Source organism: Ranitomeya imitator, chromosome 8, assembly GCF_032444005.1.
Source record: "Ranitomeya imitator isolate aRanImi1 chromosome 8, aRanImi1.pri, whole genome shotgun sequence".
Taxonomy (NCBI): domain Eukaryota; kingdom Metazoa; phylum Chordata; class Amphibia; order Anura; family Dendrobatidae; genus Ranitomeya; species Ranitomeya imitator.
This window is the reverse complement of record NC_091289.1, coordinates 121,217,581-121,346,953: the sequence shown is the minus strand read 5'-3', so window position 1 is coordinate 121,346,953 and position 129,373 is coordinate 121,217,581. Positions and strand designations below refer to the sequence as shown.

At 44.9% G+C, this 129,373-nt stretch overlaps 1 protein-coding gene across 2 annotated transcripts; it reads right to left on the bottom strand.

The window, feature by feature from the left end:
* Window positions 1–16,307: 16,307 nt before the first annotated feature.
* STXBP3 (syntaxin binding protein 3) lies at window positions 16,308–113,655 on the bottom strand. Of its 2 annotated transcripts, XM_069737314.1 has the most exons (19): window positions 113,488–113,655; window positions 108,056–108,105; window positions 97,822–97,903; window positions 96,946–97,022; window positions 96,170–96,248; window positions 82,451–82,551; window positions 82,207–82,355; window positions 82,016–82,106; window positions 80,058–80,182; window positions 72,729–72,833; window positions 61,079–61,136; window positions 60,817–60,882; window positions 44,403–44,483; window positions 42,453–42,591; window positions 41,357–41,463; window positions 37,169–37,261; window positions 30,534–30,619; window positions 30,097–30,245; window positions 16,308–17,699 (listed from the first exon to the last, which is right to left on the bottom strand). In XM_069737314.1, the coding sequence occupies exons 1-19, from the start codon at window positions 113,525–113,527 to the stop codon at window positions 17,602–17,604; spliced, it is 1,776 nt and encodes a 591-aa protein (XP_069593415.1). In that variant the 5' UTR covers window positions 113,528–113,655; the 3' UTR covers window positions 16,308–17,601. The 2 variants fall into 2 exon arrangements, with proteins under 2 accessions (XP_069593415.1, XP_069593417.1); XM_069737316.1 differs by lacking the exons at window positions 108,056–108,105; window positions 113,488–113,655 and adding an exon at window positions 101,230–101,347.
* Window positions 113,656–129,373: the final 15,718 nt, after the last annotated feature.

Here is a 129,373-nt window from a genome sequence, read left to right as displayed (position 1 = left end):
ATTCTTGGTTTAGGAATGTACGGATCCGGGAAATATTTTTGAGTTGAAATCGGCAGGAAGTGGAAAGGGCTTGGATATGTGCTTTGAAGGAGAGATCAGTGTCAAGGATTACCCCGAGGCAGCGAGCTTGTGGGACTGGGTAGAGTGAACAGCCATTTACTTTAATGGATAGGTCTGTTGAGGGAGTCAAGTGAGATGGGGGAAAGATGATGAATTCTGTTTTGTCCATATTAAGTTTTAGAAATCTAGAGGAGAAGTAGAATGAAATAGCAGACAGACATTGTGAGATTCTGGTTAGTAGGGTGGTGATATCTGGGCCAGAGATGTAGATCTGTGTGTCGTCAGCATAGAGATGATACTGAAAGCTGTGTGATTCTATGAGCTGTGCTTGAGCACAAAAGTTTGCTTGAGCATCAAATTTTCAATTTTCACAAGTGTAACAGGAGAAAATGGATATCAAAATTTGTTGTGCAATTTCTCCTGGGTACGCGGATACTCCGTATGTGGTGGAATACTACTGTTTGGGCGTGCGACAAGGCTCAGAAGGGAAGGAGTGACATTTGACTTCTAGTGCGCAAAATAGGCTGGAACAGTTAGTGGTCGTCATGTTGCATTGGCAGGGTCCCTGAAGTGCCTAAAAAGTGGAGACTCCTCACAAGTTACCCTATTTTGGAAACTACACCCCTCATGGAATTTATCTAGGGGTGTGGGGAGCAAAATTTGTTGTGTAATTTCTCCTGAGTAAGCCGATACCAAATGGGTGGTGGTAAACTTCAGCTTTGGCACATTGCCGAGCTGCGAAAGGAAGAGCAATGTTTTTAAGCACAGATTTTGAGGGAATGGTCTATGAGGACGCCATGTTGCGTTTGGAGAGCCTCTGATGTGCCTAAACAGTGGCAACTCCAGACATATGACCCCATTTTGAAAACTACACCCCAAAAGGAATTAATCTAGAGGTAATGTGAAACCCCCATGTGCTTCACAGAATTTTATAACGTTGAGCTGTGAAAATAACAAAAATAATTTTTTTCCCACAAAACAGTTGCTTTTGCCCCAAATTTGTCACTTTCACAAGGGTAGCAGGAGAAAATGAATGGTACAATTAACTATGCAATTTCTCCTGAATACACCGATGCCCCATATCTGGTCAAAGTGCTGCAGTGCGCAGGCGCCGGGAAAGGTCAGAGAGGCCCAGCACCTGCGCACTGCAGTACTTTGTTCTGCCCTTAGCAGGGCAGATCAGTACGCCTGTGCAGGAGCGTGGCAGGAAGCAAGCAGGATGACGACATCGCATGAAGATGGGAGGCACCGGACCTGGGACCGGCGACACCCATCGGACCGGACCGCCCCTGGCGAGTAAAATAAGACTTGTCTTTCTTCTTTTAGGTCGGACCAGGGGCTTATCTACAGCATTATAGAATACTGTAGATAAGCCACAAAAGGCAGAGGCCATATCTTATAGCGGCAAAACTATGTGACAGGTTCCTTTTAACTAATGTGACAGATTTATAGATCAGGTCATTCCTGACACAGCAATACTAAATTTGTGTACTTTATTTTTGCTTTTACATTAAATAAATGTATTTATTGGTATAACATTTTTATGTTCTTTATTTTGTGATTTAAAAAAAAAAAAAAAAAAATATTATATATATATATATATATATATATATATATATATATATATATATAAATAATATCTACTATATAAAGCTGAATGTGTGTATGTGTGTGTGTGTGTGTGTGTGTGTGTGTGTGTGTGTGTGTGTGTGTGTGTGTGTGTGTGTGTCCGGGATTGGCATCTGCACCGTCGCAGCTATAGCCACAAAATTTTGCACAGTCACACATCTGGACCCCGAGAGCGTCATAGGCTATATTGTGAGGCGAAATTTTAACCCCGCGCGTTCCAATTCACCAAACAATTTTGCCCCTATCTACATAATGGGGAAAAAGTGAAAGGAAAAGTGTTGGAGGCGTCGCAGCTACATAAACAAAATTTTGCACAGTCACACGTCTGGACCCTGAGAGCATCATAGGCTACGTTGTGAGGTGAAATTTTAACCCCGCGCTTTCCAATTCACCAAACAATTTTGCCCCTATCTACATAATGGGGAAAAAGTGAAAGGAAAAGTGTTGGAGGCGTCGCAGCTACAGCCACAAAATTTTGCACAGTCACACGTCTGGACCCTGAGAGCGTCATAGGCTATGTTGTGAGGTGAAATTTTAACTCCGCGCTTTCCAATTCACCAAACTATTTTTCCCCTATCTACATAATGGGGAAAAGTGAAAGGAAAAGTGTTGGAGGCAAATTGACAGCTGCCAGATGTGAACAAGGGGGACTTAAAGAGTGAGAGCGATGGCGCCAAAGAGTATATACCGTACAGTTGCTAAGGTGGGACCCCGACATGGGATACTCACCACACACGGAGATATGAACACACACACAAAATGCGCCACACACTACCATGTGCTTGAACACATATTACCCTCAGCACACATTTCACCACACATACACCAACCTCGCCACATAAAAGTCGAAACACAAAAGTCGCCGCTCAAAACTCACCACGCGCAAAACTCGCCACATGCAAAAAATAGGCTCACGCAAAACTCGCCACAAGTGCAAAGCTCACCTCATGGAAAACTCGCCACACGCAAAACTTGCACATGCGGAAAAATTGCCACATGCACAAAATTTGCAACACATGCAAAAGTTGCCTCGCACAAAACTTGCACATACTCAAAAGGCACCAGACATAAAACTCACCACGCGCAAAACTCGCCATGCGCAAAACTTGGTGCACACAACTTGCTACACTAACCTGTCACATGCAACTCGACACACAAAAAGTTGCTACACGCATGTTGCCACACAAAACTCATCTCACAAAAGTCGCTACATGCATGTCGCCACACACAACTCAACACACACAACTTGACAAACGAAACTCGCCCTAAAACACACACAAGTCTGGTATTAGCCTTCAAAAATAAAAATCTGATTAATAAGCAGACAAACTACAAGAGCAACAAATGTACCATATAGGAAATACGGCAGCTGTCAGTCACATGACCTGTCTATTATGTGTATGTGTGAGCTAATATATACTGCCAGGGGGAGGGCTTCCTGTTGGCTGGGGATTTATCAGGCTGCCAATTTAGCTTACAAATACTGAGGTAAAAATACTGAGCCAATAACGTGTTAACGAGGTCTAATACAGGAGATCACACAGGTATATACTATATACAGGGGAGATGACACACAGATATATACTATATACAGGAGAGATGACACACAGGTATATACTATATACAGGAGGAGATGACATACAGGTATATACTATATACAGGAGGAGATGACACACAGGTATATACTATATACAGGAGCAGATTACATACAGGTATATACTATATACAGGAGGAGATGACATACAGGTATATGCTATATATAGAAGATGACATACAGGTATATACTATATACAGGAGGAGATGACACACAGATATATACTATATACAGGGGAGATGACACACCGGTATATACTATATACAGGAGGAGATGACATACAGGTATATACTATATATAGAAGGAGATGACATACAGGTATATACTATATATAGGAGGAGATGACATACAGGTACAGGTCCTTCTCAAAAAATTAGCATATAGTGTTAAATTTCATTATTTACCATAATGTAATGATTACAATTAAACTTTCATATATTATAGATTCATTATCCACCAACTGAAATTTGTCAGGTCTTTTATTGTTTTAATACTGATGATTTTGGCATACAACTCCTGATAACCCAAAAAACATAGTAACATAGTAACATAGTAACATAGTTAGTAAGGCCGAAAAAAGACATTTGTCCATCCAGTTCAGCCTATATTCCATCATAATAAATCCCCAGATCTACGTCCTTCTACAGAACCTAATAATTGTATGATACAATATTGTTCTGCTCCAGGAAGACATCCAGGCCTCTCTTGAAACCTGTCTCAATAAATTAGCATATCAAGAAAAGGTTCTCTAAACGACCTATTACCCTAATCTTCTGAATCAACTAATTAACTCTAAACACATGCAAAAGATACCTGAGGCTTTTATAAACTCCCTGCCTGGTTCATTACTCAAAACCCCCATCATGGGTAAGACTAGCGACCTGACAGATGTCAAGAAGGCCATCATTGACACCCTCAAGCAAGAGGGTAAGACCCAGAAAGAAATTTCTCAACAAATTGGCTGTTCCCAGAGTGCTGTATCAAGGCACCTCAATGGTAAGTCTGTTGGAAGGAAACAATGTGGCAGAAAACGCTGTACAACGAGAAGAGGAGACCGGACCCTGAGGAAGATTGTGGAGAAGGACCGATTCCAGACCTTGGGGAACCTGAGGAAGCAGTGGACTGAGTCTGGTGTGGAAACATCCAGAGCCACCGTGCACAGGCGTGTGCAGGAAATGGGCTACAGGTGCCGCATTCCCCAGGTAAAGCCACTTTTGAACCATAAACAGCGGCAGAGGCGCCTGACCTGGGCTACAGAGAAGCAGCACTGGACTGTTGCTAAGTGGTCCCAAGTACTTTTTTCTGATGAAAGCAAATTTTGCATGTCATTCGGAAATCAAGGTGCCAGAGTCTGGAGGAAGACTGGGGAGAAGGAAATGCCAAAATGCCTGAAGTCCAGTCAAGTACCCACAGTCAGTGATGGTGTGGGGTGCCATGTCAGCTGCTGGTGTTGGTCCACTGTGTTTCATCAAGGGCAGGGTCAATGCAGCTAGCTATCAGGAGATTTTGGAGCACTTCATGCTTCCATCGGCTGAAATGCTTTATGGAGATGAAGATTTCATTTTTCAGCACGACCTGGCACCTGCTCACAGTGCCAAAACCACTGGTAAATGGTTTACTGACCATGGTATTACTGTGCTCAATTGGCCTGCCAACTCTCCTGACCTGAACCCCATAGAGAATCTGTGGGATATTGTGAAGAGAAAGTTGAGAGACGCAAGACCCAACACTTTGGATGAGCTTAAGGCCGTTATTGAAGCATCCTGGGCCTCCATAACATCTCAGCAGTGTCACAGGCTGATTGCCTCCATGCCACGCCGCATTGAAGCAGTCATTTCTGCCAAAGGATTCCCGACCAAGTATTGAGTGCATAACTGAACATTATTATTTGTTGGTTTTTTTGTTTGTTATTAAAAAACACTTTTATTTGATTGGATGGGTGAAATATGCTAATTTATTGAGACAGGTTTTTTGGGTTATCAGGAGTTGTATGCCAAAATCATCAGTATTAAAACAATAAAAGACCTGACAAATTTCAGTTGGTGGATAATGAATCTATAATATATGAAAGTTTAATTGTAATCATTACATTATGGTAAATAATGAAATTTAACACTATATGCTAATTTTTTGAGAAGGACCTGTATATGCTATATATAGGAGCAGATAACATACAGGTATATACTATATACAGGGGAGATGACACACAGCAGGTATATACTATATACAGGGGAGATGACATACAGGTATATACTATATACAGGAGATGACATACAGGTGTATACTATATATAAGGGAGATGACAAACATGTATATACTGAGGTGAAAATGAGAGGTGTGAGGTGAAAATGAAAAGGTGTGAGTGCAAAATGAGAGGAGTGAGGGAAAATAGTGTAGTGATCGGAAAATGACAGATGTGAGGTCGAAAAGACAAGTGTTAGGCGGGAATGAGAGGAGTGAGGGAGAAAATGAGAGGAGTGAGGGAGAAAATGAGAGATGTGAGGGGGAAAATTAAAGATGTGATTGGGAAAATGAGAGGCGTGATGGGAAAATAAGAGAAGTGACGTGCTATAACTAACCACAGATATTTACTATGCCCAGGCAACGCCGGGCTCTTCAGCTAGTGTACTCATAAAAGGGTAAAAAAAAAATGTAAAAAAAATTCCAGTTATGGTGGATTGTGGAAAAACATTTCTGTCAGGGTTTTTGGGATTTTGTTTTTACACTGTACATTTTGTGCAAAAAATTACTCTGGATCATGATTCTCCAAATCACTGTGATAAGGCTATGTTCACACATTGTGGGGGGGGGGGGGGGGGGTTCTGCAGGCAAAACCTGCTCTCTTATTATTGTGTCTTAGTGCGCCCCCAAAAAATCACGATGCAACTTTCTTTAAGTCTTTGCACCAAAAAAGCAGCACAACCCGATACCTACATTTTTTTTTAATGTCGTTTTGCACTATATATATATATATATTTTTTTTTTCTATATTTTGATAAATTAAGAGTTGTACAAACGCAGTGATCACAAATGTTTATTCCAATTTTTTTTCTTTAATACTTTGATTTTTTAGAGGTTTTTTATTTTTAGTTTCTTTAGGTGACTTGAACCACAGATCACCTGATCGCTCATATTACCTATATACTGCAATCCCATAGTATTGCAGTATATAGTGAAAAATTGAGGTCTCCTTTGAAGCCCAACGCCAAACCCCTGGCTTTCATGGCAACCCATTGATCACATCACAGGGCGGATGGGAGTCTATGAGCGCGATCCATTTAAAAGCCACTGTCAAGAGATTGATAGCAGTAATTAAATGGTTAACAGCCGCGAATGGAGTTTGGCTCTGGCTGAGGCCATTACACACTGATGCCGGCTATTTAACATAGCTCCTGAGCCCCCTCCACACACAATTATCCCCTCAACCATGTACACACACGTGATATTTCACTAAGGGGTTGAACATCTAGGCCGAAAAACAAACACTACGAAGACAGAACAATGGATAGAACGATTATTAGGTCCCCACACAGAACACATGTTGTCGGCAGCACACAAGTAGTTTACACAGGGTGAGATGCTTCTGTCAGCGGTATTACACAGGTCCAAATAATTCATCAATCCAGTCAAGTTATCAATGACACCTTTGATCAGTAAACCCTTATATATATATATATATATATATATATATATATATATATATATATATATATATATATACGGTATATATTTCTACAATTTTTTTTAAAACTTTATCTTTACTTTTTATCTCCCTCCATGGGAAATCAATTTTCCTTGACCTGATTGCTGATTTAATAGTCTGCAATGCTTTTTCTTTGCAGGGTATTAGATCTCGCACACAGGAAGGAGGCTTGTCAGCTTCTGCTCTGAGCAGGAGCTTACAGGCCACTGTAACTGCATGACCCTGCAGCCATTTTTCGGCCCGAGGTCACCCTGGAGACCAACATCACAATGTGATCGCAATCGTTTTGTGCTGTTGGGAGGAGAGAGGGTGCACCCGCCCTCTGGTATGCCGATCAATGTCGCTGTCGATATGGACAGCAGCATCAGAGGGGTTAAATGCTTACGATTGGCGCTAGCACTGATCGTGGGCGTTTCTGCAGGGTGTTGGCTATAATATACAGCTAACACCCAATGATGGTTGCGCTGGCTCTGCATCGGTCACGTACCTCCTGTGACGCTGTACTTGTACAGCGTAGATCATGGAGGGGTTACAGTTGAGTCTATAAAAAAAAAAATCTGGATTTACCTGGCGAGATTAGACCACAAAAAACAGATGTGTGAATCAGGCATTAGTATGGACTCTGCTCTACTGACGGGATTTCACTGCCGACGACATGCTGTTTGTCAGCCGGCTCTTTGTAGTTAGGCACTTACACACCAGGGAGTTGGCTGCCAATCATGATGACCGGCAGTGATGTCCCGATAGAGAGAGCAGTAGAGAAGACGCTGCTCTGTGAATGTCACGTCAATGGAAACCGGAGAACTGCTGGCAGGAATGGTCCGTGACCGCACGGTGTCGTCAGAGATCAGCACTGGGCACAACAGGCAGGTAGTTAGCAACCACTGGCCTATAAGTTCTTAGGCCCATAAGAAAAAAGTCCTAATTCTAGTTGAAAATTGTTATACATCGTAATGTATCCATGATGGCAGCAGAGGGCAGCAACGATTCAGAAAAGAAGGGAGACTTTGGACTCTTGTGATTATATAACAGACTGCAGTGACAGAGTACAAAACAAAACTAGGGCCCGCACACCTTTAGTATTATTATACAGGAATATGCAGGGAAATATATATATATATATATATATATATATATACATACATACAGACACACACACTATGCGTCAGCACACTGCGATTAATGCCTTCCCGACATGCGCCGTACATAGACTGCTCTGCGGGAGCTGCGTTCAGCCACTTTTGTGCACTTCTGAATAGAAGGACAATGCTGAACAGAGGTCAGATGGAGTCCAGAGCAACTGTGCTGCCTCATTATAGTGAATGGATCCCTCAGGGTTTCTTCTGAATCATGTCACTTGGAGATTTAGACGGAAACCCCAAAGTGAGTGCTCAGTGTAGAGCATTCGTCGTGAATGACGGAAAGCCTACTTTGGTGGTGTCGACCAGAAAACGCCCCGAGTCATTGTGAAGGAAATCTGGAGGGCCTGGATCCCTTAGTTCTGGGTTGCCTAGGCTTACCTCGCCAGGACTGATTTGGCCTGTATGAGGGCCGAGAGTCTCTGTCTGTACGTGGAGAATGTTCTGATCTGGACGAGGCTGTGGAGGACCAGAAAGGGCTACTGCGAAAGGTCCGAAAGCAAAAATGTTGCTGACGATGAAAAGCAGTTTTAGGCCTGTGCTGCAGGAGGAATTTGCTTTTCCATCCTGTAGCATCGGAAATAAGCTGGTCTAGTTTTTCTCCAAACAGACATCCACTCTGAAAGGGCAGAGAAATCAGAGACTTTTTAGAAGATGAATCCACGTGCCACTCTCTAAGTCATAGTGCTCTTCTAATAGTGATAGCATTTGAGGCAGCAATTGCCGCACAGTCTGCTGCGTCTAAAGACGGGTACATCACAGTTTCCAGCCATAGCGATTTGTTTGGCGAGATCCGCGCCTCAGACGGAAGAGCCTGGTCATGAATGGATCTTGCAAGGGCATCTGCCCAGAAAACCATTGCTTTTGTGACCCATGCCGCAGCGAAGGAAGGGAATAGCGAGGAACCTGAGGCCTCATACACTGAGTGAGCCATGAAATCTATTTGGCGTTCTGTGGGATTTTTAATTGAAGCACCATCAGGTACAGACAAAAGCGTTTTGGTAGCCAAATGCGATACCGGAGGATCTACTAGTGGAGGTTCCATCCAATCTTGACAAGATCTGCGGAAAAGGTATACTTCGTACCCAGGGTCTTTTTACCTGTAAAGTGCTTATCCGGGCGCTCCCTGTGTCGCCTGACTATCTCCAAAAAGTCCGGATGAGAGGCGAACACCCTATGGGATCGCTTGGTTCTTGTAAAAGATAATCCGGAGCCGAATTATGGTTATCATCAACCTTTAGCGCATGATTGACAGCTTCAATGAGGGAATCCACAGTTGCTTGAAACTCCGGAGAATCCGGGTCCAAGGATGCCTCAGACTCATACTCAGAGTCATGATCGCTGCGAACACCTGGAGAGGGAGAGCGAGAAGTGGAGCTACCAGAGGCTGAATGGCGTTGGTGAATGCTCAGGAGAGGTAGGGCGGATCCGTTTTTTGGATGTCCGTACCTCCTTCAGGTGAGAGCGGCCCCTGCTGGCCGATGATTCCCCTGTAATGGAGGGGTTTCTTAACCCAGGTAGATGAGTGCCCCGCTCCCCAGATGGGTCATGGAGGGATTCAATCGCTTTGGCCAGCGAAGCCATGGATTGTGTCAGTGACACGGCCCACTCAGGGGGGCTAGATACATTGGGGTCGGTAGCGGCGGAGGGCTCTTGGGCACATTGGGTATCTCAGGCTGAGCAGAGCAGGGAGCTTTGAGGCCGAGGGAGAGGAGCCTGGCAGGTGGTACATGCAGTGAAGAAGGTAGTATGTACCTTTGTAGTCTTTTTGGCCTTTGACTGCGACATGATGTACCCCAACATAAGTGAAAAAACACTGCTAGTGGAAGCGATGTGGGGTAAAGCTGCAGGGAAGCACCTAGTGCCATCTCCTTACCCAGGTCCTGTGTCCCGCAATCTGAAGATGATGGCGCTGAGTAAACCGGCATCCAGGGCGACACGTGCAGAGGGCGGCAGAGCTGATTGCAGTGGAAAAAAGATGGCTGCCGAGAGCTGGGAGGTAGTCTCGCAGGGAGCAAGAAGCGCCAGGACTGGGGGCGGAGCCGCCAGAATGATGCAAGCGGTGGGCGGAGCTTAGTGGGATGCGGACTACACAAGGCCGAAGCCGGGGACTAAATTTCTGGCTTCGGCTGGCGCGCACCTGCGGACAGCCAGGAAATGTGCCGCGGAGCTCTGTGGGGACCTTGCCACTATGGAGCCATCGTATGCCGCCGAAAAAACTACCCCTCCCGGTGTTCTTACCCCAATATGAAGGGGATGGTTCAGCAGGTCAGAGAGCTGTGTCCGTGGTAGTTAGGACAGTGCAGGGTTGGGGTATCTCCATCCACCATCCCCTGAAAGGGGGGTGGAGGAACCATCCGCCTCCTTCCATCATCCGCTTTTACAGTGGTGATGCAGTGGGGGCTGCACGGATGCCACAATGGAAAAATGCCTCTGAACAGCCGAGGGTAAAACCTGGTGGGCAGGGCAAAATGTCCGGCAATATGGCCTGGCTGCAGAAGGGGATACTGGAGGTACCACTCCAGTGCTCGTCTGATAGAGAGGGGGGGGGGGGGGGGAGATCGGTGCCCTTGAAGGGGCCCGTCGCCCCTAGAATCAGCTCAGGCAGTGGCATCGCACGTCGGAGGAGAGGATACAGAGAGGTAATACTCCCGTGCTCGCCTGTTGTTGGTTCGGGAAGATCGGAGCCTTGAAAGGTTCCGTCGCCCCTTCGTCAAAAAGGAATAGAAAAGTAGAAACTCCAAACAGTTCTGGTTTGAATAGCAGACCCAGTGTGCCTCCTACGGGACACTAAGCTTGAACTGTGTCTCTGGAAGCCAGCATGATGGTATATTATTGAAATCCACCGCACTCCCTGTGTGGAATATCTTAGAAACAAAAGGATTTTTTGAAACTTGCTAATTTATTCAAGTGAAAAACAGAAATCAATCAAATGTGACAGATCAAATAGTAGGCACTTATTAAACAATTGTACAAGCGACTCAATGTGATTGACGTTTCGACCCTCCCGGGTCTTACTCTAAAGTTGCACTTAATCCAGGATTTATGAGTGGCTCTTATAGTAAAGAGGATGTTGTCCCTGTAGTGTCAAGGGGCAGGTACAGTCTCTTTGATACCAAGTATGGCCTAATAGTTGAAGAGACTGTACCTGCCCCTTGACACTACAGGGACAACATCCTCTTTACCATAAGAGCCACTCATAGATCGTGGATTAAGTGCAAATTTCTGTTTTTCACTTGAATAAATTAGCAAGTTTCAAAAAATCCTTTTGTTTCTAAGATATTCCACACAGGGAGTGCGGTGGATTTCAATAATATTGATATTAGACCTTACAGTCTGTCTCACCAGCACCCCGATCTAAATTTAGAGTGCAGGCCAAATTAGATATATTTAAGCATGAGGGTATATACTGCAGGGGAGGAGGTAACTTTTTTTTGTCTCAACTTAGTGTCAGCCTCCTAGTGACAGCAGCTACACCCACGGGCTGTGTCCCCTAATGTGGCGAAGGAGAAATTTGCACTGTAATATGGTGCTACTTGCCTTCTAAGCTTTGCACTGTGCCTCATAACTAGTTTTCAACCACAATTTTTGGGGTCCATTTTCTCCTGTTACCTTTGTGAAAATACACAATTTGGGGCTAAGAAACATTTTTGTGCGAAACAAGGGGATTTTTTAATTTTTTTATTTTCACGGCTCAACATTCTAAACATCAGTGAAGCACCTGAATGTTCAAGTTGCTCACCACACATCTAGATTAGTTCCCTGAGGGGTATAGTTTCTAAAATGGTGTCACTTGTGGGGGGGTTTCCACTGTTTAGGCACATCAGGGGCTTTTGAAACGTGACATGGTGTCCGCTAACTATTCCAGCAAATTTTACATTCCAAAAGTCAAATGGCGCTCCTTCCCTTCTGAGTTCTGCCATGTGCCCAAACAGTGGTTTTCCCCCACATATGGGGCATCTGCATGCTCAGGAAAAATTGCATAACAAATTGTATGGTGCAATTTCTCCAGTTACCCTTATGGAAATAAAAAAATTTGTCTAAAGGAAAATTTATATGAAAAATGGTATATGTTTATTTTTTTCTTCCACATTCCATAAATTCCTGGGAAGCACCTGAGGGGTTAATAAACTTCTTGAATGTGGTTTTGAGTACCTTGAGGGGGTGCAGTTTTTAGCGCTGTCACTTTTGGGTATTTTTTGTTATATACGTCCCCAAAATCACTTCAAATGTGAGGTGGTCCCTAAAAAAATGGTTTTGCAAATTTTGTTGTAACAAATGAGAAATTGCTGGTCAACTTTTAACCCTTATAACTTCCTAATAAAATGTTTTTTCAAAACTTGTGCTGATGTAAAGTAGACATGTCGGAAATATTATCTATTAACTAGTTTGTGTGACATGACTGATTGAAGAGCATAAAAATTAGAAGTTTGAAAATTGCTACATTTTCGCCATATTTCCAATTTTTTCACAAATAAACGCAAGTCTTATCAAATGAATTTTACCACTGTCATGAAATACAATATGTCAGAAAAAACAAACAAACTCAGAATCAGTGGAATCCATTGAAGTTTTCCAAAGTTATGATCTCAAAGTGACAGTGGTCAGAATTGAAAAAAATTGGCCTGTTCAGGAAGGTGAAAACAGGCTTCGGGGTGAAGGGGTTAATGAACAAATGAATTCTCTATTGTTATATACATAAAAAGGAAGGAACTTCGATAGCATTTTGTTTTATAAAAAAAAAAAAAAGGAACCTACACACCTGCATTTACAGTAATGCGCAAAAAAAATTAGGTTGAAAAAATGCTGCAATGTAAAAATACTTTACAAAATAGAAGTGTTAATAGTTTGTTTAGCAATAAAAAAGCAAAGTGATTGAACAGAAGAGAAATCTAAATCTGATCAATATTTGTGACTGTTCTTTACCTTCCACACAACATCAGTTATTCTCGGTACACTAGCACACAGTTTTTGAAGGAATTCAGCTAGGATGCTGTTCCAAACATCTTGAAGAACTAACCACAGATCTTCTCTTGATGAAGGATTCTGCAAATCGTGTCTCCTTATGTAATCCCACAGGCTTGATGATGTTGAGATCAGGGCTCTGTGGGGTCATATAATCACCAACGGAATTGTATTAAAAGATTATTATTCTCTTTAAAACTTAGGAGTCCAGTTCAATAGGAAAAACAAAGGTTCACTACTGGATTTTTTACATCTTTCACGCTTTTTTAGAGTCCTACCCACTTTGCTGATCACCTATTTACATTACAAGACGTATACTATCCTAACTATACCATGGCGGCAGTCCATGGATTAATACAGAATCATCTGGGTAACTATCCTTCATAAAGTGCACTGGTATCACTAAAGTAACTAAAATCAACACATAGCCACCCCAACAAGTTTCGCCAATACAGGCTTCCTCAGGGTGCTGAGGCCATAGCCCCATTATAACTTAGGAGTCCAGTTCACTAGGAGAAACATTGGTTCACTACTGTATTTTTTAATTCTTTAACACTTTTTGAAGAGAATATAATAAAAGTAATCTCTTAATGTGTCCCTTCAATAGGGTTTATTTACCCTTCGGGTAATTTGGTAGTATGAATTTTCATCTTTAAAGGGGAGTGTACACTCGCAAAGTAAAGGATATCATCACTAACAGGACTCCTTGTTCTTTACAGTGAAGATAGTTTTTATGGTTAGGGTCGATGTCCTGCTGCAGAATACATTTGTAGTCAATTAGATGCCTCCCTGATGGAATTTAAGATGGATAAGTATCTGCAAGTATTTCTCAGAAATCGGTTATAACCTTGGCTTTCTTTTCTTCCGACAGATAACATTTGTTCCCCACCCCACGAGTCCAAAATAAGCCACAAGAACTGAATTTTGAATGGATGTAGCTTCGAATTCTCCAGATTTAGTATCCATCCCAGCTGGGTCAGACTGGCTTTGACTTGCACAAGTTGGTGATTGCAGTCTTCTCTCAATCTGCCCAACACCAGGAAATCGTCCAAATGCGGAATGATTAAAATGTTCCATTCTTGAAGATGCGCTGTAACCTCCAGAATGACGTTTGTAAATACGCTTGGAGCCATGGAAGCCCGAAGGGTAGAGCCCGTACTGAAAGCGCCTGATCTATTTGTCTATGTACAAAGCTACTCTCAAGGCACTGCTGATCTTCCTCCCGGATTGGGACGTGGTAGTAAGCGTCCTTTGAATCCAGGGCGCTCATGTAACAGCCTGGGAACAGCATCATGATGGTCGATTTTATGAACTCCATCTTGAAGGGTCTGGAGATCAGAAATTTGTTCAGTCCCTTCAGGGTAACTATAGTACTGAAACTGCCATCTGGATTTTTTATTAGATATAGGAGAGAATAAAATACAGTACTTTCCCCCAATGATGTACCGACACCTCCATCAACACTTGTTTGTTTATTAAGCCTAGCACGTCTGTCTTTCTGTCTCCAGGGCTTATTGCTCCCCAGGACTTCTGGGGGAGGATATCCTGAATGTGTGACAGGGATGGGACCTGAACTCTAACTTTAGCCCTGACCAAATTATCTTTAGAATCCAGAGAATAGATGAAATTCTCAGATGAAATTCTCTCCCAGGCAGGCTTGAAGAGTGACAGCCTTCCTCCCACTCTGGAAAGCCCATCACTTGGCTTCCTAGCCTCAGACAAAGGGCCTCCAAACATGGAGCCTCCGCTCCTTGGCTTCCACTTCCCTTGTTCTCTGTTAGACTTGTTCCTTCTCTAAGGCCGGAGTCACACTACAGCGTAATACGGACAAGTGATATGCATAGAAAATCGCATAACACTCGGACCAGTATTAATATGGGGCAGCTCACATCCCCGTTTTTTTCCTCGGCCGTTTTCATTATGCAAGTGAAATCGCAGCATCCTGCGATTGTCACCGACACTCGGCCGAGTCTATGCTCACTCGCACCCATATAAGCCTATGGGTGCGAGTGAGACAGCGCACATCACTCAGATATCATCCGAGTGATGTGCGATATACGCTGATGCCGGCAATAGAGGTGATGGAGAAATTCATTTCTCTGCCTCCTCCGCAGCTGTGCTCCAATCCTCTCTGTGTGAGAGGCTTGGAGCACAGACACATGACACTTGGCTCCCACTCGCAGCAGAGCAGGTACCGAGGGTCATTAGCATATCACATCCGATGCTCTCGCAACATATGCCATACGCTAGTGTGACCCCAGCCTTATAGGGAGGAAAGTAAACATAAGGATGAATGACCTCAGGGAGATCAAAACATCCAACACCACGGAGACACCATCACGTGTTTCTCAACGCAGTGATCCAGAACACTGCTCCCATCCCTTATGGGAAATATGCAAATGTATGCAGAAAAGCCGCAGAGACACCATCACGTGTTTCTCAACGCAAGCAATAAATCGGCAGGTCTTTCACTGGGAAGGAACAACCACAGGAAGGGCAGCATCCAAGATGGAAAACCACCTATGCCAAAACATGGTATCCATCCACAGACAGCTGTTTCGGGGTATTTGCCCCTCATCAGTGTGGAGTAGGAAACTGGCTATTAGGAGCAGTGCCTAGTAAAAAGGATTATAAACACAAGGATGAATGACCTCGGGGAGATCATGTTCTGGATCACTGCGTTGAGAAACACGTGATGGTGTCTCCGCGGTGTTGGATGTTTTGATCTCCCCGAGGTCATTCATCCTTGTGTTTATAGTCCTTTTTACTAGGCACTGCTCCTAATAGCCAGTTTCCTACTCCACACTGATGAGGGGCAAATACCCCGAAACAGCTGTCTGTGGATGGATACCATGTTTTGGCATAGGTGGTTTTCCTTCTTGGATGCTGCCCTTCCCGTGGTTGTTCCTTCCCGGTGACAGACCTGGCTATTTATTGCTTGCGTTGAGAAACACATGATGGTGTCTCCGGCTTTTCTACATGCATTTATAGTAAGGAAAGGACATGCTAGGAAAACTTTCTTTCTGTCCGCTGCCTTATCCAGTATGTCATCTAGTGCCTGCCCAAAGGGCACAGCAGCTGCTTTAGAGAAGGCCAGGAGTAGTGCTAGCATTGTCAGTATAGTAACTGCTTCCCCAGCTACCACACTGCTGCACTTTACAGAAAACACTTCCAATTACAAGAAAACGTGAAAAAATCACCACAGACTGTAGACTCCTACAGTTAAAAGATCTTTATTTCATATTTAATATTATATTTGTCTTTAATAAAACATGTTTAATTCACTAAATACAGCCATGTGTTCCCTTTTTTTCATTAGTGCCTGGTTAAACATAATATAACTATTGAAAATAAAATGAACACACCCACTTTAGATTTTATTACACGTCTTCTGCATGGCAAAAGTGAACACTGCTAAGCAGAGGCACAAGCTGTGATGAGTGGAGCACAAATGTAGTGTCACCAGAAATGTAGCCCTGCCAGACAGTGACCAGCACAGATGTAGTGCCATCAGAGGGTGACCAGCACAGATGTAGTGCTGCCAGACGAGTGCTGCCCATGTCTGGCGGCACTACATCTGTGCTGCTCCAAGCCTGGCGGCACTACATCTGTGCTGCTCCACGTCTAGCGGCACTACAACTGTGCTGCTCCACGTCTAGCAGAACTACATCTGTGCTGCTCCACGTCTGGCAGCACTACAACTGTGCTGCTCCACGTCTAGCGGCACTACATCTGTGCTGCTCCACGTCTGGCGGCACTACATCTGTGCTGCTCCACGTCTAGCGGCACTACAACTGTGCTGCTCCACGTCTAGCGGCACTACAACTGTGCTGCTCCACGTCTGGCGGCACTACATCTGTGCTGCTCCATGTCTGGCGGCACTACATCTGTGCTGCTCCACGTCTGGCGGCACTATATTTGTGCTGCTCCATTAACTTTGTGCTGCTCCACGTCTGGCGGCACTACATCTGTGTTGCTCCACGTCTGGCGGCACTACATTTGCGCTGCTCCACGTCTGGCGGCACTACATCTGTGCTGCTCCATATGTAGCACCACCAGACATGGAGCAGCACAGATGTAGTGACGCCAGACATGGGGCTGCACAGATGTAATGCCATCAGAAGGGGAGCACACTGAAAGGAAGGGTTACACCAACAGCAAAAAAAAAAAAATCACAATACTTAGCTATACAATATTTTTAGACGATTCAGTCCTGGAAAACATGGAATTACAGCATATCCATAAATCTCAGAGAAGACATTCACACATGGACAGTATATATTAGAAGCGAATCTCAGTGTAAAAACCTGAACTGTACAAGGGTACACATCAGTTCCGGGGTGAGAGCATGAGTGGTTATTTAATACAAAGAATGTATTTCAGGTTTTATTTCCTTCCAGTTTGTAGGTATAATTAATGAATATTAAGGCCAAGTAGCTGCAGGAAAGCCTGACATCTATAACTCAATGAACAGACAGGTTTTTCTGTATGAAATGGTCTGAAAAAAGTTTTTATTCCATTATGGTAAAAACTTCTTTTGTGACTTGAGGTTTGGTTAGGTTTTTCACATCATCCAGCATTTTTCTGGGAGTAATAACATGAGTGGAACCTAGAAAGAAAGAAAGACAGAAAGATTATATAACAACTGCTAGGAGTCATTAACGCCAATTTCCGGTTTTGCATTTTCAGCAATAGAAATATGTTATTAATACATTACGATGCCCTCCCTCCAAGAGCCTAAGATTTTACATGGGGCACAGTGTGAAAAATAAATGAAAAGGCTTTCTTATTTTTTTTTTTGTTTTAGATGACATTTTGTTCACCTGGATATGTATATTTTGTATTCTCTGTATGTATCTTGTGCATGTTTAATTGTCGGATTTGTATCTATTTTAACCCCTTAGTGACAGAGACAATTTACAGCTTAATGGTAAAAAGTAAACCTTGCACTCAACTTAGAAATAGTGATGATTTATTGTAGTACGCTTTACAAACGTTTCGGTCACGTTTGACCTTCATCAGTGACTACAATAGTAAGACAGTGATAAAAAATATGAATAAACAAACAAGAATAACAACAAAAGTATATACATTGGCCATAACCGTGTATAGGCATAGTATGCAGTTCGTATCACAGCACATACACAGTTCATCAGTGCCCAGTTTCCAGAGAGGTAGATCTTAGAGGAAGAAAATGTGCAGATATATGTGACGTACCGTACTATATTCAATGGTATATTTGAGGATATCCATAGGGATAGTTCCTGGTAGGTCTGTATCTGATTAATGATTCACTGTTAGTATATGTCATTGATACATGCACCGGGTGTGCTGGAGGGGACACTTACTTTTGGTAGATTTAGGGATTGTGAAGTGGATCTGTAACGCAATATGGCCATATCTTTACCTTGCGTTACAGATCCACTTCACATGTGATACGAACTGCATATTATGCTTATACACGGTTATGGCCAATGTATACACTTTTGTTGTTTTTTTTGTTTGTTTATTCATTTTTTATCACCATCACTATTGTAGTCACTGATGAAGGTAAAACGTGACCGAAACATTTGTAAAGCGTACTACAATAAATCATCACTATTTCTATGTCGAGTGCAAGGTTTAATTTTTACCATTGTACGGTTTGGGTACCTACCTTAGCACCATTCATAGTAGTGCTCACGGTGTTTATTTATAATTTGCACGTTAATGACTGGGACAATTTTTACAATTCTGACCAGAGTCATTTTATGTGGTTAGAACTCTAACGCTTTAACGGATCCCGCTGATTCTAAGATTGTACTTCATGTTAGTGGTAAAATTTCTTTGATATTACTTGCGTTTATTTATGAAAAAAAAAAGGAAATATGGCAAAAAAATTTAAAATTTTGCAATTTTCAAACTTTGAATTTTTATGCCCTTAAAATCAGAGAGATATGTCACACAAAATACTTAATAAATAACATTTCCCACATGTCTACTTTACATCAGCACAATTTTGGAAATAAAAAATTTTTTTGTTAGGAAGTTATAAGGTTTAAAAGTTGACCAGCGATTTACAAAACTTTTTTTTTTTAGGGACCACCTCACATTTGAAGATACTTTGTGGGGTGTACATGACAGAAAATGCCCAAAAGTAACACCATTCTAAAAACTGCATCCTTCAAGGTGCTCAAAATCCCATTCAAGAAGTTTATTAACCCTTTACGTGCTCCACAGGAACTGATGCAATGTGGAAAGAAAAAATTAACATCTAACTTTTTTTTACAAACATTTTACTTCAGAACCAATTTTTTTTTATTTTCACAAGTGTAAAAAGAGAAAATGAACCATAAAATTTGTTGTGCAATTTCTCCTGAATACGCCAATACCCCATGTGCGAGTAAACCACTGTTTGGGCGCACGGCAGAGCTCGGAAGGGAAGGAGCGCTATTTGACTTTTTCAATGCAGAATTGACTGGAATTGAGATCGGACGCCATGTCGTGTTTGCAGAGCCACTGATGTGCCTAAACAGTGAAAACCCCCCACAAGTGACACCATTTTTGAAACCAAGAGCCGGGAAAATATACGGTATATATACATATATATATACATATATATATATATATATATATATATATATATATATATATATATATATATATATATATATATATATATATATATATATATATATATATATACATATATATACATATATATACACATATATATATATACAGTGGGGCAAAAAAGTATTTAGTCAGTCAGCAATAGTGCAAGTTCCACCACTTAAAAAGATGAGAGGCGTCTGTAATTTACATCATAGGTAGACCTCAACTATGGGAGACAAACTGAGAAAAAAAAATCCAGAAAATCACATTGTCTGTTTTTTTAACATTTTATTTGCATATTATGGTGGAAAATAAGTATTTGGTCAGAAACAAAATTTCATCTCAATACTTTGTAATATATCCTTTGTTGGCAATGACAAAGGTCAAACGTTTTCTGTAAGTCTTCACAAGGTTGCCACACACTGTTGTTGGTACGTTGGCCCATTCCTCCATGCAGATATTCTCTAGAGCAGTGATGTTTTTGGCTTTTTGCTTGGCAACACGGACTTTCAACTCCCTCCAAAGGTTTTCTATAGGGTTGAGATCTGGAGACTGGCTAGGCCACTCCAGGACCTTGAAATGCTTCTTACAAAGCCACTCCTTCGTTGCCCTGGCGGTGTGCTTTGGATCATTGTCATGTTGAAAGACCCAGCCACGTTTCATCTTCAATGCCCTTGCTGATGGAAGGAGGTTTGCACTCAAAATCTCATGATACATGGCCCCATTCATTCTTTCATGTACCCGGATCAGTCGTCCTGGCCCCTTTGCAGAGAAACAGCCCCAAAGAATGATGTTTCCACCACCATGCTTTACATTAGGTATGGTGTTTGATGGATGCAACTCAGTATTCCTTTTCCTCCAAACATGACAAGTTGTGTTTCTACCAAACAGTTCCAGTTTGGTTTCATCAGACCATAGGACATTCTCCCAAAACTCCTCTGGATCATCCAAATGCTCTCTAGCAAACTTCAGACGGGCCCGGACATGTACTGGCGTATGCAGTGGGACACGTCTGGCACTGCAGGATCTGAGTCCATGGTGGCGTAGTGTGTTACTTATGGTAGGCCTTGTTACATTGGTCCCAGCTCTCTGCAGTTCATTCACTAGGTCCCCCCGCGTGGTTCTGGGATTTTTGCTCACCGTTCTTGTGATCATTCTGACCCCACGGGGTGGGATTTTGCGCGGAGTCCCAGATCGAGGGAGATTATCAGTGGTCTTGTATGTCTTCCATTTTCTAATTATTGCTCCCACTGTTGATTTCTTCACTCCAAGCTGGTTGGCTATTGCAGATTCAGTCTTCCCAGCCTGGTGCAGGGCTACAATTTTGTTTCTGGTGTCCTTTGACAGCTCTTTGGTCTTCACCATAGTGGAGTTTGGAGTCAGACTGTTTGAGGGTGTGCACAGGTGTCTTTTTATACTGATAACAAGTTTAAACAGGTGCCATTACTACAGGTAATGAGTGGAGGAAAGAGGAGACTCTTAAAGAAGAAGTTACAGGTCTGTGAGAGCCAGAAATCTTGATTGTTTGTTTCTGACCAAATACTTATTTTCCACCATAAAATGCAAAAAAAATGATAAAAAAACAGACAATGTGATTTTCTGGATTTTTTTTTCTCAGTTTGTCTCCCATAGTTGAGGTCTACCTATGATGTAAATTACAGACGCCTCTCATCTTTTTAAGTGGTGGAACTTGCACTATTGCTGACTGACTAAATACTTTTTTGCCCCACTGTATATACATATATATATACATACATATATACATACATATACATATATATATATACACACATACATTATATATATATATATATATATATATATATATATATATATATATATATATATATATATATATATATACACACATACATATACACATATACATACATACATACATGTTTTTTTTTTTTTTTTTCCACAAAAATGATTTTTTAGCCCCAAATTTTTTTTCTCAAAAGTTTTTGTCCAATTTGTCCTGAGTACGCCCATACCTCATATGTGGGGGTAAACCACTGTTTGGGGCATGGCAGAGCTCAGAAGGGAGGGAGCACCATTTGACTTTTTGAACGCAAAATTGTATGGAATCAATGGTGGTGCTTGTCGCGTTTGGAGACCCCTGATGTGCCTAAACAGTGGAAACCCCCCAATTCTAACTCCAACACTAACCCCAACACACCCCTAACCCTAATCCCAATCCTAACCATAACCCTAATACCAACCTCAACCCTAACTCAAACCCTAATCCCAACCCCAAATCTAACCCTAACTTTAGCCCCAACCCTACCCCTAACTTTAGCCCAATTCACTTTAGCCCAATTCTAACCCTAATAGGGAAAATGGAAATAAATACATTTTCTTTATTTTATTATTTTTCCCTAACTAAGGGGGTGATAAAGGGGGGTTTATTTACTTTTTTTTTTTTATTTTGATCACTGTGAAAGACTATTACAGTGACCAAAATGAACTAATAGGAAAAATCTTCCTATTGATGCTGGGTGTTGGCCGGCAGATCTCGGCGGGCACACTGCACATGCGCCCGCCATTTTCTTACTGGAAGAGGACACCAGCGGCTATTGGGGGGGGGGGGGGTAGCCGTGAAGCAGGAGGATCCAGGGACACTGGAAGACACTGGTAAGTGTCGGGGGGTGATCGGGGACTCTATTTCTCGGTCCTCTGATGTGCGATCATATCAGAGGACAGAGAAATTAAATGGCAAATCGCACTTTTGCGGTCGCCGTTGTACGGTTAATAATGTTCTCTGGGGTCTCAGCTACCATCGGAGACCCTGGAGAAAATCCGACTCTGGGGGGTGCTATACACTTTTTCCACAGCGCCATTAAATAACGGTGCTGGACTCCTATCTGTGTTTTCATTGCTGTTACGCTGGTCAGAGCGATGTCCCTGCACACTGGATTTCTACACATGGTGAGCTTGCTTTTTTTTTTTTTCTCTTCTTTCTATATTTCACTATTCTTTCTACTAGATAGTGGATTTTTTTCCAATTTCCTAGTAAAAGTATAGTGAAATTGCAAAAAAAACAAAGTGCAATTTTCCAATTCCTTTTTGGGAGTTAAGGTAAAAGTGACTTGGCAAGATGATTTTCCAGGTCAGTACAGGTATGCACATACCAAAACATGTATAGTTTTATTTAAGTGGTTAAATAAAAAAAATACATATCTCAGAAAATTGCGACAAAATCAAAGTATTCATTTTTCAGGATATGGGGCTGTGAGGGCTCATTTTTTTTTTGCGCCCTGAGCTGACGTTTTTACGGATACCATTTTGGAGAAGATGCAATGTTTTGATTGCATCTTGTTGCAATGCCAAAAATAATTCAATTTTGGGGCTGATTTTTCTTCTTAGGCCGGCGTCACACTAGCAGTATTTGGTCAGTATTTTACATCAGTATTTGTAAGCCAAAACCAGGAGGAGTGGGTGATAAAACAGGATTTTTGGTTGCTTACCGTAAAATCTGTTTCTCGGAGCCTTCATTGGGGGGACACAGGAACCATGGGTGTATGAGGCTGACACTATGCAAATAAAAAAGTTAGCTCCTCCTCTGCAGTGTACACCCTACCGACAGGAAGTAGGATATTCAGTTAGTGAGAAAGCAGTAGGAGAAGCAACGTGTAAAGGAGAAAGAATAATATAACAATAATAATAATAAACTTTATATATAGCGCCAACAAATTCCATGGCGCTCCACAGATTAACAGTTTCAAACACTCAAAGAGTGTTCAAAGAACTCAAACGTAAACAGTAAACAAAGCTGTTCAACTTGGAAGGGAGCTGTGTCCCCCAATGAAGGCTCCGAGAAACAGATTTTACGGTAAGCAACCAAAAATCCTGTTTTCTCTATCGCCTTTCATTGGGGGACACAGGAACCATGGGACGTCCCAAAGCAGTCCCTGGGGTGGGAAAAACAGACTTTCATCAGGTCCGAGGACTCACCACTGCCGCCTGCAGGATCCTTCTGCCCAGGCTGGCGTCCGCCGAAGCATAGGTATGGACCTTGTAAAGTTCAGCGAAACGTGTGGATGGAAGACCAGGTTGCCGCTTTGCGAAGCCGTCGGTGAAAGCCCTGTGACGCACCGCACTGGAAGCGCCGACTGCCCGGGTAGAGTGAGCCTTTCTCTCTGGAGGGGCACTCTGTTCTTGACCCGGTAAGCTTCCAAAATTGCCGTTCTGATCCAGCAAGCAATAGTCGCCTTGGAATCCTGATCCAGCAAGCAATAGTCGCCTTGGAATCCGGCAGGCGTTCACACGCACCATAAGGGATGGCGAAAAGAGAATACAGCTTTCGGAAAGCAGCCGTGCTAGCAAGGGAGATCCTCACTGCCCTGACGAGGTCCAGCCTGTTCAACGATTGCTCCAGAGGATGAATCGGAACTGGACAAAAGGAAGGTAGAACGGTGTCCTCGTTGAGGTGGAAAGGTGAAAACCACCTTGTGAAGGAAGGAAGGCGGAGGCCTGGGACCACCTTGTCCTGGTGGAAAATCAAGAAAGGAGATCGGCAAGAAATGGCCGCCAATTTGAAAATGCGGCGGATCGAAGTGATGGACCTGAGAAAAGCCACCTTCCCAGATAGAACTGACATGGAAAACTCCCTGAGAGGCTCAGAGGGGGGAACCCCCAAGAGCGACCAGCACAACCTTTAGATCCCATGAATCCACAGAGGCCCTGTACGGAGAGACAGAATGGGCTACTCCTTGAAGGAAGGTCTTAACCTGCGGCTGAGAAGATAACATCTTCTCAAAGGGAAGAAGAGCGCAGCAACCTGGTCCTTTAGGGAACTAAGAGTGAAGCCCGAATCCAGTCCTGCCTGAAGGAAAACCAAATGGAAGGCAGGGAAAAGGACATAGGTGAAAAGCGGTTGGACTTGCACCAACGAAAGTAAGCCTTCCAGGTACGATAGTAGATCCTGGAAGACGAAGGCTTCCTAGCCTGGATTATAGTGTGACTCATCCGGGCCGAAAGGCCAGACACTCTTAGAACTGTGGTGTCCACAACCACGCCGTTAAACTGAGCGACTGATAATTCGGGTGGCAGATCGGACCGTGGGACAGCAGATCCGGTCTGTCTGGAAGGCACCAGGGGCGTCCGCGAGAAGATTGACGATGTCCGCAAACCAAGACCTCCTGGGCCAATCCGGGATGATCAGAATGCCCAGCACCCCTTCTTTTTCGACAGCTTGGAAAGCAAGGGAAGGGGTGGGAACCGATAGGGGAGCACGAACTGCGACCAAGGAATGGCCAAAGAGTAAACACCACTGCGAGATAATCGCGGGACCTTGGGACGACCCGAGGGACATTCCTGTTCAATCGGGACGCCGTGAGGTCCACCTCTGGAGTCCCCCATCGAAGAGCAATCAGGTAGGAGACCTCCTGAAGTAAGGACCATTCCCCTGCCGCGAGGCCCTCGCAGCCGAGGAAGTCGGCGGCCTAATAGTCCACGCCGGGGACATGCGCTGCGGATCTCACCAGGACCGTAGCCTTTGTCCAGAGGAGGATCCTGGGATCTCGGCAGAGGCCAGAGAACTCAGAGTCCACCCCTGGAGGTTGACATATGCCACTGCTGTGTCATTGTCTGTCTGGATTCGAATTGGCAGGCTGCTGAGAATCCTTATCCAGTGAAAGACAGAAAGATGATCCGGAACTCGAGGACATTGATCGGTAGAGAGGACTCCTGCGCCGACCAACAACCCTGAAAAGAACAGGTGACAAAGCCCCACGCCTCCGCCGAGCAGGCTGGCGTTCCTCGTCACCACCTGCCAGGGAACTGGAAGAAAGGATATGCTGTGAAGGATCTGCTCTGGGATAAGAGAAGTGACCTCGGCCACCAGTCGAGGAACCGTTTGACCCGGGAGAAAGCCGGATCGGACGATGCAGGGAGAAGACAGACGTGTCCCCCTGTGATAGAATAGCCTGCTGAAGAAGTCTTGAATGAAACGGGTGAAGGGAAAATTGCTTCCGATGTTGCAACCAACCTCCTTAGGACCTTTATGGCCCATCGGAAAGGAGGGGAGCCGAGAACCCTGGAGCAAGCGAACTTCCCGACAAAGGAGGGAAATCGTGTCTTCGGGAAGAAAGACTCTGGTCAGACAAGTGACGAAGAACATGCCCAGAGATACGAGGCGCCGAACAAGACGGAACTTCTTCCTATTGACGAGCCACCCGCAACGGCTAGAGCGTCGGGGAAGATTGATAGACTTTCGGGAGCCTGAAACCGAAATTCCTGAGCCTCCATGGAAGCGATTACTGAATGAGGGAATATCATCCTGAAGTGTTTCAAGACGAGACTTCCTGTTAAGCAATTTGAGATCCGGACTGGGATGAACCGTGTAGTCCTCTTTCAGTACAAAGAGATTTAAACCGTTCCTGTTCTGGGACGGGAACGATTACCCCGGATTTAAGGAGGGAAACAATGGCTGTAAAGAAACCCGGGACTAGAGCGGGGTCTCTTGGAGGTTGGGATTCAAAGAAAACGATCCCAGGGCCGTGAAATGAATCTATTTTGTATCCAGAGGATACAAGTTCCCTGGCCCATGCGTCCTCTACTGAGGAGACCCAGACGTCCCTGAGGAACAGGAGACGGCTGCCCAGCCTGGGAAATGGGCTGGAGTCTAGTCGTGGGTCATGCCTAGGTGGAACTTCCAGTCCTGGACCTGGAGAATCCACCTTAGAAGTAGAGGGAACGCCAGGAAGGAGTGAGTCGAAGAATACCTTCTTCTCTTAACGTGCCTGAGGCCTCTGCTGTTGCGAAAAAGGAATCTGATGCTGCAAAGCGACGAGAAAAGCCGAAAGGACCGAAGTTGCCGCCTAGGAAGAGAACTGGTGCCGCCAGTGGCTTCCTTAGTAATTTGGTCCAGCTTGGAACCGAAAAGACGTGATCCTTGAAAAAGGCAGGCCCGTAAGGGACTTCTTTGATGACTCGAGCCAAACAGAGTGACGGCTGGCAACAACATTACTGTACTGAAGACGCGACGTCCAGGGAACAAATTATTCCCCGGCGTGAGTAATCTGGGTGGAAACTTCCGCCATCCAGTCTGGTGGAGCTCCGGCCTGAATGCCCCAACGGAGTTGTTTAGCCCCTTCGGATACAGACTTCGAAACCCAAGTGGAAGCGAAAGCCGGGCATAGAGATGATGCGGCAACTTCGAAAGTCGAATTCACGAAGGATTTCATGATCCTATCGATGGAATCTGTCAGAGTCTCCCCACCGGACAGCGTGAAGACTGTGTTGGTGGCAAGTCTAGCAGCGGCGGATCCACAGAGGGAGAGGTCGTTCTCTAACGCCTCTCATTCCGGTTGGCGATGAGGTCCGGAGGAAAGAGATATGAGACTCCAAGACGCTTGTCTCTGTGAGAACGTCTGGTCGAATTCGCTCTTTCTCTGGCCAGAAGCTCCTCGATTCAGGATGAGGAGCGAATCCCTTGGGAGGTAATTTAGACCGTCTAAACGAAACCGCCTGATCTGCGGGTTCCGTCGAGGAATCTTTGATGCCACAGGTCAGATTGGACGCTCCAATGAGGCCTTGAACCATATCCCTCATGTTATGATCTGGTTAGACTCCGGCCCCAAATTATCCTCCGAAGGCGCATCAGAGAAAAACCTCGCCTTACTCGGGGGGGGGAGGATCAGGGGGAAGTCGACCACAGAGAAGGACCGTGGGGCGAGATGGACCGAGGAGAGAACTCAGACCAGCGTTCCTGTCTGGATCTTTCACGGCCTGTATTGGAAGACTCGGACGGAGCTTCTTGCGACCCGCTGGCTACTGCGGAAGTCTGCAGGGGCAACCGATCGAGCACGGACACAAGGGTCTGGGACACCCGTGTGAGATCCGCTATTGATAGAGACAGAGGGGAGGCCCAGCCTGGGGTGGGGACTTCACTCTGAGGCGGAGCAGCAGGGGGGGTCTTGGGTGGTGAACATAATGTGGGTTGCTGCAGGCCTGTGAGGGAAGCTTGCGGTTACAAGACGCACCCTGAAAGTGTTTCACTAAGGCACAGGCACAGGAAAAAGTAGGAGGTCGGGAGTGACCTTCCTTAAAATTAGACCGAACGGGCCCCTGAGGTAAATGTCAGAAGACTAGGGGACCGGGGATTGAGACAAACTGCGGTGCAAAGGTACTCACGGCAGACACTGCGGGATCCAGATGGAAGGTTGCACGGCCTTGAAGATGCTCCTCAGGAACGATAGCCCCTAGGAGAACAGGCAGACACATCTGGGGCACTCTTGTCCGAAACTTGCTGCAGGTCTGAAGAACAGCAGTGGGGAGATGCGAGGATGCCAGGAATTTGCACTCTTAGGATGTGCAAAGAAAAACGTTCCTGGCACTGAAATAAGCATCTGTGGCTGCCTGGGAGTGGTGGGCGGGGCTTAACCGCCAGGCCAGGAGCACCAAGATGGCGGCGGTGGGCGGAGCTTGCTGATAATAGTCGGGCGGGAGAAAAGCCCGCCCGAGGGAAAGGAAGTGGGAGGAGACGCAGCGCCGGAAGTAGGCCCCGGAAGAAGCCGGGGCTAAATTTAAGGCCGGCGGCCGCCGGGAAGGGCCGCGGCGGCGGGTGAAGCGGCGCGGTTTCCTGCAAGGCCGTGCCATGGTAAAAGGGCACAGTGCGGCCGTAGGAGGAAGCGGCGGCGGTGCCTGCAAAGCCGCCGCACCAGAAGAAAGCGGTGCAGCCGCAGGAGAAAGCGGCGCGGCTGCCAGCGAGGCTGCCACGCCGTGTCAGAAAAGAATAGTGCGGCCACAAGGAAATCGGCGCGGTTACCAGAAGGCCGCCGCGCCAGGACAGAAACAGTGCAGCCGCAGGGGGAAAAAAGGCAGAGGCTGCCGCATGGCCGCCGCATTGGAACAGAGCACAGTGCGGGGGAAAAAGGCAGCGCGGCCGCCTGTAAGGCCAAGAACAGCGCGGCTGCCACGCTAATGGGGCGACGACCCCCGCCCCATGAGAAAATGTCAACCAGGTCAATACAGCCTGGAAAAAATCCCAAGGGACCCCCAAATGACTACTCTGGAACTGAGGAAGGACCCAGAGGTACTTTGGAATACTCACCTAAAAAAATCCCACGCCGTCCTTACTAACCTCATTCTGTGGGAAAATATCAGACGTCCAGGGAGCGGATGGACGTCCTCGTCTCCTCCAACCGACAGGCTCTGGTGGGCGAGTGGGTGGGGGACGGAGCCAGGACCGGACTTCTAAGCACGCTTGTGTGCTAGGATCTTGGTCCTGGTGGGGGATCTATGAGGATACGGGGTGGCAGTACACGCCGTACTCATAGTCCGTATTGTGGGACTACAGGTGTGACTGTTCACCCTGTATCCCTCCAGAAAATCTGAAAAGAAACGACGCACATTGAGGTAGATAAGGGTCTAATGAAAGACCCGTGTCCACCTCCTACTGACACTAAGCTAAACTGGATATCCTACTTCCTGTCGGTAGGGTGTACACTGCAGAGGAGGAGCTAACTTTTTTATTTGCATAGTGTCAGCCTCCTAGTGGCAGCAGCATACACCCATGGTTCCTGTGTCCCCCAATGAAAGGCGATAGAGAAATACAGAAGTGGTGCATATCTTTCTGTTATACTTTTCCTCTAATTGTTCCACTCCTGGATTTGGCTACAAATACGGATGTAAAATACTGACCACACTGCTAGTGTGACGGCAGCCTTATGCTTTTTATCGGATGGATTAATTAATTTTATATTTTTATAGATTGGACTTTTACGAATACAGCAATACCAAATGTGTTTTTTTAATTGTTTTATTTTTAATGGGTCAAAATGGAGATGATTTGAACTCTTTTTTTTTTTTCATTTTTTTAAAATCAGATTTTTAGCTTTCTTCACCCATTGAATTGAATTTAAAAAAAAAAACAAAAACACAAAACCGCCGCAAAAACTGCAGAAAAATCTGCGTTTTCGTCCCAGCTTCTTTCCTGCCAAGCACTCAGGTTTTGCTACAGAAAAACTGCAGCAAAAATACCAGTGTGAACTTAGCCTAAGGCAGATAGGCAGGGTGCGAAGGCTATGTAACTGCAGATTAATCCTATATCTGCAGATTGATTACCTTTTTGGTCATGATTACCATTAACAGTTTGCCAACATCTGTGCAAGTTAAAGAGATTGTTTCACTGTATTAAGCCATTTCCAATATTTAACATAAATGTGGATTTAAAAAAAAAAAAAAAAACACCTCAAGGGAAGGAGAGACCATATTCTACAATATAATGACCACAGAATAGGTCCCGTGCTGTGCAATAACCACAGTTCCGGAGAAAGCTAAGTCTGTCGTTAGCCCATCACTCCTCTTGACACAGTGTCAGGCTTTATCACTCGATTCTGGATTCCTTGGATGCCTGTTGTCCGCAAAGGTCATACAACTAAAGAGAACACTGATGCTCTAACACTTACCGATAATAACTTGGACAAACTTGTTGGCTTGTGTCACTTCATAAGCACAACGTATTTCAGAGTACGTCATCCCACCGATTATAAAAATAATTAGTTTGGAAACAGACTTCCGATCCTCCCGAGTCATCGTATTTTGCTTTTGTCGAGCGCTGAAGGCAAAACATGCATTAATATTCACATAATACATCATCTGCAGTCGGGGTCAGGTCACACAGTTGTGTTCTCGGTCTGACAACTGGAATACCAATCTATCCAAGTAGATGCTAAACATCCATGTGGTCAGATGAATCAGGAGTGTGTTGCTCGCGCTGGCTTTCACATATATATATATTTATTTAACAAAAACATGTAGAAGACAGGAAATATAGGTAATAAATAAAAAAAAAAAAAAACACAGAAGTGCCAAACTTCGGGGATATTACATTTATTTCACATACCTGACGGCCCCAGAACCATTCCATGCAGCAGGACACTCTGAACAGTAGGGCCACTCCCGAGAGTCCAGTTTATTTTCTATATTGTCCTGCAAGTAACCAGAAAATTAATAAATTAATATTACTATATTAGGAAGGAATAGAAGGCTCCCTTTCACATGGACCTACTGAGACAAAAGCTCAACTGAAAAAGGGGGACTACATACCAACAAAGGAAGGAGACTGCCCCAAAAATACTAAACAGTTAATATTTATTGAAATAGGATTAAAAAAAAATTATTGAAAACAATCAATATTGAGAAGAACAGAAAAAAGGTCCTATAAGTATCTGGTTAGGCTGCAACTATAGTGAAGTGCAAATGCATTTGAAGCCTTGGGAATGGAAGAAGCACATGCAAAATATGTGGCGGGGCAGTCCTGCATTGTGCTGCATTATTCTGTAAATGCGATCTTGCCAATGTATTTTTGTATCAATTTGGTTAACTGTATTAGCATACGCAGTGTGCTGATACAGCTGAACTCTGCAGCAGAGCAGGGAGACACAATGGCGGCAGGCCACGGAGCCGCTATGGGGCCTGTGAGCCGAGGGGCGCTGGCTCTGGGCCCACCGCACGTCATGGGAAGTTCAACTGTATCGGCATCCTAGAATGATGAAAGAGGGAGCACCATGGTGACAGTTTAGGCCACGCCCTTTTCCCAGCAACTCGTAACCCTTTCCACTAGGTAAAGCATCTTTTCTTTTAAACAAGCAGTTTAAAGATGTGACCTCATTATCCTTTAGTCGTTTTCCGCTCAGATGACGCTCTGTACTTTACAAGTCAATGGGAAAGATCAAAAGACACCCAGACAGCTATTGTTTATGTATATATGTATATATATATATATATATTATATATATATATATATATATATATATATAAAAAAAAAAAAGAAAACTAGTGGACATTCAATATTTCATAAGTGAAAGGAAGTGAAAAATACGACCGGATAAGGACAGTATAAAGATATCACAAAAACCATGTGAAAAATCTCATAACTACTCCTTGATTGCATTTTTTCCCCATTATTTGTATGGCAGTATGATTGAAAAAAAATAAAAAAAATTTTTACTGTTACTTTTTGCAGTGGTCATTTTGGACACGCAAATACCAATTATATGTACTTTTAGTTTACAAATGCTTTTCAATTGTTGAAACAGATTTTTATTCTTTACTAGTGATGAGCGAGTATACTCGTTGCTGTGTTGATCTCTGAGTATTTGTTAGTGTTTGGAGATTTAGTTTTCATTGCCTCAGCTGAATGATTTACAGCTACTAGCCGGGCTGAGTACATGCGGGGGTTGCCTGGTTGCTAGGGAATCCCCACATGTATTCAAGCTGTCTAGTAGCTGTAAATCATTCAGCTGCCACAATGAAAACTAAATCTCCGAACACTAACAAATACTCAGAGGTCACCCGAGTGTGCTCGGGAAAACCCGAGCAAAGAGTATACTCGCTGATCACTATTCTTTATATAAACAGACACATGGACAGGAGGTCTATTTGTCCCGGCGTAATGCAGTGTCTAACCGACCATTGCACTTCTCAGACCCAAAGGCTGTTTGAGCTCTGGTTGGCATGACTCCCATAGGCTCCCTGTGATCACATCGCTGGAAGGGGTGATGGGGTGAGGGAGGAGCAACTATCCTCTCAACCTCCTAAATGCTACAATCACTGGCACTAGATGTTGCTGCAACACCTCAGCTATCAGTAAAGCCTGGATCCCAGCGGCGATCATGGGAGCATAGGAGCCGTGCCTGCACAATCACCATGATATCCTTATACAACATGAAGCAGGAACACCTTCCCAACAATGTCAGGAAGGGTTTAAAGAGGACTTCATTACTTTTTTTCTTTTTAAACAGAGTATCACATCCAATTGGCACTGCTCCCCCAATTCTGGAGCAGCTTTCCTTTTTCTTCTGTGCCTCTCCGTTCCAAAAAGTTATGCCACCCCCCCCAGAAAAACAAAGATGATAAATTTCCCTACAACCAACTGGGTGCATACCACAGAAATCCTCTGTGGGCTTTTGCTTTTTCTCCTTTGATGTTTGTCAAGCAAAATACCGCCTCGCGCACAGAGAGGTTCAGTGGTGTACTCCCGGTTGGTTTTGTATTAAGTACTCCATTAAAATAAAATAAGAAAGCATTAAGCTACTTACCGGTAGCAGCATTTTTTGGAGGCCCATGACCGCACCACGAGAGAGGGGATCTGCCCTTCAAGAACAGGAAACCTACAGATACAAAAGGGCAGCACCTCTCCCATGTATCAGTTGTATTTCAGAGCCTGAGAGGACTACCGCGGTTAGTAAATTTAGGGAGGGAACTAAGGGTGCTGTCATGGGCCTCCGAAAAATGCTGCTACCGGTAAGTAGCTTAATGCTTTATTCGGACTCCCATGACAGCACCACGAGAGATTTACAGAGATCTAAGCTACCTTAGGGAGGGACTATAGACTGCAGCACCTTTAACCCGAAGATGATATCAGAGGAGAACCCCAAGTCCAACCGATAGTGTTTATAAAAGGTGGAAGGGGATGACCATGTGGCCGCCTTACATATTTGTTCGATTGAAACTCCAGATCTTTCCGCCCAGGATGATGCCATGGCCCGGGTGGAATGCGCCTTCAGATTCTGCGGAGCCAGACCCCCACCTGCTGTATAAGCCAGAGAGATAGCCTCCCTAATCCATCTAGCTAGAGTGCATCTTGATACTCTATACCCTATCCTAGGACCTTGAAAGGATAAGAATAGTTCATTATCTCTCTTCCAAGTATCAGTGACTGAGATATATTGCAGAAGACATCTTCTTATATTAATGTATGGAGTTCCTCTTCTTTAGAGTTAGAAGGATTAGGGAGAAATGATGGTAGAACTATTTGCTGAGACCTGTGGAAATGGGATGCTACCGTACTTTCGGCAAGTAAGCTGGGTCCGGTCTGAGGATTACCCTATCCTGCAAGAATTCTGTATAAGGGGGAAGCCTGGAAAGCGCCTGGATGTCTCCTACTCTACGTGCAGATGTTATCGCTACCAGGAAAGCTGTTGCAAGGGATAGCATCTTTATTGAGGCTGATTGTAGGGGTTCGAAGGGTTCTTTTGTCAATGATGAAAGGACTAGATTAAGATCCCACGGAACCGACATACTCTTACGTATGGGTCTAGCTCTATCAACAGCCTTAATAAACATCAAAACCCAGTAATTGTTGGCAATATTACAAGAGAACAGGGCTCCTAGGGCTGAGACCTGTACTTTTAGAGTACTCGTGGAAAGATTTAATTCCTATCCCTTCTGCAGAAATTCTAAGATCTGGCGTATCGGCACGCCTTCTTTTATGTCGAAGTCTGATATGGCCAGGAACTTCTTCCAAATTCTAGAGTAGATCTTCATTGTGATCTGTTTCCTACTCTTAAGGGTATCTACTAAATTCGGGGAGAAGCCTCTGTCTTAACAACGACTGCTCAAACTCCATGCCGTTAAATGGAGTCCCTTCACTTGTGGATGGCTGATCGGACCTTGGTAGAGCAAGTCCGGGATGTCTGGAAGTACCCAGGGATTGTCTACCGACATTGTTCTGAGCCATACGAACCAGGTCCTTCTGGGCCAGAACGGGGCAATCAGTATAACTTTTGCCCCATCCTCCCTGATTTTCCTCACCACTAGAGGCAGCAGGTTCAATGGTGGGAAAGCGTAGGCCAAATGAAAATCCCATTTTATCAGGAAGGCGTCCACAGCCAGAGGATTCTCCCTGGCATTCAAGGAACAGAATTTTCTTACTTTTCTGTTGCATTTGGTGGCAAAGAGGTCTACCTCTTGTTGAAGGGATGACTGTAGGATATGGATAAATTAGGGAACAACTTCTTATCGTTGCCAGCATTCTCTAGCAACTCATCCAATGCTGGACCGAATAAATACTCTCCTTTGCATGGAATGACGAAGCGTTTTGATCTCGCTTGAATGTCCCCTGACCAGCATTTCAACCATAGGGCTCTCCTAGCAGCATTAGAGAGACCCGCCGCCCTAGCAGCCATCTTAACGGAGTTGATAGAAGCATCTGATAAGAAATCAGCGGCCTCCTGGATCACCGGCAGAGCACTTAACATAGCATCTCTAGAAGCCCCTTCCTTTAACTAGGATTCTAATTGATCCAGCCAGACCATCATTGATCTGGCCATACAAGTTGATGCCACTGCTGGCCTTAAGGAACCAGCCGCCATTTCCCAGGCTCCCTTAAGGAAGGAGTCTGCCTTTCTGCAAAGTGGATCCTTAAGAGATCCCATATCCTCAAAAGGCAGCGAGGCTCGTTTTGAGACTTTGGCCACGGCCGCATCTAGCTTAGGGGCCTTGTCCCAAGTGCTGACTGCTGGGTCGTCAAAGGCAGGGGTCCCCAACTCCAGTCCTCAAGGCCCACTAACAGGTCATGTTTTCAGGATTTCCTCAGCCTTGCCCAGGTAATAATTGCATCACCTGTGCAATGCTAAGGAAATCCTGAAAACATGACCTGTTGGTGGGCCTTGAGGACTGGAGTTGGGGACCCCTGGTCAAAGGGATATCTACGCTTCAAAGCTGGTGGCAGGGAACCTTTCTTCTCAGGTTTCTTCCATTCCCTATAAATAAGTTTCTGAATCTTTTCATTCAATGGAAAAGACCTAAGTTTCTTCTGATCAAGTCCATATGATCTCTTCCTTGGATAACTGCGGCTTGGGATCTGCTATGCCCATCGTTCCTGACTGACTTGACAATCCTATCAAGGGGTAAACAAAAGCGGCCAGAATCTTCTCCCGACGAGGGACCCGAATCGTAGGAGCCTTCATCCCTATCCTCATCCCCTGAAGAGACAGAGACCAGGGGACCTATGGATTTTGAGGGTCCTGCTTGAGACAGAGACTTAAGAGACTGCTTAATTTCTGCCCTGATCATCTCCTTCAGGCTTGCCGCCATATTAGTAGATTCTTCCGCTACCTTAGGGAGTATAGTAAGGCAATGTAGTCTTTCTAGACTTAGTGCCACTCCACCCCTCCCTGAGACCTCACCGTCTGCTGGATACAGGGGGCACAGTTTTTTTGAGCATGAATCTGGTAAGGGGAATCCACAGAGGGCGCATCCCTTGTGTTTAGCCTTACCGATGCACTTCTTCCCCTAGAATAAATAATATGAGGGGGACTGCGTCACTGAGTGAACTTTCTCATAGATCACTTACCAGTGGCTGCAGAAAAAAAGATACCGGCATACGAGGGGGGGGGGGGGGGGGGGAGAGTCTTTTCTGGATGATGCATCAGATCCTTGTTTGGAGGAGCTTTTACGACCGGAATCGTCACTTCTCCTGACATGGTCCTTGGCTTTGGGCTTCTGACGAATTTCCTCCGGCAGCAGGGCCTGCTGCTCATGGTCACTCTCCATCCTCACACCTTGAGGACAGAAGCAACGGTCCGGGTCTGGAGCCTGCTTAAATCCCGTCCTCCGGTTCAGCAGAATGCCTGGCGCTGCCCCTGATTCGCTGTCCGCCCCCCAGGTGCTGGTGACAGGCAGGAAGCCCGTGCCTTGCTTGGCATGCAATTACCGGTGGGCGCCGCCATCTTGGAGTCACCGCGCATGCGCGGCAACCCGACCCGGAAACACACGCCGGCTCTGCCCCTAGACGTCACCGCGGCCCCCAGCGCTTCCTGTCAGCGCGGGACGCCCGGACAGCCAGCGGTGTCCCGGACGGCTTCCCCCCGGAACCGATAGCCTCTAGAACCACCATACACCCCGGGGACACAACGAGGGGCACATACTCACCTGGCGCCAGCTGGAGACGGAAAGACCCCTGTCCCACCGCTCCCTGCTGTGAGCATCACCGACGTGCAGCCCTGCCAGGGCCACCGTGATGCCTCCAGGAACTCCACAGTGGCCGAGGTAGGAGACCCCCTCGCTACCCGAGTCGGCCTGGGATCCATCTTCTGTAGGATCCAGTCCCTATAGGAACAGGAAACCAACTGATACGTGGGAGAGGTGCTGCCCTTTTGTATCTGTAGGTTTTCTGTTCCTGAAGGGCAGATCCCCTCACTCGTGGTGCTGTCATGGGAGTCCGAATAAATAACAGTTACAGCTCACTTTAAAAACATCAAGAATTTTTGAACAATTTAGTTTAAAAGAGAAAGTGGTTTTCAACGGCGGAAATTCAAGCAGATTTTACCATTTTCAATAAAAGGAGGCCAAATGAAGTGTGGGAACGGCTCTGCCATGCCCATAAATGTGATGCAAAAAAAGAGCAGGATAAAGCCCCGCTGCTCGCCTCAGGCTGCACTCATGGCGCAGGAAACACAGCATTGGCAGATTGACATTATTCCTGATCCTTGTTTCCTCCCCACTAAAGTTGTCCAACTTCCTTGACACATGCCCATCAGTCTAAATCTACCGATCCTGGGGAATCATGCCCAGGGAATATACGATTATATACTGTCTAAGGGAAATAGTGCACTAACTAACCTGCTGGTTGGTTCACCAAGAGACCTTATACCGTACATGAGAATTGTAGCTCAACAATCCAAAATAATCATGACAAAGCTGGTTGTGTACCCCTGACTCATTACTTGATGGATAGACTGCTTTCTCCCTCACCTCAATGATGTCTTTTATTATAGGTGTCCATCTGGAGAGTTGGAAGGTTTCTTCCCTTGATCGGTCCCTTCTGGATGCTTTACGTTGTGAAGACTGCAAGAGAAATGCTGGTTTAAAATGGTTTTCCATTGTAAGAAGAGATCATAATCATATTGACAACACATATGTAACAGATCGATCAAGGTTTACTTCCTCTTTTCTCCAGATACGATTTTGTAATTGTAGGTGATTATTTCTTGTGTAATATTAAGAATTTATAAGTCAAGGTACAGCCTAAAGAGTACCTGTTATTTCAGGTAACTTTTCAGAATAAACGGTTGTGTGCATACATGAGGAATAATAAATTTTCTCGGCATTATATAACACTAGATGGCAGCCCGATTCTAAAGAATCGGGAGTCTAGAATCCATATATACTTTATTTATTCAAATGTAAGAATAATACAATTAATAAATAATAGTAAGAAAGAACAAAAATAATAGGCAGTATATGGAGAAAACACCAAACAAAAGTTCAAAATTGGTGTGAAAATGTCATTGAACCACTTCACAACTAAATATATATAGTTTTGGTAAATGGTATTATCATTTTTTTGACGAAATTCGGCAGGAGCTTGAAGAGCAACGTCACTGGGCCCGCCTCCACGCAGTAGAAACTTGCTGTGAGGTAAAAATTAAAAAAATCACACTAAAATGGTGGGCGGAGTGTGTGACAGCACGGCACGTTTCTGATTGGTCGCTAGCAGCAGGCGGCAACGAATCAGACACTGGACACTGTTGACGTCACTTATCTCCGGACATTATCTCCGGACATTAGCTCCGCACATTAGCTCCGCACATTAGCTCCGCACATTAGCTCCGGACAAAGCCACGGAAGTTGGCACAAATTGCAGGAAGTAGTATTCTAGGCAATTAATCTCCGGACATTAGCTCCGGACAAAGCCACGGAAGTTGGCACAAATTGCAGGAAGTAGTATTCTAGGCAATTATATATTAGATGTATTCTGATTCTTTATTAATCAGTTTTTCCTTCTGCAGGCCATAATTTCTCTCTAAACTAGCTGGAGGAGACTAGCTGCTATGATGTCTCCTATACACAGTAACAGTGGGAGTCCTGCTTCCTTCTGTGTTTAGCACATATTCAGCACAGAGAACATTGTGCTGCAGTAATGAGCTGTGTGGCTGTGAGTCCAGCTCTAGGGTAAGATAAATCACTGCCTCATGATCTGCCTGTTTAGGTAACCTCTGCATCTTTTCCGATTTTGCTTTTCACTCATCCCTCACTTTCCACAGAGTATAATAGAAGCTATACTCGGACACCTCAGTGTGCTAGCCATCTGTCTTGCTTTCACCAAGAAGGTTTTCAGCTGTTTAAGTCTGGATGTTGAGTTCAAGTGGTATGGTGAAGGTTGGTTAACTTACAAGGGAATTATAGAAGGGTAATAATACATTGGGATCAAGGGTTTTTATCCATTTCTTTTAATCACCATACTATCTTACTTGCTTGCTTTTTGCAGCTGCTGCTTGACATTGAGTGCTACAGCTCAGCTTACTTGTAACCAAACAAAACACCCAAGTCCTTCTCCTGCTCTGTAGTCCCGAGTAGATTTCCATCCAATTTATATGCACCAATAGGTTTCCTCCGGTTGTGGTGCATTACTCTACATTTTTCAATATTAATCCACTATGTGTTTGCTCATGCTGACATCTTATCTAGATCATTCTGTAATATTATACAGTCCAGCTCAGTTGTTATTCTCCCAAAGTTTTTTTGTCATCAGCTAATGACCTTGTGGATGGGATTGAGAGTAAGGAGGTTAAAGGGGTTATCCAGGTTTAGGCCTAAAGTCTGCAGTTACTCTCTGTGAATGCAGACTGGGGAATCCTCACATCGTGTGAAACAAAACAAGGCAATGCAAAGCTTGAATAACATCAACATAATATAAAACGGTAAAGAAAGTGTATGATATCGCCGACTGTATTCTGCAGTTGTGAATAAGACATGTAAATCCATCTGGTGACCAAAATTGTCCTAATCATCAATAGGATTATGGGGTAAATTGTATAGGGTGCCAGTTTCCTTTGGAGCCAACTACTGAAGAAGGCCTGGAGAAATGCTTAACATAGGATATATTAGGAGTATCTCATATCCACAAATCACACCACAGTAAGTAAAGAAATAAGTGACAACGTTTCGGGTATAACACCCTTCATTAGGCGAGTAAGCAAGGGACACTGCACAAAACTTAGGGAGATCCAGGGTACAGGATGTGCTTTACGAAAAGGAAAACCAGGGCAGTCTTATACCCCATTTGCAGTGTAGAATGATCTGAATGACACAGCTCTGTGACCCAGCATAACAGAGTAAATAACCAAGGATATGAGGTCATAAAATGGGCTACATGTTGGTGGCCATATTCCCAGATGTGTGCGAGAACATCGTTGCACCCAACCATTAATGTATGAAATATGGTGTCCACAAATAAACACAGCGGAACATACATTGTATTTAACTGACCTGCAATCCCAGAACAGACAGTCTTAAAATGAAGAAAAAGGATTAGTTGGAAGAGATAGGCAGAAAGAGTAGGAAGCAATAGCAGGCTATAAAGAAGCTGCCTAGATTTAGGGTGCATGCAACAGCATTTCTCTTCCATGTGCTCTCCATTGCAATAAATGACACGGACCTGAGTATTATCGCTCTGTGCAACTATTCACACATTCATTTTTTTAGCCTCTTAATTTTTCATTATGTACATGTATGTGACTTTGGGGATGTCAGCATGCGAAGAGGACTCAGGAGCCGAGCTCCCTCCACACACGGTAGATGCCAGCCATATTTGTGTTTCACAGCTGCGCTGAGCGCCTATCGCTGCCGCTAACCATAAAAGCGCCATTGTCAATCTAGCAACAATGCTTAAATGGAACGCACGCCGCTGCTTGCACTCGCTCGATGGCATCGGCCCCAGCGACAAGATCATCAGGCACTGATGAGTTACCACTGCAGCCCTCGTTGCTGCCACTTTGGTACTCCTATGAAGGTCAGGAGGTTGAGCTTCACATGAAACAAAAATTCTCATTATACTCTGCAATACTCTGGTTTTACAATATATAGCAGATAACGGCAGAGAAGACGCTGGTGGACCTATCTAGGCTTGCACAAGATCGATCTTCCTACAGAGCGTTCATCCATCAAGTCACCATGGCCGGAGATCAAGCTGAAGGCTGATAATTATATGTATATATGAATTTGAATCATATCCTTTCCCCCATTCTATATTAAAAACAACATTTGGAATCGCTGAGTCAGTAGAAGGCTATCAAAATATAAAGTTAATTAACCTCGCAAATGCAATCAGAAAGAAAATCAAAATAGCAGAATTTTGGGTTTTCATTCCCCACTCCTCACAAAAAAAAAATTAAATAAAAAGATCAAAAGCCTTTACATTTACCACACTTTGGTAAAATATCAGCTCATCACACAAAACAACAAACTAACGGCTGAATTGACAAAAAAATGGACATGTTACTGGTCTCAAATTAAAAAAAAAAAAGGGACACCTTTTTTAATTTTTAAATAAGCTTCTGAATATTTTATCTCTACTTCAATAAAATGTATTGTACGTTTGGTATTGCCATAATCATACTGATGCAAAGTATGATTATAATTTAGACCAATTTTAATTACATAATGAAAGTTGTAAAGACAAAACCCTAAAAACAAGAGGGGGATTGTGTTTTTATTGGTTTCACCTCACATGGAAAGGAGGGGCGGAAACACCAAAAAACCCACAAAAAACTAGGTGATTATTGGGTTAAACAGATCCCGATGTCCATCCCATTACACACAGTGAATGACTAGGCCATTTAAGTGTATGAGTCCACATGAGAAGCACATGGCACATGAAACAGGTTGGCTTCCATCGATTTTTTTTGGATGCAAAGACAGACTACATGTAAATGATCATGTCTATGAGGCTTCATCTCTAAATTACTGGCGTTAATAATCATGAGCGATTCACATTAGTACATGGAAGACAAGTAGGTTGCAGGAGTAATATAAGGACAGATAGCATGCGTGGACAGCCGTCATTACCGAGCACAAGCTGCAGGTTTGGAGGTCGCCTGCTGTTATTCTCTATGGAGTAACAAAGCAGAGTAATTATTGGAGTTACCATACTACTCTTACCTTGGGGACTATTGGCACTCCAATATATTTCCAGTTTTTCAGTACATCTCCATCGCTCTCAATCTTGGCATGTTGAATAAGTCGGTCTAAGTTCTCCTGAGTTGTTCCTTCAGATGGAGAGACATTTTAGTATAAAAAAAAGTAACAAAAAATGAAACACACAACAAATGAAACATGGATATTTTACTTAATGTTTTTTGAAGGCTTAAAATCCAGTATTAAAATAACTGTAGTGACTGGCCAAGGCTCTCAGGATCACCAAGAGTCCCAGAGATAATAAACGTATGGCATAGGTTACGGTCTATGAAAAGGCTTCTTATACAGCTCACACAGACTAACAGAGTTGACAGAATGGTGGCCTCCACCGAGCTGTGCAGAGCCCGGAGGTTAAGTGTCTGTAAGCAAGGGTCCGTGTACACGCACCAACTGGTGGACCAGGCAACTGCCGACTGGTAAACCTTTGCAGATTGGCAGTCGTTTAATAGCCGGTTTACAAAGGTAGAGGGCAATAAACACTGTGCATGCACGGAGCCATCTGTAATAGATTGCAGAGAACCATGGCCACCTATGGTCACTGATCAGAGTCCTAGTTACACAGGACGAGGCATCATTGAGAACTGAGAGCTTCTGCTCTGTGCAAAAAGATCATTTCAGCCCATGAACAAGCGTTTTGTGCATTCATCTTGTGATCGGCAGCCTGTTTATACTGAAAGATCATCGTGAAACGAGTTCTCAATACGGCAAATTCACAGTTATCTTTCAGTGTAAATGCTGCTTTTGTGTGCGGGCCCCATAAGTTGTCGCTGCATTTGTGCCGCATCTTGTGGTCATGCAATGAATGGCTGACATTGGAATATCCCCTTGCATTACAGCAGCACATCCAGTATCTTCACGTTTGTGTGACCCTTACAAACCAGACAGCTGAGCTCCCTTTAGAAATGTCAAAGACAGCACTTGTATCGGCAGGAGTCTATGAACCTGAAACCCCCAATCACTAAACCAAAGACTCTGCTGATGCAGTGTGGAGGGCAGTGCCTCTCTGAGCTACTTATGACAGACAGATCACACTCATGGAGTGACCCACACCGTAACTCACCATTTTCCACAAAGATGTACAGAAGAATCGCCCTGATTTTATCATAATTGTCCAAGTCCTTATTTAGCAATACTGGCAGCAGGACACGCATGTGTTCCCTCACCTTCTGCCCATCTACATCCGTTCCCAGTGCAAGATCCTAAAAACATAGGTCCAGCATGAATCACAACATATGATACACCACAATAAGAACAACCTATTCAAACAATCTACTTTTGCATTACTTCATCATAGACAGACATATCACCACTTTTGCTAAGCAACACGAGAGAGAGAGAGAGAGAGAGAGAGAGAGAGAGAGAGAGAGAGAGAGAGAGAGAGAGAGAGAGAGAGAGAGAGAGAGAGAGAGAGAGAGAGAGAGAGAGAGAGAGAGAAAGAAGGAGAGGAGAGGGATTTAATGTTGCAGTGATAGCATATCTAATATATAATTGCCTAGAACACTACTTCCTGCAATTTGTGCCAACTTCCTGTCCGGAGATAATGTCCGGAGCTAATGTCCGGAGATAAGTGACGTCAACAGTGTCCAGTGTCTGATTGGTTGCCGCCTGCTGCGAGCGACCAATCAGAAACGTGCCGTACTGTGACACACTCCGCCCGCCATTTTGGTGTGATTTTTGAATTTTTACCTCACAGCAAGTTTCTACTGCGTGGAGGTGGGCCCAGTGACGTTGCTCTTCAAGCTCCTGCCGAATTTCGTCAAAAAAATGATAAGACCATTTACCAAAACTATATATATTTAGTTGTGAAGTGGTTCAGTGACATTTTCACACCAATTTTGAACTTTTGTTTGGTGTTTTCTCCATATACTGCCTATTATTCACTGACTGTTATACTGAGAGACTGCTGTTTATTAACCTCTTCTTTGCCACATTGGGTATATTGCTCTATTTGCCACATAAGGACATTGTCCATTATTGCCCAGCAATTTCTCTGCAATATAAACTGCCTATTTATTAATATCTGCATTCCTGCAAAGAACTATTGCCTATTATTAACTGGCTATTTTCCTACTACCTGACACTGCCTCTTATTAACCTGTTGTTTGCCACCACCACACTTAAAGCTGTTTAGCTTAGCCAACATGAGCTCTAATAGTAAGGATACTAATGACACAGAGCCCAAAGCTGCTGATGGCGCACGTAAGATTAGGTCTGATAGAAAGTATACTAATAATGCAGAGCAAAAAGACGCTGCTGCCGCACGTAAGCGCAAACAGCGTGCTAACAAGAGTACAGAGGATAGATGCAAGCGCATGGACACTGTTAAGTATACTAATGACACAGAGTCCAAAGCTTATGATGGCGCACGTAAGATCAGGTCTGATATAAAGTATGGTAATGATGCAGAGCGAAAAGCCGCCGATGCCGCATGTAAGCGCAAACAGCGTGCTAAGTCTGATGTCTTTCATCCCTCCCCTCATAAGCATGTTCATGGATCCTGTGTAACTGTACCTTAAATAACAAGAATTGTCAAGAGCTGGTGAGTGCAGCCATTTTTTGTTCTTTCTTACTATTATTTATTAATTGTATTATTCTTACATTTGAATAAATAAAGTATATATGGATTCTAGACTCCCGATTCTTTAGAATCGGGCTGCCATCTAGTTTTTAATAAACTTATAGGATTTAAAATGTAAGGCAATTCTTTTTATCTGTAATACAGTACCATGAAATACTCGTGCACTGCAGTGTATTATTCTGGGGCAGGGCCTAAAAAGCACATTGCAATGGCTTGAGGTGTCTGTTAGGCTTCTGGCTGCAATGTCAAATCGTCCGAAAGATGCCACCATGATCAACGGTGTCTTAGTGGTCGGCATCTGTATATTACATCTCAGGCATATCTACATTCCTCTCATTTTCCACCCTGAACTGTACAGTGCAGTGAAAGAAGCTGTTCGGAAAGCTGCACGTGTGGTTTGGTCAGCTTCACATACACTAAATGTTTGCTTACTTGTTCTACTTTGCAAAGCTTCTCCAAGTTCCCTCTGAACTTCTGCATACAATCCTCTGCAAGACTTAGATGTAACGCTTGCTGGAAAACAAAACAAAAATTAAACAAGGGAGCAGTCTAAGTCATCTACTATAACAATTACTACTTCTGAAATCAGCAACAAAATACTTGTGAATGCTTCAGTACGGAACGGTTTTCTAAAACCCAGACAATACTGATAAATCTGTCCCATTCCAATTCCTAGACTGTCCAAAATTAGGGCCCGATTCAACAACGCTTTCACACCAAAAATTCTGGTGTACAAGCTTGGAAAAGTTGCAAAAGGCCAAGTTTTGCTACTTTTGGTGCCGGAATGGGCATAGCTGCGGAAGGACGGGGACATAGCTACCACAGCATAACAAGTTCATGACAAGAGGCTGCCACAAATCTTAATCCGGCAGGGGCTGGAGTGGGATTTGTGGCGAGGTGCACACATAACATCCAGCACTTATGATTCATGAAGTAGTATCTGATTCCAGCACGCCCCACCAACACCACCAGCAAGGAGACAATTTTATTTATTTTTTTAGCAACTTTCCAATATGTAGCTTTCATTGGGATTAAACCAAACCCAGATCCATACATCACAGCGAAGAGTGAGATGAGATTTCTCACTCCAAAACACACATTTCTACTGCTCCATGGTACAGTGTCTGTCAGCTTTACACCACTCCAGTCAATGCTTTGTCTGATGAGCTTAGATTTGACTATGAAATCCCCATGTCAAGAAGCGGAGAACGCTTCTGGGTGCTATGGTGACTGATGTAACATAGAACAGGCACGACATTTGTTTGTTTGACAAAGAAAAAAAACCGAAACAAGGATTTTTGTGTACGCACTGTAAAATCCTTTTCTCCGAGCCACTCATTGGGGGACACAGGACCAGGGGTGTATGCTGCTGCCACTAGTAGGGTGACACTAAGTGAATACAAAACAAGTTAGCTCCTCCTCTGCAGTATACACCTACCACTGGCTCCAGCCCGAACCAGTTCAGTGACAAAGCAGGAGATCATAACCATCAAATACGGATACAACATGTCAAACCAAAGAACAAACATAGCCATCAGGGTGGGTGCTGTATCCCCCAATGAGTGGCTAGGAGAAAAAAAGGTTTTACGATGAGTACACAAAAATCACTGTTTCTTCTTCGACTCATTGGGGACACAGGACCATGGGACGTCCTAAAGCAGTCCCTGGGTGAGAAAAAAAACAGACATAACAGATCAAACCCCAGGAACCAACTGACTAGAGGAGCGCCAATGCCGGTTGCAGACACAGTCTGCCTAGACCCGCATCCACGGAAGCCTGAGTGGATATTGAAGTGCATCGAGAATGTGTGCAGACTGGACCAAGTCAGTCGCAGCCTTGTAGACATGTTCCGCTGACGCCTGGTGCCGAATGGCCCAAGAAACATCCACCGACCAAGTGGAGCATGCCATAATCGATGCTGGGATAGACCTACCTCTGACAAGGTAGATTCCTGAATAGCTGAGCAAATCCACCTGGCTGTAGTGGACTTCGAGGCGGCTATGTCCTTGCTGTGATCCTCGGAGTACCAATAAGGCGTCAGACTTATGGAAGGACGCCGCCCTCGAGACGTACTTTCTGAGAGCCCTCACCCTATCTAGATTGTGAAGAGCTCTCTCAATACCATGTACCGGACAAAACGAGGGCAGAACAATGACCTCGTTGAGGTGGAAAGAAGAGACCACCCTGGGCAAGAAGGCCGGAGACGGCCTGAGAACCAACTTGTACTGCTGAAAGATCAGGAAAGGGGCTTGACAGGACAGCTAGCTCCAGGATCTGCCTGATTGATGTCACCGCGAGAAGAAAAGCAATTTTCCAAGTAAGGAAGGTCAACGAGACATCCTGCAGTGGTTTGAAAAAGGGTACTCCTGAAGAACACCCAGGATAAGGTTAAGGTCCCACGCATCCAACGGTATTCTATATGGAAGTCCACATGAGAGACCCCCTGAATGAAAGACCTCACTTGCAGATTCGAAACAATGCCCTGGAATAAAACCGATAAAGCCGAGAGATGAACTTTGGAGGAGCTAAGCGCCAGGCCTGACTTCAGGCCGGCTTGGGGGAACTCCAAAATGGTAGAAATGGAGAAGACGAGAGGAGGACGTCTGGTCTGTACACCCTTACTTTCCAGGTGTGGTTATAGATGCCACTGATGCAGGCTTCCGGCCGGCGCTAATCAAGATGGTTTCTATCTAATGCGAGAACCCAGTCTAGGTTAGGACCCAAGTTTCGATGGCCAAGCCATTAACACAGGGCCCCTGAGTTCTGGTGACAAATCAGGCCCTGGAAGAGCAGATCTAGTCGATTCGAAAGTTGCCAGAGGATGTCGACGATGAGCTGCATTAGGTTCCGCGGACCACACCCGTTGTGGCCAATCTGGACCGACTAGGATCACTGGAACACAGCGAAGCAGCTAACAGAAGCGCTGACTCTCCTAACCAGGCACACAGTGCATAACCCAGGCGACCTACAGTCGCACCTTCATGCATCGGACCCAGAAAACCAGGCACCATTTATCTCCTACTGAGACACTAAAAGTTGAGGAGATATCTACACCACTGAAATAGTTTGTTCAGAAATTTGCTCTGAATTCTTGAGTGTCAAGTTTATTTAGACTAGGATCACTGGAACCCCATCCGCTTTGACCTTCCCGATGACCCTTGGAAGTAACAGAGGCGAGGGAAACACGTACGGAAGACAAACTGTGGCTATGAAAGAATCAGTGCATCTGGTCTATTGACTTTTGGATCCCGAGACTGAGCTATGCACTCGGGTACATTGGCGTTTAATCTTGAAGTGATCAGATCCGTGGCCTGGATCCCCCAGTGAAGACAGATCTGCTGGAAGACCTTTGGATGAAGTGCCCACTCTCCCGAGGTGAGACCTTGACAGCTGAGGGAGTTTTCCATGCCCAGAATGTGGTCTGCTAAAATGAACGAGTGGTTCCTCTCGGCCCCGGGGGAGGATGTGAACCACCTCATGCATTGGAAGAAAGGAAAAGGGAATATCCAGCAGACAGTCCGCCAGTCAGACAAAGGGGGCTGTATAGTAGTCATAGACACTGCTTTGTATTGTAAGTTGATAATGTCTATTATACGGGATACTAGCACATATACTTCTTTAAGATCTGACCCCACTTTATCCTTTAAATATGACATGACTGAAATACTCAATAAAGCACAGAGATTGGGGGTTATCAGCAATAAGATTTACAAATGGCTACTGCCTGAACATTCAATTACTCCCATTTTCCATGGGCTCCCAAAAACGCACAAAAACGTTTTTCCCCCACCGTTACGACCTATAATTTCTGGGATGGGTTCCCTTAATGAAAACCTCAGTCATTTGATTGACGAGTATCTCCAACCTTTGATCCCAAGAATTCTAGGGTACCTTAAAGACACCTCAACAGTTTTAAAGGTTTTTGATACTTTTCAATGGTGTCATAATTATTCTTTTGTAACTTGCGATGTCACAAATTTATATTCATGCATTCCCCATTCTTTGGCTATGACAGCAATTGAACATCATCTGAGGGGCCTCAGTGACGGAGGACGGGCAGACGATATGGGTATGTGTTCAGTGACCATCTGACCTATGTATTGCATGGATCTTTTGCACTATGCATGTTGCACCTGTTGGGCCATTTATAGTTGGCTGTACCTGTTGTATTTACCAATAGGTATACGCTTTACACATGACTCTAGATCCTGAATATTTTTCCTCTGTCCTGTCTGTGCATTTGGCTTGAGTAAACACCTTTCCTCGGATATTTGTGTGTTTTTAACTATAGTATTTGTATGATCTGTAATTTAATAAAATTTTGTTATCCCTTTACCTTCTCCTTGTGAGTGGTGTGTTAAGGTATTCTTTATACCTGGTATTTGGATCTAAGTAAGTATAGTAGTTATTCAGATTCATTGAAATGGTTCATTCTTGCGTCTCTACATTATTTACTTAAGCATAATTTTTTTATGTTTCAAAATGAGTACTTCATCCAGACCATGGGTGCTCCTATGGGGTCTAAATTCTCCCCATCTTTAGCCGTTTTATTTATGGCATGGTGGGAAGAAACCTACATATTCACAGATGATAATCCATTTCTCCCATACCTTAATTGGTATGGGAGATTTGTGGATGATATTCTGCTAATTTGGCAAGGGGGTGTGACTAAGTTTTCTGATTTCATGCTCTATTTGAATAACAACAAGTGTAACCTGCGTTTCACCAGCGGCATTCCATCAAACGAGGTTTCATTCTTGGATCTGCTCCTTACCGGCAGCAATACAACACATAGGGTTAATACTTCTCTTTATAGAAAAGACAATTCTGGAAACACAATCCTGATGTCTTCAAGCGCACACCCTCGACATACCATTCCTAGGGGTGAGCTCACGAGAGCGAGAAGAATTTGCTCTAGTGAGGAAAGTTTCCACAAGGAAAGTCATCTTATTTCTAATAGATTATTTGATAGGGGATATAAACAATCCAATATAAGACATGCATTCAGACATGTTTCCAAAATTCCATGTGCTGATTTATTGTATTCTGACAGTGAAAATGCAAGTGCTGCTCCTGAAACGCAGATTACTTTTTCTACCGCTTATAGCAGTCAGTACAATAAAATTAAACAGATCATTCTTAAATATCTCCCTGTAGTCAATCAGGATAAATCTTTATGCACAATTCTTCAGAATGGATGCAGAGTAGTGGCCAGGAGAGGTTGCACACTGGGGAATATTTTGTCTCCCAGTATGGTGCGCCAGAAAAAAACTCCCACATCATGGCTATCAATAAAAGGTTTTTTTAAATGTTCTGGCAACAGATGTAATGTCTGCCAATTTGCAGACAACAAAAGAACTACTTTTTCCTCGAATCACAATGTTACTTATAATATAAAATCATTTATTAATTGTGATTCTGACCACGTCATATACTGCATAAAATGTAAGGCTTGCAACATTTGCTATATAGGTTACACCACAAGGAAAATCAAAAAAAGAATTTCAGAACACATAGCAAATATAAATAATAATTCAGGCTATTCTGGGGCTACGAAACATTTTATTTCTGTACATAAAGGAGACCTATCAGATTTTTCATTTTTTGGCATAGAAAGGGTTAGTCAGTCACCTAGAGGTGGAGATTGGAAGAAACAATTAGCACTGCGGGAAGCCTTTTGGATTCTGACTTTAGACACTAAACATCCACACGGTATGAATTACAGGAATTACCCTTTTTATATATATTGAACTAACAGATAGATCTTGCGGCAATTTAAAGTATATATTTATGCAATTTCAGTGTATTTGAAATAGGAGAAAAAAGTCTTGTTATGTGTGTTTAGCTGCAGCCTTTTTCAATGCAATTGATTGCTATGTCTGTGATTGGTTCCTTGCTATATATAAACCTGTTCATCTAGATGGTATTAGTTCCTATGACTAAGGGCGCCGTGGTGCGCCAGAAACGCGTCAGGCAGAGAGAGTCTCCCTCTCTCTTTTTTAATATTGTTTTTTAAAATGCTTCAATAAATTTTGGATATTTTACTCACACTGGATGGACGTGCTGGATATTCCCTTTTCCTTTCTTCTACTTCAGCTGAAATCACCAGCAGGTACTGCACCCACCAGTTATATTCATTTGCAACGGCTTACAGATGCATATCTCAGCGTGTCAAGCTCCTAACTTTTCCTCTCCCCACCTCATGCATTGCTTCCCTGCTGCGAGTGCCCCCTTGATTGATGTATGCCACAGCCGTGGCGTTGTCAGATTGAATTCGGAGGGGGCAACCCGCCAGGAAAAGATGGAACCCTTGTAGAGATAAGCAGATCGCTCGAATCTCCTGGCGTTGTTCGGGAGGTGTGACTCCTGGGCTGACCAGCATCCCTGGGCATTGTGGTGACGAAGGATCCTTCCCCAAGAAGACTGGTGTCAGTAGTTACCACCAGCCATTGGGCCGGGAGAAAGGATTTTCCCTGGTTGAGGGAAAAAAACTTCAACGTCCACCACCTGAGCGCCGGCTTGACCCGCAGGGGCAAGCAGCACAGCCGGGTGAGAAGGAACGGGTTCCTGTTCCAGGCTGCCAGAAGCGCATGCTGCAGAGGATGGAGGTGTAGCTGGGCAAAAGGAACAGCTTCCATCGCTGCCACCAATTTCCCCAGTACCTCCATGCAGAATTGGATGGAATGAGGGGATGGACAACAAAGTGCCTCCCTGTTGAAGCGCTAAGATCTTGTCTCGAGGGAGAATCACTGACCCTCAGGAGGTGTCCAGGATCATCCCTAAAAAGGATATCCACTGACCTGGAACTGGGCAAATCTTTATTAAATTTATCAACTAGCCCAGGAAGAGTATCCAAAGCGATACGCACGCATTCCGTGCAGGTTGGGAAGAACGGTCCCTAGATTAGAAGGTAGTTTAAGTATGGCAACACGACCATGCTCCCAGAGTGCAGAATGGACATGACAGCCGCCATAACCTTCGTGAACACTCGGAGCGGTGGCGAGACCGAAGGGCAAGGCTGTGAAATGAAAGTGTTCCTTGCGAACAACAAAGTGCCAGAACTTCTGGTGAGGGGGAAAAATGGGGACAGATGTCAACTGGATGCTAGCAACTCCCCCTTCTTCATAGAGGATATGAGAGAACGGAGGGACTCTGTCCTGAAGAAGCGACCGCCTACTTAGCTGGTGTGGACCGAATAATGCCACGAGATATTGAGATGAAAATCAATAGGACCTGGATCCCTTAGATCTGGACTGCTTTGGCTGGCTTCTCCACGGCTGGTTGGTCCAGTAGGAGACCTGGGAGTCGTTTGACTTTGTGCTGGGGAAAGAATATACTTTCCCCTCCTGTGGTGTCAGAGATAAGCTGATCTAGCTTCTCCTTGAATGGAGGCCGCTCTGATAAAGCAGAGAAGCTAGAGACTTTTGAACGCAGGGTCTGCTCGCCATTACCTGAGCCACAGGGATCGATGATAGAAATGGTGTTAGAGGCTGCCAGCGTGCAACAGTTAGCTCCGTCAAGGAAAGCGTGCACGAAATAATCCCCTGCCAAGGCAATTCGATTTGCCAGCTCCACTGTCTCCAGGGGAAGGTCACTGGTCTGTATAGCTCTGCCAAGATCATCTATCTAAGAAAGCATGGCTTTGGCTACCCACACCGCTGCAAAAGAAGGCGAGAGTGCCAAATCCGAGGCTTCCAATTCCGAAAGTCAGGATTCTCCATCTGACGGTCTGATAAGGATAAGGGTTTTTGACATCAGACAAGATACCGGTGGGTCAACTGGAGGGGATGCTGCCCACTCCTTACGCAGATCCGAGGAAAGGGATCTCTCGCTTCAAGAGGTTTCTGAACTGTGAAGCATTTATCTGGTTGATCTCTATGTCGTCAAACTATGTCCTGAAACTCTGGGTGGTTGTGAACACCCTATGAGGACGTATAGATCCCTTAAAGGACACTGCATGGTCCTGGCCAGAGATAGAGTCCTCATCAACCCTTAAGGTCTGGTTGACGGCCTCAATGAGACTATCCACCGTCGCCTGATACTCTGACGATTCCAGGTCAAGGATATCCGTCCAACTCGAACGCAGAGGTATGTTTGCTGCATACCTCTGGGAGGGGGATTGAGAGACAGAGGTCACGGATGCCAAGGGGCAAGAAGGCTCGGGAGATGTGCTATGGACTCCTTTTCTAAGTGCCTGTGTATCTCTCAACTGAGAGCGGCCCCTGCAGGCCAACAGTTCCTGTGTGAAAGAGGAACCGTCTGAGACAGGTAGGCGAATAGCCCGATCCTTGTAAGGATCATGGAGTGACTCAATCGCTCTGGCTAGAGAAGCCATAAACTGACAGTGACGAGGCCCACTCAGGGAGACCGCCCCCTGACGAAGTTGACGCGAAACGCGCGTTCGGGCCACGGCGTGGAGCGTCCTATCTGCCATTATCTGGGTAAGGACAAATGGGTGTACTTCTCCCCGTAGGTTTATCTGACTGTTGGTTTTTGAGCCTGTGCGCAGGGCTCGGCGTACCTGTCTAGAGTAATTGACTCATTAGTCTTATTGGAAGCATTACAGTGCTTTGGTCCTGGGCCCATTTACTAGTTGCACTATGCACTTTAGTTTAATATATCTGGCTTTAGGATTTTCCACGCCGTGTTTTTCCATCTTCTTGCTACCTTCACCTCTCTTTTTTGCTTATAATTTCTATTGAATTATGATTGGTTTATACATTTATGGTTAGGTTGAAATTTTTGAAAAACTAATAAAAATTGTTAATATTTATGGACCAACTCCATTTTTTCCTTCTTTATTGCTGTTCGTAGGAGTGTCCGCTTGATATTTGTGATTGTTTTTCTCCCTGGGAGGCTCCCCCACTGGGGCTGTGAGCATGGTGGAGGAATCTGTGAAAATATCTTTCAAATTGGTCTTCTTTTGTTATGCCACTCAGGGAGATTAGATACCCCGGGGTCGAGAACGGCGGAGGGCTCCTGAGCGAATTAGGGATCACAGGCTGAAATCTGTCCCCATGGTAACACAGCGTGACAGGAAAAATGCTGTATGAGCCATACTGGGCTTCTTTGAAGTGTCAGGAAGAGACATTGCTCCCAGTGATTCTCTGCTATAAGGGGGAGGGGGGCTACTGCAAAGAAGGCTTATGATATTCAGTGCAGCTTACCCAGGTCCTGTGTGAGGTCCCCTGCGCTCGATGTCTGTCCAGCGGTGATAAGGAGCGGTGAGGGACTCTGAAACCAAGTCAGGAAGGCAGTGAAGTCCTCCTATGCAGTAGCCTGAATAAGTGCATAGCACTGTTGGAGTCCATGGAGTCTGGGACTATACACACATGATGTCAGGTGCCACAGTACACAACTCACCTTCCACTCAAAAACCTTCCCCAGTCCCCAGATATGGCCGAGACTTCATGGTAGGCAAGTCTCGCACTGCGAGAAGCACCAAGGGAGGCGGCGGGGCTGCCGAGTGACGCGTGCATAGGGGGTGAAGTTTTCAACTTGCGGCCTAGCAGAGGCTGAAGACGGGGACTAAATTTCCGGAGCCGGCCAAACAGACCATCCGGAAGAATGCTGCGCCGGTCAGGAGCCCCCCCACTACTCTTGGACCTGACCCGGGCACTTACCCCATGATCCGGAAAAGCCCGTGGGATGATGTGCAGAGCCAGACTGCTCTGTCTGCAGGTCAGGTGCTGCAGAGGACAGTGCAGGAACCCTCTATCCCCAATTCCTTTGATAGGGGTGTGGAGAGGGACCGTCCTCCTCCTTCCATCACCAATGATCAATTAGTGGTGATGCAGTGGGGGGCCACGCGGACACAAGCAGTGCCTCTGTGTATCCTAGGGTTTCATTGCCGAAGGACGGAATAGGGCTATGGTCCGGCAGAATTAGGTCTGGCTGCAGAAGGGGGAACATGAAGGCGACACTCCATGTTTCACGTCTGATGATGGTTTGGGGGAGAGCCGAGCCCTGAAGGGACCAGTCGCCCCTAAACCAGCTCAGGCATATCTTCAATCGGTGCAGGAGGGGGTACGTGAAGGAGACACTCGACGTTCCCTTCTGTTATTGGTTTGGGGAGATTGAAACCCTGAAGGGAACAGTCGCCCCTGTAATCCTTGTTGAAAAAATCCGAAGTAAAAGGTAAAAAGTAAAAATGAAAAATTATGGTCTGAAGACCAGACCCATGTGCCTCCTACAGACACTAAGCATGAACTGGTTCGGGCTGGAGCCAGTGGTAGGTGTATACTGCAGAGGAGGAGCTAACTTCTTTTGCATTCACTTTGTGTCAGACTCCTAGTGGCAGCAGCATAACATCCATGGTCCTGTGTCCCCCAATGAGGCAAAGGAGAAAGCTGCTTACACAAAATAAAAATGCTCTATTTAACCTAAAATAATTAAAAAAAATGCACAAAGACAGGCACCACGAGCAGTTACAATAAGGCTTTTTTAATGTTTATGCTAATTTTCAGTTGCGTTTTACAGTACCAGCAAAGTCTATGAGATTTCAGAAAACAGGATACTTGGTTGCTTACCATAAAATCTGTTTCTCGGAGCCTCCATTGGGGGACACAGGAACCATGGGGTGTATGCTGCTTCCACTAGGAGGCTGACACTATGCACATTGGAGCAATAAGTCAAACCTGTGACATCAAGGATTCCTCTACGGAACCCGCAGATCAGGCGGTTTCATTTAGACGGGCTAAACCACCTTCCAAGTTTTTTGCTCCTCACCCTGAATTCGAGGAGATCATGACCAGAGAAAGAATCCGACCAGACGTTTTCAGAGGGGAAAGCGCCTTGGCTTTTTTATATCCTTTTTCTCCAGAACTTACCGCGAATTGGACTGTTTCTCGCTCGGTGGATCCCCCAGTTTCCAGGCTGTCCACCAACACGGTCCTTCCACTGTCCGGCAGAGCATCTCTGAAAGATTCTAACGATAGTCATAGAATCCTTTGCGAAGAAGCCTTTGAAGCGGCTGGAGCTACTCTTTACCCGGCTTTTGCTTCCACTTGGGTTTCAAAATCCATATCCAAATGAAACAAACAACTCCGTCGGGGCATCCTGGACGGGGCTCCACCCGGACCGCTGGCGGAGCTTACCAACCAGATTTCTCATGCGGGTGAATACCTGGTCTCCGCCTCCCTGGATGCCGCGTCTTGTGCGGCCCAGGCGTCCAGCAATGCTGTTGCCATCCGCCGCACCGTTTGGCTCAAGGCCTGGCAGGCGGATTTGTCTTCTAAAAAGTCCCTTACCAGCCTGCCTTTTCAAGGTTCACGTCTCTTTGGTTCTAAGCTGGACCAAATCATTAAGGATGCCACCGGGGGCACAAGTTCTCTTCTTCCCCAGGCTAAACCTCGTCGCCCCCCTCCTAGACGGCAATTTCGGTCCTTTCGGCCTTTTCGTCGCTTTGCGGCGTCAAACTCCTTTTCCCAGCAGCAACAGAGGCCACAGGCACGTCAAGAGAAGAAGACGGTATCCTTTAGACCCACTCCTTCCTGGCGTTCGCTACTCCCAGGGTAGACCCTCCAGGTCCAGGACTGGAAGATCCACCTTGGGACGACTGCGCCCTTGATGCAGGTATGACTCCTGAACAGTGGATCGTATCCACCTGGCTATGGTCGATCTTGAGGCAGCGAGTCCCTTCCTGCGACCCTCAGGAAGGACGAACAGTGTATCCGTCTGCCGAAAAGATGCCTTCAGTTTAACATATCTCCTGAGCGCTCTCACTAGATCCAGCGTATGGAGAGCCTTTTCCACACGGTGCGTTGGTGCCGGGCAAAACAAAGGTAAGACAATGTCCTTGTTAATGTGAAACGAGGAAACCACCTTTGGCAAAAAAGAGGGTGCTGGCCTGAGCACCACCTTATCCTGATGGAACTGTAAAAATGGAGCTCGGAAGGACAGAGCCGCCAGTTCCGAGACCCGCCTAATGGATGTTATGGCCACTAAAAAAAAAACAACCTTCCAGGAAAGGTATGTCAAGGAGATGTCCTGAAGAGGCTCAAAAGTGGATTCCTGCAGGGCACTTAAGACCAGGTTAAGGTCCCAAGCGTCCAGAGGGGCCTCGTAGGGTGGTACCATGTGAGCAATGCCCTGTTTGAAAGTCTTCATCTGTAAATTGGTAATGATCCTGCGCTGAAAAAGAACCGACAAGGCTGATATTTGTCTTTTGAGGGTACTTGGCACAAGACCCGAATCCAGGCCAGCTTAGAGGAATGCTAAAATGTTAGGGATAGAGAAAAGAAGCGGGGAGAGACCACGCTTTCTGCACCATGCGAAGAAAACTTTCCAGGTGTGATGGTAAATACGTGCCGAGATGTGCTTCCGGGCGCTAATCATAGTAGCAGCTACCTTCTGGGAAAATCCGGCCTGGGTTAGAATCCAAGATTCAATGGCCAGGCCGTTAAACACAGGGCCCCTTAGTTCTGGTGGTAGATCGGGCCCTGGGAGAGAAGATCCGGGCACCCTGGTCGCCGCCAGGAAGCTTCGACGAGCAGCTGAACTAGGTCTGCATACCATGATCGACGAGGCCAGTCTGGGGCGACCAGAATTGCTGGGACCCCTTCTGTCTTGATTTTCCTGACTACCTTCGGGAGCAGTGCCAGCGGAGGAAACAGATATGGGAAGCGAAATTGGTTCCAGGGTAGAACTAACGCGTCCACGGCGATTGCTTGTGGATCCCGATATCGGGCGCGATCCTGGGTACCTTGCCATTTATCCCGGAGGCCATCAGGTCCACGTCCAGAGTCCCCCAGTGTTGGCAAATCTGCCGGTAAACGTCGGGAAGGAGAGACCACTCTCTGGACGCAAGACCCTGACGGCTTAGAAAATCCACCGCCCAGTTCTCCTTGCCCGGGATGTGGACTGCCGAGATCACCGAATGGTTTTTCTCGGCCCAGTAGAAAACCCGTTTTACCTCGTGCATCGCCGCCCTGCTGCGGGTACTCCCTTGATGTTTTACGAATGCCACGGCCGTGGCATTGTCCGATTGAATCCGGATGGGGCGGCCTGCCAGAAGATAATGAAAATGCTGCAGAGCCAGCCGAACCGCCCGAATCTCCAGAAGGTTGATCGGGAGGGTTGACCAGCGTCCCTGGGATGTGTGGTGGCAAAACACTGCTCCCCATCTGAGAAGAATGGCGTTAGTCGTGACCACCAGCCAATGGACTGGGGGAAAATACTTCCCCTTTGCAGAGAGGAACTCATTGTCCACCATGTAAGAGCGTGCCTGACCTGGGGAGACAGACGGCACATGTGGTTGAGAGAGCATGGATTCCTGTCCCAAGATGCCAAAAGAGAATGCTGGAGGGGCGAAGATGGAACTGCCTCTTTTGCTGCCACCATCCTTCCTAAGACTCATGCAAAACCAGATGGTATGAGAGACCGGCTGGCTAAGGACCTGCACTTCCTGCCGGATAGCCAGAATCTTGTCCCGGGGGAGGACTGTCAACCCTCGGGAGGTGTCGAAGATCATCCCTAGAAAGGGGGATCTTCTGAGACGGCACAAGGGATGACTTCTTTAAATTCACCAGCAACCCTAGGTGACAGAGTATCCAGCGTAATGCTGACATTTTCTTTGCAGGCTCGAAAAGAAGGACCCTTGACTAGGAGATCATCTAAATATGGCAAAACGACTACGCCCCGGGAATGCAGGATGGATACAACAGCTGCCATGACCTTTGTGAACACCCTGGGAGCGGTGGCCAGCCCGAAATGTAAGGCTGTGAACTGAAAATGTAGGCTACCTATGGCAAAATATAGAAATCTTTGATGCGGAGGGAACATGGGGATGTGAAGATAGGCGTCTTGAATGTCTATTCAAGCTAAGAATTCTCCTTTTTTCAAAGCAACAATGACCGAGTGGAGAGACTCCATTCGGAAGAGACTAATGTTGACAAACCTGTTCAAATATTTCAGGTCCAGAATGGGCCTTAAAGCTCCATCTTTTTTGGGAACTATGAAGAGTTTGGAATAGAATCCCTGAAATTTCTCATCCTCTGGCACGGGAATGATAACTCCGCTGCACCAAAGAGAATCGACAGCTTTGAATAAGGCTCATACACGGGATCCTGAACTGGGAAGATGGGAGAGAAAGAACCGACTCGGGGGGCAGCTGATAAACACTATCTTGTACCCTGAGGACACCAGCTATCTTACCCACCTGTCGTGAACGACAGCGAGCCAGGACTGGTGAAACCAGAGCAGACGGCCGCCTAATCTGTTGGTGTCGACCGGAGCCCGCTTCCAGTCATTTGAGCGAAAATCTGTGGGACCTAGAACCCCTAGATTTTGGCTGGTGGGACCGCAAATTTCCCAACGGGTTGGCTCTGTAAGAGATCTGGCGATCTCTGTCCTGACTAGGTTGACCTGGGCCAACGGGATTTGCCATTGTGGTCCACCCGGGGTTGCGAAAGGACTTAAACCGTGCCTGAAGCTGGCGAAGAAATGGCTGCTTAGTCTTTTGCTGTGGGAGAAAATTGCTTTTCCCTCCTGTGGTATCAGAAATGAGCTGATCCAATTTTTCGCCGAATAATCGGCCGCTCTGATAGGGCAGAGCAGTAAGGGACTTGTTTGAGGTACAGTCCCACCATGTCCTCAACCATAAAGCCCTTCTAATGGAAACTGCGTTTGTGGCAGCCAAAGCCGCACAATTCGCTGCATCCAAGGACGCATTAATCAGATAGCTTGCTGCTAGAGTGATCTGATTCGAGATCTGTCACCTCTGATGGCAGGTCCCTGTCCTGTAGAGCTCTACTCAGATTCTGACCAGGATATCATGGCCATGGCTACTCAAGTTGCCGCAAAGGAGGGCGAGAGAGCTGAGCTTGAGGCCTCAAACACTGAACGAGCCACGCCTTCTACGAGTCGATCAGTTGGATCCCTAATAGAAGAACCATTAGGAATGGATAATAACGTCTTAGAAGCTAAACGTGATACAGGAGGGTCTATCGAAGGGGATTCTGCCCACTTTTTACGGAGCTCAGGGGCGAAAGGATATCTTGCATTCAGAGCCTTTTGCCCAGAGAAACGCCTGTCCGGCCGCTCCCTGTGACGTTGCATTAAATCCTCAAACTCAGGATGAATGCAAAATACTCTATGAGGCTGTTTGATCCACTTAAAAAAGACACCTTATGGCCAGAGGCCAAGGTGGATTCGCCATCTAACCCCAGGGTTTGGCGACTGTCTCCTGGTAATTAAGAAGTATCGTTTCTCCTTGCGGAGAGTGACATGATAAGCATGTCGATGTGAGGAGACTTAAAGCTGCAATGCTCCTCTGGGAAATATGCAAATTGTCTCTTCAAAGAGGAAGAGGACTAGAACTCTAGTGCCACCTATTGGAAGTAGCAACCCTAACAGTCAATGTCGACCCTTTAACGAGCCTTGTCACATGACTTAGGATAATAGCCAAATTAGAATCTCAATTTGCAGACACTGTTTCGGGGTACTGCCCCTCGTCAGTGCAAAGTGGAGATCTGGTTTGGCTGATTGAGAGGCGTCTGACCGGGATCCAAGAAGTATCGTTTCTCCTTTGCGGAGAGTGACATGATAAGCATGTCGAGGTGAGGAGAAGAACCTCCGTCGCCCACCGATCCAGACCTCTGACGGCAGGTCCGACGAAACAGGAAGCGAAGGAAGCGCATAGGAGCGCCTAGGAAGAACGCTGCAGAAGAAGCCCTCACAGCCCCCCCACTCCTGCAATGGATCCAGCTTCAGGTTAGAGGGGGGGGCTGTATAAGGGATGGTGCAGGCACCCTAGCTCCCATCTTCCCTTCAGGGGATGAGGAGAGGGACCATCCACCTCCTTCCATCACCGTAGTCTTAGCATTGGTGATGCAGTGGGGTCTGCACGGACTGCACATATGCACCTGTACAGCCTAGGGTTTCAATACCTTAGGATGGTCAGGGCAGAGTCCGGCATCTTGTCCCACGTTGAGGGAGAGGGTACGTGGAGGCGACACTCCATGTGCTCGCCCGTTGTTGGTTTGGGGAGATCGGACCCCTTCAAAAGGGTCCGTCACCCCTGTCTTGTCTTCATGGTGAAAAAAAAAAAAAAAAAAAAAGAAGAGGTCTGGAAAAACCCAGACATGTGCCTCCTAAAGACACTAAGCATGAACTGGGCTCCCCTGCGGCCAGTGGTGTCAGGGTGTATACGGTGGAGGAGGAGCTAGACTTTTTAATGTTTTATTAGTGTCAGCCTCCTGGAACACACATTTTTTTGTCCTCAGAATTTTGTTCTTTGCTTGGTTTTTGCAGAACAGAGTATTTCAAGGTTTTTTCAGCATTTTTCACCCATTGAAAGTAATGGTTGGTGAAAAAATGCAGAAAACCGCAATTATCAGTTTTTACTGATTTACTGTGCGAAAACCATATTAAATAGAATGATTTTTTTTTCTGTCACTAAACTTTTTCAGCATGCGCAAGAGAAAATGTAGCATTGTAAAAACACAGCAAAAGACGCAAGAAAAAACAAGCAAAACCTGCTTTTTTCTGCAACTTTACTGCCAAGAGAGCAAGTTTTGCTGCAGAAAAAAAAAACCAGTAAAACACCACGTGTGAACATAGCCTAAACCTATATACCCAAATCCCTTACTACAGACAATAGAAAGCAATCAATATAATAAAGTGTATTGTGTGGAAAATAAACGAATATTGCACAGCCCTTCACTTCAGAAGACACGGATACTAACCTTTCATAGCATAATGCACTTCATAATGGCACATAATATAATTTAGCCTTAAATCACTCACATAGAAATGACATTCACATACTGTTAGCCACATAATGTACCTGGCCACCCTCAGCTGCACGACGTCAGCAGCTGTACGAAGCACAGTAATGGCTTCTTACCTTGCTGATTTGTTTCCGTATATGAGGCATTTTTTTCATCAAACTGGATAAGTTGCCGATGCTTATCTGTATAAAAGAATTTAAGTCAGAAGAAATTACACAGGGGTGCAAAAATAAAAATAAGGCTCAAGTAAAAGTTAGTGTAGGTGAAACTGAAATTTCCAACAGACAAATATAAAAACAGCAGAATATCTGTAGTTCTAATATTTCATAAGTAAAATACTGTAATATAATTCTCGACATTTATTATATTATTTATTACCTTTCCTTCTGTTTGTTTTTTACTGGAAGAGATTTCTTTAAGAAGTTTAGGGATTTCTCTGTAAGAAATAAATAAATATAGAATATTAGAATTCACAGAAAACACTGGCTGCTTCTCATCTCCGCTAAAACTAGAAAACAGCTTGAAGAGGGCTTCTCCAGGAATGGAAGAAACATTACAAAAATGTCATCTACTATATAATTGTCTAAGGGTCACTTCCGTCTTTGTCTGTCCTGTCACGGATATTCATTGGTCGCGGCCTCTGTCTGTCATGGAATCCAAGTCAGCAACGGGCACAGTCCGGCGGCAACATGGCTGCTCCTTCCTCCCCGCAGTCAGTGCCCGCTCCGTACTCCCCTCCAGTCAGCACTCACACAGGGTTAATGGCAGCGTTGACCGCGGTGTAACTCGGTTAATGCTGCTATTAACCCTGTGTGACCAAGTTTTTACTATTGATGCGGCCTATGCAGCATCAATAGTAAAAAGATCTAATGTTAAAAATAATTTAAAAAATTAAAAAAATAGTTATATACTCACCTTCTGGCGCCTTTCCCGCTCCTCGCGACGCCCTGGTGACCGCTCCATGCATTGCAGTCTCACGAGATGACGATGTAGCGGTCTCGCGAGACCGCTACGTCATCATCTCGCGAGACCGCAATGCACTCTTCAGACCGGAGCGCGCGAGGAGCGTCAGTAACCGCTTCGATCCAGGGACCAACGGAGGGTGAGTATATAACTATTTTTTATTTTAATTCTTTTTTTTTTTTTTTAACAGGGATATGGTGCCCACATTGCTATATACTGCGTGGGCTGTGCAATATATTACGTGGGCTGTGCAATATATTACGTGGGCTGTGCAATATACGCTGGGCAATGTACTGCGCGGGCTGGGCAATGTACTACGTGGACATGCATATTCTAGAATACCCGATGCGTTAGAATCGGGCCACCATCTAGTGTTAAATAAAACCCTAAATACCCTTAATTGTAAATCACTCTTGGTTTCTCTAGAGAGGTGGTCATTTAGCACATTAAAATGGCAGCTGTCTTGTTACAATGGCAGAAATCAATCTAGGAATATTAATAGGACAGTATAATGGGAGCATGTGCAGCAAAGAGCTCTGTACCAAACCCTCCTGTGTAGGAAAACGTGGATATTCTGATCTAACACTTTAGAGAACATTAGTGCTGAGGTAAGAAGAGGCTGCTCGCACTGCTGGCCACCATATGTATCTGATCTAATACTGAAAATACCAGGAGTGTGGAGATAAGAAGATGCTGCTCACAATGCTGGCCACCATATGTATCTGATCTAATACTGAAGATACCAGGAGTATTAATAATAATAATATTATTATTATTCATTATTATTATCATTCATTTTATTTATATAGCGCCAACATATTCCGCAGCGCTTTACAAATTATAGAGGGGACTTGTACAGACAATAGACATTACAGCATAACAGAAATCACAGTTCAAAACAGAATACCAGGAGGAATGAGGGCCCTGCTCGCAAGCTTACAAACTATGAGGAAAAGGGGAGACACGAGAGGTGGATGGTAACAATTGCTATAGTTATTCGGACCGGCCATAGTGTAAGGCTCAGGTGTTCATGTAAAGCTGCATGAACCAGTTGACTGCCTAAGTATGTAGCAGTACAGACACAGAGGGCTAATACTGCATAAAATGTATGAGAACATGTTGCAAGGAACCCGATTATGTTTTTTTTTTTTTTTTGAATGGGCCAGACAGGGATAGTTAGGTTAATGCGTTGAGGCGGTAGGCCAATCTGTACAAATGAGTTTTTAGGGCACGCTTAAAACTGTGGGGATTGGGGATTAATCGTATTAACCTGGGGATGGGAGGAGTGCTCAGTCAGTAAGCTAACATAGAAATGACAGAAAAACGACTGGCACATCCAAACTAGTGTGAATAGGTGCATACCAGGAGCAGCTACCTCCATACACAATATACAAAAAAAGGTTGCACTCTATCGTGCCAAAGCACATTTGGACAGGGAGGTCAGAGACCCATCAGTTTTAATGAGACCACCTTGACGATGGTTGATGGGCTCACACTATTTGATCAAATTCTGTGCAAAGCGTCTCTCAAATATTTTCCTAATGTTCCAAAGCCATTTTGCTATTCATATTTCATGTATTCCATATTAGACATGCTTTGGCACGATAGAGTGCAACCTTTTTTTGTATATTGTATATGGAGGTAGCTGCTCCTGGTATGCACCTATTCACACTAGTTTGGATGTGCCAATCGTTTTTCTGTCATTTCTATATTAACATGCTAGGATAGGTTTGATGTACATTTTGATGTGCTGAAGTAATTTGCCTCTTTGATAAAATAAGCAAGCATTATTTACTAAAAGTAATTGAAGTCTATTCATAATTACATTGTTTTTTCTATTCCTGGAGAACCCATTTAAGGCTGCAATGTACATACTTGAACCATGTGTGAAGCACTCTGGTATCAGGAGGCTGACACTAAGGCTATGTTCCCACTCTGAATTGTTGGTGAGTTTTTAACGCTACAGAATTTCCACACCTAAATTGTGTTACTTGCCGACTTTCATGGTGTTTTTCCATTGCAGTTTGTCGCTGCATTTTTTGTCTTTTTGGTGTGTCATGTTTTAAATAAAGCTTTGTTTTTGACACTTCCTGCTATTTGGCTTTGAAAAAACTGTATATACTTAGGTGCAGATTATATGCATTTTATTATATACTATATACTTCTGCATCTAATGCAAGTCAATGGGGAACATTTGCACAGAAAACTCAGTGTACCTGCAAGAGGGCAGTATACAGTGAGAAGAAAAAAAAAAAAAAAAAAAAAGGTACAGTGGGCATGAGGTTTATTTAAATCCCATATCTGCTCTAATGGAGTTGTAAGACGCTGCGTTTTTGAAGCAGCAAAAGTAAGTAACGTCCAAAGATGCACCAAAAGTTCATTGTGGGAACATAGCCCAAGAATTAAAAATGTCAACTCCTCTCCTGCAGACTACGCCCACCTGCAGACACTGCACTACACCAGCTAGTGGGAAAGCAGTAGGATATGTATACCAGAAACACTAGGTCACAAAGGAAAGAAGGATTACAGACATCCTGTCAGGGCCATAATCTGTGACCCCCCAGAGTTCTACTCCAGTGATATGTACTGCCGAGATCACCGAATGATAGATATCGGCCCATCAGAGAATGTGAGGTACCTCGGTCATGGCGCCTGACCATGGGTACCTGCTAGAGGATTGACATATGGCACAGCCGTGGCATTATCCAATTGAATTCGGATGGGGTGACCCGCCAGAAGGCAGTAGACCTGCTGTAGGATTAGCCGTACTGTTCGGATCCCCAGAGTAATGATCGGGAGAAGAAGACTGGCATTGGTAGTCACTAATAACCATTGAACCGGGAGAAAGGTCCTGGATGAGGAAGGAGCTTATAGACTAATTGACTTGCTAAAAACGAACGGAGTGAAGGAAACGGCTTCCATTGTAGTCACCATTTTTGTTTTTTTCAGAACCCTCCTAGCGAATCGAATGAAATGTGATCAAAAGTGCGCGAGCTCCCTGTTGCAGGGCCACGACCTTGTCTCGAGGGAGAATTACCATCCTTCTGGAAGTGTGCAGGATCATCCTCAAAAAAGGATCTGCTGGGTTGGAAATGAGGAAAACTTGTCTACGTTTAGCTGCCAGCCCAGGTGAGAGGGTGTCGCAAGTGATATAGCCGACTCAGTGTAGTCCTGGAAGAGCGGCTAGAAAGTCGACCAAATAGGGAAGGACGACCATGCTTCTAGAGTGCAAGAGTAACATGACAACCGCCATGACCCTTGCGAATACTCTGGGTGTGGTAGCCAGGCCGAAGGGAAAGGTCGTGACTTGAAAATGCTGTTTGCGAATGGAAACGCTAAGGAATTTTTGAAGAGGGGAAAAATAGGAATGTGAGGGAAAGCATCCCGAATGTCGAAGGATGCCAGGAACTCCACCTTTTTCTGTTGAAGTAATGGCTGAGCGGAGGAACTCCATCCGAAGAAGAAGGACCCTGTCAAAGGTCCAGGGTCGGTTTTACTTTTCATCCCCCCTTTTTGGAACCAAGATCCCTTAGATCTAGACTGTCCTGGACAACCCTTCCACTGCTGGTTGGGTCTGTAGGAAACATACGATCCCTTGTTAGTCTCCCGCTCAGAAGATTGGATTGGCCAGCTGTACTGTCTTCGGGAAGAGGTTACTGGTGTGAATCAAAGTAGTTAGGGTCTCCGACCAGGAGACTATTGCTCAAGCAACCCATGCGGCGGCTAAGGAAGGGCAGAGCGCTGAACCCGAAGCCGCAAGACGGAACAAACCAGATTTGCTATCTGCCAGTCCGTGGTATTTTTAATTGAAGATACATCAGGCAGGAATACATCAGGCAGGAATACTGGTAGGTATACCACAAGAGATTCTACCCGGTTAATCTGCCAAGTGGCAGAATGCGCGGCTGCATCCAGCAGGTCAGGAAAAAAGCCGTCTCTTGCCCTCGCCGCTCTCTTGACGGTGCAGAGTAGAAAATTAGGAACCCTCAATCCACCATCCTCTTAACAGGGAAGTAGAAAGGGAGCGTCCGAATTCTTGCATCATCTGCTAAATAGTGGAGATTTAAAGGCGGATGCTCGGACGCCAAACAAAAGGGTGCCTCTGTACATCCACAGAGTTTAGGTCCCTGGGTGAACAGGGCAGGTTGTCTGGCATTAGGCCTGGATGCAGAAGAGGATACATGGAGGCTACACTCCATGTGCTCGTCTGTTGATGGTATGGGGAGATCGGTGCCCTTTAAGGGACCCGTCGCCCTTAAAAATCAGACCAGGTATGGCATCCCAAGTAGAGGCTTCTGTCCAGTGAATCGCTCGTCAATTTGGTTGATGATATAAATAGACGAGTCCATCCTTTTCTGAAGCTCTGGCAATCCAAGGCAATATCCGATCCATATTCAGAGCCTTGTTTCAGCAAATCATAGGGGAGAGAGATCAGGAAATGAAACTTCCGTTTTCTAGATGCCTGTACGTTTCTAGAATACTTGCGGCCCCTGCTAGCCGACGGCTCCCATGTAGGAGAGGGACCATGTATATCGGTCCTGCGAGCACTCCGAGCCAGGGGGTTCATGGAGGGATTCAATCTCTTGGTCAGAGAAACCATGGATTGTGGATAGTGACAAAGTCCACTGAGGGGGACTAGGTACTCTGGGATAAACTGGGATCAGAGGCAGAGGGCTCCTGAGCTCATTTAGGGTGACCAACTTCAGATTGTGCCCTTAAGACCAGTGAATACTAGTCATGCGCCTTTAAAGACTAGGGAACACAGGTTGTGCGCCTTTAAGAGGAGGGCATACTGGTCATGTGCCTTTAAGACCATGGCATGCTGGTCATGTGCCTTTAAGACCAGGGCATGCTGGTCAGGTACTTCCTTACCCGGGTACTGATCTAGTCGTTGTGCCCTTTTAATGCAAAAACCGTTGTCCCTGTGTGTGAGCTGGCCGGGTGGACCAAGATGGCCACCGGGAGTTGCAGAGGTGGTAAGATCTCGCAGAGAGCGAGAAGCGCCAATTCGGGGGGTGGAGCCACAGACACGATGTGGGCGGAGCCTCGAGACATCCATGAATAGGCCCAAGTCGAATGCCTAAATTTTTGCAGCCGGCGGGGGCGATACCAGGGGTAGAAGTGAGGGGCGTTGTAGTGGCAGGTGAGAAGCGCCAGAAAAGCAGACGGAGCCGCCTTAGCGCACCATAGTGCGGGTGCGGCTTCCGGGAGAGATCGGTGCCCTTGAAGGGACCCGTCGCCCCCAAGAATCAGCCCAGGCCTGGCATCCCACATCGCAGGAGAGGATACGGAGAGGCGACACTCTCCGTGCTCGCCTGTTGATGGTTCGGGGAGATCGGAACCTTGAAAGGATCCGTCGCCCCATTCGTCTGCGGCCTACAAATCGGCCGAAGCCAGGGGCTACATTTTTGCAGCAGGCCGGAGCGTTACTTCAGGGAGGTGGGCCACAGGGAAGTGGCTGAGGCTGCCTGTGAGCATGTGAATATCCCACTGCAGAGGCCCACCACTGACTGGATCCACTCACCATGGGTGCGCGTCCTGGCATGAAGCCGCCACGGATGACTGGGTTTCAGCGCCGAGGAAAGCGCGCACTGTGCTGTTCTGCTGCAGGTCAGGTATTGCAGCGTGGACGGTGCAGGGATAAACCTCAATCCATCATCCATTTGTTAGGGAGGTGGAGAGAAACTGTCCGCCTCCTTGTGCCATCCACTTTTACAGTGGTGGGACAGTGGGGGCTGCTCGGACGCCATAGAGAGGGGCCTCTGTACATCCACGGAGTTCAGTCCCCGGGTGGACAGGGCCAGTTGTCCGGCATTAGGCCTGGCTGGGGAAGAGGGTACGTGGAGGCGACACTCCATGTGCTTGTCCGTTCAGGTTGCGGGGAGATCGGTGCCCTTGAAGGGACCCGACGCCCCTAAGAATCAGCCCAGGCTTGGCTTCCCACGTCGCAGGAGAGGATACGGAGAGGCGACACTCTCCGTGCTCACCTGTTGATGGTTCGGGGAGATCGGAACCTTGAAAGGATCCGTCGCCCCATTCGTCCGTGGAAAACAAAATCGAAAATCAAAAATGTAAAAAAGGTAAAAATAAAATAAAGAGTTTTGGGTCTGAATAGCAGACCCGTCCGTGTGCCTCTTAAGGACACTAAGCCAGAACTGGTTAGCTGAGAGCCAGCAGGAGGGTGTATAGTGCAGGGAAGGAGCTAAGTTTTTTTGTATCACTTAGTGTCAGCCTCTTAGTGGTAGCAGCATACACCCATGGTCTGTGCCCCCACGGTCTGTGTCCCCCAATGAGGCGAAGGAGAAATGAGAGTTATGTTGGGCTGGTTTTAGTGGATCTCCATAGAGCGAGTGGGAGGGGGTCTACCGTATCTCCACCTGCAGTGTCCTGACAGGACCTGTGTGATGTCGAGATCATGTGATCAATCACATGATGGAGGAGTCACATGGTCTGGGATTAAATGGCCAGAGCTTCCAATGCTCAGTGGGAGCCTGGAGAGAGAACACTCTAGGAAGGTGTGTGCTCAATCTGAACCGTGGACATTGCTGCCTGTGAAAGGGCTGACCCCCGCTAGGAAAAGGACAGTGTTTTTTGGGCCGTGCTTACTTTCCCAGCTTGGTTTATGCTGCTACAATAAACCAAGCCTTTTCTTAAAGAGATAGTGTTCCAGTTATACCTCTGTGTCCAGCCGAGTGAACTGCTCTACCATAAATGACATTTAAAAAATATATATATAAAAAAACAACACAAACTGAAAGGAATGGACATCTGGTTGCTACAGGGAGCACCTGAAACGAAAAATGAAAGTACTGCTCGCAAATGGTAGAATCATGAGATACGTCCGGGATCCCCAGATCAATGTCCAAGGTGTCCCAAGTTTGACATACAATACCTGAGAGTGGATATCAGTCTGAAAGTACCACTCTCCACAGAACAGCCATTTTTTCCTGACAGACAGCAAAGCAGACTAATTGCCTATTCCTGGAAAATAAACACGGATGGTTTGCTCAGAGTACTGCCCTATGTCACTACCTCACAAATGCTTGACTGGAAGTAAACTGGATCACCCAGCATTGTACCTCACTTTGGAGAAGTGACAGAGAACCAACGTGTGCTCAGTAGGAGAACTTCTGTTGACTTCAAGAGCTTGGAATTGAGTACCGGAGGGAGACTCCTTTTTATTCCAGTCTTCTGGTTTCAAAGAACCGGGAGAAACAAACGATCTGTATGGACTAAGGGACATGGGAGACAACACTGATGGGGACTGGACATATGGGAGTCCTGTTTTTACCTAGATGAGTCCATCTCTAACTGCCAGGAAAAACCTTTGCCTTGCAAGCAACAGTGGTAGCCCCAGGGAAGGAGGCACTGTCACGGTTGGAGAAAATTTGGTCTATGGTACAGCAGAAAAAAAAGGGATGAGAATCCATGGACTTAGCAGGCATTTTGCAGTCTTAAGACATTTGGGGCAAGAGAAAAAAAAAAAAAAAAAAAAAAAAAAAAAAAAATCACACAGGTAGGGAAAAACGAAGATTTCCCTGAAATGTAGAAGGGTCATGTCACATACCAAAAGGAAACACAAGTTAGAGGTAGGAGTCCTTTATGACCAGGCATAAGAACTCCCCTAACGCCACTGCAAAGCAAAGACAGACATATCTAGAAGACATGCTTCAGGCTCCAAATGAAAGGGACCCACTCTGGAGGAACACAAAGCAAAGAAATTGAGAAAGTGAACACTTCGTATTCTCTGACCCAGACATCCAGAACTCTACGAAGAAAAGGTTAGGATAAAGTGCAGAAAGCCTTAGAGACTGAGATAGTATTAGGGCTGAATGTGAGAACTGAGCCAGCCCACTCAAGATGGACGCTTCATCAGGAAAACAATGCATCTGCCAGTCAAGACAAAAAAAAGGGAGGCCATGTCCGCAAGGGAAGAGGCTCTATTGAGAGAGGAAGTACAAGATACAGAAAGTCAGCAGGAAAAGAGGATATGAGGTGACCCCACAATGGGCCATCTGGGAACGCCTGTTCCAAAATAAAAAAAAAATAAAAAAGACTTGACGACTGTAGAAAGCCTCTGTGTGTGTTACACTTCTGCATCCATCAACAGAGGAAAAATGAATGGCTCAGTGAGGCTGTCACCCATGTTCCTCAATTAGAGGAATGGTTCCTGCTAGTGATGAGCGTACGTGCTCGGATAATGTCTTATCAGAGTATGCTCGGGTGTTATCTGAGCATCTGGGAGGGCTCATATATTATGTTTGAGTCCCCGTGGCTGCATGATTTGCGCCTGTTAGATAGGCTGAACACATGTGGGAATTGTCCATTTGTTAGGCAAACCCCACATGTCTTGAGGCTGTCTAACAGCTACAAATAATGCAGCTACAGGGACGCAAACAAAATATACAAGCACTCTCAGATGCTCAGCACGCTCGAATAAGACATTATCAGAGCACATTCGCTCATCACTAGTCTCTGCTAAGATTGGGAAATTAGAAGCCAAAAGGAAGTTACCCTCCACCATCAGAAAAACTGGAGCAAGGCTACTTGGACTGCTTGAGGGCTCCGCCAAACAGAGGTATGAACGCTAGCTGGTGGAGAAGCACCCTAGGAAGCTTGCTGGACTTGCCAAACTAAGAGGCCTCCATTGGTAGGTCTGACTCACTTCAGGATGTTGTCTGACTTGCCTGTGCAATACACCACATTGAGAGGTCTCTCATTTTGACTCACTGTGGAAATGGTCAGAGACCAACAGGTTCGCTTGCATGTTACACCATGCGGAGAGATCTCTACTTGTAGGTCTGACTCCTTCTTGGAAGAGAGTTTAGACTAATGCCGCCACTTTAAATATATCAGTAGCAAGTAAAAAAAAATGCTTTCCTTATTTAGCAAGATAATCTTTATTGCAAAAAAAAAAAAAAACCCACAGTGAGAGACAAACAGTAAAAAAAAGCACCTAAAAACAGTTAAGACAGTGTGGTTCACATAGGGTATATTTGGCATGTACAAATGTATATATAAATTACTACATCCAATACATCCAGTAAACAAGTACATAACGATGTTAGAATAATTTTACAGGGCATAAGTAAGGAGAGCCAAAAGAACATCTCATTTATGCTGCTAGATATAAGTTGCCAACACTAAGGTAGAGGCAAAAAGACCCCTGTAGGGCAGCAAGAAGTAAGTTGACAAGTGTAGCTCAAAGATACAGACCATGTGCCATAATATTAAGTGGAACCACAATGCCCAGCACCCTAACGTGCGTTTCGCGTGTAGCTTCGTCCTTCTTGGAAGTGGTCAGAGTACAGTCTGGTTTGGTTGCACTTAAGTCATACTGAAAGACTTCTGCTAATGGCTTTGCTTCTCTGGGAAGAGATCAGATTACCATCTGGTTCGCTCGCGTGATACCTCATACTGAGGGGTCTCAGCTCGTATGTCTCATTCCACAGTCTGGTCCACTTGCTTGATAAAGTATACTGGGTCTCAATTTCATGTTCTGAGTCATTTTGAAAAGTGGTCAGAGGACTTTCTGGTTTGCTTGCACTATACAGAGATCTGTCTAGATGGGTCTGCCTCACCCTGGAAAATGATCAAACTGACATCTGGATGGCTCGCACGATACAGCACATACAGATATCTCTACTGGTGGGTCTGAGCCGCTCTAGAAAGTGGTCAGAGTAGCAAGGACCGCAGATGAGATTGAGCGTTTGTCTATGACAGCAACCATGGACTGGGACACTTTAGATAGCGCAGCCATCAATTGGGGTTGGTGGTTGCGCTAATTTAATTCATGAAGAGGGTAAGATGTGGTTTTGTGACGGGCCACAGGGGGCTTCTCAGCAAGTGGCACTGGAGGGGAAGGGCGCAGGTCACAACTGGCTGCCCCGGCACACATATGCAATTGCATGAGGTGAAGGCAGAGTGGGTAAAACAGAAAGGCTGGTGTGCAGCTTTCCGTGGAGTCAGACATGAAATAGACAGTGAAGAGATATAGATGGCGTCATGAGGGGGCAAGTGCTGCCGGGGGATCCACTAGTAATGGTTTGAGCAGACACACAGGCCTAACCTGCCCTGTAATGTTGGGGAGAATGGCTGAGTCTACTCTCTTGTTTATGGTCGGACAGAGGTTACTTCCTCTGTCAGGCTTGTAAGGGGAGAGATGTTGGTGCCTAGAGGGAAAGAAATAGGTGGAACAAGCTAGAGTGAGGGAGTCTTGTTGGCTGATGGAAAGGGGATGTAACCTGCCAGGAGTCAGCTAGGCCGCAGCTGAAAGAGGACCAAAATACAGTCTCTCCCATCCCCCACGCAGGTCCAAGACCTGTGATGGGGAAGCAGGAGCTGTAGTGGCACAGGGGCCTATAGACGGTTCTGGATGGAAGAGGGACGTGCAGACTGCTGCGGGTTGGCAGACGAAGAGTGTCGACATGTGTCACAGTACGGAGAATGCAGGAAATTTTGAAAGGAGCCACAGCAACGTGGAATGACTGGAAAGTATGCTCAGCTGTCCTAAAGAGATCTTGTCTTGAGGTTCTCAAAGCCCTCAATTCAACGCGCCACAATCTGGGTGGCTAGCCAGCAAGAGTCAAAAGGCAAAGACCATCCGATGTGGCAGCTGATTGCGTACAACATCCAGAAATGTAGTCTTTCCAACCAGAAAAGAGAGAATACAGTTTGACCACTACAGCACTGTTCTCTCCGATGACAGTGGTATAACAGGGTGGTCCATCCCGTTGGTTCCATACCCAAATAGACAAGAGAAAGAAATCAGAATAATGCAGCAAAAAGGTAGAAGCATGTCTCGTGTCTGCCTCTAATGTGACACTGGGCTAATTGGTTTAGTTCTATGTTTGCAGGTGGGTGTAAGTCCGCATGGAAGGAGCTGACTTTCGTAATTTATTGCGTCAGATGTACCCCATTGTTCTTATGTCCCCAAAACAGATGACCAATCGAAGGTATTAATAAGTAATACATGTGTGGAAGAAAAAAAAAAAAACCATATCTGCAACAAAATATTTTTTGTTTAGCGGCAGATCAGGTAAGGAGCTTATACCATCGTACTTACTCCAAGACGACAGCAATGTGTCTGTGACGGATCTTTGCCCATAGTTCATCAGACTCATCTAAACGACCTTCCTTCTCTTTAGATGCAGTGCTGTCTGGCTTATATCTATCAGAAAACAAAGCAATTAATTTCACAATTTGTACCATTTGGAAAACGCCAGGGAAAGATGAAGAAAACATGTCAGAAAAAAAACAAAACACCATAATCACAGTATGTAGAGCATTGTAACTCTTACATTAGAATTTCTTAATAAATTTGCCAAATTAGATCCTGTAGAACTGAACTATGAGCCAATCTAATATCACTGGTACTCGATCTCCTGGTTGTGTATGCTTTTCAGTAATTAGTTATAGATTGTCAAAAATCTAACATTTTATGTTGACGATTTTAAATAATTTAACAATAGCAATCGGTGTGAGAAACCCTTTAGTTACAGAAAACTTCTGGCAGGACATAGTGCCATGCCAAGTTCTGATTGGCGAGGATCTGGGAGAGGAGACACCCTGAGCACACAGAAGCACAGGGGCGCTAACCTGAACACTGTGCCCTTTGATTCTTGCTCCATTCCACTCTGCCCAAGGTGGTGGGTATAGCAGGGTTATGGCTCATCACCACCTCAGTGACCAGGCCAAATTGTTCACAGCTGACCATTGTCACATTATGTCGCAATAACTCTGGACTGTGTGAACACATGGCAGTGATTGTGATTTTTCAGAACACATTATAGCTTTATGATGGTGGCGAATTTAGGTCGACATGTTTTGATTTAGTTTTCAGAAATGTTATGCTGATAATCCAGATAGTCACACCACACAAACTAGTTACTAAAATCTGATTAATTTCTTTGAAGAATTTCTGCTTAGATTTAAAAATTAACATCCTAACAAATAAAGGAGCATTTTACAGCTGGTGCTGATGTATCGCAGACCTGAGGAAAATGTTATTTTTTTTAAGGGATCTATTCAATTTTGAAGTGACTTTGGGAGGACCTACAGTTACGTTCATAAATATTTGGACAGAGACAACATTTTCCTAATTTTGGTTATAGACATTACCACTATGAATTTTAACCCCTTCATGACCTTGGGATTTTTCGTTTTTCCGTGTTCGTTTTTCACTCCCCTCCTTCCCAGAGCCATAACTTTTTTATTTTTCCGTCAATTTGGCCATGTGAGGGCTTATTTTTTGCGGGACGAGTTGTACTTTTGAACGACATCATTGGTTTTAGCATGTCGTGTACTAGAAAACGGGAGAAAAATAACAAATGCGCCATTTTCCTATACTCGTAGCGTCTCCATTTTTCATGATCTGGGGGTCGGTTGAGGGCTTATTTTTTGCGTGCCGAGATGACGTTTTTAACACCTTACCGGCATCGGACGTACCATACCGTCCGATGCCGGCTCCCCTGCTTTGATGCAGGGCTCCGCGGTGAGCCCGCACCAAAGCCGGGACATGTCAGCTGTTTTGAACAGCTGACATGTGCCCGTAATAGGCGCGGGCAGAATCGCGATCTGCCCGCACCTATTAACTAGTTAAATGCCGCTGTCAAACGCAGACAGCGGCATTTAACTACCGCTTCCGGCCGGGCGGCCGGAAATGACGTCATCGCCGACCCCCGTCACATGATCGGGGGTCGGCGATGCTTGTGAATGGTAACCATAGAGGTCCTTGAGACCTCTATGGTTACTGATTGCCCGTCGCTGTGAGCGCCACCCTGTGGTCGGCGCTCACAGCACACGTGCAATTCTGCTACATAGCAGCGATCAGCAGATCGCTGCTATGTAGCAGAGCCGATCTGGTTGTGCCTGCTTCTAGCCTCTCATGGAGGCTATTGAAGCATGGCAAAAGTTAAAAAAAAAAGTTTAAAAAAAATGTGAAAAAAATAAAAAAAAAACATAAAAGTTTAAATCACCCCCCTTTCGCCCCAATCAAAATAAATCAATAAAAAAAAAAAAATCAAATCTACGCATATTTGGTATCGCCGCGCTCAGAATCGCCCGATCTATCAAATAAAAAAAAGTATTAACCTGATCGCAAAACAGCGTAGCGGTTAGAAAACTCGAAACGCCAGAATTACGTTTTTTTGGTCGCCGCGACATTGCATTAAAATGCAATAACAGGTGATCAAAAGAACGTATCTGCACCGAAATGCTATCATTAAAAATGTCATCTCGGCACGCAAAAAATAAGCCCTCAACCGACCCCAGATGATGAAAAATGGAGACGCTACGAGTATCGGAAAATGGCGCATTTATTTATTTTTATTTTTTTTAGCAAAGTTTGGAATTTTTTTTCACCACTTAGATAAAAAATAACCTAGTCATGTTAGGTGTCTATGAACTCGTAATGACCTGGAGAATCATAATGGCAGGTTAGTTTTAGCATTTAGTGAACCTAGCAAAAAAGCCAAACAAAAAACCAATGTGGGATTGCACTTTTTTTGCAACTTCACCGCACTTGGAATTTTTTTCCCGTTTTCTAGTACACGACATGCTAAAACCAATGATGTCGTTCAAAAGTACAACTCGTCCCGCAAAAAATAAGCCCTCACATGGCCAAATTGACGGAAAAATAAAAAAGTTATGGCTCTGGGAAGGAGGGGAGCGAAAAACGAACACAGAAAAACGAAAAATCCCCCGGTCATGAAGGGGTTAATGATAGCATTTTGGTGCAGATATGTTCTTTTGATTGCCCGTTATTGCATTTTAATGCAATGTCGCGGCGACCAAAAAAACGTAATTCTGGCATTTCGAATTTTTTTTCTCGCTACGCTGTTTAGCGATTAGGTTAATGCTTTTTTTTAATTGATAGATCGGGCGATTCTGAGCGCGGCGATACCAAATGTGTAGATTTGATTTTTTTTAATTGATTTATTTTGATTGGGACGAAAGGGGGGGGTGATTTAAACTTTTATATTTTTTTCACATTTTTTTAAACTTTTTTTTATTTTTATTTTTTTTTACTTTTGCCATGCTTCAATAGCCTCCATGGGAGGCTAGAAGCAGGCACAGCACGATCGCCTCTGCTACATAGCAGCGATCTGCTGTTCGCTGCTATGTAGCAGAATTGCAGGTGTGCTGTGAGCGCCGACCACAGGGTGGCGCTCACAGCTACCGGCGATCAGTAACCATAGAGGTCTCAAGGACCTCTATGGTTACAAAGGAGAAGCATCGCCGACCTCCGATCATGTGACGGGGGTCGGCGATTGACGTCATTTCCGGCCGCCCGGCCGGATGCGGTAGTTAAATGCCGCTGTCTGCGTTTGACAGCGGCATTTAACTAGTTAATAGGCGCAGGCAGATCGCGATTCTGCTCGCGCCTATTACGGGCACATGTCAGCTGTTCAAAACAGCTGACATGTCCCGGCTTTGGTGCGGGCTCACCACCGGAGCCCGCATCAAAGCGGGGCTTCTGACCTCGGACGTACTATCCCGTCCGAGGTCAGAAAGGGGTTAAACAAAACAATTCAGGTAATTTACATAAAAAAAAGAAAAAAATTTGGTTCCAAAATTGTGCTGGTTAGGGAGTTAAGGGTTAAGAGTTGACCAGCAATTTCTCATTTTTACAACACCATTTTGTTTTTTTGTTTTTTGTTTTTTAGGGACCACTTCACATTTGAAGTCACTGTGAGGGGTCTATATGATAGAAAATACCCAAGTGTGACACCATTCTAAAAATTGCACCCCTCAAGGTGCTCAAAACCACATTCAAGAAGTTTATTAACCCTTCAGGTGTTTCACAGGAATTTTTGGAATGTTTAAATAAAAATGAACATTTAACTTTTCACAAAAAATTTACTTCAGCTCCAATTTGTTTTATTTTCCCAAGGGTAACAGGAGAAATTGGACCCAAAAGGTTGTTGTACAATTTGTCCTGAGTGCGCTGATACCCCATATGTGGGAGTGAACCACTGTTTGGGCGCATGACAGAGCTCGGTAGGGAAGGAGCGCCATTTGACTTTTCAATGCAAAATTGACTGGAATTGAGATAGGACCCCATGTCGTGTTTGGAGAGCCCCTGATGTGCCTAAACATTGAAACCCCCCACAAGTGACACCATTTTGGAAAGTAGACCCCCTAAGGAACTTATCTAGAAGTGTGGTGAGCACTTTGACCCACCAAGTGCTTCACAGAAGTTTATAATGCAGAGCGGTAAAATTAAAAAAAAATCATATTTTTTCACGAAAATTATCTTTTCACCCCCAATTTTTTTATTTTCCTAAGGGTAACAGAAGAAATTGGACCCCAAAAGTTGTTGTGCAATTTGTCCTGAGTATGCCGATACCCCATATGTGGGAGTAAACCACTGTTTGGGCGCATAGAGCTCGGAAAGGAAGGAGCGCCGTTTGGCTTTTCAATGCAAAATTGTCTGGAATTGAGATCGGACGCCATGTCGCGTTTGGAGAGCCCCTGATGTGCCTAAACAGTGGAAACCCCCCAATTCTGACTGAAACCCTAACCCAAGCACCCCCCTAACCCTAATCCCAACTCTAGCCATAACCTAACCACACCCCTAACCCCGAACACACCCCCAACCCTAATCCCAACCATAACCCTAACCACACCCCTAATCCTGACACACCCCTAACCCTAATGCCAACCGTAAATGTAATCCAAACCCTATCCCTAACTTTAGTCCCAACCCTAAAGTAAAAAAAGGAAATACATTTTTTTATTTTATTATTTTTCCCTAACTAAGGGGGTGATGAAGGGGGGTTTACTATTTATAGCGTTTTTTTTAGCGGATTTTTATGATTGACAGCTCCACATTTTGAGAGCTATAATTTTTCCATATTTTGGTCCACAGAGTCATGTGAGGCCTTGTTTTTTGTGAGACGAGTTGACGTTTTTATTGGTACCATTTTCAGGCACGTGACATTTTTTTGATTGCTTTTTATTCTGATTTTTGTGAGGAATAATGACCAAAAACCAGCAATTCATGAATTTCTTTTGGGGGAGGCATTTATACCGTTCCACGTTTGGTAAAATTGATAAAGCAGTTTTATTCTTCGGGTCAGTACGATTACAGTGATACCTCATTTATATATGTTTTTATGTTTTGGCGCTTTTATACGATAAAAATTATTATATAAAAAATAATTATTAGTTTACTTTGTCACGGGGGGACATGACTATATAATGTCAGATGGCTGATCTGACACTTTGCAGTGCACTGTGTCAGATCAGCAATCTGACAGGCACTGCAGGAGGCTTGCTGGAGCTTCCAAGCCACCTCCCTGCGGGACCCGGAAGGAGCCCCGCGGCCATTTTGGATCCGAAGCCTGCAGGGAGGAGGAGGTAGGAGACCCTCGGAGGAAGGCGATCAAATCACGTTGCTCCGAGGGTCTCAGGGAGGCACGCAGGAAGCCCCCTCCGGGCGCAATGCTTCCCTATGCCGCCGGAATGCTGCGATAATGTTTGATCCCAGTGTTTCGGGGGTTAATGTGCTGGGAGCAGTCCGTGAACGCTCCTGGCACATAGTGCCGGATGTCAGCTGTGATCGTCAACTGACCCCGTGAGCGCGGCTGATCGGGGATGACGTACTATCCCGTCGGTGGTCATACGGGACAATACCACCTCGACAGTATAGTACGTCACATGTCAGAAAGGGGATAAGATGCTCCATAGATTATGCCCCATATGCTGTGATTAATTAAAAAAAAAAAAAAAAATCACATACTCACCTTTCGTCGCTTAGGCCCCCGGCACTTGCGATATTCACCTCTCCTTGTTCCACTGCTGTGCGCCGATCTGTCTTCGGGCTCTGACTGTTCAGGCAGAGGGCGCACACTAACTACATCATCGCGCCCTCTGACCTGAACAGTCACAGGCAGAGGACGAGAAAGACGGCCCGGCACGCAGTGGTGGAACGGGGTCAGGTGAATATTGGAATGATCACTTCCCCCGATATACTCACCTGCTCCCGGCGCGGTCCCTGGCAGAGTCTCACTGTCAGATGTCTCCGGCGGCATCTTCCTATGTTCAGCCGTCACATACCGCTCATTAAAGTAATGAATATGCGTCCATATTCATTACTTTAATGAGCGGTACCACGTGACCACTGAACACAGGAACAAGCTGCCGGAGACCATCGGACATGCAGGGACCGCGCCAGGAGCAGGTGAGTATGTCACAGCCGCCGCTCCCCCGCTGACAATGACTTGAGTATAAGCCGAGAGGGGCTTATACTCTCGTATATATATATATGGTAAATGTTCATTTTGAGGGGTGCAGTTTTTAGAATGGTGTCACTTTTGGGTATTTTCTGTCATGTGCACCCCTCAAAGTGACTTTAAATGTGAGATGGTCCCTAAAAATGGTTTTGTAAATTGTTGTAAAAATGAGAAATCAATGTCAACTTTTAACCCTTATAATTTTCTAACAAAAAATATTTGTTTCCAAAATTGTGCTGATGTAAATTAGACATGTGGGAAATGTTAAGTATTTTGTGTGACACATCTGTGATTTAAGGGCATAAAAATTCAAATTTTGAAAATTGCAAAGTTTTAAAAATTTTCGCCATATTTCCTTTTTTCATAAATAAACACAAGTCATATCGAAGAAATTGTACCACTAACATGAAGTACGATATGTCACGAAAAAACAGTCTCAGAATCAGCGGGATCTGTTAAAAAGTGTTCCAGAGTTATAACCTCATAACGCAACAGTGGTCAGAATTGTAAAAATTGGCTCGGTCATTAAGCTGCAAATTGGCTCCGTCACTAAGGGGTAATAAAAATGGCGTGGGGTCCCCTCTATATTTTTAAAACCAGAGCAGATCCTGTGCCGTGCACGATCGCCTTGATGTACCTATACGTCATGAGTCAGGAACCCCTATGTCATGTAGGGGTTAATTACTGGGTAATCATACATAAAAAGACCATAATACATACATAATACAGAATAAGACTAACTTTTATGCCAAAGCATGCCCCTCCCCCCCCCCCCCCCAAAAAAAAAAAAAAAAAGGACAGCAACATAATAAAAATACACTCTTTACAGGAAACCCCATGCGGCAATCAGAATATCTAAGGGTCCGCACACTTAACAACAACAGGTGCGATAATAAACCGAAGGCAATAAAAAGCATATAAGAGGTTCTTTAAGGTGTGGTAGGAGAATTCCCACCGTGTCTGGCTGCAGGAGGAGCCCCCAGTCATCTCTTCTTTCAGTAGAAGGTACAGAATACAAAGCACAGTGCCTGCAGCTAGAGGTGGAAGGTATCAGCAATTCCTAATACGCTGTGGACAGGATCCTCTTCAGGTTACTCATAGCTTTCATTTCTAGGTTTAGGGATCCTCCCTTGGGTGAATGGTAGTGAAGCTCTTACTTGTAAACATCATCCTCAATAGGCAAAACATCATAAATCATGGCTTGGAAAGTCAGCTCATGTAGCACTGTAGACACCGGATCAAATCCTCGGTCTATGATAAGTAATTGAGACTGAGACTTCTCCTGCATGAGGAGAAAAGAAAAATTAAAAAAAAAAAAAAAGCCAATTTTCCACATCACAATGTTTGTCAACCTTAAGGGCCTAACTCAATGGCGGCTCTATGAAGACAACTATGGTTTACGTGAAGTTTCTGCCTAACATTGTACAGAATTATATTCAATGTGTGGCTAGCTAATCCTCCATTGTGCAGGTCCTGCTAGCCTCTCTCTGTATACCTACAGGCTGCACAATCTCGTGGCCAGCTAATCCTCCATGGTGCAGGTCCTGCTAGCCTCTCTCTGTATACCTACAGGCTGCACAATCTCATGGCCAGCTAATCCTCCATTGTGCAGGTCCTGCTAGCCTCTCTGTATACCTACAGGCTGCACAATCTCATGGCCAGCTAATCCTCCATGGTGCAGGTCCTGCTAGCCTCTCTCTGTATACCTACAGGCTGCACAATCTCATGGCCAGCTAATCCTCCATGGTGCAGGTCCTGCAAGCCTCTCTCTGTATACCTACAGGCTGCACAATCTCATGGCCAGCTAATCCTCCATGGTGCAGGTCCTGCTAGCCTCTCTGTATACCTACAGGCTGCACAATCTCATGGCCAGCTAATCCTCCATGGTGCAGGTCCTGCTAGCCTCTCTCTGTATACCTACAGGCTGCACAATCTCATGGCCAGCTAATCCTCCATGGTGCAGGTCCTGCAAGCCTCTCTCTGTATACCTACAGGCTGCACAATCTCATGGCCAGCTAATCCTCCATGGTGCAGGTCCTGCTAGCCTCTCTCTGTATACCTACAGGCTGCACAATCTCGTGGCCAGCTAATCCTCCATGGTGCAGGTCCTGCAAGCCTCTCTCTGTATACCTACAGGCTGCACAATCTCATGGCCAGCTAATCCTCCATGGTGCAGGTCCTGCTAGCCTCTTTCTGTATACCTACAGGCTGCACAATCTCATGGCCAGCTAATCCTCCATTGTGCAGGTCCTGCTAGCCTCTCTGTATACCTACAGGCTGCACAATCTCATGGCCAGCTAATCCTCCATGGTGCAGGTCCTGCTAGCCTCTCTCTGTATACCTACAGGCTGCACAATCTCATGGCCAGCTAATCCTCCATGGTGCAGGTCCTGCTAGCCTCTCTCTGTATACCTACAGGCTGCACAATCTCGTGGCCAGCTAATCCTCCATGGTGCAGGTCCTGCAAGCCTCTCTCTGTATACCTACAGGCTGCACAATCTCATGGCCAGCTAATCCTCCATGGTGCAGGTCCTGCTAGCCTCTCTCGGTATACCTACAGGCTGCACAATCTCATGCTAATCATGGGCAGGGCAATAGGCAGAGCCAACATCAGCCGGAAGGAGACGTGAGGGACAATGGTGGCCTCTCTGGCGTTGGGCTCCTGCGCAGCTGAGACATACGTGGTTTTTATACAGTGCACTATTCGTAAAGGCTCATTCAGATGTCAGTTTTTCTCCTACGAGTCACACCAGTGGTTTTCTACCTATGACAGTCCACGGGGTATTTCACATGTCCTACATTTCCCCTAGGACAGAGTGGTCGGCATAGAAGCATCTAGACTTGTCCAATATTGATCCGAGTGTCGGCTCAAGCTCAGCAATGCAAGTCTATGAAAAAAATCTGACAGCACTCGGGACGCCAAGAAAAACTGATGAAACTCTGAGCAAACTGATGGCAAAGACTGACACGGACGGAACTCATTGATGAATGCATATGAGAAAACTGTAGTGTGAATGAGCCATAAACCGTGCATACACTTCCTCTGTCGATTACATAGCAATTGATGATTCAGCTTGTCCAACAGCTACACTTGTCCAACTTAGATTCACATTACCTTACACTGATTTCTTTCATCAGTCTTGTAAAACTCCACAAGTTTTTCTTCCACCAAGTTGGCCAAATCTTCAGCATTATCTAGGGGATCTCTATACAGATGTATAATTGTGATGAATAAAAAATATATTTTATTACTGTACAAGAAAGCGGTTCCTATAAAGTTATCAGGTCAGGCTTTCGGGAAGTTACCTCTTAAAGCGCACTCCAGGGTTCTCGTCCAAAGTGGCACAGAGCGTTACTATCTGCTGAGCGATGGAGGCCACTGCAGATTCTCTATCCACGGACTTATCTGGACTATACAGCAGGTGAAAGGCATCAGGGACATTCAGCAGAAACACCTACAGAGACCAAGAAATGGACAACGTACAATACCGTTATAAGGAAAAAATAATTACTACAGTTAAAGTGAGAATCACACATTTGTGGTTATTACCTGGGACTCTTTAGGGAAGAACGAAATATTGATCTCTTTGCATCTTTTTATCGTTTTGGGCTGGCATGATTTCAGCTTTTTAAAAAGGTCGTCTGGACAAGCTGAAAGCCAAACAAATTGTATACATTACATAGAATAACAACTCCTTTCACATGTGACAAGAAATTTCTGCATGAAAATACAATCATTCTGTGCATCTCACTGAGTTACCTATTAAATGCCTTCCCAAAATATTACAAATCAAATCTGGAGATAGTTTTTTGCATAATGACCCATCATTAGATCCTCAACAATTTTTACTTAAAGGGAACCTGTCAGCAGGATTGTGCTCAGTAACCTACACACAGTGTCCGGTCAGCTCCGTTATACTGATTACAGTGATACCTGGTGATGAAATCCGTCTTGTGGTTGTTGTGTAATCTTTATTTTCAGTTTTGAGTTAATGATATGGCCGTGCTCCGGGCGGCCTGTGGGGGGTGAACTTCATGTGGTGCTCCGCTTAGGTATTCATGTGTATGGCTTCTGACAGGTCACTGATCTGCCCCTTATTTTACATACTGCATATAATATTGTGGGGTTAGAAAAACAAAATAAACTTCATCAAAATGGCGCTGGTGGACTGTAGCAGGATACATGTCTATATGCATTCATTCTTTATTCCTATACTATCGTGGGGTATAAATAAAATTATATCTATATCTACTATATAATTGTCTAAGGGTCACTTCCGTCTGTCCTTCTGTCTGTCTGTCTGTCACGGTTATTCATTCGCTGATTGGTCTCGCCAGCTGCCTGTCATGGCTGCCGCGACCAATCAGAGACGGGCACAATCCGGAAGAAAATGGCCGCTCCTTACTCCCCGCAGTCAGTGCCTGTCGCCCGCATACTCCCTTGCGGTCACCACTAACACAGGGTTAATGCCGGCGGTAACGGACCGCGTTATGCCGCGGGTAACGCACTCCGTTACCGCCGCTATTAACTCTGTCTCCCCAACTTTTTACTATTGACGCTGCCTATGAGGCATCAATAGTAAAAAAAGTAATGTTAAAAATAATTTAAAAAAATAAACCTGCTATACTCACCATCCGTAGTCCGCTGAGCCGCTCCCGCCGGCCGCCATCTTCTGCTGCAGTTTCCGGTAGCAAAGATGGTAGGGCAGAAGGACCTGCCATGACATCACGGTCATGTGACTGCGACTTCATTACAGGTCCTGTGCTCTGATACCAACCCTGGGACCGCAAGCTGCCGTGGACAGCAAAGGGCCTTCGGAAAGGAGAGTATATATTTATTTTTTATTTCTTCACCAGTGACAAACCTGGCTGGGCAATATACTACGTAGCTGGGCAATATACTACGTGACTGGCCAATATACTACGTGGCTCTGTGCTGTATACTACGTGGCTGGGCAATATACTATGTGGGCGGGCAATATACTACGTGGACATGCATATTCTAGAATACCCGATGCGTTAGAATCGGGCCACCATCTAAAAAAAAAAATATATATATAATTGTCTAAGGGGTACTTCTATCTGTCGGTCTTTCTGTCTGTCGCCAACTTCCGTCACGGAAATCCCGTGTCGCTGATTGGTCTCGCCAGCTGCCTGTCATGGCTGCCGCGACCAATCAGCCAATATACCGCAACAGACATATATACATACATACATATATATATACACATATATAGATGCTACTGTGCAAGCGCTGTCGCCATTTTGCTAAAGAAAAAATCAGCTTTATCAAAATGGTGCTGCAGCGCTTGCGCAGTAACATCCATCGCCAAAGATTATTATCTTTTTTTTTTTACCCCACAATAGTATAGCAGTAAATCATAATTTCATATAGGCACATCAGTAATGCATCATGCATTAGGTAGGTGTAGATGTAGGTGCCGCTGAAACTTCACACTAGACCTCAAGCAGCTTTGGATTGTCTGTCTCTCCACTCTTCTTCCAGACTCTGGGACCTTGATTTCCAAGACCTAGTGTGAAGCTTCCACAATCAGTGATGGTTTGGGGAGCCATATCATCTGCTGGTGTACGTCCACTGTGTTTTATCAAGACATAAATGCAGCACAGCCATCTAACAGGGATTTTTAGAGCACTTCATGCTTCCCTCTGCCAACAAGCTTTTTGGAGATGGAAATTTCATTCTCCAGCAGGACTTGGCACCTGTCCACACTGCCAAAAGTACCAATACCTGGTTTACAAACAGTATCACTGTGCTGGATTGGCCAGCAACTCGTCTGACCTTAACCACGTAGAGAATCTATGGGGTATTGTCAGGAGGAAGATGAGACACCAGACCCAACAATGCAGACGAGCTGAAGGCTGCTATCAAAGCAACCTGAGCTTCCATAACACCTCAGCAGTACCACAGGCTGATCACCTCCATGCCACGCCGCATTGATGCAGTAATTGATGCAATAGGAGCCCGACCAAGTATTGAGTGCATTTACTGAACATACATTTCAGTAGGCCAACATTTCGGATGTTAAAATCATTTTTCAAGTTGGTGTTATAAAGTATTCTAATTAACTGAGATAATAACTTTTGGGTTTTCATCGGCTGTAAGCCATAATCATCAACATTAACAGAAATAAACACTTGAAATACATCACTGTTTATAATGACTCTATATAATATAGGAGTTTCACTTTTGTATTGAAGAACTGAAATAAATTAACTTTTTGATGATATTCTAATTTTGTGAGAAGCACTTGTATATCTCTCTCACAATAATATCTATATCACAAAGCCGATTTACTTGTCTCCATTGTAATCTGCCAATTTTTATTCCTTTTTCCAAGTTTGTTCTTTGTTGAATATGAAAATATTTCATTAAAATTACAATTATTAAAAAAAATTATAATATATATATCCAGACTTATCTTGCACTCCCACCATTGACCTTTTTGTGAAATGTATATTTGTCTGAGTTTTCACACGGCCGATTCATGTACATGTGCTGCTGTGGTTATATATATATATATATATATATCTCTCGCTGCACTTGCAGAATAAAGATACCATGTCACTTATGTAAGTGGTAAAAAAAAGATACACCAGAATTGGTGTTTTTCCGATATACAAAAATTGAAAAAAGTTCAATGGAGAAAATAAGCTATTGATCTCGGTATGATTATGTCGATTCCAAATTGATGTGTTTTACTGCTTTCATAGTTGCCACTTGTAGTTTTATAGAAATAACTGAGCCTACATTTCGGTCCACTTTGGACCTTGTTTACAACCAATAAAATATAAATAAATGCATGATAATTACAAAACTAGCAAAAGAAAATTACATTTATATTCATGAATATATATATATATATATATATATATATATATACACATGAATATAAATGTAATTTTCTTTTGCTAGTTTTGTAATTATCATGCATTTATTTATATTTTATTGGTTGTAAACAAGGTCCAAAGTGGACCGAAATGTAGGCTCAGTTATTTCTATAAAACTACAAGTGGCAACTATGAAAGCAGTAAAACACATCAATTTGGAATCGACATAATCATACCGAGATCAATAGCTTATTTTCTCCATTGAACTTTTTTCAATTTTTGTATATCGGAAAAACACCAATTCTGGTGTATCTTTTTTTTACCACTTACATAAGTGACATGGTATCTTTATTCTGCAAGTGCAGCGAGAGAGATATATATATATATATATATATATATATATATATATATATAACCACAGCAGCACATGTACATGAATCGGCCGTGTGAAAACTCAGACAAATATACATTTCACAAAAAGGTCAATGGTGGGAGTGCAAGATAAGTCTGGATGTTGTCACATCCATACAAGTAGAGGAAAAAAAAACAAATCAGCACTCCCAATGTGAACACGTGCAAGCTGCAAACTGCAACACTCAGATAAAAAAGACCACAGCAGCACATGTACATGAATCGGCCATGAGAAAACACAGACAAATATACATTTCACAAAAATATTTTTTTGACCTTAACCCATTGACCTTGCAGGTGGCGGTAATCAACGCTACCTGCCCATAAATTGTAGGTTTAGCCCAGAGTGACAGGTTTGTCCGAAGTTGTAGGCTGGTGGCCCAAGAGTGGCATGTACAGTAGAGTAGGACTCATCAGGGGGAGATCACCTTGCCGTGGTTGATGGGCACACATGAATTGGCCAATTTATGCGCTAAGAATCTCCATTTTAACTGTAAGTTTTATGAAAAAAAATTTTTTTTAACATTTTTTATGAAAAAATATTTTTGTGAAATGTATATTACGCTTCATCAGATCCTGGTAATTTTGAGATAATTTTCTCATGACATATTGTACATTATGATAGTGACAACATTTCTTCGATATGACTTGCGTGTATTTGTGAAAAAAAAGGAAATTTGAAAATTGCGAAATTTTCAACATTTTCTCCAAACTTTTAGTTTTTATGCCCTTAGAGAGTCATATCATACAGAATAGTTAATACCGTATATACTCGAGTATAAGCCGACCCGAGCATAAGCCGACCCCCCTAATTTTGCCACAAAAAACTGGGAAAACTTATTGACTCGAGTATAAGCCTAGGGTGGAAATGCAGCATTTACCGGTGAATTTCAAAAATAAAAATAGATCATTATTTCCCCATAGCTGTGCCATATAGTGCTCTGCACCGTTCATTATTTCCCCATAGCTGTGCCATATAGTGCTCTGCACTGTTCATTATTGCCCCATAGCTGTGCCATATAGTGCTTTGCACTGTTCATTATTGCCCCATAGCTGTGCCATATAGTGCTCTGCACCGTTCATTATTGTCCCATAGCTGTGCCATATAGTGCTCTGCACCGTTCATTATTGTCCCATAGCTGTGCCATATAGTGCTCTGCACTGTTCATTATTGCCCCATAGCTGTGCCATATAGTGCTCTGCACCGTTCATTATTTCCCCATAGATGCTCCACATAAAGCTGTGCCATTGCTGCTGCTGCAATGATAAAAAAAAAAATGACATACTCACCTTTCTTGCTTGCAGCTCCCGGCGTCCGGTCCCGGCATCTCTCCGCACTGACTGATCAGGCAGAGGGTGCCGCGCACACTATATGCGTCATCGCGCCCTCTGACCTGCACAGTCAGAGCGGAGAGACGCCGGGAAGGTGGAGCGGCGCTGGGAAGATGGAGCGACACCCGGCGGCTGGAACGGGGACAGGTGAATATTACATACTTACCTGGTCCCGGCGTCCGGCTCCTTCCTCCGTACAGCTGTCTTCGGTGCCGCAGCTTCTTCCTCTATCAGCGGTCACCATTACCGCTGATTAGAGAAATGAATATGTGGCTCCACCCCTATGGGAGGTGGAGCCGCATATTCATTTCTCTAATGAGCGGTCCCACGTGACCGCTGAACAGGGGAAGAGCTGCAGCACCGAAGACCGTGGGACAGGCGGGGAGCGCCAGGATCGCTGGAAGCAGGCAAGTATGCCTCAGCGCCCTCACCCGCCGACCCTGCCACCCACCTTGACTCGAGTATAAGCAGAGAGGGGCACTTTCAGCCCAAAAATTTGGACCCCAAAGTTGTTGTCCAATTTGTCCTGAGTACGCCGATACCCCATATGTGGGGGTAAACCACTGTTTGGGTGCATGGCAGAGCTCGGAAGGGAAGGAGTGCCGTTTGACTTTTCAATGCAAAATTTGCTGTAATTGAGATTGGACACCATGTTGCGTTTAGAGAGCCCCTGATGTGCCTAAACAGTGGAAACCCACCACAAGTGATGCCATTTTGGAAACTAAACCACCCAAGGAACTTATCTAGATGTGTGGTGAGCACTTGGAAATCCCAATTGTTTCTAAAGTTTATAATGTAGAGCCGTAAAAATTAAAAAATCATTTTTTTTCCCACAAAATACAGTAGTTACTTACCGATAACGGTATTTCTCAGAGCCCATGACAGCACTACCAGAGAGAGAGGGAATCCGCCCTTCAGGACAGGAAACCTACAGGATAAAAAGGGCGGTACCTCTCTCCTGCGTCAGTTTGGTTTACATAGCATCAGAGGTCCTCCAGGTTAGTGACAACAGGAAAATATACAATTTTAACAAAATACTTATCAGGATTACACCGTGTCTAAATTAGAAACACACATTTCATATAATAAGGTGCTCACCGCACACGTGATAGGGTGGGAATAAGCAGGTGCTGTCATGGGCTCTGAGAAATACCGTTATCGGTAAGTAACTACCGTATTCTCAGTCGCCCATGAGAGCACTACCAGAGAGAATTACAGAGATCATTGCTTTAGGGAGGGACCACAGCCTGCAAGACCCTTCTTCCGAAGGCTAAGTCAGACGAAGAGGCCAGGTCTAAGCGGTAGTGCCTAAAGAAGGTTGAAGGTGATGACCAGGTGGCCGCCTTGCAGATTTTGTCTATTGGTACCTCCGACCTTTCGGCCCAGGAGGTCGCCATGGCTCTTGTAGAATGCGCCTTGAGCCCTTCAGGAACTGCGTTTCCCGTGGACGAGTATGCCAAGGCTATCGCATCAGTTACCCAGCGAGCTATAGTGCTTTTGGAGGCTTTGAGTCCTTTCCTAGGTCCCTGAAAACAGATAAAGAGAGACCCTTCCTTCCTATACTGTCGGGAGGATTCTAAGTAGTGTATTAAACACCTTCTCACATCTAAAGTGTGGAACTTTTCCTCTTTTTTATTTTTAGGGTTTGGACAAAAGGAGGGAAGGATTATTTCTTGGGACCTGTGGAAATTGGAAGCAACCTTGGGTAGATAAGCGGGATCTGTTTTTAGTATTACCCTATCATCCATGATTTGTGTGAATGGAGGGTTCGCAGATAGAGCCTGGAGGTCACTAATTCTACGGGCAGATGTCAAAGCTGTGAGAAGGGCCGTTTTGAAAGATAAGATTTTAAGTGGTAATGAATCTATGGGCTCGAATGGAGGTTCTGTCAGAGCTGATAAGACTAAATTTAAGTCCCAGGTCGGAAGGCTTCTGATTTTTAAAGGTTTAGACCGTATCACAGCTTTAATAAACCTTGTTAACCATGGGTTAGAGGGAATACTCTCACTGTATAATGCACCTAAGGCCGCTATTTGCACTTTTAAGGTGCTCACCGAGAGGCCCATATCTAAGCCTTTTTGCAGAAATTCTAATATTTTGACCACTTGGACCCAGTCTTGTAATTTTACCCCAGAGGTGGACAAAAACTTTTTCCAGGTCTTACCGTAGATTTTAGTTGTTACTGATTTTCTACTTTTTAATAGTGTAGACACTAAATTATCTGAAAAGCCCCTTGCCCTTAGTAGTGACCTTTCAAGTTCCACGCTGTCAAGTGGAGGTTTGCTGACTGAGGGTGGAACACCGGTCCCTGGTATAAGAGATCCGGAAGATCCGGGAGAACCCAGGGACCGGAGACAGATAGAATTCTCAGCCAGGAAAACCAGGCCCTTTTGGGCCAGAAGGGGGCTATTAGGATGATTCTCGCTCTGTCCTGCCTGATTTTCCGCAGAACAGCCGGAATAAGAATGTGAGGAGGAAACGCGTATGCTAGACCCTGAGTCCATGGGATCGTAAATGCATCCAGAGCCCGAGGGCCCCCTTTGGGGTTCAGAGAACAGAATTCCCTTACTTTCCTGTTTTCTGCACTGGCAAAGAGATCTATTACAGGAACCCCCCAGATTTTGGTGATCCGATCGAAGACGCTTTGGTTTAGTGCCCATTCCCCCTGTTTTAACCGGGTACGGCTTAAGAAGTCTGCTTTTTGGTTCTCTACCCCCTTTATATGCAGCGCAGAGAGGGATAGGAAGTTGTCTTCTGCTAAGATGAAGATCTGGAAGGTAGCCTTCATTAGGGCTTGGGATCTGGTTCCCCCCTGATGGTTCAGGTAGGCTACCACTACCTGATTGTCCGAAAAAACCCGGACATGATGCCCCTGTAGGCTGGGAAGAAAATATGATAGAGCGTGACTCACTGCCCAAAGTTCTTTTTGATTTGAAGATACCTCGTATTCTTGATCTGTCCAGACCCCCTGAGTGATACTGTCGTCCAGGTGAGCTCCCCACCCCGTGGGACTGGCATCCGTGGTAACTATCCGAGATGTGTCTATTACCCATGGAACCCCCTTTGATAGGTTGTTGGGATCTAACCACCAGGCTAGGGAACGAATAGTGTTTGAATTTAGAGACATGTTTCCTTCTAGGTGTCCCCCCAGTGTAACCTGATTCCTCAGAATATCCCACTGGAGATCCCTCGTGTGAATTTGTGCCCACTGTATTGCCGGGAGACAAGCAGAAAGGGACCCCAGCAGTGACATCGCCCCTCTCAGGGTCATATGAGGGTTTGAACAAGCTCTGGACACAAGATTTGATATTTTCTGTTTTTTCTGGTCTGGAAGATGACATTCCTGTGTTATCGAGTCCAAAGTGAGGCCCAAAAACTCTTGAACCCTGGTCGGTTCTAGTTTTGACTTTTGGAGATTTAGGAGCCAACCTAACTCTGTTAGGATTTTTATCACTCTGTCGCATTGTTGGCGACAATGTTGGGCTGAATTGCTGACAATTAGGAAGTCGTCCAGATACGGTATTATTAGAATGTCTTTTTCTCTTATGTGGGCCATCATTTCCGCTACCAATTTGGTAAATATACGAGGCGCTACCGAGATGCCAAATGGAAGGGCCTTGTACTGGTATTGTTTTATTTCTCCTCCCATGACTACCGCTAGTCTGAGGTATTTCTGGGCATTTTTGTGGATGGGGACATGATAGTACGCGTCGCTGAGATCCAACACTATCATGAAGCAATTCGGAAACAGGTTTTTTATTGTTGATTTTATTGATTCCATTTTGAAGGATTGATTTTTTACATAACTGTTTAGTTTCCGTAAATTGATTATTGTGCGGAAAGAACCATCCGGTTTTGGGACCAAAAATAGTGGGGAAAAGAACTCTTTGCCTCTTTCCAGTAGGGGAACTTCTTGGATCACATCTTTCATTATGAGCTTTGAAATTTCTTGTTCCAAGGCCTGTTGCTGAGGTGAGGGTTTTAGTGGGGTGACCACATAGTTTTGGGGAGGAAGGGAGGTGAAGTTTATTTGAAGTCCCATCTTTATCAGATCTAAAATCCAAGTATTGGTTGAAATTTTTTCCCAGGCCGGAAGGTATTGAGACAATCTCCCTCCCACCCTGGGGAAGGTGTCACTTAGGGGGTTTTTTATCTCTTGGGGAATTACCAAAGAGGAAGCCCCTATCCTTCCTTCTCCCATCATCCGATCTGTTCTGTTCCCTTGGGGGACGTCTCCGAAAAAACTTCCTACTCCGAAAGGGCCGTCTAACAAATGGTGCGGCTAGGTTAGGGAACCCCTTCTTCTTATCCCCCGCTTTTTGTAAGATGTCATCTAGGGTTTCCCCAAATAAGAATTTCCCCTCACATGGAATTGAACAGAGTTTTTGTTTGGTCTGTAGGTCGCCCGGCCAGCTTTTTAACCACAGCGTCCTACGAGCTGCATTGGACAAGGCTGCCGATTTTATCGGCTGATGAATCTGCCAAAAAGGCTGCCGCCCCTCTAATCATGGGAATTGATTCAATCATTTTATGTCTAGATACGCCGTCTTTTAGTTGCTTTTCCAAGTTATCTATCCAAATCATTAAAGATCTGGAAGTACATGCGGCTGCTATTGCAGGCCTTAGACACCCCCCTGCCGATTCCCAGGCCCCTTTAAGGAAAGTATCAGCTCTTTTATCGAGGGGATCCTTCAGAGTTCCCATGTCCTCAAAGGGCAATGCAAATTTTTTTGACGCTTTGGCTACTGCTACGTCAAGTTTTGGTGCCTTGTCCCATGACGTAGAAGCCTCTTCCTCGAAGGGATATTTTCTTTTAAGGGAGGGCACGGATGAATTTTTCCTTTCTGGTTTCTCCCACTCTTTCTTAATTAATGCTTGAACATTCTCGTTAAGTGGAAAGACTCTGCGCCTTTTCTGTCCTAGGCCCCCAAACATAATGTCCTGTACTGTTTTGTCAGGACATGGATCTACAACCCCCATGGTTGATCTTATGGCCTTTACAAGGGCATCTACTTCGTCTAATGGGAAGTAGTGGCGGCCTCCGCTCTCAGAATCCGAGGAGGAGGAGGAACCCTGTCTGTCTGAAGCGTCCCCCTCAGAACTAGAAGAATCGGAGTGAGAATAGGGCACAGGTGTTTTTTCCTTGACCCCTTCCCCTTTAAGAGATTTAAATGCTGTTTCCACCTCTGATCTTATTACAGGTCGCAATTCAGAGGCGAAACTAGGGGTTTCTTCACAAAGGACTTGTCCTATACAGGAGCCACACAATTTCTTATCCCAGTTTTGCAACAGGGGTTCACTGCATAAGGGGCAGACTCTATTCTTAGTTTTCTCCGTTTTTTTTCTTGCCTAAAAACAAACGGAAAGGGGGACCCCAATTATTTGGTGAACTTTCACGAAGATCACTCACCCATCTTGCGCAGCCACAGGTACCGGTTCTGGAGGAGGTATAGGATCCTGTATCAGATCCGTAGTCTGTGGTGTCGGCTGGTTAGGCATATTGGCTTTACTCCACGGCGTGGAATGGCTGCTGGAGCGGGTACTGCGGGTGCCTGTAGAGGACCTTTTCTTTTGGTCATCTGGCTTGCGCTGGTGGGGACGCTGACGTTGCTGCTGCTGCTGATGCGGTGGCTGCTGCTGCTGTTGTAAGGGCTGCGCCTGCTGGAGCTGCTGGTCGCTGTCCTCCATTATTAGGACTGCATGCAGCAAAGAGCAATTCCACAGCGGTGTTTAAATACTATATTTGGTGCCGATTCACCCCCTCCTCCAGGGCTGCGTTCCAGGAAAGCGCTGATCCCCCTTGGATCACTGAGCCTGCGCGCTCTGCCCGGGACCCGGAAGTAGTGTTTTCTATATCCGGTGCGGCGGCCATCTTGGTGTCCTTACACACACCATGCCACTGCTCCGAATCAGGAAGTGCCTTGGCCGCCGAGGCACACCGGGTCCCCGAAGCCCCTACCCCAATCCGGGGAGGCGGCCGCGCTTCCCTCCGCGCACTCTGCAGCCCCATCGGACCCAGCAGTGGCGGCGTCGGACACCCCGCCAGCCGTGACAGGGGCCTCCCCGCCGTCATAGGTCGACTGGTTGGCTCCGGATCTCAGGTACCATCCTAGAGGGTTCCCTGTCAGGACAGGAAACCAAACTGACGCAGGAGAGAGGTACCGCCCTTTTTATCCTGTAGGTTTCCTGTCCTGAAGGGCGGATTCCCTCTCTCTCTGGTAGTGCTGTCATGGGCGACTGAGAAATGATCTTTTAGCCAGCAAATGTTTTATTTTCCCAAGGGTATCCAGAGAAATTGGACCCCAAATGTTGTTCTGCAATTTGTTCTGAGTACACCGATACCCCATATGTGGGGGGGGGAACCACCGTTTGGGCGCATGTCAAAGCTCGGAAGGGAAGGAGCACTGTTTTGGAATGCAGACTTTGATGGAATGGTCTGTGGGCATCACGTTGCGTTTGCAGAGCCCCTGATGTACCTAAACAGTAGAAATCCCCCACAAGTGACCCCAAATAGGAAAATAGACCCTCCAAGCAATTATCTAAGATGTGTTGTGATAACTTTGAACCCCCAAGTGTTTCACTAAAGTTTATAACACAGAGCCGTGAAAATAAAACACTTATTTTTTTCTCCACAAAAATGATTTCTTAGCTCCCAAATATTTATTTTTACAAGGGTAACAGGACTAATTGGACAACAACTTTTGGGGTCCAATTTCTCGTGAGTACGCTGATACTCCATATGTGGGGGTAAACCACTGTTTGAGTGCATGGGAGAGCTCGGAAGGACTGTTTCAACACATAATTGGTTGGAATTGAGATTGGACGCCATGTCACGTTTGGAGAGCCCCTGATGTGCCAAAACAGTGGAAACCCACCCCCAAATCTAACACCCCTAATCCCAACCACACCCCTAATCCTAATCCCAACCACAACACACCCCTAACCCGAACACACCCCTAACCCTAATCCCAACCACACCACACCCCTAACACTGACACGCCCCTAACCCTAATCCCAACCACACCACACCCCTAACACTGACACACCCCTAACCCTAATTCCAACAGTAAACGTAATCCAAACCCTAACCCCAACTCTAGCCCCATCCCCAACCCTAATAGGAAAATGGAAATAAATACATTTTTATTTTATTATTTTTCACTAAGGGGATTATAAAGGGGGGTTTGATTTACCATTTATAGCGGGTTTTTATGATTGGCAGTTGTCACACACTAAAAGACATTTTTTTATTGCAAAAATAGTTTTTGCATCACCACATTTTGAGAGCTATAATTTATCCATATTTTGGCCCACAGAGTAAATTGAGGTCTTGTTTTTTGCGGGACGAGTTGACGTTTTTATTGCTACCATTTTCGGGGCACATGACAGTTTTTGATCGCTTTTTATTCCAATTTTTGGGAGGCTGAATGAACAAAAACCAGCAATTCCTGAATTTCTTTGGGGGTGGAGGGAGCGTTTATACTGATAATATACTTATATTGATAAGGCAGTTTTATTCTTTGGGTCAGTACAATTACAGTGATACTTCATTTATATCTTTTTTTACGTTTTGGCGCTTTTACACAATTGGAAAAAGATTTTTTTTTTTCTTTATTTGGTTTTTTTTTTTGTTTTTTTAAATATTTTTATACATTCTATTTTATTTTTTTTACTTTATAACATTGTCCCAGGGTGGGACATTAATATGTAAAGTCAGATCGCTGATCTGACACTTTGAATAGCATGGTGTCAGATCAGCGATCTGACTGGAGGCTTGCTGGCGCCTGCTCCTAGCAGGCACTGACAAGCCACCTCACTGAAGGACCCGGAAGGACCCTGCGGCCATTTTGGATCCGGGGTCTCCATGTTGACCACCGGAACATGATCGCATTGCGCTGTTCTGGTGGGAGAGCGCAGGGAGCCCCCTCCCTGCGCGATTGTTCTCTATGTCGCTGTAACTACTGACAGCGGCATCAGAGGGGTTAAAAGCCCACGATCGCACTAGCACCGATCATGGGCACTGCTGCGGGGTGTCAGCTGTCACCCGTATGCAATCGCCCCAGCCCTCACCGCGAGACCATGCCGCCGCACTAGTACTGCAGTTTGAGGGTATGCAATTCCCGCAGAGCAGTACAGCGCATGTCAGGAAGGGGTTAAATAATGTTTATTGTAATGCCATATTCTGACAGCAACTTTATTTTTGCACGATGACCAGAATATTTTTTGGGGAAAATAATGTTCTTTGATTGCTTTTAATTCTAATTGTTTAGGAGGCAAAATGAACACTAAAAGAAGGAAAAAAAAAATGATGCCTCTCACAGCCAAACCAGATCTCACACTTTGCATTGATGAGGGGCAGTACCACGAAACAATGTGTCTGCAAATTGAGATTCTGGTTTTGGCTTTTATCCTAAGTCATGTGACAAGGTATATAATGGTCGACATTGACTGTTAGGATTGCTACTTCCTATAGGTGGCGCTAGAGTTCTAGTCCTCTTCTCTCTGAAGAGACAATTTGAATATTTCCCAGAAGAGCATTGCGGCTTGAAAGTCTACTCATCTCGGCATGCTTAACATGTCACTCTCCACAAAGAGAAACAATACCCTTGGGTCCTTTATGAAATATACAGGTAGAAGTCAATTTACCCATTAATAAAATATTGCCGACTATACTCACCATCACTGAAGTAGATGTAGGCAGATTTATACTTGCAAGAAGATTTGGACTTCAAGTCCGCCACGATGCAGTCTACAGACTGAAATAAGCCAGAGAAAGGAAGGGTATTAAGAACGTTTACTCTGCACCAAGCCGGACCACACAGATTGAGAAATTACTATTGGTTTAAAATAGAAATGTCATTTAGTCTGGGACTAATGATATCATTAATGGAGATTGGTGAAGGTCCAACCCCGATCAACTGAAATCTGCTCCTGATTGGAGGATATAAGCGATGATGGGGGAGGAGATCGCCGCTCCTTACCGGGGTATGCGGCCACCATCGGAAAATGCACCTCATCTTCTGTTCTACTCTGATCATATGACTTGGGGGTACTTTGCACAAACTGAACCTAAAGGAAGGCCCAGACTGAATGATACATATCCATAAGGCTCCACTTACTAGACAGATCCCCCCAAAAATGAGGTCCTTCAGCCTCCATCAGGATGGCATTTGCTACCATGCTCCGTCAAGGGTAAAACCTATACCATGAGGTATACATTTGTTTTCTTTTAATGAAACCCTCTGAGTGACATATGTCACTGTATACCAAGCATGGGTATAAGATGGGGTCTCTATACCCCCGACAGAAAGCTCAAATGCGGTGTGCACCGGGACACTTCAAGAAAGCAGGTACAAGGGGAGACCCCACTAAGCTATGTAAGTTACGTGACATGCGTCCACAGGAAGGCAAACTCAATGTGAGACGACATTATTAAGAGGAGCGACTACAAACCTTTTCATTTGGCGATATGAAGTATATAGCCTTTAAATCCTCCACTGGTTGTCTTGCCTTATAGAGGTCTTCTACAACTAGAGAAAAGGAAGACATTGGGAGAGCGTGGCTGTAATATACGTAACAGAAAGCCTTGATCACCTGTGAGAATGTAACATTCATTTACAGTCTTGTTTCCATGTATCATGAATACACTTCTTAACGATACAATGGCTCATCCAATATCATGGATGGGGGACAACCGTGGAAGGCATCTCCATGCTCCGGGAAACCCATTAGGACTGTTTCATGGATGCCAAACCAAAAGGCAACCTGGATATCTGGGTAAAGGGCTAAAGGGTTTTTATTGTTGATCATTTATAAGCAGTAAGAGCAGAATGACAATCTAGTTTATTATAGGGAATCGGTCAGCAGGTTTTTGCTATGTAATTTGAGGACAGTATGAGGTAGGGGCAGAGACACACATTTCAGTGATGTCACTTATTAGGCTGTGTGCCGTTTCATTACAATGAGTGTTTTATCACCAGAACATTATCACTGCCAGAATAAAGGACACTCAAACACTGGCCTAATCACGCCCCCTCCTGTGATAAGCAGCTCAGTATCAATAGACGATGTACACAGAAAGCTGTGATGTGTAGCTCTGCTACATCTAAAACCTCATCACTACTGCTGCACCCAGTAAACCAAGTGACACAGCATTGTAATCAGGTCTCTTTTCCTACATCATACTGCCCTCAAATGAGGTAGAAAATACCTGGTGACAGATTCCCTTTACTAAACTGAAGTGTTCAATCTAACATAACTTATTGCAGCATATTCTTTATACGGTAATTATAAAGGTAAAGCAATAAACGTCATGTACTTTTATGTTACCTGTAATACCCTCTTGGAGTAGATCTGTCATTTTGCAGCACGCAGTAAGCAGCTTAGTGGTAAACTTGTCCAGAAGTAAAATCTGGAAGGGAAGAACAAAAATTCAAAGATTTAATAATCTGAGTAAAAATTGAGAATAAGCCATTTGTGCCATCAGGGTGATAAACAAAAAAGATGCTCAAACCTGGTTTGTTATACTGCAGTGTCAAATACCTGCAAGAATGAGCGCACAAGAAATTCATTTTGTAATATAAAGCCAGCTAACATTGTACCTTCAGGCTCTACACAGGAGTGAGAAGGCATCAGATGCGAGGATGAACGGGAAAATATCAATTTCAATAACCGCGGGTACATAATAGGCTTTATTGAGTTTCACTCAGAGTATAATACAAAGTCCATGCACCTTCCAAACTAGTGTTAGGCACCATTCACATCTGCTGGGAGAGTACAGCACAGATTCTGGCTGATTTTAGTGTACAGCTCTGTATTCAGAGGTATTTCTACGGATACCATAAAAGAAGATCAAACCCAGCAACACTTTGTGGTTTCCATATTAAATAGAAATCACAAAACAAGTGTGAACATCTCTTTAAAGGGAATCGGTCAGCGACGTTTAGTTAATTAATCTCAAAGCAGCATAATATATGGGCAGAAAGCGCGATTCCAGGGATTTCACTTGCTGTAGTTTCAATACAACTACAGTTTTATCAGCAGCAGATTATCACTGGGTGCAAGGCAGTCCAGCTAATCTGAGTAACCCAGCCCCCACTACTGATTGTACAGGGTACAGAGAAAGCTGCCATTGAAGAGTGTGGGCGGGTTATGAGGATCAGCATCTAAATAGTGCCAAGTAACCCAGAAAGTGACAATGCAGGAATCAGGGTCTCTGTTCCTACATCATGCAGTTCTCAGATTCCCTTAAACTGAAGTGACCATATAGCAGTGAATACATGGAGCTGCAAAACAGTTTGAGAAAATGTATACATACACACATATACACACACACACACACACACACACACACAACCAGCACTCCTAATGCGAACACGTGCAAGCTGCAAACCACATCATATAGATAAAAAAGAACAGCAGCACATGTACATGATCTAGGCCACGTGAAAACAGACAAATATTCAATACTAGATGGTGGCCCGATTCTAACGCATCAGGTATTCTAGAATATGCATGTCCACATAGTATATTGCCCAGTCACGTAGTATAATGCTCCATGCACTTATGGCCCCATAGATGCCCCATATAATGCTCCATGCAGTTATGGCCCCATAGATGCCCCATATAATGCTCCATGCAGTTCATTATTGCCTCATAGGTGTCCCATATAATGCTCCATGCAGTTATGGCCCCATAGATGCCCCATATAATGCTCAATGCAGTTATGGCCCCATAGATGCTCCATATAATGCTCCGTGCAGTTATGGCCCCATAGATGCTCCATATAATGCTCCATGCAGTTATGGCCCCATAGATGCCCCATATAATGCTCCATGCAGTTATGGCCCCATAGATTCTCCATATAATGCTCCATGCAGTTATGGCCCCATAGATGCTCCATATAATGCTCCGTGCAGTTATGGCCCCATAGATGCTCCATATAATGCTCCATGCAGTTATGGCCCCATAGATGCCCCATATAATGCTCCATGCAGTTATGGCCCCATAGATGCTCCATATAATGCTCCGTGCAGTTATGGCCCCATAGATGCTCCATATAATGCTCCATGCAGTTATGGCCCCATAGATGCCGCATATAATGCTCCATGCAGTTATGGCCCCATATAATGCTCCATGCAGTTATGGCCCCATAGATGCCCCATTTAATGCTCCATGCAGTTATGGCCCCATAGACGCTCCATACAGCATTGTGCCACATGTAATGCTGCTGCTGCAATAATAAAAAAAAAAATAAAAAAATAAAAATCACATACTCACCTCTTGTCGCTGCTCCTCAGCATCCCGTCTCTCTGCACTGACTGTTCAGGCAGAGGGCGGCGCGCACACTAATACGTCATCGCGCCCTCTGACCTGCACAGTCACTGCAAGAGGACGGGAAGACGGAGCGGCGCCCAGCGGATGGAACGCGGACAGGTAAATATTAAATACTCACCTGCTCCTGACGCTGTCCCTGCCTGTTCCATGGTACCGCAGCTTCTTCGCGCCTGCGCGAGAAGGACCTGCCATGACGTAACGGTCACATGACCGTGACATCATGGCAGGTCCTTCTCGTGCAAGCGCACAGGGCCTGTGATGACGTCGCGGTCACATGACTGACATCATGGAAGGTCCTTGTCGCATACCATCCTTAGCAACGGAACGTCGCGAAGAGCGGGAAAGGCGCCGGAGGGTGAGTATATGATGATTTTTTTTTTTTTTTAATTATTTTTGACATTAGATCTTTTTACTACTGACGCTACATAGGCCGCATAAATGGTAAAAACTTGGTCACGCAGGGTTAATAGTGGCGGTAACGGAGTCAGTTACCCGCGGCATAACGCGGTCCGTTACCGCCGGCATTAACCCTATGTGAGCGGTGACTGGAGGGGAGTATGCGGGCGCTGGGCAGTGACTGCGGGGAGGAAGGAGCGGCCATTTTCTTCCGGACTGTGCCCGTCGCTGATTTGCCGCGGCAAAACAGTCACGACCAATCAGCGACTTGGATTCCATGACAGACCGAGGCCGCGACCAATGAATATCCGTGACAAAAAGACAGACAGAAAGACGGAAGTGACCCTTAGACAATTATATAGTAGATGAATTATACTTCTCAAAAATATTTTTTTCACAAATTTTTTCAAAAAATTGTTTTCATAAAACTTACAGTAATAGATGAAATGAAGATTCTTAGCTCATAAATTGGCCAATTCATGTGTGTCCATCAACCACTTCCTTATCAACTCTACCTGCCTACAAATTGTAGGTTTAGCCCAGAGTGACATGTTTGTCCATAGTTGTAGGCTGGTGGCCTAAAAGTGGCATGTATGGTAGAGTAGGACCCATCAGAAGGAGATCACCTTGCCATGGTTGATGGGCACACATGAATTGGCCAATTTATGCCTGAAGAATCTTCATTTCATCTATTACTGTAAGTTTTATGAAAAAAAATGTTTTGAAAATATTTGTGAAAAAAATATTTTTGAGAAGTATAATTCATATTGAATATTTGTCTGTGTTTTCACATTGCCTAGATTCATGTACATGGGCTGCTGAGATATATATATATTTTTTCAAATCACCCAAATTCAAAATAAAGCAATTAAAGGGAACCTGTCACCCCAAAAATCGCGGGTGAGGTAAGCTCACCGTCATCAGGGGCTTATCTACAGCATTCTGTAATGCTGTAGATAAGCCCCCGATGTTACCTGAAAGAGGAGAAAGCATTAAGCTACTTACTGGTAGCGGCATTTCTCGGAGGCCCATGACAGCACGACGAGAGAGGGGATCCGCCCATTAGGAACAGGAAACCTACAGATACAAAAGGGCGGTACCTCTCCCTTGCCTCAGTTGTATTTCAGAGTCTTGAGAGGACTACCGCGGTTAGTGGTACACAAAAATATACACTATATACAGATTATATACAAAAATAGCAGACATCTATTGGGACTGGTATCATATTGTGAAATATATACATTTATATGGAGTGCAACCCCCACGTGAATAGGGAGGGAACTAAGGGTGCTGTCATGGGCCTCCGAGAAATGCCGCTACCAGTAAGTAGCTTAATGCTTTACTCGGACTCCCATGACAGCACGACGAGAGAATTACAGAGATGTAAGCTTCCTTAGGGAGGGACTATGGCCTGTAGCACCCTTAACTCGAATGTGAGATCAGAGGAAGCCCCCAAATCCAACCTATAGTGCTTAAAGAAGGTGGACGGGGATGACCATGTGGCCGCCTTACATATCTGGTCGATTGATACTCCAGACTTTTCCGCCCAGGATGTAGCCATGGCCCTGGTGGAATGCGCCCTCAGATTCTGCGGAGCCGGACCCCCACCTGCAGTGTAAGCCAAAGAGATAGCCTCCCTAATCCACTTTGCTAGTGTGTACTTTGATACCCCAAGTCCCTTTCTAGGGTTTTGGAAAGATAAAAACAACGCATTATCTTTCTTCCAAGTGTCAGTAATAGAGATGTATTCTAGCAGGCATCTCCTAACATCTAATGTATGGAGTAGTTCTTCTTTAGGGTTGGAGGGATTGGGAAGGAAGGATGGTAAAACTATCTCCTGTGTCCTGTGAAACCGTGATGACACTTTCGGTAAATAGGCTGGGTCCGGTCTGAGGATTACTCTGTCTGGTAGAAACTCTGTATAAGGGGCAAGCCTGGAGAGCGCTTGTATGTCTCCAACTCTACGAGCAGATGTAATTGCCACAAGAAAGGCTGTCTTAAGAGATAGGGCCTTAATTGAAGCTGAATGTAATGGTTCAAACGGCTCTCTAGTCAATGCTGACAGGACTAGGTTGAGATCCCAAGGCATAGATCTATCTTTATGTATGGGTCTAGATCTAATAGAAGCTTTAATGAACCTTGAGATCCAATAATTATTGGCGATGTTACATGAAAATAGAGCCCCTAGGGCCGAGACCTGTACTCTTAGAGTACTAGTGGATAGATCTAGCTCTAGGCCTTTTTGCAGAAATTCTAAGATTTGTTTAATAGGTAATCCCTCTTCTAAATTAAAATCAGAAGAGGCCAGAAATTTCCGCCAGGTCCTAGCGTAGATTGTTGTGGTTATTTGCTTTCTACTTTTCATAAGGGTCTCAATTAGACTCGGGGAGAACCCTTTGCTTTTTAGTAACGCCCTTTCAAAATCCATGCCGTTAAATGGAGATTCTTTACTTGAGGATGGCTGATCGGCCCCTGGTAGAGCAGATCTGGAATGTCCGGAAGTACCCAGGGGTCCTCCACTGACATGATCCTGAGCCAAGTGAACCAGGCCCTTCTGGGCCAGAATGGGGCAATCAATATAACTCTGGCTCGATCTTCTCTTATCTTCCTGACTACTAAGGGTATCAGGCCTAGTGGAGGAAATGCATATGCCAGTTGAAAATCCCATCTGATCAGAAAAGCGTCTACCGACAGAGGATTTTCTCTGGGATTTAGGGAACAAAATTTTGTTGTCTTCCGGTTGTCCCTGGTAGCAAATAAGTCTACTTCTGGATGTCCCCATTTGTGGACGATCTGATCGAACACGTAATTGTTTAGGGACCATTCCCCTTGTCTCAAGGTGTTGCGGCTTAGAAAGTCCGCTTTGATGTTTTCTTTTCCTCTTATGTGTAGAGCAGTTAGGGATAAGAAGTGATTTTCTGCTATCTGGAACAGACGATCCGCCACTCTCATCAGTGACTCGGAATGAGTTCCACCCTGATGATTTATGTATGCGACCGCCACCTGGTTGTCCGATAGGATCTTGACATGATGACCCTGTAGATATATGAGGAATTTTTTCACTGAAAGCTCTACTGCCATTAACTCTTTCTGGTTGGAGGAGGCTGATGTTAGGGGAGGGGACCATAGACCCTGAACCATCATGTCATCCATGTGTGCTCCCCAACCCGTAGGGCTAGCGTCTGTAGTTACCACACGTGTTACTTGTGACACCCAGGGAACTCCCGCCGATAAGTTTTTACTGTCTAGCCACCACCTAAGAGAAGTGAGTGCTTTTGGACCTAAGGTAATCTGATCCTGCAGGGACCCCTGTAAGATTCTATCATTAACCAGCACCTCGGATTGTAATGGTCTGGTGTGGAACTGGGCCCAACGGACAGCGGGAATGCAAGAGGTTAAAGAACCCAATAGTGACATAGCCTGTCTAAGGGTCATGGATGTCTTATCAATTGCCCTAGACACCTGTTGGATATGTAACAACTTGTCGGGTGGAAGACAACACTGTTGGGATTCTGAGTTTAACAATAGTCCCAAAAATCTTTGTATTTTCTGGGGCTGTAAACGAGATTTTTCGTAATTTACGATCCACCCCAGATGCTCAAGTTCGGATGTGGCTGTCTCTAGCTGAGAACGGCAATGGTCTTCAGAGCTCCCTACTATAAGAAAGTCATCCAAGTAGGGAATAATTAGGATGTCAGACTCTCGTAAGTGTGCCATGACTTCGGCCACTAACTTTGTAAACACCCTAGGAGCTGCTGATAAGCCGAAGGGAAGAGCTCTGAACTGGAAATGGCGAATCTGGCCCCCCATTGACACAGCTACCCTCAGGAATCTCTGGAAGTGTTCATGTATTGGAACATGATAGTATGCATCTTTTAGATCTACCACTACCATGAAACAGTGATTAAACAACATTTTTATTGCTGAATTGATTGTTTCCATTTTAAATGATTCATTGACCAGGAACTCATTAAGACATCTGAGATTAATGATCGTTCTAAAAGATCCGTCTGGTTTCTTAATCAGAAAAAGAGGAGAATAAAATCCCCTTCCTCTTTCTGATTCCGGAATTTCAATCAGCACGTTCTTGGAACATAAGTTGATAACCTCTGCTTCCAGGGCTGCTTGCTCAAGGGGGGAGGAACGTAAAGGGGTTAATTTAAATTTTTCACGAGGCCAGTGATTGAAGTCCAGTTTTAGACCTTCAGTAATGATGCCTCTGACCCATTTACTGTTTGTAATGTCAAGCCAAGCTGAAGAGAATGCTGACAGTCTACCCCCCACAGGGATCGCTAGTCATTGGTCCGGTTTTTTCTGATCCTTTGAGGAACAGCGAAACATATAGCCCGTACCTCTACCGCGTCTGTCTTCCCATCTGAAACTTTCTCTAGTGGGAGAGGACCCGCGTTTTTTCCCGCGACCAAATCTCCTTCGATTGAAGGGCCGGCGGTAAGATGAATATAGACTGGGGAATTTCTTTTTGTCATCCCCTGCTTTTTCCAACAACTCGTCCAGAGTTGGACCGAAGAGATATTGTCCTTCGCACGGAATGGCGCAGAGCTTGGTTCTAGACTGAATGTCACCTGACCAGCATTTCAGCCACAAGGCCCTGCGAGCCGCGTTGGATAGTCCTGCCGCTCTGGCCGCCATTCTGACAGAGTCCACCGATGCGTCCGATAGGAAGGCTGCAGCATTCTGGATGGTCGGTAGAGCCTTCAGAATAGTATCCCTGGATGCACCGTCCTTAAGCTGAGACTCTAACTGATCTAGCCAGACCATTAAAGATCTGGCCGTACATGTTGCCGCTACGGCTGGTCTGAGAGATCCAGCCGCCATCTCCCAGGTACCTTTAAGGAATATATCTGCCTTTCTGTCCAGAGGATCCTTGAGGTTTCCCATATCCTCAAAGGGTAATGAGGCCTTTTTTGACGCCTTTGCAACAGCCGCGTCCAGTTTAGGAGCTTTATCCCATGTATCCACAACCGGATCGTCAAAGGGATACCTGCGTTTTAACGCTGGTGGTAAGGCCCCCTTTTTTTCTGGTTTCTTCCATTCTCTAAGGATTAAGTCCTGAATCTTTTCGTTTACCGGGAAAGATCTATGTTTTTTACGATCAAGTCCGCTAAACATCATCTCCTGTTTCGAGGGCTGTGATTTAGGTTCCTCTATACCCATGGTGCCTCTGACTGATTTGACGACTTTGTCGATTCTATCCAAGGGTAGACAGAATCGTCCTGACTCCTCATCTGATGAAGAGGAGAGAGGACTGGAGAGATAGGAATTCTCCTCTCTTTCTTCCTCTGAAGAATTAGAGTCCAAGAGAGTCCTATGCTTTGAGCCTTCCGCTTGGGATAGGGACCGTAGTGATTCCCTTACTTCCAGCCGGATCATTTCCCTCAGATTTGCCGGAGTTACGGACTCTTCTGCTACCTAGGGGAGGACAATATAGGAGATAACTAATATCTGACCTAAAGTCACTACCACCAACCCGCTCCTGTAGACCTCACCATCTGCTGTATACAGGGGGCACATAATTTTTTTGAACAAGAGTCAGGTAGAGGGACTCCACAGAGGGCACATTCCTTATGTTTAGACTTCCCCGTACTCTTCTTCCCCTGGAATGATAAAGTATAAAGGGGCCCGCGTCACAGAGTGAACTTTCACGTAGATCACTTACCCGTGCGCCAAAGTACAATACCGGAATCCGAGGGGTCTCTTTAGTCGAAGCTCTGGATCCTTGTTCGGAAGAGCTCTTACGACTGGGCTGGTCGCCTCTATCCTTCTGTTTGGGCTTCTGACGTACCTCGTCTGGCAGCTGCTGCTGCTCACCACCACTCTCCATGACGAAATGCGACCAAAAGCAGGGATCTGACATCTCCACCTGCATAAATACCCCTTGGATCCGGTCAGCAGATGGGCCAGCGCTGTCCCTATTGGCCCAGGATACAGCAGAGGGCAGGAGATCTTGCGGTCAAAAACCGGCACACAGACGCGATGGGCGCCGCCATATTGGAACGACTGCGCATGCGCAGACGTCCGGCGACCCGGAAGCGGCCGCTAACTCCGCCCCCCCCCCACGTCACTGCACCCGGAAATGCTCCAGCACGCGCTGAGAGCTGTGCAGGACGCCGGGGAATGGAGCGCAGCGCTCCGGGAGCTCACCCACACGCCTGAGCCCGGCACCCGCAGCCCCACCATACCGCTGCACCACCAATGGGAATACTTACCTGCGCTGACGCTGATGGAGGCAGGAAATCCTCCGGACTCCGCTCCCTGCTGCGAACGCCACTGCCGTGAAGTCCAGCAAGGACCACCGTGGCGTCTCCAGGGATCTCCGCACCGGCCGAGGTAGGAGACCCCCCCGCTACCGTAATCGGCCGGCCGGCCTGGGCCTTCTGTCTGTAGGCACCCGTCCCCTCAGGAACAGGAAACCAACTGAGGCAAGGGAGAGGTACCGCCCTTTTGTATCTGTAGGTTTCCTGTTCCTAATGGGCGGATCCCCTCTCTCGTCGTGCTGTCATGGGAGTCCGAGTAAAAAGACGTTAGATTATACTCACCCAGGGGCGGCCCCTCTGCTGGTCCGGTCGGATGGGTGTCTCTGGTCCGCTGCGGCGCCTCCCATCTTCATTCCAAGACGTCCTCTTCTGATCTTCAGCCACGGCTCTGGCGCAGGCGCACTTTGTCTGCCCTGTTGAGGGCAGAACAAAGTACTGCAGTGCGCAGGCGTCGGGCCTCTCTGACCTTTCCGGCGCCTGCGCACTGCAGTACTTTGCTCTGCCCTCAACAGGGCAGACAAAGTGCGCCTGCGCCGGAGCCGTGGCTGAAGATCAGAAGAGGACGTCTTGGAATGAAGATAGGAGCCGCCGGAGCGGACCAGAGACACCCATCCGACCGGACCAGCAGCGGGACCTCCCCTGGGTGAGTATAATCTAACGTCTTTTTCTCCTCTTTCAGGTAACATCGGGGCTTATCTACAGCATTACAGAATGCTGTAGATAAGCCCCTGATGCCGGTGGGCTTACCTCGCCTGCGATTTTCGGGGTGACAGGTTCCCTTTAAAAAAATAAATAAATCAAACAAACATTTGGTTTTGCCGAGTTCTGAATCGTCCAATCAATATTAAAATAAAAAAAAAAAAACCACCAATTGCAACGAGAAAAAAAAAAAAAATTAAAACTTTGGTCGCCGCTACATTGCTATAAAATGCACTAACGGGCGATCAAGACGTCAAATCGGCGAGCAAAAAATACCCACCCAGTCCCAAATTATGAAAAATGCCAACTTATTTTTTTTTTTTTCACCACTTAAATAAAAAAGAACCTACACATGTTTGGTGTCTATGAACTTGTAATGACCTGGAGAATCATAATGGCAGGTCAGTTTTAGCATTTAGTGAGGGGAAAAAAAAAAAAAAAACGACCCGGAATTGCAATTTTTTTTTGCAATTTCACCACACTTGGAATTTTTTTTCCCGTTTTCTGCAAGACATGGTAAAACCAATGGTGTCGTTCAAAAGTACAACTCATCCCGCAAAAATATAAGCCCCCACATGACCATATTGACGGAAAAATAAAAAAAAAGTTATGGCTCTGGGAAGGAGGGGAGCGAAAACACAAAAACGAAAAAGGGCCGCGGCGTGAAGGGTTTAAACCTTGTTCCTGGGATTTCAGAAAGGACAACTTTGTGACTTGCTAGTCTTAGGTTTGGCCCCATTATCAGCCAGATACAGGCCAAAAATACACACCAAAACTACATTTTATTTTCATGCAATTTTTAGGTCTCTGCTAACAAGTTTGGGAAAAAATAAAAACAAACCAGCACAGGAACTTACTTTCCATTCCCCCTCCTTCCTACAGTCGTCCAGGACTTCTGTTTTAATCTCTAAAATACAGAAATACAAATATATTAAACTTGAGTTTGATTGTTATCCAGAAAAAAAAAAACACAACTGGACTCAAACATTCATGACTTAATCGAAAGTAAAGCCATAGCCATGTAGTACATTACTGTTTGGATGAGATTTTCATCAGTCTTTCAATTTTTTTCACATTAGTAAATTGTATAAAACACCACAACTCTGCTGCGCTTCTCCCATCCATTACAATGGGCATCACAGACTGCACACAGATGACAGCCATGTGCTGCTCCACTTTTACAGACCCATAGACTTATTAGGATATGTCCACATGTCGTGTTTTTGCTGCATTTTTTTCCCCCAAAAAGAGCATGAATTATACTTCATTAGATTTTTGCACCTATTGTTTCCTATGGCTGAAATAACACTGCAAATCCAATGAAGAAACGCTGAAAGGGGAGACACGCTGATAGCAAAGATGCAGCAGATTTCTACATCAGTCAGGAAAATAAAACCAATCTGTGTGCACGAGATTTCTAAAATCTCAGGACGTTGCTGGTACTGTGAAATGCAGCCTAAAATTTCCACAAAAATATGCTACAAAAACCACGTATGAACATAGCCTTAGGGTAATTTTATTCCAGAAGTGATCAAAAATGGACAAGTCACCGATTTTTTTTTTTTTTTGCAGACAATGTAAAATAACCACAGCAACGTGACCACCACTACAGACTTTTAGGCTATGTGCACACATTGCAGATTTTGCTGCAGATCCGCAGCAGTTTCCCATGAGTTTACAGTACAATGTAAACCTATGGGAAACCAAAAACGCTGTGCCCATGTTGCGGGGGAAAAAAAAAAAACGGAAACGCAGCGTTTTATTTTCCGCAGCATGTCAATTCTTTGTGCGGAATCCGCAGCATTTTTACATCTGCTCCAATAGAAAACTGCAGCTGTAAATCCACAGCGGAATCCGCAGTAGAAAACGCAATAAATCCGCAGGAAAAACCGCAGCGGAGCTTCCTATGTATGCACATACCCTAATGGGTGCGTGCTCTATCCAAAAAAAAAAAAAATAAAAATAAACACAGAACACGTACGACATTCATGGAATGTAATAATAGACACATAAAATGCTAAAGGATCAAAAACAATATGGCGGATTCATTACGACGGTGTTATGCATGGCAGTGTTAACAAACGGGGGCCTCTGCAGTAACATACAGCAACACTTTAATGAATTAGGCACGTCTTACAAATGCTGTGCTCCTGTTGGGGACTGGAGGACATTTTTGGGGTAAGTTATGCTGCATAAGTCATGAATTTCCCGGGCAGGCTTTCCACCCCCACTGTCCTAGCTTGGAGAGAGGAGCATGAAAACGCTAAAGTCATAATATTTCTTTTACCCACAACTTGAGATTACACAAAAACATTGACGGACTTAATTAAGGTGTTATACCAGAATTCTGATGTAAATCCCTTAGGCTATGTGCACATGTTGAGGATTCTCTGCGGATCCGCAGCGTTTTTTGCAGTGCAGAAATGGTGCAGATTCGCAATTGATTTACAGTACAATGTAAATCAATGAGAAAAAAAAAAAAAGCTGTGCACACTTTGCGGAAAATCCGCTGCAGAAACGCTGCAGTTTAAAAGAAGTAGCATGTCACTTCTTTTTTGAGAATCTGCAGCGTTTTTGTACCCATTCCATTACAGAAATCCACAGGGGTAAAAACAGCAGCAAAAAACACGCTGTGGATCCACACAAAGAAATGCGACAAATCCACAGCGGCGTTTTCTGCCAGGAGAGGCAGAATCCGCACCAGAAATTCCTAAGGCTAATCCGCAACGTGTGCACATAGCCTAAATGAATCGGCCCCCAGGTTTTTAGTGGACACAAAAAGGACATGCCGGTGTGAAGGCGGTCTTAGGCCGGCGTCACACACAGCGTAAAACAATACGGTCGGTATATTACGTCCGTAATACGCTGAAAAGTCCCCAAAATAGTGGTTCGTAGCTCCTCTAGGCAGGGTGTGTCAGCGTATTTTGCACATGGCATCCTCCGTATGTAATCCGTATGGCATCCGTACTGCGAGATTTTCTTGCAGGCTCGCAATACCAACATACCGCTATAGAAGGGATCCATGTGTCACAAAAAAATAAATAATAAAAAAAAAATAATATAATATAATATAATATATTATATATATATATATATATATATATATATATATATATATATATATATATATATATATATATATATATATATATATATATATATATATATATATATATATATATAGCGCCCTCTGCTGGTTGTCCTCGTATGAACTCGGCTTCAGGAAAATGGCCACCGCGATGTCCATCTGCGCACGCGCGGCATCCCGCGGCCATTTTCCTGAAGCCCCGGGAAGCAGGAGACTCCATCTGCGCACGCGCGGCCTCAGGAACATGGCCGCGCCCACCGAGAAGCCGCTGAATAGCGGCGAGTGCGCTCTTTTTCTACAGCTGCGCAGTGCATTCGGCACTTGCGCATGCGAGAAGCACTACGCCACCAACAGGAACATAAGCAAGATGTGGGGGAGAATGACCACGCCCATCTGACCTGACCAGCCTGATTGACAGGCGAAAAAGGACACTTTTGTAAGGTATTTCGGCAGCATAGGTAGGGAATCGGGGGACAAAAAATACCCTATTGTAAAGCACAGCTCAGGCCCTATTTAACAGTATTTTTATCTCCTACTGAAAAAACGGGGTGACAGGTTCCCTTTAAAAACATCAGTTACTTATTAATATCTTTAAAAAAGGGACGTTTGCCCACTTTGATGCCAGATGTGGTGCCCAGAACCCATTTGGGCCAGGCTGGAGGGACCTGGGTTTGATGCAGGGCATCACTTTCTGTGAATTATAAGTGTCGTATCAGTGGCCCAAAGGCATTTAACCCCATAAAAACATCAGTTACTTATTCAAATCTGTGAAAATGGGCTGTTTGCCCACTTTGATGCCAGTTCTGATGCCGAGAACCCATTTGGGCCAGGCTGGAGGGAGCTGGGTTTGATGCAGGACATCACTATCTGTGTGTTTTAAGTGTCATATCAGTGGCCCAAAGGCATTTAACCCCTTAAAAACATCAGCTACTTATTCAAATGGCCAAAATTGACTGTCTGCCCACTTTGATGCCAGTTCTGATGCCCAGAACCCATTTGGGCCAGGCTGGAAAAAACTGGTTTTGATGTGGGGCTCCCTGTTCTATATGACTGCAGTGTTAGATCAGTAGCCCAAAGGCATTTAACCCTTTCTTCAGCGCTCTTTGGTGCCCACTTTGATGCCCATTTTTGTGCCAGTTTTATTGTTTTTGTAGCCGTTTTTAAGTGTATTCACATCAGGGCAACTCGCTGCATTGTGTTTTATTATTGTGATGATCATTTTTTGTTGCTAAACCTATAAAAAACAGAAAAGAAAAAATTGCTGAATAAGAAACTGACGAATAAGAAACCAACTTCAGCTCCGAATAAGAAACTGAACGAATAAGGCTGGTTTCACATTGGCGTTTTTTGGGGTGCATTTTTGCGGTAAAAAACGCAAAAAAAGCATGGTGAAAAAACGCATGTAAACGCGTGTAAACGCTGTGTTTTTTTGACGCATGCGTTTTTGCATGTGGTGAAAAAAACGCGGCGTTTTGACGCGTTTACATGCGTTTTTACATGCGTTTTCGTTTTTTAAACGCATGCTGAGAAATGTGTGACAGCTGCCAATCATCAAAATAAAGTAAAAAACCCACTATAAACAGAAATAGTTAGGGTTAGGGTTAGGGATCATAACCCTAACCCTAAAGGGATCCTACCCCTAACCCTACCCCTAAGGGATCCTAACCCTACCCCTAAGGGATCCTAACCCTAACCCTACCCCTAACCATAAAGGGATTAGGGTTAGGGTTAGGATCCCTTAGGGGTAGGATCCCTTAGGGTTAGGGGTAGGGTTAGGTTCCCTTTATCACTTTTATGTTGGGGGGTGGCATATCAGTGTGTTTTCTGGTTTTTTAATAAAAAAACACATGCGTTTTTTACAGCAAAAAACGCATGCACCAAAAAACGCATGCGTCCCCATTGACTCCAATGTATTTTTTGACCCCCCAAAAAACGCATGCGTTTTCAATGTTAAATATAGGGGAAAAAAACGCATGCGTTTTTTTGAAAAAAAACGCTGCAGACAAAAACGCAAGTGTGAAACCACCCTTAGAAACCAACTTCAGCCTCGTCTGTAGGTTACTGTGCGCAATCCTGCTGATAGGCTCCCTTTAATGAAACCAGACTGCAGCTTTTTTTACACTAAAGGTATTAATTAAATCAGTATGACCACGCCATTCTGCCCATACCATTAGTTTAACATATTCCTGCTATGTATACTGTTCTGCCCCTGTACATGTCATATAGGACTCTACAGGATATGCCCATCCTACTCACTGTATACTGCACGCTGCCCCTCTTCGTGTCATACAGTGCTGTACATCACTGAGCCCGCAGAAGACACTATATACCACGCTGCCCCTGTACGGAGCCCATAGCACACACTGTACACCGCAATGCCCCATGCAAGACTGTGCCCATAGCACACACTGTACAGCAAGCTGCCCCCATAGCACGCACTGTACACCATGCTGCCCCCATACATGACTGTGCCCATAGCACAAACTGTACAGCAAGCTGCCCCCATAGCATGCACTGTACACCATGCTGCCCCCATACATGACTGTGCCCATAGCACAAACTGTACAGCAAGCTGCCCCCATAGCATGCACTGTACACCGCGCTGCCCCCATACACGACTGTGCCCACAGCACACACACTGTACACCGCGCTGCCCCCATACACACACTGTACACCGCTCTGCCCCCATACACGACTGTGCCCACAGCACACACACACTGTACACCGCGCTGCCCCCATACATGACTGTGCCCACAGCACACACTGTACACCGCGCTGCCCCCATACACGACTGTACACACTGTACACCGCGCTGCCCCATACATGACTGTGCCCACAGCACACACTGTACACCACGCTGCCCCCACAGCACACACTGTACACCGCGCTGCCCCCACAGCACACACTGTACACCGCGCTGCCCCCACAGCACACACTGTACACCGCGCTGCCCCCACAGCACACACTGTACACCGCGCTGCCCCCACACATGACTGTGCCCATAGCACTGAGGGCTGGCTGCACACATGCCCATCACGGTGGAGGTGCAGGCACAGCACTCACACACAGAACTATGCAGAACTACACAGGGAGCCGGGTCCTTCCTGACGTCACCGTTTCCTCACACTAGCGGTATATGCGGGGATGCGTCAGTGACGCCTTCTGGTGTCTCCGTGCTCAGGACACGGCCCATATACTCACTTTGCCACACTGTGGATTTCAGCCCCATATCGGACGCCATATTCCTGCCAGAACAGCCGCCACCGGCACCGAACTCCTATCTGGAGTCACTCCTGGGCCTGCGGGAAGGAACTGAAGTGACGGGCAGAAGATACGTCACTCACAACCCGGCTCTTCACTACTGTCTGTAAATAAGGGCTCCAACAAAATGGCTGCCACGAGTTTCCGCCCACGCGTCAGTCTAGTGCCGAGGGGGTGTCCTGTACCGTGGGGTCACACAGGTGTTTTCCTTCCCCCTTCACGTCTCGCTTCTCACCACACATCGAGGATGTGCAGAGAACAAAGCGCAGATTCTTGACGTTTATATCCGTCCTTAGACAGCCGTCTGTGTTTGATGAGCTGTAGAATTGAGTGACATCGTTCCTTTCACCTTACAATGTTCTGGAAAATGGGAACATTAGTGCACGTGAGGGGAGTTGGTGAAACAAATCCCAAGTTCTCACATTGAGATTTTTCTTTTCCTTTTTTTTTTTTTGCATTTATGGTTTTTACTGTTTAAGGTCACGGTCGCATGTTCAGTATTTGGTCATTATTTTACCTCAGTATTTGTAAGGCTATACAAGGAGAGGGTGATAATACAGCAGTGGTGCATATGTTTCTATTATACGTTTTGTCTGATTGTTCCTCTCCTGGTTTTGGCTCACAAATACTGAGGTAAAATACTAACCAAATACTGAACATGTGAACATAGCCTTATCATATCTGCAGCCAGTTAGAGACATAATGCTGGAATCAGGGTCTCTGCCGCTACCTCAGGCTGCTCTCAATGAGATAGTGAAAACCTGGTGACAGATTCCCTTTAATTCTTTTAACCACTTAATTACCGGCGGTATTTTCGTTTTTGTTTTTTGCTCCCCTTCTTCCCAGAGCCATAACTTTTTAATTTTTCCATTAATATGGCCATGTGATGACTTGTTTTGTGGAGAATGACTTGTACTGTAAGTTTTTTTTCTTGGCATGCGCAGTTGCACTGCCCTTCGTACTTACAGCGCAGGCGCTGGGATGATAATGCAGCAAGAGGAGGCAGCGCCCGACGCGCACAGGCCCGGAGTGACGGCTGTGCTGCATCTGATTAGGGGGGAAAGTCTCGCCCCCGGGACAATTTCAGGGTATGTGGGGGCACATTTTATAAGTGTTTATTTCAGCGTGTGCAGGCGTTTGTAACTTAAAAGCCACCTTGTCAGAATGCAGCATTAGTGCTACACAAGTGGCTCTTTTAGTTACAAATGCCTGGGGGGTGACAGGTTCCTTTTAAGGCAATAAAATAAGAAACACAACTGATTAATAATGTAAAATACTGGAAGTCAAGGGAAAGTAAAGAAGAGGGAAAGTGTGGACAAGGAATGTGAAAAGACAGCAATCAGGTATTGATACATAATATTATTGGTGCCAGGCAGATGCACATAATATCCATGGGTCTCAGATTTTGAAAAATTTGGATTAAATGTAATTCCAAATACTTGTAAACTGCTCGTTGTGTAGAATGCTATCTATTAAAAACCGATAGAAATTCTGGATGTGGGATATGTATTTTTCCCTACCGTGGGCTCTTGTTTGTTTTGCTGCTAAAAAGTGAAAAGTTTATATTGAGACCCGTGAGTGTGGATGATTTGTGGTGTAAAATTGATTGCTTGGGGTCTCTAGACAGGAAAAGAGTAGCATAGTGTGGGCTATGCTGTAAACGTGAGACCAGAAGCGGGATACCTGCAGACCGGCCCCCATGTGCAGCATAGCACCGTAATGCAATTGGCTGGGTAACCAGGGACATAAAGCTGCATCTCACAAAATTATAATATCATCAAAAAGTTGATTTATTTCAGTTCTTCAATACAAAAAGTGAAACTCATATATACAGTCATTACAGAGTGATGTATTTCAAGTGTTTATTTCTGTTGATGTTGATTATGGCTTACAGCCAATGAAAACCCAAAAGTCATTATCTCAGTAAATTAGAATACTTTATAACACCAACTTGAAAAAAATGATTTTAAAATCTGAAATGTTGGCCTACTGAAATGTATGTTCAGTAAATGCACTCAATACTTGGTCGGGCTCCTTTTGTATCAGTTACTGCATCAATGCGGCCTGGCATGGAGGCGATCAGCCTGTGGTACTGCTGAGGGGTTATGGAATCCCAGGTTGCTTTGATAGCAGCCTTCAGCTCATCTGCATTATTGGGTCTGGGATCTCATCTTCCTCTTGACAATATCCCTCAAGCAGCTTGGATTGTGTGTCTCTCCACTAGTGATAAGCGAATAGCATTGTTGCTCGGGTGATCTCTGAGTATTTTGTAGTGCTCGGACATTTAGTTTTCTTCGCCTCAGCTGCATGATTTATGGCTGCTAGCCAGGCTGAATACATGTGAGGAATGCCTGTTTGTTAGGGAATTCCCACATGTATTCAGGCTGTCCAGCAACCGTAAATCATGCAGCTGAGGCGACTGTTACCTATGCCGCTTCTCGGCATCATCGCTCCCCCGTTGCTCGGTCCGGGCGCCGTGCCTCTCGTCGCTCTGTCCCCGGGTCTGCCCCTGCCCGTCCTGCTCCTGCTCCTCGCAGCGCCGGATCCTTCTCTGTCGCAGCGCGCTCCCGGCGTTCCACTTCCGGGTCTGCGCGCTCCTGTGCTCCCTCTGCGCTTCCGGTGCCTGGGTCCTCGGCTGGTGCGCTCTCTTTGCGCAGGCGCCCCAGCTTTCCTCAAGGACGCAGGCGCAGGTTCTCCGTTACCTCTTCCTGAGGTCAATAGGTCAGTCTTCACTTAACCAATCCTGTTCCTGCCTCTACTATAAGAGGCAGGCTCTCCGGTTCTCTGGTGCCAGATTGTTTTAGCTCTTCTGCTATTGCCTTTGGCTCTCCCAGGTTTTCCCTGCTTCTTGCTCTCCGTTTTCGTCTGTGGATTCGCCTTCCCTCTGTTCCTGCCCTCTTTTGGTTTTGCCCCTTTCGTTTGCTGGTCTCTCCGCCTTTGTCGTTTAACCCTTCTTTGTTCTTTTGTTTTTGTTCCTCAGCGTCCTCTTCATCTCAGCTTTCAGTGTTCCGGTTTTTCCAGCCTTCTCCTTCCCTTCTTCCTGGAGCCGTCCCTTCTGGTATCTTCACCGTGGGTAAGTGACCTCTGGGCCTGCCCCTAGCGGTCCCTGTATAGGGGTCGTTTTCCACCTTAGGTCGCTCGCCCAGGGGTAGGTCTCCCCATGGTCCAGAGGGTCCACTCTAGTTTCTTCTCGGATCGCTATAGCGACGAAAACTAAATGTTCGAGCACTACAAAATACTAAGAGATCACCCGAGCAATAATGCTATTCGCTTATCACTACTCTCCATTCTTCCTCCAGACTCTGGAACCTTAATTTCCAAGGTCTAGTGTGAAGGATGGTTTGGGGAGCCATGTCATCTGCTGGTGTAGGTCCACTGGGTTTTATCAAGGCCAAAGTCAGCGCAGCCGTCTACCAGGAAATTTTAGAGCACTTCATGCTTCCATCTGCCGACAAGCTTTTTGGAGATGGAAATTTCATTCTCCAGCAGGACTTGGCACCTGTACACACTGCCAAAAGTACCAATACCTGGTTTAACAACAATAGTATCACTGTGCTTGATTGGCCAGCAAACTCTCCTGACCTTAACCCCATAGAGAATCTATGGTATATTGTCAAGAGGAAGATGAGAGACACCAGACCCAACAATGCAGACGAGCTGAAGGCTGCTATCATAGCAACCTGGGCTTCCATAACCCCTCAGCAGTGCCACAGGCTGATCGCCTCCATGCCATGCCGATTTGATGCAGTAACTAATGCAAAAGGAGCCCCGACCAAGTATTGAGTGCATTTACTGAACATACATTTCAGTAGACCAACATTTCGGATGTTAGAATCATTTTTCAAGCTGGTGTTATAAAGTATTCTAATTTACTGAGATAATGACTTTTGGGTTTTCATTGGCTGTAAGCCATAATCATCAACATTAACAGAAATAAACACTTGAAATACATCACTGTGTAATGACTCTATATAATATGAGTTTCACATTTTGTATTGAAGAACTGAAATAAATTAACTTTTTAATGATATTCTAATTTTGTGAGATGCACCTGTATGTGCATTCCCGTGTAGGGATTATAGGAACTCTGTATGCAAATTCCATTTACATCGCAATCATGGAGCAGGAAGAAATAGTGATTCATAGTCTGTATCCAGTGTACCAACCAAATCTACCTCCTGTCTGCATACATAGCTGTGTGGGGTATGATGAGAAACTGTTCAGCAGTGAATAGTCAATGGAAATTAGGCCTTTAAATGGGAGATGATTGGCAAATATATTTAAACGACGCAAAGGCATACACCTAGTCACAGCCAGGCACGTAGTCCGACAGACAGCGTTATATTTATACTAGCTATTGAACCCGTTCTACGCCCGGGTGGTGAGCATTTATATTGGTATATGGTCCCCATCCTGTCATGTGCTGCGCCCCCGTTTTAATTAGTGATAGCAACAGACACTGTGGCGGTATTGAGTCGAAAGTGGCTGCCTTGCTGCACAGACGTGTGTTATACAGTGGGGCAAAAAAGTATTTAGTCAGTCAGCAATAGTGCAAGTTCCACCACTTAAAAAGATGAGAGGCGTCTGTAATTTACATCATAGGTAGACCTCAACTATGGGAGACAAACTGAGAAAAAAAAATCCAGAAAATCACATTGTCTGTTTTTTTAACATTTTATTTGCATATTATGGTGGAAAATAAGTATTTGGTCAGAAACAAAATTTCATCTCAATACTTTGTAATATATCCTTTGTTGGCAATGACAGAGGTCAAACGTTTTCTGTAAGTCTTCACAAGGTTGCCACACACTGTTGTTGGTATGTTGGCCCATTCCACCATGCAGATCTCCTCTAGAGCAGTGATGTTTTTGGCTTTTCGCTTGGCAACATGGACTTTCAACTCCCTCCAAAGGTTTTCTATAGGGTTGAGATCTGGAGACTGGCTAGGCCACTCCAGGACCTTGAAATGCTTCTTACGAAGCCACTCCTTCGTTGCCCTGGCGGTGTGCTTTGGATCATTGTCATGTTGAAAGACCCAGCCACGTTTAATCTTCAATGCCCTTGCTGATGGAAGGAGGTTTGCACTCAAAATCTCACGATACATGGCCCCATTCATTCTTTCATGTACCCGGATCAGTCGTCCAGGCCCCTTTGCAGAGAAACAGCCCCAAAGCATGATGTTTCCACCACCATGCTTTACAGTAGGTATGGTGTTTGATGGATGCAACTCAGTATTCTTTTTCCTCCAAACACGACAAGTTGTGTTTCTACCAAACATTTCCAGTTTGGTTTCATCAGACCATAGGACATTCTCCCAAAACTCCTCTGGATCATCCAAATGCTCTCTAGCAAACTTCAGACGGGCCCGGACATGTACTGGCTTAAGCAGTGGGACACGTCTGGCACTGCAGGATCTGAGTCCATGGTGGCATAGTGTGTTACTTATGGTAGGCCTTGTTACATTGGTCCCAGCTCTCTGCAGTTCATTCACTAGGTCCCCCCGCGTGGTTTTGGGATTTTTGCTCACCGTTCTTGTGATCATTCTGACCCCACGGGGTGGGATTTTGCGTGGAGCCCCAGATCGAGGGAGATTATCAGTGGTCTTGTATGTCTTCCATTTTCTAATTATTGCTCCCACAGTAGATTTCTTCACTCCAAGCTGGTTGGCTATTGCAGATTCAGTCTTCCCAGCCTGGTGCAGGGCTACAATTTTGTTTCTGGTGTCCTTTGACAGCTCTTTGGTCTTCACCATAGTGGAGTTTGGAGTCAGACTGTTTGAGGGTGTGCACAGGTGTCTTTTTATACTGATAACAAGTTTAAACAGGTGCCATTACTACAGGTAATGAGTGGAGGAAAGAGGATACTCTTAAAGAAGAAGTTACAGGTCTGTGAGAGCCAGAAATCTTGATTGTTTGTTTCTGACCAAATACTTATTTTCCACCATAAAATGCAAAAAAAATGATAAAAAAACAGACAATGTGATTTTCTGTATTTTTTTTCTCAGTTTGTCTCCCATAGTTGAGGTCTGCCTATGATGTAAATTACAGACGCCTCTCATCTTTTTAAGTGGTGGAACTTGCACTATTGCTGACTGACTAAATACTTTTTTGCCCCACTGTATATTCTTTAGAAAGTTACTTGGTAGCTTTGCTGACGTATTGTATAGTGTAGATATTCTTACACATGCTCCTGCTATCTGTAACAAAATCATTAATGTGGGCGGAAATGCCACGACATCATGAGAGGGCAGGATTGTGACGCAGTAATTGGCGCCTGCGCAGTCCGCGCAGCAGTGTCTCTTCAGATGTATGTAAGTAACGTCATGAGGGCGGGATCGTGTCCACCGTGTCCCCACAGCCCCTGATTCCAGCCCTTAAATGTCCCCCTACTTCCTGAATCGGCGTCTGCGCAGTCCTTGCTTTCCGGTGCCATTTTCTTGAAGACAAACTGCAGTATCCAAGAAAATGGCGCCAGAAAGCGCGGACTGCGCAGGCACCGATACTGGGAACAGGGGGACATTCATGCCCTGGAATCAGTGGGCCTAAGTAAGTAATTGCTGTGGCATGAACTGACACAACGTCATGAGGGAGGGATCGTGTCCACCATGTCCCCACGCCCCCTGATTCCAGCTCATAAATGTCCCCCTGCTCCCGGAATCGGCGCATGCGCAGTCCGCGCTTTCCGGCGCCATTTTCTGGAAGACACACTGTAGTATGTATTCAAGAAAATGGCGTCGGAAAGCACAAACTGTGCAGGCGCCGATTCCGGGAGCAGGGGGACATTCATGCGCCGGAATGAGGGGGCGTAAGTAATGGCTGTGGCATGATCTGCTGCAACGTCATGAAGGCGGGATCGTGTCCCCACGCCCCCTGATTCCGGGAGCAGGGGGACATTTATGGGCTGGAATCAGGGACGTGAGGACACTGTGGGGGTAGAAACTAAGTGATATGGGTGGGATTGTGACACAGATTTCGGCGCCAGAGCAGTCTGCGCTTTCCTGGCGCCATTTTTTCTTGAATACGGACACTGTGTCTATAATCTAATGCTAGGAGCGTCGCGCTTGCGCAGTCTATAAAGGCTTCGAACATAGTGATGCTCCTACCGTTATAGATATACTGTATCTAAAGTGTTCTTAGGGATTAAATAAATATTTCTCTTTACATAAACAGCAACACTGCCTGAAGAAGAGAAAAATTGATGATCTTTCTTAAAATCCACTCACAGAACACCACAATATAGAAAGGCTAGCCATCTGTATCTGGTCGGAAGGTCCTCTTGGCACAGAGTGGTTGAAGGGGAAGGTGAGGAGACACAAGTTTGCTCAAGAATTTAACTCTATCCCACACCATAAAGGCAATTTGTCAGCAGGATTTCACCCCATGCATGCAGCTCTTTCAAAGACAAGTCCAGCAATATCTTTACATGGCCGATGCGTTCCTCTGTTACTGAGAAATCAGCGTTTCAATTGATACGTAAATGAGACTGAAGATCTGAATCCTCTGTTAGGCTAGCTTCACACTAGCGTTTGTCAGGGCTGCGGACGAAAGTCTTCTTCCTCCTTTAAGCCCTGCCCACTGCCGCACTGCGGATGCCTCTGGATGCATCGTTTTGACGCTGCGCCGACCGCAACAAAACATGTAGGGTACGCAGGGTGCATGCCGATCTAGGAGGGGTGGAAGGAAGAGGTGCGGCAGTGATCGGGGCTTCATGGACTAAGAAGGCTTTCGTCTGCAGCCCTGCCGACCGCTAGTGTGAAACCACCCTTACTCCAGCTCTATTGCCTGCCCATTGCAAACATTAAATATCAGCATTTACTGACTGATAGAATTTAAATGCTTTTTTTGCGAAGAGTGGAAACCTTGAACGTTATGAGAGATCAATTTAAGGGTAGAGAGCAAGGATTTGAAAGACATTTAAGAAGTTAGCTACATAAATGGACAAACAGACAAGAAAAACAACAGAGCAGGAGCTGTGTGTAAGGTGGCTTAGGCGAAAAGTAGACGTGTTATCAAGCCTGAAGAGGACAAAGTGTTCCTCAAGTTTTTTGAAAACAAAGAAGGGCACTATCCTTTGGGCACCTGGAGGTAGGAAATGGAGGCGATGATATTAGTACATCATTACATTTTCAGTATATTGATATCCTTTTGAGAGTTAGACTATCAAATATAAAATATCTGTACCATAATAAGAGGTGTTCATGGAGAGTACTCATAGGACCCAGCTTTCTACAACCCCTGGCAAAAATTATGTAATCACCGGCCTTGGAGGATGTTCATTCAGTTGTTTAAAGGGAACCTGTCACCCCCAAAATCGAGGCAGCAGCTGCCAAGGCAAACAGGATCATGGGGTGCATTAAAAGAGGTCTGGATACACATGATGAGAGCATTATACTGCCTCTGTACAAATCCCTAGTTAGACCGCACATGGAGTACTGTGTCCAGTTTTGGGCACCGGTGCTCAGGAAGGATATAATGGAACTAGAGAGAGTACAAAGGAGGGCAACAAAATTAATAAAGGGGATGGGAGAACTACAATACCCAGATAGATTAGCGAAATTAGGATTATGTAGTCTAGAAAAAAGACGACTGAGAGGCGATCTAATAACCATGTATAAGTATATAAGGGGACAATACAAATATCTCGCTGAGGATCTGTTTATACCAAGGAAGGTGACGGGCACAAGGGGGCATTCTTTGCGTCTGGAGGAGAGAAGGTTTTTCCACCAACATAGAAGAGGATTCTTTACTGTTAGGGCAGTGAGAATCTGGAATTGCTTGCCTGAGGAGGTGGTGATGGCGAACTCAGTCGAGGGGTTCAAGAGAGGCCTGGATGTCTTCCTGGAGCAGAACAATATTGTATCATACAATTAGGTTCTGTAGAAGGACATAGATCTGGGGATTTATTATGATGGAATATAGGCTGAACTGGATGGACAAATGTCTTTTTTCGGCCTTACTAACTATGTTACTATGTTACTATGAGGGTGAGCTAAGCCCACTGGCATCAGGGGCTTATCTACAGCATTCTGGAAAAATAATAAATTACTGATAGGAAAAATAATGGAAGCAACGGAGAATATCCTCATAAAGCAAATAGATGAAGCTGCGACTCAAGGAGAAGTCATTATTATGGGGGACTTCAACTACCCTGAAATACATTGGGGAACAGAAACCTGCAGTTCCAGCAAAGGTAATCGGTTTTTGACAACTAGACAATTACCTTTCACAACTGGTTCAGGACCCAACAAGAAGGAGGCACTGCTAGACCTAATATTAACCAACAAGCCAGACCGCATATCAAATATAAGGGTTGGGGGTCACTTGGGAAATAGTGATCACAAAATAATAAGTTTTCATGTATCCTTTAAAAAGATGTGTAGTAGAAGGGTTACAATGACACTAAATTTCAGGAGGGCAAATTTCCAACGGATGAGAGAGGATCTTGGTGCAATTAACTGGGACAATATCCTGAGACATAAAAATACACAAAGAAAATGGGAGACGTTTATTAGCATCCTGGATAGGACCTGTGCACAGTATATATTGTATGGGAATAAACATACTAGAAATAGAAGTAAACGAATATGGCTAAATAGAGCTGTAAGGGGCGCAATAAGTGACAAAAATAAAGCATTTAGAGAATTAAAGGAAGTAGGTAGTGATGAGGCATTAAATAAATGCCAAAAATTAAATAAATTCTGTAAAAAGCAAATCAAGGCAGCAAAAATTGAGACAGAGAGACTCATTGCCAGAGAGAGTAAAAATAATCCCAAGATATTATTTAACTACATAAATAGAAAGAAACTAAAAAATGATAGTGTTGGCCCCCTTTCAAAATAGTCTGGGTGAAATGGTGGATGAGGTGAGGAAAATCCCATGGCAGACAATATGATCAGTTATAACAAAAATTCCCCATTAAGTGTCACCTGCTTAACCCAGCAGGAAGTACGGCGGTGTCTAAAAATCACTAAAATTGACAAATCTCCGGGCCCGGATGGGATACACCCCCAAGTACTGCAGGAATTAAGTACAGTCATTGATAGACCATTATTTTTAATCTTTAAAGACTCCATAATAACAGGGTCTGTACCACAGGACTGGCGTATAGCAAATGTGCCAATATTCAAAAAGGGGACAAAAACTGAACTCGGAAATTATAGGCCAGTAAGCTTAACCTCTACTGTGGGTAAAATCCTGGAGGGTATCCTAAGACTACTTTCACACTTGCGTCGTTTGGAATCCGTCGCAATGCGTCGTTTTGGGGAAAAAACAGCCTGCAAATGTGCCCGCAGGATGTGTTTTTTCCCTATAGACTTGTATTGCCGACGGATCGCAACGTATGGCCATACGTCGCTTCCGTCGTGCACTGGCTGCGTCGTGTTTTGGCAGACCGTCACGAAAAAACATTCAACGTAACATTTTTTCGTACGTTGTGTCCGCCATTTCCTACCGCGCATGCGCGACCGGAACTCCTCCCCCTCCTCCCCGAGACATAGAATGGGCAGTGGATGCATTGAAAAACTGCATCCGCTGCCCACATTGTGCTGAATTTGCACAACATACGTCGGTACATTGTGCCGATGCTTTGCGACGTCCCCGTACCGACGCAAGTGTGAAAGAAGCCTAAGAGATGCTATACTGGCGTATCTGAAGAGGAATAACCTCATGACCCAATATCAGCATGGGTTTACTAGGGACCGTTCCTGTCAGACTAATCTGATAAGCTTCTATGAAGAGGTGAGTTCTGGACTGGACCAAGGGAACCCAGTGGACGTAGTGTATATGGACTTTTCAAAAGCTTTTGATATGGTGCCACACAAAAGCTTGATCCATAAAATGAGAATAATGGGGATAGGGGAAAATATGTGTAAGTGGGTTAAGAGCTGGCTCAGGGATAGGAAACAAAGGGTGGTTATTAATGGAGCACACTGGTTAACGGTTAACAGTGGGGTACCACAGGGGTCAGTTTTGGGCCCTCTTCTTTTTAGCATTTATTAATGACCTTGTAGGGGGCATACAGAGCAGAATTTCAATATTTGCAGATGACACTAAACTCTGCAGGGTAATCAATACAGAGGAGGAAAATTTTATATTACAAGAGGATTTATGTAAACTAGAAGCTTGGGGATAAATGTAAGGTCATGCACTTGGGTAGAAGTAATAAGATGTATAACTACTGTATGTGCCTAATTGTAAAACACTGGGCAAAACCGTCAATGAAAAAGACCTGGGTGTATGGGTGGATGACAAACTCACATTTAGTGGCTAGGGTCAGGCAGCTGCTACAAAAGCAAATAAAATAATGGGATGCATTAAAAGAGGCATAGATGCTCATGAGGAGAACATAATTTTACCTCTATACAAGTCACTACTTCGACCACACTTAGAATACTGTGTACAGTTATGGTCTCCGGTGTATAAGAAAGACATAGCTGAACTAGAGTGGGTGCAGAGAAGAGCGACCAAGGTTATTAGAGGACTGGGGGGTCTGCAATACCAAGATAGGTTATTACACTTGGAGCTATTTAGTTTGCAAAAACTAAGGCTAAGGGGTGATCTTATTTTAATGTATAAATATATGAGGGGACAGTACAAAGACCTTTCTGATGATCTTTTTAATCATAGACCTGAGACAGGGACAAGGGGGGCATCCTCTACGTCTGGAGGAAAGAAGGGTTAAGCATAATAACATATGCGGATTCTTTACTGTAAGAGCAGTGAGACTAAGGAACTCTCTGCCGTATGATGTTGTAATGAGTGATTAATTACTAATATTTAAGAGGGGACTGGGTACATTTCTTGAAAAGTATAATGCTACAGGTTATATACACTAGATTTCTTGATAGGGCGTTGATCCAGGGAACTAGTCTGATTGCCGTATGTGGAGTCGGGAAGACATTTTTTTCCCCAATGTGGAGTTTACTCTTTTCCTCATGGGTTTTTTTTTGCCTTCCTCTGGATCAACATGTTGGGCTTGTTAGGTTAGGCTATGGGTTGAACTAGATGGACTTACAGTCTTCCTTCAACCTTAATAACTATGTTACTATGTTATAATGGACCCATTTAGTCTTCCATACAGCATAGTGGCCCCAAATAGTCCTCCATACAGTATAATTGCCCCTACATAATCCTCCATACAGAATAATGGGCCACACTTCATACAGAATGGGCCCACATAGTTGGCCCATATAGTCTTCCATACAGTATAATGTTCCCCACATAGTCCTCCATACATTATAATGGTCTGATATAGTCCTCCATACATTACAATGGCCCCATATAGTCCTACAGCAGTATAGTAGCCTCACATAGTCCTTCATACGGAATAATGGATCCTACATAATCCTCCTTACATAATAATTAGCCCCACACAGACAAGGTCTGATAATTGTCACAGCGCCAAATAGCCTTGTAATCATCCATAATAGATGACACCTGGAGGAGAGCCCACAGATCCAGATAGGATGGCTGAGATGTCATTCACACTACTCACACCTCTGCCTCAGATTTAGTGGTAGAGCTGTCACTCACAACCCTCAAAGCTTAGCGAGCCCTGGATCCTGTAGGGCAGCAGAGCTGTCATCACAGAATCTTTAGGACACCCTGAGTAGTGTAATCGTGATAATACAGTCGTGGCCAAATTTGACACAAATTTTGGCTGTTACAGTTTGATGCTTCATTGTTTTTCGATCTTTTAGTTAGATGTTTCTATGGTTACTACAGTATCATTATCAGCATTTCTTATGTTTTTACACTTATTCCACAGTTTTTCCCTCCACAAAAATGCTCCAAGGAATGTGACACTTATAGCCAATATCCTGGATACGTCTGTGTATGTGGTGGCTCTTGAAGCAATGACTCCAGCAGCAGTCCACTCCTTGTGAATCTCCCCCCAAATTTTTGAATGGCCTTTTCTTAACAATCATTTCAAGGCTACGGTTATCCTGGTTGCTTGTGCACCTTTTTCTACCACACTTTCTCCTTCTACTCAACTATCCATGTTTGGATACAGCACTCTGTGATCAGCCAGCTTCTTTAACAATGACTTTTTGTGGCTTACCCTATTTGTGGAGTGTGTCAATGACTGTCTTCTGGACATCTGTCAAGTCAGCAGTCTTCCCCATGATTGCGGAGCCTACTGAAACAGACAAAGGGACCTTTTTAAATGCTTAGGAAGCCTTTGCAGGTGTTTTTTGTTAATTATTCAAATTTACTGAGATAATGACTTTTGAGTTTTCATTGGCTGCAAGGGTATGTTTCCACGGGGCGTATTGCTTGAGTTTGTGCTGCGTATAGCTGCAGCGTCTAATCCACAGCGTCCAGATGTTACGACATAGCAGAAGGGATTTTATGAAATCCCGTCTCCACTATGCGTGCAGGGCCACATCCGGCGGCCCTGCGTATCCGGACATGCGGTGCATCTTTACCGACCGCAGCATGTCTATTTATCTTGCGGAGACAGATCTAACCCGGTCTATGAATACGATGCCGTGATTCCCCATGTGTTAAATGAACACATCCGGAATCACTGCACGTACAACAGGGGGAGGAGCGGGGTATCTGCTACGTCCAAATCGCTGCCAATACGCCCCATGGAAACATAGCCTATGCCATAATTATCAACATTAACAGAAACACTTGAAATAGATCCCTCTGTTTTTAATGACTTTACATAATACTAGATGGTGGCCCGATTCTAACGCATTGGGTATTCTAGAATATGTATGTATGTACGTGGCGCTTAACACAGCCACGTAGTATATAGCACAGCCACGTTGTATATAACACAGCCATGTAGTATATAACACAGTCGCGTAGTATATAACACAGCCATATAGTATATTGCACAGCCACGTGGTATATAGCACAGCCATGTAGTATATAGCACAGCCACGTAGTATATAGCACAGCCCAAATAATATATAGCACAGCCCACGTAATATCTAGCACAGCCCACGCAGTATATAACACAGGCCACGTAGTATATAACAGCCCACGCAGTATATAACACAGCCCACGTAGTATATAGCAGTGTGGGCACCATATCCCTGTTAAAAAAATTAAAATAAAAAATAGTTATATACTCATCCTTCGGCGTCCACCGAAGCTGTTCCGATGCGCGCGATGCTGCCGCCAGCTTCCGTTCCCAGTGATGCATTGTGAAATTACCCAGATGACTTAGCGGTCTCGCGAGACCGCTAAGTCATCTGGGTAATTTCGCAATGCATCACTGGGAACGGAAGCTGGCGGCAGCATCGCGCGCATCGGTGGACATCGGAAGGTGAGAATAGCACAATTTTTTTATTTTTTTTTTAATTATTTTTAACATTATATCTTTTTACTATTGAGGCTGCATAGCCAGCATCAATAGTAAAAAGTTGGTCCGGGATGGGGTGACACACTGGAAGTGACTGGAGGGGAGTAGGGAGGGGCCAATTTGCGACCGGACTAAACCTGTCGCTGATTGGTCGCGCCCGGCCGGCCGCGACCAATCAGCGACACGGGATTTCCGTTACGGAAGTTAGTTACAGACAAACAGACGGAAGTACCCCTTAGACAATTATATATATAGATATGAGATTCACGTTTTGTATTGAAGAACTGAAATAAATGTACTTTTTGTTGATATTCTAATTTATTGAGAAGCACTTGTATGTTGATACAGTAGCTGAGAACTTATACTCATAAAAGAAATTTTAGACATCTCAGGTGTCAATCTTCCAAGGGTTTTCTCACCATAAAGTTATGCTCCCTCAATGAGGATTTGGTGAGTTGTTGATGTTGCAGCTGTTCTGCGCAGACTGCGCCTATTAGCTAAATTAAGTTACTTGCATTTATTCATTGCGTTTTTTAATGTGTGTTTTTTTTTACATGTATTTCATCACTTTTTTCTGCTGTGCTTTTTTTTCTCCTTTTGGTAGGTCATTTCTTAAATAAAGCTGCTTTGTTTTAGATACTATCTGTTTCTCAGCTTTGATAAAACATTATTGACAAATTCATGTGCAGATTACATGCATTTTTAGTGCGTTTCTGCTAATCGTGCTTAGAGCATATATGCCCTTTTTCCTTAGGATTTTCCTCATTCATTCAATTGTATGGGGAAGATCCAGAAATAAAACACAAATTTATTATAAGAGAAATTGACATGTTGTAGGTCAGTTTACTCAGTGTAAGAAAAAAAGCACACTGGGCATGAGATTTCTATATATCTCATCCACTTTGCAGGAACTGTAAGACACTATATTTTTTGAGCAGCGAAAATATGCAGCATCAAGAAGAACTCATCATGGGAACATAAAGGGACTCTGTCACCTGAATTTGGAGGTAATCTTGCCTTGCGCAGGCGTGTACTATGGAGGACAGAGAATGAGCTTCAATCCAATATTGCAGCCAGCATGCAGCCAGCGGGTAAGGAAAGGGTGAATCAAACACCTGAAAACCCCGCCCCTATGGCTGAAGATTGTTCCCTGCAAATTCAGGTGACAGAGTCCCTTTAACCTAGCAAACCCATTTGTAGCCAGATGAGCAATTGGGGTCTGATGTCAGAAACCCCCAGAGCTCATTGGTTGTTGTTGGTAAAATATGCTACCGGCCTTATATCTCTCCTGCAGTTATGGAGAAATGTAATATCACATGCTGACATCCAAATTTATGATGTACCATAATCGTTTTTGGATGGACCCAAGATCGCCAGAGCGAGAACCTCCTTATGATGTCATTAATACATATGGTAAAAGGTCTTCATGAGACAACCTATTTGTATCATCCAGTGCACAGCAATGTGCACATACACATATCAAGGAATACAACGATCACAGACTTGGATA

Bases quoted from the DNA above. Each gene is read 5' to 3' on its own strand.
- STXBP3 (XM_069737314.1), bottom strand. From the start codon at position 113,527: ATGGCGTCCGATATGGGGCTGAAATCCACAGTGTGGCAAA. The intron at 82,107-82,206 runs GTAACTTCCCGA...ACATCTGTATAG, and splicing joins CCTGGAGTGCGCTTTAAGAG to AGATCCCCTAGATAATGCTG. The intron at 60,883-61,078 runs GTAATAAATAAT...TCTTTTATACAG, and splicing joins AAAAACAAACAGAAGGAAAG to ATAAGCATCGGCAACTTATC.